We start from the raw sequence: 144,179 nt of genomic DNA on the forward strand, positions 1-144,179 counted from the left end.
TTCTGTCACCGAAATGTGAGGAAAATGTGTTTTTTTAGCCACATTTTGAGGTTTGCAAAGGATTCTGGGTAACAGAATCTGGTCAGAGCCCCACAAGTCACCCCATCTTGGATTCCCCTAGGTCTCTAGTTTTCAAAAATGTGCTGGTTTGGTAGGTTTCCCTAGGTGCCGGCTGAGCTAGGCGCCAAAATCTACAGGTAGGCACTTTGCAAAAAACACCTATGTTTTCTGTAAAAAAATGGGATGTGTCCACGTTGTGTTTTGGGCCATTTCCTTTTGTGGGCGCTAGGCCTACCCCCACAAGTGAGGTACCATTTTTATCTGGAGACTTGGGGGAATATAAAATAGCAAAACAAGTGTTATTGCCCCTTGTCTTTCTCTACATTTTTTCCTTCCAAATATAAGAGAGTGTGTAAAAAAGACGTCTATTTGAGAAATGCCCTGTAATTCACATGCTAGTATGGGCACCCCGGAATTCAGAGATGTGCAAATAACCACTGCTCCTCAACACCTTATCTTGTGCCCATTTTGGAAATACAAAGGTTTTCTTGATAGCTACTTTTTACTCTTTATATTTCAGCAAATGAATTGCTGTATACCCGGTATAGAAAGAAAACCCAAGGCAGGGTGCAGGTCATTTATGGGCTCTGGGTACCTAGAGTTCTGAATGAACCTACAAGCCCTATATATCCCGCAACCAGAAGAGTCCAGCAGACGTAACGGTGTATTGCTTTAAACAATCTGACAATGCAGGAAAAAGTTACAGAGTAAAACGTAGAGAAAAATTGCAGATTTTTTCACCTCAATTTCAATATTTGTTTTTTTCAGTTGTTATTTTCTGTAGGAAACCCTTGTAGGATCTACACAAATTACCCCTTGCTGAATTCAGAATTTTGTCTACGTTTCAGAACTGTTTCGGTTTCTGGGATCCATCATTGGTTTCATGCCCATTTCTGTCACTGACTGGAAGGAGGCTGAAAGCACAAAAAATCGTACAAATGGGGTATGTCCCAGTACAATGGCACAATTGTGTTGAAAAATTGGGTTTTCTGATTCAGGTCTGCCTGTTCCTGAAAGCTGGGAAGCTGGTGATTTTAGCACCGCAAAGTTGATGCCATTTTCATGGAAAAAAACACAAGCCTTCTTCTGCAGCCCCTTTTTCCCATTTTTTTGAAAAAAAAGAAATGGTCACTGTATTTTGGCTAATTTCTTGGCCTCCTTCTGGGGAACCCACAAAGTCTGGGTACCTCTAGAATCCCTAGGATGTTGGAAAAAAAGGACACAAATTTGGCATGGGTAGCTTAAGTGAACAAAAAGTTATGAGGGCCTAAGCGCGAACTGCCCCAAATAGCCAAAAAAAGCCTTGGCACAGGAGGGGGAAAAGGCTTGGCAGCGAAGGGGTTAAACCAGTGAGCAAATCAACCTTGTTTGGCAGACCCTTGCGAGGTCACTCAATCTACATCAAACAAAACAGCTGGATTAAAGTTGTGCCTCTCGCACTAAGCTCCCCATATCTGTAAGCAGCTATAATCACTGGGTTAATTATTGGCCACAGAAAATTGCTAAATTGCTACCATACTACAGCTAAAAAATCAAAACTGCATGCAACATATGGTCTTTGCTACAGCTTGGAATACTTCTTCCTAGAATACCCCTTACACAAGGTCCTTCTAAAGGGTGATTTTGAGCTGAGAGGCCTGGGTTCAAAGGTAGTGGCCAGCGGAGACAGCAGAGACAGCAAAGTACATGAAGAATTGAACTTTCTGTTGAACACCTTCCAACTGGTTTCAGCAGCTCGGGCACCAAGTCTTGTATCTGATTATACGCATATCCTGCAAAAGTTCAGAGGTATCTCTAGAATGGACTTTATGTTCGTTTCTGAACATTTGGTCAACAATTTCGCCAACTTTGAGCTACACAACAGGTCAGAAAGCGACCACAACCCATTATCATTAACTATAGAAACAGGATGTTATGCACCTAAGATCCATCTAACAGTGGGAGCTTCTGTAGGCTTACAAGTATCAGAATTAATCAGAAGGATGAAGTGGAGGACTGCTGATACCTTATCAGTGGCAAAATGGCTTAGTAAGATCTTAACAGGCCTAGGATGCTCGCCATACGAACTACTCACTGAATGGAACAACTTATTAACAGAGCTGATGGGGACATTCCAACCGTGCAGGGCCAGTATGCTATCCCCAAAGAAAATCTGAAATTTGCAGATTACCAGGCTATACAATCCATCAATAGCAAAGGTATGAACTCAACTACAGAGAGCTTGGCGCGCCCATACATTTTACGACACAGTAAAAACTGCAAAGTACTTAAGTACTGCCAGAGAAACTCACAAAAAAAGGAAGTATGGGCCTTGAAGAATTCTTTTGCCGAGAAGGAATGGTTAAAAGTTCAAACCATGCTCCAGGAAAGAGTCTTATCACGCTTCTGGAATTATTTCGGAAGCCTAATGTCTCCGTATCGTACCAGAGAACTTGGAAATCCAGAAGAAGCCTGGGTATCCCATCTAACGGCACTGTACTGGAGCAACAGCACGGCCCCCAACAGATCAGAGAACTATAGAATTGGACATCCATCCAACGGGGAACCTGTCACCTAATACAAATTCAACTCAGATATGTCACCTAATCAAAGAAATGAAAAATTATGGTGCCCCTGGACCAAACAGACTTCTGGCTGGAATTTTTAAACGTGCAGTGCAGAAGTGGGCCCAGTTGGTAACACCATTGTACAATTATGCTTTTCACAGCGCACTGATTCCAGAGGAATGGAGGGGCTCGATTCTGTGCCTAATTTTCAAGCAGGGGGACCGCACATTAGCATCCAACTATAAACTAATAGCCCTGCTAGATTTAGAGGGAAAGGACAGCTACTGCATAAGGAACTACATGACTTGGTGAAAAATAACAACATACTCCCATTGGCTCAAACTGGCTTCCAAGCTGGGGCATCGACCATGGATAACATCATAGCTCTGGCGGCACTAAGCCAACGAGCTGCCCAAAGAGGACAGCTCCACATTTTCACTTGCTTTATAGATTATAGTGTTGCTTTCGATAAAGTGCATCGGCCAACGTTATGGAGAAAACTTAGCGCGTGGGGCGTTCCCACAATCTTGCTGAGGGCTATAATCTCCCTTTACACCCAGATGTGGGTCTGCATCAAAACTGGACAGTACACAGTTACCTCTAGAATTGCACCTATGGATGGTCTTAATCAAGGCTGTGTCATAGCACCATTCCTCTTTAACTTGTACACGGTGGACATGGCGGACATGGGAAGAGCCCTAGCGAAGAGAAATCTGGCTCCACCAAAACTCGGCTATATAACCCTTCATGTATTGCAATATGCCAATGACACCGTTATAATAGATCACACTAAATCCGGACTACAGCAAGCATTAAATGCCCTTCACAACTGCAATGAGAGAAACCTTCTCAAGATTAACCAGAACAAGACCAACGTTATAGTCTTTATCCATTACAAGAGAAAGTGATTCTTAAACTGGAGAATAGGAGACAGCATGATTAAAATGATGAAGCCATAATTACCTAGGTTCTCGGATACATCGAAAGCTACAGTACATAAAGTTGCACTAAGAAGGAAGGCCACCGCAATAATATCTGGCCTTGCAAACCTGAATAAGAATCTAATGAGAGCATCTGTGTGTCCAACGCTGAAAGTTATCAAGGCCTGCTTTTTTGCCAGCACTCCTGTATGGGCATCTTGCATTCCCGGAAGATTGTGCTACCATTATGGATCAACAGCAGACACTAGGATTTGAAAAACAAAAAAATTAAACTTCCCAGATATGTGAAAAGGTCTAGAGTTGGCCTAGAGTTTGGACTGATAAATTACCATCTAGCATGTGCTTCGGACATCTTGAAGTACTATATTTGGATACGGAGGGCACCAGTTGACTCTCTGAAAGCCTGTTTAAAAAACACTTTTGAAAGTCTTGGGCCCCCATGGCAATCTCAACTGCAGAAGGCAACTCAGTTATTGCAAACAGGCACAGCAGCTATATAACTTGATTCAGTGGATTTCTCAACATGGAATAGGGTTATCAAGAAACAGGTGCTTATGGCATCATTCCATCTTGAGACAGCATCTTTGCCTGGATCAGAGATTCTACGCCCTCTAAACAAGTCCTAAGTGACTGGGAGGCTCAAGCCCAATCTCTTTGAGGTTATCAATCTCTGTACTCGTGAAAACATCATGCTGCTACGATTATTAGGTCTATCTGATTTGGCCACAACAGAGCAAGAAGAGTGCCTGCAGGCTCTGCAATTTTAACAAAGAATCTTGGCTACACCTTTTATGCTGCTTTCCTGCTATGGAGGTGACCAGGAGGTCACTCCTGAAGCCAGTACTTCTGGCCAAAGGAGTACACACTTATATGGAGGCCTCTGTATTATGCTTCACACAAACAGACGTTAGAATAATATCAAGATTCGCCAGTTACGTAAGCAAATTAAGAGCGTCATTGGGCCCATGCCCATGTAAGAAACTGTGCTCCACTCAAAAACTCATTACAGATTATATGCATCATGTGGGTAATCGGGCAATATCAAGTTTATCTTGAATGTATACACCTGGGTGCGCATACAAGAAGGGCAAATTTGATGGATTTACATTTATTTCTCAGGCAGCCCTTTGACTAAGATTAATCAGCACTAACAGTATTTCCCAATCTGAAACTAATTATAATAATAATAATAGTCCTCTCCATGCTGCAATGGTTTTAGCATTTATGCAAACAAACAAATATTTTAACCTCGAATGGGTCTGTCTGTAAAATAATAATATTTTATGGAACTGAATCGTACTTTGCCGTAGACAGCTTTACTGAAGATTAAACTAGTGTCAATCGTATTATCAATTTAAAATCAATTTTAAAATTGCTTTTAATTTTTAGTTTTTGTTGAAATGGTCTTAAGTAATCATGCAAAATACTAATAAAACTGAAACTATGTTTGAAACTGTTAAATTGCAACTAGGCTCATTATTTAGACCCACAATCCGCTGGCAAGAGATCTACTTCAGACAGGGTGAGAGCTTACTCCTTTGGGAGAAGTGGATACAAAAGCAGAATTGAATGTTTCACACTTGATACTAAACTGTGTGAGAGTTTAATTGTACGATTGTTCCTAGGTGGGCCTGTGACCGAAATGCCTGTAGGAAGTTGGCTCTGTATATACTATCTCAAAGTGAGAGATAGTGTGCACAGAGTCCAATGGTTCCCCTTAGAGGTTGATAGTGGAAAAAATAGATAATACTAATGCTCTATTTTGTGGTAGTGTGTTTGAGCAGTAGGCTTATCAGACGGCAGTGTTAAGCATTTGTTGTACACACACAGGCAATAAATGAGAACACACACTCAGAGACTTAATTCCAGGCCAATATGTTTTCATATAGAATTTTTTTATTTTGTTAACTTATTTTAGAACCACGAGATTCAGAATTTAGGTAAGTACATAAATTGTAAGGCACTTCACACAGGTAAGTATGGAACTTTGATTTATAACAGTAGTACACACAGTTTGGTTAAAATGGAAATAAGCTATTTTGAAAAGTGGACACTGCAAAAATCAACAGTTCCTGGGCGAGGTAAGTATTGGTTAGTTTCTCAGGTAAGTAAAGCACTTACAAGTTCAGTCTCCTGGGTACAGGCAGCCCACTGTTGGGGGTTCAAGGCAACCTCAAAGCCACCGCACCAGCAACGCAGGGCCGGTCAGGTGCAGAGGTCAAAGGAGGGCCCAAATAACATAGGCGCCTATGGGAACAGGGGTGCTCCAGTTCCAGTCTGCTAGCAGGTAAGTACCTGTGTCCCCGGGGAGCAGACCTGGAGGGTTTTGTAGAGCACTAGGGGGGGGACACACAGGCACACAGAACACATCCTCAGCTGCACAGGGTGGCCGGGTGCATTGTGCAAAGTAGGTGTCGGGTTTGTCGTTGAAAACAATGGAGGGATCTGGGAGTCACTCTGGTGATGCAGGCAGGGCACGGGGGGGCTTCTCGGGCCAGCCACTGACTGGGCTAGGATGAGGCCCGCCTGCTGGTCACTCCTGCACTGGTAGGTGGTTCCTCTCGGTCCTGGGGGTTGAGGGTGCAGGGCGTGGTCCAGGCGTTCGGCTCCTTTGTTACCAGGCAGTCGCAGTCAGAGGGAGCCTCTGGGTGTCCACGTTGTTGGAGTCATCTGGGAGTCCCATCGGTGGTGTTAGTTGTCCTGAACTCAAGCCAGGGGTGTTGGGTGCAGAGTGGGAAGACTCACGCTTCTGGCAGGAAGTTGGAGTCTCTTTAAAGTTGGTTTCTTTGTTGTTGTTTCTAGACAGAGCCGCTGTCCTCGGGAGGTTCTTGGTCCTTTAGGTGCAGGTCAGACCTCTGAGTCCTCAGAGGTCGCTGGTCCCGCTGGATGTGCTGCTGTGCAGGTTCTCTGAGTCTGGAGACAGGCCGGTAGGGCTGGGACCAAGTTAGTTGTTGTCTCCGTCATCTCTGCAGGGCTTTCAGATCAGCAGTCCTTCTTTCTTCAGGTTGCAGGAATCTGATTTCCTGGGTTCAGGGTTGCCCCTAAATACTCAATTTAGGGGTGTGTTTTGGTCTGGGGGCAGTTGCCAATGGCTACTGTCCTTGAAGGTTACACCCTCTCTGTGCCTCCTCCCTGAGGGGGGAACATGCCTAATCCTATTGGGGGACGATGGAGGATTTCCTAAGGCAGGGGTCACCTCAGTTCAGGACACCTTACGGGCTGTCCTGACTGGAGGGTGACTCCTCCTTGTTTTTCTCATTATCTCCTCTGGACTTGCTGCCAAAAGTGGGGGCTGTGTCCGAGGGGCAGTCATCTCCACTAGCTTCACTAGCTGGAGTGCCCTGGTACATTGTAACATGAAGCCTGAGCCAGTGCAGGCTTTGTTTCTGGCCTCAGAGAGAACAAAGGCTCTCACCCCAGGGGGTCAGAAACTCGTATCAGTGGCAGGCAGGCACAGACCAGTCAGTCCTGCACTGAAGGATTGGGTAAAATACAGGGGCATCTCTAGGATGCCCTCTGTGTGCACTTTGTAATAAAGCCAGCACTGGCATCAGTGTGGGTTTTTTATTCAGAGAAGTTTGATACCAAACGTTCCAGTATTCACTGTAGCCATTATGGATCTGTGGAGTTCGTTTTGACAAACTCCCAGGCCACATACTTAATATGGCCACACTGTACTTACAATGTCTAAGAATGGACTTAGACACTGTAGGGGCATATTGCTCATGCAGCTATACCCTCACCTATGGTATAGTGCACCCTGCCTTAGGGCTTTAAGGCCTGCTAGAGGGGTGACTTACCTATGCCACAGGCAGTATTTTGGGTGCATGGCATCCTGAGGGGGATGCCATGTTGACGTTGCCTTTTTCTCCCCATCAACACACACTATCTGCAATGGCAATGTGCATGTGTTAGGTGAGGGGCCCCTTGGGGTGGCACAACACATGCTGCAGCCCTTAGGGACCTTCCCTGGTCACAGGGCCCTTGGTATCACTGGTATATTTTACAAGGGATGTATCTGTGTGCCAGGGGTGTGCCAATTGTGGAAACAATGGTGCATTTTTAGTGAATGAACAATGATGCTGGGGCCTGGTTAGAAGGATCCCAGCACACTTCTCAGTCAAGTCAGCATCAATATCTGGCACAAAGTGAGAGGTAACTGCAACAAGGAGCCATTTCCCTACAATGCCTTATCCCTTAACACAGATACACTCCAAGATTTAGACAGAAATATTTCCAACGACAGAAGAGGAGTTAAATGTCCAAGTATCAAAGGGAATTCTGTTTTACTAGCAAACATTTATGACACCTTAAACACAACTCTGTCTCCTGTTGAAAAGCTACCCAAGCAGAATATACTGATAATTAAGTTGCATAGTAAATTATTTACTTCTCCTGAAGGATTTTTTTCACAGGATAATAAACAAATTTCCAATCGGAAATTTTAAGCTACACCTTGGTTTTGTAATGAGTGTCAAAGTGCTAACGCTCAACCTATTCTAGCTGTTAGTTCTCACAATCAAGTTGCTATTAGAGATGCTAGGTCATTCTATAAGTATACTTTAGCTGTTAAGAAACAAAATTGGGATGGGGCCAGTTGGCAGGATCTATTAGAGGCCATTCGGAATAATAATGCTCCAAATAGGCAAATAATAGCTAATGACAGCCTAGCTGCTGGCACTCCCAACAGATCACTATTTACAACCTAATCTCTGGGTAAAGTATTTGTCTGACCTTTATTCTGACTGTGATTCCAGTATAATTGACCTGTTAAATTCTGAATCAATGCTCTTGCAATGGGAAACCCCTGAAGTTGACAACATTGTACTTTCACTGCCAGACACTACAGGAGCCATAGCGCCTGTTCATGTGGGTAAAGCTCCATGCCATGATATGATTCCGGTGTATCTATACAAACCTGATATTGAAGTATGGGTCCCCTATATTAATTTGCTATCCAGTGAGCTACCCAGTAGTGCTGACTTACCTGCCTCCTAGACTGGGACACATATTATACTGATTTTCAGAAAGGGTGCTAGTGGAGAGCCAGGAACTATAGGAACCATAAGCCTCTTTGGTAATCTACAGAAAATCTTTTGTATGCAACTCTTGGAGACATAGCAGGTAGGAATGATGTGCTTTTTTATCCCCTTTTCAGGCTGGCTTTCACACGCAGGTTAGTACTATTGACCAAGCCTTTCGTTTCTCACTTCACTCATGGAATCATATTACTCTTTTTAAAGACCATTTGTATGTAGCTTTTGTTGATCTATGAGCTTCACTGGATCTGGTCCCTAGAAACAGATTATGGGAAGTCCTTGCATCAATGGGTGTACCCCTGTCATGTACTATATTCCATATTTTGGCTCCATCAGTCTAATTATGCCTGAGTTAAATGTGGCAGTCTAGGACAGCTAACTACCTCTATTCCAATTCTTAGGTGTGTTCACCAAATCTATGTCCTGGCACTAAACCTGTTTTCCTTTTACATAAACTATGTAACAGATTATCTACCGGAATGGGAAAAAGCTTCCTGCATTTCTTTTTGTGATGATAATTTACTTTTATCCAGAACACAACTGGGTCTGCAAGATCTCTCAAATAAGTGTAATTAATTCTATAATCATGGAGGGTTGGAAATAAATATTAAAAAGACCAAATATATTATACAAAATCCACACAAAGCTTTTAGGAGTAGACCCCAGTTGGTTAATGTTTCTTTTGAATTTGTGCAGACATTTTATTACCTGAGCCTTAGGGTGGCCTACTGATAAGCATGGGGACCCCAAATCCAAAAGAGCAGCCCTTTAGTACAGCATAGAGTGGCTGCGATTCTGAAAATACAGAGGCCTACACAGTCCCGATCTTACGCTCCAGTCTTGCAAGTTTATAAGCTCAAGGCCCAATCCACACCATTATATGGAGCAGAAATATGAGGAACCACTAACTTGAGAAGTCCTAAAACAAAGGAGAATACTTTCTTTAAATTAGTATTAAATTTCCCCAGAGCTCCTCAGACTTGCCTTTGATTCTTGATACTGGGCTAAAAAGAGTTGACCATCTACCCGCCTTCTCTTTTGGGTAAGGAAGGGATACCTTCATGATCTGGATTCTTAAAAAGACAATTTACAGGAGGTTATGGAGCTTGACACTAATCTAATATTATGACGGTTGCACCATGTGAAATCTTGGTTTAATAGATGGGGATTAGCAATGTTGTGGCATGATCCCTCCTCCATCAGGAAAATGATGAAAAGTAACCTAATTAAGATCGACTGGGACTGTGTTATGGAGTATTTGCACCAATCCTCCAAGATCGGGAACTTTATTGACTAGTTCTTGCGTCACAAGCCTAGCCACAAATTTGAAGGTCATTTATATGAGGTTTGTCCTCCTTTTGTGAAAAGTCTTTCTGTTAAATTTAGATTTTGTATTTTACCAGAGAAGCCACTATTTGTAATTATTGCATTAATACCATCGAGAGTATCAAACACTTTCTAGTTTTCTGTCCCCTCTATTCCTAACTTATGCACAAATGGATTTGTCCATTATGCCCGAATCTTGGTATAAGAAACTATCAAGGTGCATTTAGAATTTTTAGTTCTGACAGTAGTCAGCTTATTGTATTTGGAGTGAGCAAATTCCTGCATTCTCCTTTTATTTTGAGGAATAATGCTACGTGAGGCCCACAAGAAGTCTTATAGAAGCAAGTTAACATTTATGGCAATGGGCAAAGCAGTTGCTTCAAATGGCTTTCAAAGATTCCCTCTATATTGAACTGGCTGTTTTTTTTTAATTTCCTGCATTATGGTGTAATTAAAATATTATGGCCTTCATTACAACTCTGGCAGTTGGTGATATAGCGGTGGTAATACCGCCAACAGGCCGGCGATAACCAAAATGGAAATATGATCACGGCGGAAACCGCTCAGACAGACAGCCACTTTAACACACCGACCGCCACAGCGGAATCAACTAGCACCATGGTGGTAACCGGCAACAGCCAGGCGGAAGACAATGTACCGCCCACACTATTACGACCGGCCTATCCGCCACCTTTTCCGGGGCGGTACCAATGACATCAAAGGCATGGCAGAAACACTGCACAGAAGTCAAAGGACTCACCTGTGGAGACTCACGGAACAACCACAACGCCATAGAGCCCGAGCTGCTCATATTTTCGATGCTCGTCTACCTTCTGCTGCATTATGAACATCAACGCCGGTGAAGACGACCACAGTGAGTACTGCCGCCTAGCATACAAGGGAGGGGGGAGGAAAAAGAGAGTGACACACAAGCAACACACACACCCCCACCCCAACACCACACACACAACCAGATGCAGAAACATTACATATTCACCCCATATCCCTCAGGAATAATGCAAGGACAAAATTATTAGAATAAAGTGAGTGTAATACAATAAAATAACATGAATAAGTGCATCAAAATACAAATGTATATACATATTTACAAATGTAGGGACACTGCCCAGTCCTCAATGTCCGTGGGCCACAGGGCCACAACACACAGGCCAAGGCCCCACCTCACTCCTGCAACAACACAGAAAGAACACTGCAGGGGCATCGGGTCAAAAATACACAGGCACCTTAGGGGGACAGAGAATGGGGGGGCACCTCAGCCGGAAGATGATACAACACTACTGGTTCTGGAGGGGGCAACATGCCCTGTGCGCTGTCCTGGAGAGTGCAAGGCCACAGTATCTCAAGTGGTGGTTTGCCCACTGCTTGTCCTAGGGAGTGCAAGGCCACAGTATCTCAAGTGGGTGGTTTGCCCACTGCTTGTCCTAGGGAGTGCAAGGCCACAGTCTCCCAAGTGGGTGGTTTGCCCACTGCTTGGTCCTAGGAAGTCCAAGGCCACAATCTCTCTAGTGGATGGCTTCTCCACTGGTTCTGGAGGGGGCATTGTGGCCAGTGTGGTTCATCCTGGGAAGGATGGGGTTAGTGGATGGCTTCTCCACTGGTTCTGGAGGGGGCATTGTGCCCTATGATGCAGATCTTGGGGAGTGCAAGGTCACAGTCCCTCACCTGGGTGTCAGACCCACGGGATTTGCAGGGGCCAGGACGCACAAAAGCCCATGGAGGCAGAACTACACACTGTCCACCGGCGGTGACGGCTGCTCAGTGGTGGCAGTGGCGGGGCTGGTGTTGGTGCTGGAAGTAGTGGGGAGAGGCTCCAGCCCATCCCCTGCAGCCTTGGATGGCTGCCCACTGGGGCTGCTGCTGCTGGCAGTGGTGCTGGTGGTGGTGCTGGTGGCTGTGCTGGCAGTGGTGGGGGGAGGCTCCAGCAAATCCCCTGCAGCCTCAGACGGCTGCCCACTGGGGCTGCTGCTGCTGGCAGTGGTGGGCGGGGGAGGCTCAGTCCACCCCCTGCAGCCTCGGGTGGCTGCCCACTGGGGCTGCTGCTGCTGGCAGTGTTGCTGGTGGCAGTGCTGGCAGTGGTGCTGGTGGCGGTGCTGGAAGTGGTGCTGGCGGCGGTGTTGGAAGTGGTGCTGGCAGCGTTGCTGGTGGCAGTGGGGGGAGGTCCAGCCCTTCCCTTGCAGCATCGGACAGCTGAACCACCATGGTTGGTGGTGGGGGCTTCAAATGAATCCCAGCACCAGGCCTCCTGTCCTTCCTGCTTGCTGGTGCAGGCCCCTTGCCCTTCCTGTCAGCAGCCGGGGATTGCCCCTTGCCCTTCCCTCTTGCAGTTGGTGGTGCCTCCTTGCTCTTTCTAGACGCTGCTGGTGGTGCCTCCTAGTCCTTCCCTGTCGCAGCTGGTGGTGCCTCCTTTCCCTTCCCTGTCGCAGCTGGTGGTGCCTTTTTGCCCTTCCCTGTCACACCTGGTGGTGCCTCCTTGCCCTTCCTTGAAGCACCTGGTGCAGGCACCCTTTCAGTGGTGCTGCCTGGTGCCTGGGATCTTCTCCCACCTGCAGTAGCTGTCGACCCTGCTGTGGCCGTTGGCTGGGTGGCTGAGGTGCTCTCCTGGGTTTTGACTACCCTGGCCTGACGTGAAAGACGGGGGGAGTGGTAGGGAAGAGGTCAACAGTGAAGAGGAAAAGCTTCTTAGGGACATTGGGGTGGGAAGAGGGTGAAGGTTTGGGAGTGGAGGAAGAGGAAGTGGTTGTAGGAGGTGTCTGTCTGCTGTGTTTGGGTGTAGGTGCAAGGGCTGGATGCTGTTGTGAGGTGGATGGCTGTTGGGTGTCTAAGTGCTTGTGTTTGTGTACTTTGGGAGGAGGGGGCACAGACACAGTGTAAGAGGACACAGGGGACGTGTGCATGGATGTGGGGGTGGTGACTACCAGTGTGGGACATGTAGTGATAGGCGTGATGGTGATGGTGGTAGTGGATGAGGATGTAGTGCATGCAGGTGTGAGTGTAGACACTACTGGGAGGGAGGTGGATGACAAGGAGGAGGGGGACACAGTGGAGGCAGTGGATGTTGGTATGTCTGCATCTGGATGGTGTTTGTGTAAGTGCCTGTAGGATGATGTGTGGTGCTTGTGTTTGCCTGAACCACTCCTGTGTGTTGTCTTGTGTGCATGCTGGTCTGAAGATGTGCTTGGGATAGGTTGGGGTTGAGGGGAATGGGATTGGGTAGAGGAAGTTCGAGGGGGGAGGCTAGAAACAGGGACAATGGCTGCCATCATGAAAGAGGCCAGAGCCTGGATTGATCTCTGTTGGGCCTCCATGCAAGAGTGAATGTCCTCCAGGAATGCATCTGTTTGTAGCAAATGGGCTGCCAGCCCCTGGACGGCACTCACAATGGTTGACTGCCGAACAGAGATGGATCGCAGGAGGTCAATAGCCTCCTCACTCAGGGCAGCAGGTATAACTGCGGCAGGGCCTGAGGTGCTTGGGGCGAAGGAGCTGCCCACCCTCCTGGGTGAGAGGGCACAGGAGACACACTGAGGGGCTGCGGGGAGGGTGGTGCGGGTGGCAGCTGTACCTGTAGTTGGGGTGGGCACAGAGGTGTCTGTCACCACCAGGGAGCTTCTATCGGAGGAGGTACCACTGTCAGAACTGTCCCCTCCTGTCTCTGCTGTGGTGCTCCTCTCACCCTCTGTCCCACTGGTACTCTCACCGTCGGTGGATTCAGCCTCCTGGGCCCTGTGGGATGCAGCTCTCCCTGTCGCCGGTGCCTCTGCTTCTCTACCAGATGATGCTAATGCACATAAAGACAGGGTGACAAAACTAAAAGGGGGAGGAGAGAAAAAGGATACCCTTGGTCAATGGTGGCAACACCACCACCGTTGGCATACACAACACACACACACAGGGTAGAGCCCTATGCACTAGGCAATGCACTAACAGTCACAATGCTAGTCACCAGCCCACGGACAGGGATACCTAACACCAATTGCAGCATACCTGAGACCCACACCCCTGCCCAGTAGTGGATGCCTACTACCTTGGTTGGTGGAGGTTTACATCAGACCCTGCCCAACATGGGCCCTACCCTGCAATGTCTGGCCTGGCTTCGGGGCACCCACAGGGCCACATGCACCACCCGGATGCCACCCCAACACACGCAAGTAGTATACTGAGGCACTGTACTCACCCCCTAGTGGCTGCTGTGATGCCCCAAGCACCCATCCAGCTCCGGATAGGCCACTACCAGTATGCTGGCCATCAGGGGGGTCAGGGTTCAACGGGCACCCCTTCCTCGTTGACAGGCCATCCCCAGCTGGGCCTCCGCCATCTTTCGTGCCCAGTGTCTCAGGTCCTCCTACTGTTTCTGACAGTGGGTGCTCCGCCTGCAGTAGACCCCCAGGGTCCACACGTCCTTGGCGATGGCACGCGATATACCCTCTTTTTGATGGGCGCTGACCTGCAGAGGAATACACATAGGAAAAGGTATCAGTCAGACCGTCCTGCCTGTTACACTCATGGCCCACAATAGCCCTCACATCCCCTTACGCACAGACATTGCCCACCGTACATGCAGCACGCTGCCCAGGGCCCTTCCACCAACCCCCTCACATGAAACCCTCACACATACCACTCCATACATTCATGCCCCATGCATCGTGCTTGCAGTGTACTCACCTGTTGGTCTGGAGGCCCATACAGCTTTCGGTACTGGGGTAGCACCCCATCCACCATTCTCGCCAACTCCGCAGTGGTGAAGGCAGGGGCCCTTTCCCCAGTGACACGAACCATGGTCGGTTCCAGACACAGGTCACAGAGCACTTGCACTGTGGGTCCTCTCCTGTTGAAGGTCAGGTAGCAAGTGAGTGAACAGATAGAAAATGGCGGTCACGTCCGCGGCGGTGCGTACCGTCACCGCCGGCATACATCACCATTGGCCACTGTAAACCTTATGGCCCAATGGTATCCAATGAGGAGTTGTAAGGCGGTGCTCGACCGCCTCCCGCAATAGCGCACAATGTCAATGGAATTACCTCATTTCCACATGTCCTTCCATACAGGACAGGTGGATGCCATTTCAGGGGGGGACAGGCCACTGCACCTAACTGCGTCACAGTACACATAGGCACCATTTGGGCCTATCCAACAATATACCATTCCAGTCACAACATGCAATGCAGTGTAGTGTATGTAAATATGGAATACTGACGATCTTCTCACCGTTTTGCCCCCTAGATTGCTCCTGCTGCAGATGAATAGGAGATGGAGAAATCCCCCCGTGTACAGGCCCCTGGTGGACTTGGCAACAATGGAGGACATTATCCTCACCTATAGACTGGACAGGGCCACAATCACAGAGCTGTGTGCCCAATTGGAGCCTGACCTGATATCTGCTATCCGTCAGCCAGCCAGGATCCCCCCTCTTGCGCAAGTGCTATCAGTGCTCCATTTCCTAGCAACTGCCTCCTTCCAAGTGACAGTGGGCTTGGCAGCAGGAATGTCTCAGCCAATGTTCTCAATAGTGCTGACCAGAGTGTCCTGCCCTGATTAAACACATGCACAGCTACATCGTTTTCCCCCAGGTGGTGGATTTGGCCACTGTAAAAGCTGATTTCTATGCAATGGGACATATCCCCAACATTACTGGGGCTGTTGATGGTACACATTTTGCATTTGTTCCCCCCCCCGGGAGAAATTAACAGGTGTTAAGAAATCAAAAGAGCTTTCACTCCATGAATGTGCAGATATTGTGCCTGGCAGACCAGTACATCTCCTATGTCAATGCAAAGTATCCTGGGTCTGTGCATGATGCCTTTATCCAGACGAATAGCAGCATACCATATGTGATGGCTCAACTCCAGATGCACCGGGTGTGGATAATAGGTGAGCCCTGGTTCCCTCCCAGTAGGTGTTGGTGTATGGGTATGGTGTGGGCCCTAAGGGTTAGCATGTGTCTAACAGTTGTCCCTCGATATTTGCAGGCGACTCTGGTCACCCCAACCTCTTATGGCTACTGACCCCTGTGACGAATGCCAGGACAAGGGCAGAGGAATGTTACAATCAGGCACATGGGACGAACAAGAAGAATCATAGAGACGACATTCGGCCTTCTGAAGGCCAGGTTTTGTTGCCTCCATCCAAAAGGTGGATCCCTGTACTACACCCAAGAAGGTCGGCCAGATCATCGTGGCATGCTGTATGTTGCACAACCTTGCCTTACATCGCTTGGTGCCTTTTCTGCAGGAGAATAAGGCTGGAGATGGGCGTGTGGCAGCAGCGGACCCTGTGGACAGTGAAGATGAGGAAGCAGAGGATGAGGATGAGGACAACAGAAGTGCAATAATATGATAATACTGCCAATGACACACAGGTAAGGCACTCTAACTTAATTTTTCATTGACAGTTTTGTGTTTGACATTGTCACTGGCATGCTGATTTTCCCACTTCTATTGCCATTTACTGCACCCTTGGCATCACTATTTTCAGATATTTGTGCCCCACTATCGCTCCTGGTGTGTTGACTGCAGCCAACTACAGGTCATTCCTATGTATGTGTTAATGTACAGCTGTATTGCAGTGTTTACAACTTGTTAAACGAATACATAGTTCAATCATTTGACAGACTCCATACTTGTATTTTTTCAAAGGGTGTTTATTTAAGGGCTAATAGGTAGAGGGGGATGTGCAATGGGCTGGGGGTGATGGTGGAGGAATGTCCAGGATAGAGTCCAGTCTATGTGGAGCACAGGTGCATTGTCCAAGGGGACATAGGAAGTGGAGCAATGGCAGTTCAAGGTGGGCAGGGTGACAGGGTGGGACACAAGGATGACAATCAGGAGAGCCTTATTTCCTGGCAGGGGTCTTGGCAGTACTCTCAGCCTTCTGCCTTGATCACAGGGACTGTTTGCGGGGTGGTTCTCCTTCTGCAGGGGGAGGGGTGCTGATGGCCTGTTGGCCCTGTGGCGGGGCCTCCTGTCCACTAGCGGCAGCAGAGGTGGAAGGCTGTTCATCGGTTTGGCTAGTGTCAGGGGCCCGCTGGTGTGCCACTGCCTCCCTCATGGTGTTGGCCATGTCTGCCAGCTCTCCTGAAATGGTGATCAGGGTGGTGTTGATGTCCTTCAAGTCCTCCCTGAGCCCCAGGTACTGTCTCTCCTGCAGGCGCTGGGTCTCCTGCAACCTGTCCAGTATCTGGCCCATCGTCTCCTGGGAATGGTGGTATGCTCCCAGGATCTTGGTGAGTGCCTCCTGGTGAGTCGGCTCCCTGGGACTGTCCTCCCCCTTTCGCACAACAGTTCTCCCAGCTTCCCTGTTGCCCTGTGCCTCTGTCCCCTGATCGTGTGCCCACTGCCACTGACCCCAGGTCCCTGATCGTCCTGTGTTTGTGGGGTAGCCTGGGTCCCTGTAGTGGTGGACACACTGCTGATTGACGTGTCCTGGGGACGGAGGTATGGGCCCCCTGGGTGGGTACTGTGCTGGTGTTTCCTAAGGGGGAGGCTCTGTGGTGGTATGGGACTATGCCTGGGTAACCGACTGTCCGGCGGTCCCTGATGGGCCAGGTTAGTCATCCAGATCCAGGCGGCCAGAGCTGCTGTCATCACTGTGGGCCTCTTCTGGGGGGGGACTGGATGTTGCTGGCACCTCCTCTCCAGTGACGTTGGGTGGGGGACCTGTGGTAATGTAAATGCAGTGTTATTGTTTCTGTGTGTGACCTCTTGTGCATGGGTGTGTTGCCCTCTATGATTGTTATTGCCCTGGCAGCTTTGCCTTGTGTGAGTAGTTATTTTGTGGGCTAGGTGATTCTCTCTAGTGTGCATGCTTTAGTGATGGGTGTCCATGCAGGTCTGTGATGGGGTCCGTGCATTGGTGTTACATGCAGGGCTTGGTATTGGGAGGGGTGGGTTGTGATGGTGGGGTGTGTCTGAGGTGGTAGAGTGATGGGAGTGAGAGTAAGGGTGGAGGTTTGTGATGGCATGCAGGTAGCGGGGGTGGTAGTAAGAGAGATTTGACTTATCAGAGTCCAGTCATCCTCCTACTCCTGCCAGGCCCTCAGGACACATGATTGCCAAGACTTGCTCCTCCCATGTTGTTAGTTGTGGGGGAGGAGGTTGGGGTCCACTGCCAGCCCTCTGTACAGCTATTTGGTTTCTTGCTGTTGTGGAACGCACCTTCCGCCGTAGGTCGATCCACCTCTTTCTGATGTCATCCCTTGTTCTTGGGTGCTGTCCCACAGCGTTGACCCTGTCCACGATTCTCCACCATAGCTCCATCTTCCTTGCAATGGATGTGTGCTGCACCTGTGATCCGAATAGCTGTGGCTCACCCGGATCATTTCCTCCACCATGACCCTTATCTCCTCCTCTGAGAACCTGGTGTGTCGTTGTGGTGCCATGGGTGTAGTGTGAGTGATGTGGGTGAGGTTGTGTGGGGTAATGTGTTGGGGTGTGTGATGTAAGGTGCGTGGTTGGTGTATAGGTGATGGTGGTGTGTGGCTGTGGTCTTGTCTGTGGTCTTTCTATCTCTCTTGTGGAAATTGTTTTTCATTGCAAAGGGTTGTGGGTAATGTGGGTGTGTGTTTTATAGTGGTGTGGGTGTGGTATGTGTATGGGTGTCAGGTGTGTGTTATTCAAATTGTCCACTGTAGTGTTGTTTTGTTAGTGTGTGTGTATTTGGAGCGGGCGATATGTACTGCCAATGGTTTAGCGCCATTGAGTGTCCGCCGCAGTGATTCGTGGGTCATAATGCTGTGGCCGTAGTTCTGTTGGGGTAATGGTGTGGGTTTTGCTATAGCCAGTTTATCACTGACCTTTGGGCTGGCGGACTTGTGTGTGTGGCTGTATAGTGACGGATTGCTATGTGTGTGTTATAATATCGGTAGCGGTAATCCCCTGCGGCAGCGGTATGTTGGCGGCAGTCAGCATGGCGGGAAGCGGTACTTACCGCCAATGCCAATGTCATAATGAGGGCCTATATGTTGGTTGGCTCTCGTGGAAATTTGCAGGTTTTATCTCAGTCTTAAAGAAGAAATTGTATAGAGTTGTGTTACCTTTTTATGTCAATGTGTATATAAGTTTGGAAATTATTTTAAATTTTACCTATTCGTTCATAGTTCCCACCTGTGGAATCTCCATGGAAGCACTCACAAGTGTTTTGGATCTGAAGCTGTAGCAGACCAATAACTGTTCTTGAAAAAATGTATATATTTAGTAGCATTCCTGATACCTCTGCAGCAGCACAAACAGTCCGAACCTCCAGTATGCCTGTGCCCTTCCCCTTTCCATTCCGTATTTTGAGGTATGACTGCTAGGAGCCTCTGAATAGATATTAAACTTAGATGGTTGAATTCTGTACCTCAAGGCCTGTGACACTGAAGACATGGCTTAATATGCTCCTTTCTCGAGTTCACCTTAGCATAGACCATGTGCACAACATTGAACCGGATTACTGCATGTATACTTCAGAGCACCATTGTAAATGACCACCAGAAGCAGTGGTCGAGACCATTTCTGTAGCAGGTGATGTAGTCACTATCTACGTGGCCTACGTTTACCAGGTTAACTCACAGCTGCTTTGCCACCTTCATCTATCTGTTAGTTTTCTAAGAACAACAGTGCTGACTTTAATTGATATTAAGTGGTATTTATCTTTCCTGTATTTGCACTAGCTAATTCTGCAAAGAAAGTTAATAGTGGTTTAATCAATTTAACACACATTGTGATCTTCAGTTGCCAAGATGTTTCATCATGTGAAGGTTTGTCTTTCAGTGGCAGTGTAATGTCACTTCTGGTGATACAGTTCATCACAGTTAGATGTCTCTTCCCGAGTTGTGATCAGGGTCTAGTCATCTCAATTCCTGCGATGTCACATATGGTGAAATAGCACATGATGTCACATTCATTACCTCTGACATTTAGTGAACTGAATTCAATGCCTACTAGCTGGAGTAAAAAGCTTCTGCTGCTGGAGTCACCTGCTAAATGTACAGCCAGTAACTGGCCCATACACCATCCAGAGCTAAAAAAGCATGCACTGCTTAATTTGGCAAAACAAGCACAATATAGAACTACAGAGGTCATAATAGTTCTCAGGAGCCTGCTGCCACTGCTGATGTTGAAGCCTGGGATACTAAAGTCCAAGGCTGTCTATTTTTGTTTCCACCACACCTTTCTTTCTTCCACCACCTTACATTGTGTATCTCTTAATCTCACTCGTGTTATTTTTCAAACCTGCATTCTCCCTTTGTTATGCGTTTTCCATTTATCTTTACCGTCCTCTTTCTCCCTTTGTTACCTTTTTCTGTCCTGGCTTGCCCATGGCAAAGAAGCTGGGTTTTAATCTCATAGACAAGCCAGGTTGCCCGAGTTATCTGCTCGGTTTGAAGGCTACAGTCACTTAGCAAGACACGGAGAATGCAGAATAGATACGAGCATGGGCAGGCAACGTGAATCCAAAGAAAAGGTTACTTAAAACAGTCATAAGATTACAGTATGCACAGTCTGGAGAATTTAAGGTTCAGTTCTTGTAACTTTAGCGTTTATTGCACTTAACATATTGTGAGTCAAATAATGTTTCATGGTGACACCTTTCCTGGAATCCTGGTATCTTAAATACATTGTATTTATATTTATTATTTTCTACCTAGTAACATGTCGCGCAGTGGAGCCGAATGTTCGGCTCGGGCGTGGCGTGTCCTGCTGCCGCACGCCGCGTCCCGTCTCGGGGGGCAGGACCTACTGTCGCCCAACGTGTCGTTGCGCAAACCGAATGTTTGGCTCCGGACACGGCGTGCGGCAGTAGGACGTACCGCGCCCGCACCTTTCTTATATTTGTCGAGGCCCCAAATTGGGCATGGGGCCTTGTTTTTCCTTTGGCGCAACGCTCCCCCGTTAGATCCCGCTCCCCCACTCACCTCTCTTATTCTTTTTCTTCGTTTCTGTCGTTCTTGTTCTCTCTACATTTATACTTACTTTTTTTACCAATGTTTCTTTCTCTTTTCCCAGCATGCTTTCCTTTTCCCTGCATGCACTGGTTCCCTATTCACTATGGTGTTTTTTTCTATAGAATTCTAAGACTTGATGCCAATTCAAGATGGCAACTTTTTACTTCCTGTCGGTCACTTCCTGTTCCTTGGGTATATAAGGTGTGTGCTTCTTTTTCTCTTTGTGCTGCAACACTTCCTGTTTGGTGGTGGTCTCCTGTTCCTCTGCGTCAGATATTGATATTCTGATTTTGTTCCAGCTTTTTACTGGTCATTTTTCCTTTTTGTTCTGATTTTCTTTTACTTTTGTTTTTGTTTCAGGAGTTCCCTTTTGTTGAGGTTTTTTTCCCCTTTTGGGTTTTTTTCCCCCAGGGACTCCTTCCAGAGGGCACGGACTGCCTTTGGCGCTCCCTCAGTCAGCAGCACCGTGGCTACCAGAAAGGGTCGCCCCTATTTAGGCCAAGGCAGAACTTACAAGAACAAGAATCTCGCCACACATCCTGTGGGCAACAGACACAGACTGCAAGTAGGTCATGACATAACGTGCCTGATTGGGCCAGGACAAAACGATTCTAGCACAAAACGTGGCCTGATTTCCTGAATTAATATTTGCTAGTATCGTAACCCACTGCTAGGGCAGAATCTGTATGCAGACTTATGCCCGTTATATATGGGATAAAAGACCCCCGCCATATATTATAAGAATACTGCAAGTTACTGAGGTGTTCCTTTGTAAGGTCACAGAACTCAAAGGTGACTTGCATATACTGAAACTATTCCAACAATGGGGTGATCATTCTGTTTAAACAAATCTAACAGATGCAGACGGCAGCAGGATTACAGCGCTCTTTTAGGACTGTGCTTTAGAGAAAGGACTTTCATGTTACATAAGTTTTGACTGTAATAACAGAGGTATTAGACAGGCTACTTAAAACTTAAAGACCCCGGCCACCCACAGCTAAGTTGTTTACAAGTATACAGAGATCAGTACCTCAGGTTACTTGAAATTACAAGTTCTGCCCTTATGTAGGAGGCTGGTCTGGTGTGTAGTGGGTGCCTATGGTACTTACAACTAATACCAGGTCCATTGATCCCTTATTACTGTAGTGTATGCAGAGTCTCGAAGCCAGGGCTCTCTAGAGGTAGCTGTGGACGAGCAGCCAAGGCTGATCTAGGGGACATGCAAAGCTCATGCAATACCACTGTAGTCACACAGTACTCACACATATGAAAGAAAACACCCAGTGTTACAAAAATAAAGGTATTTTATTTTGGTGACACAAATACCAAAAATACCATAGAGGCTATACTCCCTTAGGAGGTAAGTAATACACAGATTATGTACACTAGTATTCAGAAATAGGCATAAAAACTGTTAGAAAACAGTGCAACTAGTGAAAATCACAATAGTTAGAAATGGGTCTAGGGGGAGCACAAGCCATATGCTAAAAAGTGGAATAAGAAAGTCGGTCTTCCACCTAGGCTAATGTAGTGTATAGAGGGGAGCTGGGAGTACTTAGAAAGCCCAAAGGCAAGTACCAGAAACCACCCCAGTGACCCGGAAAGCAGGAGTAAATCACAGTAAGTTTCCTAGAACACACACAGAAACGAGAAGAAGAATTATGCAAAACCCATAAGAGACTACAAGACACCAACGGTGGGTTCCTGGACAAGAAGACCTGTGGAAGAAGGGGACCAAGTCCAAGAAGCATAGAAGAGTCCAGGAAGAGCAGGAGCCCCTGCTAACCTGAATGAAGGTGCAAAAGATGAACCACCGGTGAAGAAGAAAAGTCAACACTGCACCGTAGAAGACAAAGTCGGGTTCCTGGAGGGTGCAAGTGATGTCCCGCGCCGGATGGAGAATTGCAGTCGGGTTTGCATCATAGGAGTCCGCCAACAAGCCTTGGCACACGCAAAGCTCTCCGTTAGCGGAAAATGGCGCTGCCCAGGACCAGGTGGACTCTACCCAGGAGGGGGAGTCATAGGGTGTTCTGAAAAAACTCAGAGAGCCCACAGAAGACCAGGCAGCACACACAAGAGTCACACAGTTCGGGGACAAGAAAGTTGCAGAAGTGGCCCACACAGCACTACGACAAAGGTTCCCACACTGCTGGAGAACCACTCAGGAAGCTGTGCGTCGCAGGATATAGTGCTGGGGGCAAGAGCTACAAGATGCATTAAGGACTTGGAGGAAGGATGCCAACAAGCCTTGACAACTGCAAAAGACACGATGCACGGGGGTACTGTCGTGCATGGGGAGGCAACGTCTTACCTCCACCAAAGCGAAACAGCTGGAAGAGAGGACAGTCGGAACAACTTCAGTCTTCCACCCCTGATGCAGGATCCACGCAGCTCTGCAAGAGAGGGGATCCACACAGCCGCGTCATTGCAGTTGGTGCCTGCTGAAGCAGGGGAGTGACTCCTTCACCCTAAGTGAGATTCCTTCGCTCTTCTGATGCAGGCTGAAGACGGGCTGTCCTCAGAGGATGCACGACCGGGAAACTGTTGCAGTTGCTGGCAGGAGATACAATGTAGCAGAAGGTGTCTTGCTTCTTTGTTGCAGCTTGCAGAGTTCCTGGAGGGTCCAGATGCAGTTTCTTCAGTGAGAAGTCAAAGTGTAGGATGCAGAGGATTCCTGGTGGAGTCTTGAAATCTGAATCTGAGGAACCACCCAAAGGAGACATCCTAAATAGTCCTGAAGGGGGGACTGGTCACCTAACTAGGTAAGCACCTATCAGGGGAGGGCTCTAACGTCACCTGCTGGCACTGGCCACTCAGATGTTCCCAGAGTTCCCTGCCAACCTTGAATCCAAGATGGCAAAACCCCTGGGGTGATGAAGGACAGGGGATTAGTCAGTCCCCATCCCTTTGTCCAGTTTTGCACCAGGGTAGTGACTTGGGGTCCCTGAACCAGTGTAGACTGATTTATGCAAGGAGGGCACTAAATGTGCCCTTCAAAGCATTATCAGTGGCTCGAAGAGGCCACCCATCCCAAGCCTGTATCACCTACTTCCAAGGGGAGAAGGTGTAACACCACTCTCCCGAAGGAAATTCTTTATTCTGCCTTCCTGGGCTCCATCTTTTCATGCAACACGAGGGCAAAAACCTGTCTGTGAGGTGGCAGCAGCTGGGGCGGCCTGGAAAACCTCAGAAGGAGGAAATGGCAATGCGGGGGATCCTCTTTGGAGCCCCCAGAGCCCCGAGAGTGCATGGAATCATACAACCAATGCTTGCAAAGGCTTGGGGTATGATTGCAACATGTTTGATACCAAACATGCCTATGTTTGGAGTTACCATTATGTAGCTGGATATAGGTAGTGACCTATGTCCAGTACATGCATAAAATGGTGTCCCCACACTCACAAAGTCCGGGAAAATGGTCCTGGAGTTCATGGGGCACCTCTGCTAGTGCAGGGGTGCCCTGACATACAGTTACTTTGCACCCTGCCCTCAGGGCTGGAGGGCCTGCTATAGTAGTGACTTATAAGTGACCTGGTGCAGTGAAAATGGCAGTGAAAGGGTGCTTGCACCTTTTCATGCAAGCTGAAATGGCAGTCCTACAGAAGCCTTTGCATGGACTCTCTATGGGTGGCAAGATATATGCTGCAGCCCATAGGGAACCCTGGAACCCCAATGCCCTGTACCTAGGTACCACATACTAGGGACATATAAGGGGACACCAGTATGCCAATTGTGGGTGAAATACAGAGTTTTTGGAGAGACAGCATAATCACTGGGGTCCTAGTTAGTAGGGTCCCAGTAAGCACAGTAAGCACACTGACATCAGGCAGAAAAAGGGAGGAACCATGCCAAGAAAGAGGATACTTTCCTACACCTTAGCAGAGCTCTCCCCCAGATGGGCATCTCTAAGCAGGGCTGATGGTGCTCTGCCCGGTGGCAAAAGCCATGATCTCTGCCCCTTGGCAGATCAGAGGTGCAGCGTCTAGTCTACGGTCTAACTGATTGCCTTCATATTCTATCGTAGAGTAGCCTAGATTGCCAACTCCAGGACATGCAATGAATATGTGTGAATTTGGATCCTCGGACTGCATTTAAGATTACTTTACCTATTTATATGCTACATTTTTTACATTATTTTCTTTTAAGTTACATTAGTACACAGAAAGGTTTCAAATCATGTCATTCTAATAAAAGAGGTAAAGAAAACTTTTTATTGGGTTTAATTGCAAATAATATACCAACCTGGCACAGTGTTTCAGGGTTTGACGTTCCAGGGCCTCAACGATTTCTTCGTAAGATGGTAGTAGCATCTTGAAAACAAGCATGGATAATGCCAATCATTTTGTCTATTTTCAGCCCAAGCAAAAATTGCAGAAGTCAAGTACATCATGGGCAGCAGCTGTGCAAAAGTTCACTAGGTCATCTCAAAATACACGGCATGTAAGTATGTATTTACAATTTTTATTTCCATACCAATACCCAGACTTCACATGCAACGTGGTGATTAGGTTGATGTAGTGGATACAATGTTATTGTCACGTGGCTTAGCATATTCGATATAATGATAAAATACCATACCAGCTGCTTTACCCCATGATTAGATACAGTATGTAAGCTCTACAAGATAGGTGGAAGTCATTTCAATGTCTTTGGAAAAGACAACTGATTTGGAGTGCTGAAAAGTTCACACCCAGCCAACATGACACTTCTAAAGAAGTATCTTGTGGAAAATAAAATTAACATTTGCTTCGAGCTGAAAGCTGCGGCATCAAAAAATACATTCTCAAACTAGTAGTTGGGTATGGGGATTCTGTGCTGAATAAGGCAACATGAGAACTGGATTTCCCTGGGATTCAGCTGCGCTTGAGACATGATGTCACATTGAGATCAGATGGCTCTCTAAAAGGTGATGCAGAGTAATTTATCACATTTAAAACTATGCCTCTTACCCTTACTTTACTGAGCAAAGATTTTTCAGATTTTAATTATTTGATCAAGTACTGGGCAACTCAGCGACACAGAAAGTCAAAATATCTTTGTTGTTATCGAAAGGTGAAGTGAACAGGGAAAATGACAATGATACTCTGTTCAGTAACTCTTCTGTTTTTTGAGAGATAGAAAGCAAGATATGACTTCTACGTTTCTGTTGTAGTAAGATGGACCTGACTCTTGGACCTCCGTATTCTTGAAATCTCTTTTTTTTTCGTATAAAATAATTGTGCCAATTTCAGAGGCATATTTTTCTATAGTTGGAGTGGCGTCTTGGAACACGCAGCATGTTAATTGTCCAGAGGCTACAATACCAAACCTTGTAATTCGAAAAACTGTTTTGTTATTACTATATTCAGATGTTTCCATTTTGAACATTCACCTCTAGATGCTAATCATGGTTTTAGGATTTTGGCATGTAATCAACAATTGTGATCGCAGGCAAGCCTCATTCTCCCTGTACCTCAAATTGTTAATAAGGGTAATATGAAAAAATATGTGAATGGTAAAAACTAAGGGCCTGATTTAGACTTCAAAAAACAGTATTTACTCTGTTAAGGCAATAGGGTAAAATACTCCGTCACCCTGATGGAGGACCTGTCCTCTGAATTTAGACTTGTCCCCTGACCTGGAGACTACTCTGGTCATTGCCAAGAACCGCTGGTACGTTGGATTCTGTCAATGAGTTAAAGGTTTAACTACTCTGTCAAATATGATGCCTCCCACCAAATTTTTAATAAGTTTTTGTGCCTTCAAAAACAAAATCCCAAAGCCCAATTTGGCTTTTGAAAAAACAAAAACTAAGGACACCCACACTCACAGCATGGGAGTTTTCTCCAGTGGTGTGAAGGTCATTTAAATGTTTTCACTGCCACATTTGTTACGGTGTAAAGGGAGAGTAAAAACTGCCCATTTGACCAATCACTCTAACTTTGGATGGCTGTTGAATGGAGAGGGGGCAATCGAATGGCCAAACCATGCAAGGTCCTTACTCTGTTGGGCCATCAGAAGAGAATGTCAGCAGCAGAGACAGAGTAGCCTCTGTCGCTGACATACTTAAGCTTTACCCAGCTGTAAATCATGTCTGCAGAGCTTCAGATTGGCAGGGAGAGTACTCTGTCACTGTTGCAATGGAGTTCTCTCTCTGCCAAACTCTAAATCTGCCCTTAAATGTATAATATGATGCCTAGTGATGCTCGATTAATATGTTGCTAATTCCTCCTACGGATCTCTTTTAGTAGTAAACTGCTTAAACCGCGCATCAAAACTGCGTTATCAACAGCACAATTTAAGGTGTCCATATAGACATTAAAATTAGCTTTGTAACGAGCTTCACCATGTAGTTATGGTTACACTACATCAACTATATCAAATACCTAACCGAAAATAACTTTTATCTCATAGACACTAAACAAACATGTATACACACAAATACATACAACCCTCATAAACGCACACACATCCACACAAATACACAGAGGCGTGGACACGTGTGAGTAAACAGAAAAGAGGGAGTAACAAAGAGAAATAAACATTTCTCCTCATTGAGCCTGGTTCAGGGAGGTGTAGCATTTTGGCATAACCCCAGGTTTACTTGTCTGAAAAAATCTGGGGTTGCGTCAAAATCCATGGGCGGATATGGGAAAGTCCATGCTCTAATAACACAAGGCAGAGCTATATTTTGCATGTTACTTTTTTATTTACTAAACTTTGCAAAGCAGCTTTGCAAATCTCTAAAATGATTTTGAGTCGGGCTGTGCCACAAGTGACGCAACCCTGACGCAAAATCTTACTAAATCTGTCTCTTAGAAACTAAGATATCTCCTTGACTAGTGCAGCAGTTTCTTTTCAATTTCAATGTACACATCTTCTGTATGTCATTCAACACGTATGCACAAACTGCAAAATCAGTTTAATAGTGTGCAAAAAAACATGCCAACAAACTTATAGCAAGGAAAAGTGGTTAGAGGAAAGGAAAATTGTCCCAAAGTGGATATATGCCTGCCAAGGTTTCACTCTTCAGGCATTGTGTTTGAATCTTCTATGCATGTTTCTTTCCCTGGTCAATTACGTTGCAGTCATTTCCCCTCGTCAATGAAACTGGGCTTCTACCAGACGAGGTTGCCTTTTTAAGATGATATACAAGGGTATGGATGAGGAATGCTCCCCCTCCATGATCTGGACACAGGCAAGACTTGCAGGAGAGAATGAGTGCAGCAGCACATCACGTGGGAAGACACTAGAGGAGGCAGAGGTGAGAAATTATAAATGGCACATGTGGGGGAGGAAGTTGGTGACAGCAGATGGAGCACCATTAGTAGAGCGAAACGGAGCACAGATTTCAAAGAGTAGTTACCAACCACGATGCGCAGATGTAAGGCGATTTAGAAGTCGATACAGGCGAGGACATCGGGAAGGATGCACCCACTGGGACTGAGACACAGGATAGGATGCAGACAACTTCTAAAATGAGATGCAGCTTCGGCCAGGATGAGCCATAGATGGGGAGTCTAGGAAGTGCAAAAATGAACTCAGCAGGGATGCAGGGGAAGCCAGAGAAGGCACAGAGTATTTGTCAGATCTGATAACTTAACAAAGCACTCAAAAACATTTAAAAAAAGTCTAATTTGTGACCTGCAACATTATATCTAACTGTAGGCAATACATTGTCTGGAGTAACAAGACAACATAGATGGTACAAATGCACTGCAATTACACTGAATGAACCCACTATTTGGATCTGATATAAGCCATGTTTCAAGATAAATGGAGAATGTGTAACTGCTAAATGTATATTTAAGGCGAATATCGTTTAACCTCAACAATAAAACACGACAGAATTTTGTGATTTTGCAATTTAAAACACAATTGCAAAATTGGGAGCTTTAAAAAAATCGTGCTATTTTAGAAAAAAAAACTTGCCAAATAGCATTTTTTTTTTTTTTTAAAGGGACCAACTCACTTTTTTGGCACTGCACTATGTCAATTACAGAAGGGTGAGCATTAGGCAGGAGAGATTGTTACTTCCTCACAGGTATGGTGTAGAAACACCATGATGAATGGCTTTTGGGACCTGCCTTCCTGTTTACACATGTATCCCAACATTAAGTAAATGAAATAACTGCCAGAACCCGCAATCAGCAGAAATATGCATTTTTCCAGTGCCTTTTGTCAGTATTCTGTTCCCCTTGCCTCCTGAGACCACCTCGAAACACTGCCATATACCACCACTGGTTCAACTCCTCCTGATGCCTCATGTCACCACTGGGTCCCATAGCCCTGTGTCTTCTGGAGTTCCTGTCCCCCACAGCCCATGTCACTTCTGCCCCTTCTCTCCACTGCCCTGTTACCTACCTTCGGCCCTGTATCTCCTCTGGCTCTGCTCCACTGCTGTTCAATGTTGTATCTTAATCCAATTGCAGCGTTGTCCCATGTCTCCTTTGGCCTTCATCCACTCCTTTCAATGTCCCTCTAGCCTCCTTTCCACCACTTGTCCATGGCACCTCTGGCCCACCCCTCCCCGGTGTCCCATGCCCTCGTTCCTCCCCCCACCTGCTGCCTGGGTGATAAAAGAGGGTGTTTGCAGAACTAGATAAACAGGAATCAGATACAATAAAATGTTCAGTTGTGTAGCATATTATACCAAGAACAATCCACAACTGTGTTGAGAAGTCAGGCAAGTCCCTCCTTCTGCAACCGTCATTAAGAACAGAATATAGGTATCACTTTGGAATGCCTAGGGTTCCAAACACAGTGCACAGTAGAACACAACAAATACATACAATAAGAAACAATATTAACTTCAATAGTGTGTATTGAAACAATGCACATCACATCATCTTCCTCTCAATAGAAAAACAAAAAGAAAACTATGCAGCAAAAAAGACAAAATATGATGAGGATCAAAAGACAATGATAAACTATTTGAACTCAGGATGAATTTTAGAAGAATGGCTTTTTTCTAGTACAGATGGTTGACGCAAGTGATGTTGCTTACAGAATACCATCTATGTTGAAATTTGTTGCACTTGTTCAACCATCACACCATGACATCCAAACATGTACCTCTTCACCATCAGACAAACCTTCACCAAGCATAACGTCTGCTTGTTTCTGTGAAACAGGATTCACAACACTTCTGTTCCACCACCCTTCCCCCTCCTTCAAACAGTTTACTTTGAAACTCTAGCCACTTCAGAAGCAAGATCGATTTAGACTGCTCCTTGAGAACATAACTTGGTTCCTTATTAATAACCCAAACAAGTTGCAAACCCATTTCGTTAGCATTTTGCTTATTATAAAAGTAAAATATTATTTTCACTTGCTTACACATAACATCCTCTTTGGCAGATTTCACAACACGTTGACCCTTGGAACACACATCAAAGTGTTCCCTCTTCCAAACAGGACCCAGTCTTGGCTTTGACAATATTCTTCCATACTTTCCTTCTGAGGTAGGAATCAACACACAATTTGACAATGTTGTTTGAATTCCCTGTTTGAGGAGTCTATAGGCTCTCTATACCAAGCCACTGGATGAAGGAAGGGCTGTAGAAAGCCACTTTAAGACACTTGGCATCATGCAATGTAAAAACCGCAATAACTAATTCTATGTAAAATGACTGCCATTATCAGTGACGAGTGCCTAGGTGACCTCACTATGGCAAAGATCGTATCCAGGAACTTTATCACACACTGTGTTTGCTGCTCTAACAAATGTGCTATATATCAATTTAGAACGGTAATCTACAGCCACAATCAAATAACTCATATCAATATCAAATGTGTTGAATGATCCAGAAAAAAAAAAAAAAACATTTTTTTCCCAAGGGCATTTAGATGAATGCAATCATTTTCACAAAGATTTCCAATATTTGGCAGACAACAAACTATGATGTGTGCAATAATCCACAAGCCTAACCTGTGTGTCCATGCCTGGATACCAACACCATTGGTTCAGATTCCTCACAGTAGCTGAACTCCCAGGTTGGCCTTCACTAACAACCTTTATAAGTTTTTCTGTAAGCTCACAAGGTGGGACAAATATCATTCTGATGTGATAAAATGTTCTGAACAACAGAACGTTCTAGTGTACATGTACAAAGCAATGCGGATCTGTGTTTCTGCATCCAAACACCTGGCAACTGGCCAAACACCAAGCACAACTTGTGTTGCCCAAGGTCAAAATTCAGTCATTTTGGACCTCTTCATCCATTCTTGTTCAGACACTGCCATTTGAGTGATCATAACTGCATTGATTGCTCCTACCATATATTCCTTTTCAACAGTTCATTTTCTCATTGAGAATCATCCCTTACAGGAAATGTCGACAAACAATCTGCACAATATCTTTTCCACCTGCTAGAAATATATTTTATCAAAATTGCACTCTGATAAACAGGGCAATAATCTGTCAAGTGGCAAAGAGGTATAATTACAATAACTGTCACCGAACATATATATTTAAGGTTAACGATCAGTGTGAGTATTTTTTGTGTACTATATGATATTGTTGTGCAGCTGTACCGTGTAATACATTTGCAAAAACTGTCTAGGGTCCAGTCAGGCTTGTTGGTAAAACCTTAAGCTCAACCCTGGGTAGATCTGGCTGCAAGCAGCAAGGCTTAAACAAAGGAATTAGTGTAAAGTATCTAACACTATCAAACAACGAAATAAAGCCAAATGACACAAAAGAAATCCAGCACCAATATATAGAAATAGATCATATTTTTATGATTTTTTAGATGAGAAAATTCCATTGGAGGGTTCTGGCGATACAGATTTTTTAGGGAAACTGAAATCTCAGTTCAACCACAAACATACATTGATAACCATAAATTTGTAAACTTTTGCCTAGTTTGTAGGAGTTGAGTTTGAATACTCTGGCCCAGATTGTGCAACCAAATCTTACAAGGGGAATGTCTGAGGGGCCAAAAAAGAGTATTTGTACAGTTACCTGGCCACCAAAGTGTTTTCCAGTCCAGATCCAAACTTTACAGCACGGCTACGGTCGACCTCAATGGAGTGTCCTGATATTGCAGATGCAGGAGATGGAAGATTCTCAAGGATGCTCTGGGTGCTGTACGGTTGATGGGGGTGCCTTTGCAGTAATTACTCAGCCCATGGGTCAGGTGGCATGACTTGGGCCACAGAGATCGGGATCCCTCAAAGTCCTCTTTTAGACTGTAGAAGGCCAGCTGTGGCTGGGCTACCAGCCTCCATACACAGAGGTCCCAACGATATCCTTTGGTGGAGGATGGTATCCCTTGTGGGAAACCAATCTGAACTCAGACAACACTCGTGGATCCGGCTGACTCGGATGCAACTTTTGGTTGGTGATTCTTCTGAACAGGCTCCTGACCTGCCAAGTTGGTCTGTAGCATGGGAATGACTTTTCCCCAAGCAAGGAGCCACAGGCACAGTCCTTTCTTCACTAGCCCAAGGTGTGGCAAGGGCAGTCCAGCAGGCGGTGCAGCCTCTCTTTGTCAAATCCAAGGGAATCAGGGCAGTCTGTCTTTGGTCCTCCTTCCAGTTCTGATATGATCTGAGGTTCATGGTGCCAGGGGTGTCATAATAATTCCCAGAAAGTGCCCTGAGGACATAATGCGGTCATTAGCCAATGGGCTACCAGGTCCCCTACTTCTTGGTGTCAACGATCTGGCTATGTGTGTCATAGAGCAATCTAAGAGTGCACTATTCTGCCCACTCTCAAGATGTCAGGACTCTTCCTCAAATGCTAGGAGCTTGGTAGCCCAACATGGAGGTGTGGCTACTTGAGAGCTACACGCCCAGGGGAAAACCGGTTTAGCCACTGTTCTCCCCTCTCTGTTCCTGCTGCTAGCCTGTCTGATTATCATTTGCCCATTTGCTTCACTTTAAAGACTCCTTTTGGTCTAAAACCCTGAGTGGCTTCCTGCAAGGGGAGGTAACACCTCACCCTGTAGTAGGCTGCTATTGTTGCTAAACTTGGGAGTCGTCCACATTACTCCTCAGGAGGGCAGAAAGCAGTCTGGTATCCCTGGCACTTGGTATCATCACCATATATGGTTCCATAGCCAGAGTTGTTTGTACCAACAAATACTCTTAATATGAGGGTGTCTGCAGTTTGCTGGCCTCCCTCTCCTTTACCAGGAGTTCCTTGAAAGCATATTTGAGCCATTATTTGTCCATCGCTGTGAGGTGGTCAAATAAGGTAAACCTATCTGGTCTGCCCAGTTTATAACACATGTCCCCCACACGTATCTTAGCCACAGGATGCAAGGGCCCCTAACACATCTAAGGTAATCCAGAATATCATCTCTATCCAGCGAAGCCTCCTGATTTCACCAAATAAAGCACCATAACATCAGGGGATCCAATTTAATGCCATCCTCCATAAATGACAACCTCAGCACTTTATGAAAGATGAAACTAGGTGATCCTTAGGAAGCGCCAAGTAGATGCCTGGAGTTCCTATTATCCTCAGCTTGGAGACCCCTGATGAGTTTAAACCCCCACAAACCAGCACCATAAGTGAGGGTCTGAGCACATTTCCTGGCATAGATCTCAACTAACACAGTCCCTGACTTGTTACCAATCCTAAACACCAGGACAAGGAGATAAAACACAGAGCTGCAACACGTCAGACACTTTTTTTTTCAAACAGAGTCCCCAAGACCAATGAGAGTCAAAAATTACACTTACGTAGAAGAATTTGTGGGTTAGGCCCAAGGAGGTACCCTTAAGTACAAAACAGCGAGATTTCACTTGTTTCCACCCACATTGCATCATAAACATTTTAGACTGATTTACAGCTTCAATCAGTGTATAAAAAGGTGGGTAAATGTCTGCCCTTGACAGTTGGTGGGTCCCTGCCCCTAACCGCCAGTGCTGCTCTAGTCCAGGAATATATGAAAGAAATAAAATGGGGGCAAGTTCACACCCTTGCCACACCCCACGTCCCAACCCAAAACTCTCTGTGCATTTACCCCCCTGCACAAATCTAACACAGGCACTCAGATTATAATGGAGAGCATGTAGAAAAGCCACCAAGCTTGGATCAAGTCCCAGGGAAAGGAGAACCTCCCGAAGTTTAGAACTGATAACACAATCAGAAGCACAAGCCAGGTCCATAAAAGCAAGATACAGAGGGCTATCTTTTGCCACAGTGTATTTGTTAAGCAGGGGTTAAATGTTTAAACATTGCTCCTGAGTTCCCAACCCAGATCTAAAATCATACTGAGCATCAGTAATTATGTTATTTCCATTAGCTAAGGACAGGATCCTATCCAAAATGAGCATTCTGATAATCTTGACAGCGGAATTAAGAAGGGAGCAAGGCCTATAGCTACATGGGGGAGACTTTTATGGCAGAATGCCAAGTCCTGGGCAGCCCCACCCGACAGGCTGCATTGGCATAGTTAGCTATAATCAGGACACAGACGTTTACCTCCTGTTTATATAGGTACATAGGGACTCTGTCAGGTGCTAGGGCTTTATGCATGGGGCTATTATGAATCTCTGCAGCCATTTCCTCGACTGTGAGCTCTATATCAAATAGAAAAGGGGGTAGGTGCACCACAGTTCAGAACAATCATCAGAGTGATAGACCTGTTTAAAATGCAAGACCTAAGAATCCGCACTGATATTATCATACAGACAGTTAGACTCAACATTAGATCGCTGAATGTGATTAATCATCTGCAGAAAAAGACCTGAGTTACTGGATCCATAGGCCAAAGTCAAAGTACCCCAAGCCTCCTCCTTGAGTTCCGCCTTCCTTCAACGAATGGCTAGCTTATAAGCCCTTCTACAAGTCCCAACCTTGTCTGGGGCCCATGGGATCATTTTAAAGGCCAATCTCCACCCATCACCACTTGGCTGGAAATAGAAACCTCCCCATCCCCCACAGCAATCTCACATGCACCAGGTTTTGGGTAGGACAAAGTGACAACAAGCAGATTATGATCACTAAATGAACAGGGGATAACGTAGCCCTCGTTCATTCGGTCAAGAAACCCCCTGCTGACAAAGGTATAATCAATACAGAGGAGCCTGCACCTTTAACAAATTTGGGGTTTGATAAGCAGTGGGGAGCAGTCCGCGCAAATGCATTACAGAGGATGAACCTAGCCAGATACCAAGTAAGCCTCCATATCCAGAGCCCCAGGTGCCCATGAACCTAGTTTAGCATTAAAATCTCCTGCCAAAATAATGGATAAGGCTCCATCTTGAGAAAGATGGCTACATTCTAAGTCACAGATAAAATAAAACAGGGCAATAAAGTTTGGGTTAGACCTGGAGGAAATGTTTGAATTAACAAATTGTGCGTGGGGATTGGGACGATAACACAATCAAGAGAGACTTTGACCCAGACAGCAAGCCCCACCCGAGTCTGCCCATTCCAGACGAGCCAGAAAGGACAGAATGACAGATAAAACCAACACAAAAAAGTTCTTTTTGGAACCAAAGGCCTGACTTAGAATTTGGGGAATGGGTTACTCCATCACAAACCTGACGGATATCCTGTCTGCCATATTATGATTCCCATAGGATATAATATATTCATAATACCTTGGACAGGATATTCATCACGCTTGTGACAGAACGCATCTACAAATCTCTGAATCAGGCCCAGAGTCTCTTGTAAGATCACAATGTCCTAAAGAGAAACAAAGTCAAGCAATGGTGTATCCCGAATTTTGGCTGCGAGGCCCACCATGTTCCAGCTCAATATTGTGACCTTCCTCAATCTGGTTGGGTAACCACGGGCACCATACCAACATCTGTTATTTGTTGCTGGGCTGGTGTGGGATCAGGTGCGATATCTCTACATGGAGCCTCCAAATTGGGACTGTTAGTAGGGCAGACCAGCCCCCCCCCAGGGCTGACCACGCGGGGTAAGAGGGACAACCCAGTCAGTCATTAGAACAGGAATCAGGCAAGGCTGCAAAGCAATTAGTAACAGGTACCGAAAAGTGGGCGTTTGATGTTGAGATGTCAAAGGGTAATACCCTTGGGAGTCCACCGCTTAAACCATTTGGCCTGTGAACATTTTTTTTACATTGCTCTTTCTAACAAGCCCCATATATGTGGCACAAGGCAACTCCCCAACCACCGATTATTTGGCAAAATTAACAACAATGTAGCCGCCTTCGAATTCTGTGCTAATCGGACCAATCCAAGGAACTCTGCATGCAAACAAGACTTCAGCCAGTGAATGGCCTTCATCATTAGCTGCTCTGAACTTTCCGTAGCCCGTGGCTTGGCTAGGATGAGAACATAAGAGCAAGCAGCCGGCGGTAAGTTAAAAACAGCGTGGCTTGGCTAGGATGAGAACATAAGAGCAAGCAGCCGGGGGTAAGTTAAAAACAGCATCTCTGCTGGCCCTACGAGGGGCCATTCCAGGTGAACAAGGGGCCGGGACCTGCAGAATAGTCCTTGATGACTGGGAGAGGGGTGGATGTTCGCTAGCATTTAAAGTTAAAGCACCACCATGAGTTTCCTCATAAACAGATACCGATCAATTCTTGTTTGAGCATTGTCAAAATCAGAGCTGAGTCAGAAGATAAACCTAATTTCAGTAAATGTTTTTCATCAACAGAAAGTTTACGTTTAGATAAATTCAACACACTGAGTTTTCGGTTCAGTTGTTCTTGTTGCGGTGGTGGTGGGGGGGGAGGGGTTGTCTCCCTTGGTGTTGTGCCTTGCCCTCGCCCTCTTCTGATCCATCTCCTCTGCTTCCACCTCTTCCTCTGCCCCTTGCAGGGGGTTAATCCCTTTTTGGTTTGTCGGCCTGATGGTGAATGCGCTACTCACCCTGAAACCCGAAGGTGTTTCTGACTCTGGAGGTGCAGGGCAGTTCCTCATTATCTTTACTAACATTCGAGATGGCCTCCATCAATATCCGATCTTGTTTCTTTTGCATGTCCTCCTGCCCCATTTCTTTCTCATACATGTTGTATTTCCTTGCAAAGGTTAAGATTCTGCCTAGCATAATCCCTCTTATGGCGCTGGAACTTCTGTTGTTTTTTTAATTTGACCTCCTCCTCAAATTTTGCAAGTCTCTTCTCCATTTTAATTTGTCCGTCCTTCAGGAGAGTTTGATCTGTCTCATTCTCAAGATCTTTCCTAAGGTCTTTAATCTCTTGTCGAATACTCGTGAGATCCAACTCAGCATATTTTGCCAGAGTCTTCAACATCGCCTTGCAATCTTTCGCTGTGAAATCTTCTAGAAGGCCAGGATAGGGGGACTCATATGTGGGCACTGTAAATATCTGTAAACGACATGGGACTCAATTTACTTTAATTAATCTTACAAGCAAAGTTAACTCCCACTACTTATTCATTTTAAAACAATTTCTCCAGGGCAAAAATGTTTTCTTTAAGAGCCACAGTACCTGTTTTCAAACCCACCATCCTGTCTGCATTGCTCGATCCACCAATCTCCTCCGAGTCACTGAAAATCCATTTGGCTGCTTCCATTCTAGCCAATTCACCATCTGAAAGATCCACTGCCATAGTCTTATCAACATCTCATACACCCGTTCACCCTGCAGTAAAAGGGCACCGGAAGACAGTTTGGGCATGGTAGTCCTGTGTGACCAACACACCTCAACGCTCAACCTTTCTGAACCTTAGTGCAAACCAAATCCAACATGGCGGCAGTGGAGACCACAGAATTCAGGCCACTTTTTTAGCCACTGAGGCGTGGTCATATCCACTTGGTGTGCAGGTGCTCCATGGCGGGCATAGTTCCCAGACTCAAAATTCACAGCACACTCTGACCTGCGACCAGAGAAGGACAGGCACTCCACTGGATATGTGAATACAAAATCCTTTATTGCAGCTAAAAACAATTCATGTCACTGACACATTTCGGCTCAATGGGTCTCAAGGTGAGCAACAAATACCAAACCCATTAACATACACACATCGGGAACCTTCGGCCTCCTTCTCTCCCACTTGCGAAATACTCTGCAGGATGAAAGTATATCCCACATCATTATCTTAAGAGACTATCACCCCCACCGTTACTAACACATTTTGTGAAGTGTTCTTTGGCAAATGCTGTTGAGTATCACAGCATCTGCTCCACATGTTGTGCAGCCACATCCAATCTGAAAAATACCTGGCAAACCGGTTGTTAAATGTGTTAGATCTGACAGCCTTAGGGTGGTCATCTCCCAACTTTTTGCCTTCCTGCCTCTCTCCATTTTTCTGACCCTGTTTTTGCTGGTTTTATGACTCTTCACACTTTACCACTGATGATCAGTGCTAAAGTGCATATGTCTCTCCCCTAAAGATGGTAACATTGGTTCCTACCCAATAGGCATATTTAACTTATCTGTAAGTCCTCTGTAAAGTGCACTACATGTGCCCAGAGCCTATAAATTAAAAACTACTAGTGGGCCTGCAGCACTGATTGTGCCACCCACATAAGTAGCCAGTTAACCATGTCTCAGGCCTGCTGCTGCAAGGCCTGTGTGTGCAGTTTCACTGCCACTTTGACTTGGCATTTAAAACTACTTGCCAAGCCTTAAACTCCCCTTTTTCTACATACAAGTCACCACTAAAGAAGGCCCTAGGTAACTCATAGGGCAGGGTGACATGTAGGTAAAAGGGCAGTCACATACTTATGCGTTTTACATGTCCTTGTTGTGAAAAACCAATAAATTCATTTTCCACTACTGTGAGGCCTGCTCCTCTCATAGGCTAGCATTAGAACTGCCCCCTATACTTTTGAGTGGTAGATTCTGATCTGGAAGGAGTAGCCCTGTCATACTGTCATATTTAGTATTGCTAGAATGGTAATAGAAAATCCTGATTACTGGTGAAGTTAGATTTAGTATTACTATTTTAGAAATGCCACCTTTAGAAAGTGGACCTTTTTCTGCACTTACTGCCCTCTGTGCCTTACAGCCCAGTCTCAAATCCACGTCTGGTCTGTGCTGGTTGACAGCTCCCTTTGTGCATTCCACGTAGACAGCCATAAACACAGGACACTCAGGGGGTCATTCCTACCCTGGCGGTCCGAGACCGCCAGGGTAGGGGACCGCGGATGCACCGCCAACAGGCTGGCGGTGCATCCAGGCCCATTCTGACCGCGGCGGTAAAGCCGCGGTCAGAAAAGGGAAACCGGTGGTTTCCCTCCGGTTTTCCCCTGGCCTGCAGAATCCTCCATGGCTGCGCTGCAGGCAGCGCCGCCATGGGGATTCTGACCCCCTTCCCGCCAGCCTGGTTCTGGCGGTTTTGACTGCCAGAACCAGGCTGGCGGGAACAGGTGTCGTGGGGCCCCTGGGGGCCCCTGCAGTGCCCATGCCAATGGCATGGGCACTGCAGAGGCCCCCTAACAGGGCCCCACATTGATTTTCAGTGTCTGCATAGCAGACACTGAAAATCGCGACGGGTGCAACTGCACCAGTCGCACAAAAGCAACTCCGCCGGCTCAATTAGGAGCCGGCTTCATCGTTGCTGTGGCTTTCCCGCTGGGCGGGCGGGCGGCATTTTGGCGGTCGCCCGCTCACCCAGCGGGAAAGTCATAATGACCGCCGCGGTCTTTTGACCGCGGTACGGTCATCTGGCGATTCCTGCCAGGCGGGCGGCTACCGCCGCCCGTGGGGGTAGAAATGACCCCCTCAGTCTCATCTGCATTCATCTGCATACCAAAAGGGTCTCCCTGGGCAGGAGGGGCTCTCTCTTACATTTCAAAGGCCAGAGACCTGCCCTCACCCAAAGGACTGATAAACCCCACAGGCATCCTGGCAGGCAGGGCTCATCTGAAATGGGAACTTGTGCACTTCAAAACCACTCTTTGAAGTTTCCCCCACTTCAAAGGCATTTTGGGGTATATAAACTGGGTCTCTGACCCCACCAAATCAGACACTTCTGGATTTATACCTGCACTCTGTCAGAAGAACTGCCAGGCTCCCCAAAGGACTCAACTGGACTGCTTTGCTGAGAAGGACTGCTGCCCTGCTTGTTGTCCTGCTGCCCTGCTAGCCTATGATCTTGCTGAAAGGTCTCTGCCTTCTCCAAAAGTGCTCTCCAATGGCTTGGATTGAGCTTGCCTCCTGTTCTGAAGTCTCAGGGCCAACAAAGACTTCACCAGCTAGCTTTTTGCTAGTTTTCCTACTTCAGCGACGCCAAGAATGACTTCCACGACACCAGCATCGACGCAGCAGCTGCTCTCACTCTGTGGACATTCCTATACGCAACAACCGCGGCCTGCAATGTAAGTCTAATGTTGCAGTGACACCTCTATGACGCACTGTGCCTGCAATGCAAGTCTAATGTTGCCGCTACACATCTGTGATGCACTGTGATCGCAACACTGCAAAGTCGACTCATCACATCTTGACCAACTTGATTCATCGACCCAGTGGAGTCACAATGAACCGACATCTTGCCACTGATGCTGCACCAGCTCCCTCTGCAAACGGATGGAACCGAGGCCTCACCTCCCCTGCCTCAGAGTACGGAATTGACGCCTCACCTCCCCGGACGCCGTAAGGGACTGACACCGCACTGGCTCCAGCGATGCTTCATCGCCACGACTCCATGAGACGTCTTTGTTTCTCAGTTTCAAAAGGTACTGTGCCCGGGGGGCTGCGTGACTCCTTGACTGGCACCTGTGGCATCAGATTATTAGAGCACTCTTTCAGCGATGCTGTGATAGCCCCAGTTGGCGCTATTGAGTGTCTAAGTGCTTTAGTGGGATTTAATCTTTAAAAATTCCTAAGTTTGCTTGTGTACTTTCGATTTTCATTGTTTTGACCTTGTTTTATTCACATAATTATTATATATTTTTCAAGCCTGTGTGATGTATTTTGGTGGTGTTTTCACTGTGTTACTGTAAGAGTTATTGCACAAATACTTTACACGTTGCCATCTAAGTTAAGCCTGACTGCTCAGTGCCAAGCTACCAGGGGGTGAACACAGGATCATTTAGGTTGTGTTGTGACTTACCCTGACCAGGATTGTGGTCCCTACTTGGACATGGGTGTATACCTCTCCCAACTAGAGACCCCAGTTTTTAACAAAATGGAAGAAATGGTTGAGGATTTTTTGAGAACTATCTGGTATCTATAGATGCAAGCAAATTTGATCCGGCCAAATGCAATGTGCTACTTTTCAACCACGTTGGAGAGGCTGGTCAGGAAATTTTCCATAATTTACCAGTCATTGAGTCACCACATAGTGCTTTTGCCACTTCAGACGTTTATCAAGAACCTGTTGCTCATTTGAGCAACCAATTTTCTGAGGAACCATCTGCGCTGCTAGAAGGACACAACCTTTTGTAAGTTGTAGCAAGGTGGTGAGGAAGCAATATTCAGCTGATTTGCACATCTTTACAGCTGTAAACCTAGTGGACATCTAGTCAACAGAAATGTGTGTCCTGCGCATGGAAAGATTTGTAATTTATGCAAAAAGTTGTGTGCAAGATTAGAGTGCTGTGAAAGTCAGTCATTTTCAGACACCTAAGAAGTGTGAGAAGGGATTAACTACAGTAAAAGAGATAGGAGATAAGAATGTAAATTGTAAAAAGTTCCCGCGCGTTTTGTGTGTATTGATTTTATGTCTGTTTATGTTATTGCAGATTCGAGATCACCAATAACAATTGTATCAGGCTTTACATTTGATGATAAATAGCAAGGTGTTATGTTGGCACCAACAGCTGTTAATTCTAAAGCCTTGGGGAAATTTGCCTTAATTTCTGTAAATCATTAAGATTCAGGATAGAGAGCTAAACATGAAGATTTATGTGACATTTTAGGCTGGCAAGATCAAGGAAAACTGGGTATTTTCTTAGGCTGGGTTCAGGGAACAGAGTAAACACACTTAGCTAGCTTCTCTTAATTTTTTAATACTCTTGTATTGATATTTTACATTGGCATCTCTTCACGTGATATTTCTGTTGATGATGTTTTCAAAAAGTGTCCAGAATTGTCTGAGAAAATGGGTGGCGCAATAGCTGGTTCTGAACATTCTATTAAGTTCAAGAATTTTTTTTCAAATGTTCAATGTGTACCACTAAGAGTCAGAACTGAACTACAAGAAATGTTAGACAATATATCTTCCCATGATGTAATACATCCAGTGGAGTGTATGTCAGCAATTGTGGTCACACAAAAAAGTTAGGAAAATCAGTTTTGTGCAGACTTTTTCACAATAAACAGAAAAATCATGATTGATTTCCAACCACTATTGAGAATTCACAATAAATTGCCCAATTTGGATTCATCTAAATACTTTTCATTCATAAGCCTTATGGTCCATATCTTTTCAGATATCATTAGCCAAAGAACCCAGACATCACTACATTTGTAACCCCATTTGGGGCTTAGTTGTCTTTTGGTTGCCATTCGGTTTACCATCCCCTGCATGTGTTTTACAGAGAACGACGGATGTGTTGTTTGAAGGCATAGTTGTTGTCCAGGCTGTCCTGCATGATATGTGCATGTATGCTGATTATTCAGCACAATATTATAAGAAGCTCTGTAAGTACTACCATCTTGAAAGAACATGGAATTACAGTTAGTAAAGAGCAATGTAAATTTAATGTTTAAAGTGTGGAGTACTCAGGGCACACAGTTTCATCTGATAGTAATTATCCTAAGTTGAGTCTTGTTCAAGCCATCAAAGAAGCATCCACCCCCGCCCCCAGATAAGGATAAGGATGCAATGCCCTCATTTTTTAGATTTAAGTAAGTAATATGCATGTTTTTTTAAGCGTATGCTTTGGTAGCATCACCACTGAGTAATGTTCTTAAGAAAGACGTACCCTTTGTCTGGTCTATGGGTGTGGAATTGGGATTTAGGAAAGTTAAGGATTTGGTTATCTTAAACCTTATGTGTATGGTAACACTGGTATCATCACGGTGGATGCCAGCACTACAGATCTTGGTGTAAGGCGTAGTTAGTGAGTAAATGGTTGTGGTCAAACTGTTGCTTTTGCATTCAGACCTTTAACAGGTTCTGAGTGTTCTTATAGCCCAATTGGATGAAAAGCATTGGATGTTCATAGTCAGTTGAAAAATTAGAAACTTATTTTTGAGGTTTGTGGTTTTGAAATATATATTGATTGAAAGGAAACACACTTTTTGCATGCCTCCACCACTTTTTGCCCCATTTGGACTACTAACTGCTGTTTTTTGGATATGAGAGTGCACTGAGGCCTGCTATCCTGACCTCAGCACCATGATCTAACCGCTTACAGAGTGTATATTGAAATGGCTTCTCCCAATTGCCAGAGACTGGCTTATTTATAGGTTCCTAGAATATGGTACAGCGGGTATCTAGGGCATGTAAGGCAGACTGTCCACCCTGGCTTGCAGCACTGATTGCGCCACCTTGTTTGAGAAAAAGTATAAAATGGCCTTTCAAACCCTAAGGCACGGAGCTATACATCATTTAGTAGGACATGTATTTTATAAGTATATCTCCTGGACAGCAAAAATTCCAAATTGTAATCTTGCTGTGGGCGAGTTAGTTGCCCCATCGGCTAACACAGAGTTACCGGCTGACTGTTGAGCCTGAATAACTTCTGAATGGGACTACTGAGATGGGTACTATAAGGTATCAAATTAATCGTGGTATTAAATCCAACTTGATGCCCAACTCAAATTTAACATCATTATTACCAAAATGCAACTTTTAGAAAGATGGCACTCTGTCACAGGAGTCTTCCAGCTGCCTCAACTCAGGACACTGGTTTGTGAGAGGCCCAGGTAAAAGCCATCAAGTGAAGGGTTGTAAGACCATCAGGGGAAGGAAGGTGGACTAGAGGTATTTCTGCCTGAAGTCAGAAGCTGGTGCCCTCAGTGCATTCTACAAAAATACACACATCGGGTACCTTCCGCCTCCTTCTCCCACCTACGTACTCCAGCCAAGGCCTCATTTGGTGAGCAGCAGTAGTGATGAACTGGAGAGTACCTCCCCTCACTCCATGAGAAGGCTCTTAACATCTCATGGTTTCTGCCATGGACCCTGACATCTCATGGTCTCTGCATAGGCTCCATGGCCAAATTGACATTGGTGACATAAACATTTGTTCTGGGCCCTTCTGCAGTGTGAAAGCCCTTACAACTCATGTATTGCTCAGAGTAAATGGTTAGAGCTCCTGGCTAATAACCCCATTTCAATCTTCATTGAAGTCAGGCGGAATTCAGGAGTGTTGTAAATATAAAGTGGGTGAGAGTCGATAGGGCACCTCAGTCTAATCACTACTTGTTTGATACTTATTCAGGACAAGTAAGATTTGAGATCTGTGAGTAAGAAGGGGGTTACAGTGTTTGTTTTTACCTGCTGCCCATTGCTACAGGGACTGTGTGTCCCAGGGAGAACTGTGACTGGAGGCGCAAATGGGAGTCGGGGATAAGGAGGACACCCCCCTAAGCACTTATAGAGCAACGTGGGCCCGTCCTGCTCCCTTCAGCGCAGGGAAGAGCCAGGGCATGGCCAACCTCCTTGGTTCTGCAGCTTAAACTCCCAATTTTCCCCAGTAAGGCTGTTTGGTTGTTTGCACTTATCAGCTCATGGTGCTTCTCTCTGCATCACCAGATCCCCCTGCGAGGCCTGAGTTGGTGAGCTGTTTGGCAGTGTGGAGCTTTGGGCAATGCCACGTGATGGAGAAGCATGAACTGGATGCGTTAAACCCTGTTGCAGTCTGACATTCTTCCAGAAACACTACTATGGATGACTTTCTTGTGAGGGCTGTTGGAGTTCTAGGCAAAGAGATACAGCTTGCAGAGAGGAGATTGTCTCTAGTTTCTGACAACATGGACCTGCTCCTCTTCTCTTTTTCTAGGGCTAAGTTGGTCCCTGTTGGGGGCGTATCATATGGAGGAACAGAGGGTTTTGGTATGCTTGATACTTGCCTGGTCAGATCCAAGTGGTTGATATTTTTCTGCCCTCCCTCCAACAGCCTCTAATGTTGTTAGTCCCCTCCCGGCAAAGAGTAAACGGAGACTTAAACAGCTCAGATCCACTGTCACTCTCTCTGTCCTGTAGCATACACCTTCTGTCAATATTGACTTTACTTCTAACAACTTATCTACGATTCTGGAGAGCAACATCGAGTCCAGTGCCCTGACTGATGGTTAAAATCTGCAATGTCAGCTTGTCTTTTGCTTATGGTGGACCACCTGGCATTTGTAATATTAAATTGAGTAAATTACATAAGATGTTGAAGCATAAAAGTGGTAATGACAAAAGTGATGTCCTTGCATGTGATATTGAGATCAGTGATATTGAGGGCCTTTTAACCCTGATATCCTTACATAAAGAGGGGAAGTGTGATGACTCTGTAGTTGAGATGGGTAAAGTATATGATACTTTTGGAATAGATCTGAACACACCTGGGGGAGTGGTTTTAAACCCAAATCGTGCCTCATTCCATCTTAGCCTAATGATAACATTGATGTATTTCATAACATTAGGACTAAATAATTGACTGCTTTGAGAAAGAGCCCTAAGAGCGTACCGGATAATTTTACTATTGCTTAGAGAGCAGCTTTAACAACATTAAAATCTGATCGCACAATAGTCATTAAACTCTTGGACAATGGGGAGAATGTGGACATTGTGGGTGTGCGGATGCATGAGCAGGAAATAGTGCAACAACTTAGACAGACTGCTATGAGGGCATCCCCCCTGAAACATGCAGGGACTCTGCATGCAACTATCAGGAACTTCTCGCTGATTGGCAGGATTGTGTCTCTTTGCACATGATCCAGTATTTATACTCCCACAATTTGGTGAAGATATATTTTCACAGGAAGGAGATATTGACCACAAAGTTCCCTATTAAAAATAGTCTGCAACATGGTTGCATTTTCTCAAAGCAATTAAAGCAAGCTGTTAATTTCCACCTAAATCTGGCAATTACCACATCACATGCTTCATGTATGTTGACAGGCTAATTTTGTTAGATTACACCTCACATGGTCGGTAAAGAATGATCTTAGTTTTGGGGAATTCTAAATGTCGACAAAATTAAAACAATGATATTCTTGGACAAAAAGGCTAAGTTCAAGTGATATTTTAAAAAAACAACCACTTGGACAGGTCCATTGATATAGCGATCTAGGACTCGATTTAAATTCCAAGCTGAACTGGTCAACCCATGTTTCTCTACTGAGATATTCCTTATTGGGTACTGTTAATGAATTGAGAAGATTTGACACTACCTTTGGTAATTACTCTCTTAAATCACTCTTAAGAGCAGTTTCTGAAAAATGAATACCCCAAGTCCTATAGGGAGCAAAATTGATTGCACTCAGCTAGAGATGTGATTGGTACCTTTTAAATGCTTGTCTATAAACAGACTTTTGGCAATCTTTTCAAACATGATCATCTAGGCAACCTGGCTAAAGTGACTCCTTAATGCATGGATATTATTACCTATTGCGCGAGCTGTTCGGTATTTTTACCAACTGGAGCATACCTCAAGTAAAGCTAAAGTATCATACCTAGCTTGGGAGTCACTTACAGAAAATAAAGGAGTTAAATTAAAAGCAACACGCTATTCATTTTCTTCTCGTATTGACATGGATTCCCCTTTAACAGATATGTATTTAAACTGAAACATGCACAAAAAGGTGCAGCTAGAACAAACTAAGCACAATGCTGTCTACCTAGCCACTAAGAGTGCTGTAAAAAAAAATCTACAATAGATATGATCAAAAGATATATATCTCAGACAGATAGATTAGGGACTTGGTTCTTTAATTGTGTATTTCAGTGGACTTGACTGGGCGCTACGGATATGTTTGTTGTAAAATTGCATTAAAGAAACATCTATGCCCATATAACTTAGATGTCAAACACTCCATGGTTTACCAACTGCTGGTTTGTTTTTTCTTCTTGGAAGGAGAAAGAGGATCATGTGCCCTCTTTATCTGAAAAGCGGGTGCCAGGACTGTGACATGGCTTTAAATTTAATCTTTAAACCTCCTTTTGTCAAAATTACATTTTCCATTAACCAATTTTCAAAGGTGTCCCCTAAGGAATTCCCCTTGATGAATGCTAACCTTGTCCCTGAGTGATTGATTAGATTTTGTCCTTCATTGTTATTTATTCAAACACGAATCACTGTAAGACTCTTATATCAGATGAATGTTGTTAGTAGCGGTGATTGTAGGGAACCTGGATATGGTCACAATTCACAACCACCAGTTAAGCTGACAGAAATACAGTTAGTCACTTTAGCTTTAACTACCTGTGCACTTTAATGCACTTGCCCTGAATTACCTTATTTGGCAAGACACAGTGCGTGGTAGAGTGGCAAGTTACAGTTAGTGTTGTCTGGTTAGTGAGCTGAAAATAATGTGGAACAAGGTCCGGTACTTAGAAGTACTTGAAGGTGGTGGATAAATTGTAAATGAAAGTTATAACTATAACTTTAGAATGTTTAAACTTAGTGTAGTTTAAACTTGGTTTGTATAGGGAAAATACGTTTTCCTAATTATAACTAATATTTAAACTTAGTTTATTTTTTTTATTGAATTTCAATGGAAAAGTTTTTATTTTTTATTTTTAATAAAAATGTGTGCAAACTGTTGAGTCCAGTGTTGAGTGGACAGTTGTTATGTGGAGTGTCATATAGTACAGCAGAGGCAAGTGTTGTAAAGTCTATTGTCACAGACTGGAGTATTGTAGATTGGAATCGGGTGGAGTAGAGTAGAGTGTAGTAGCGTATCATAGATTATCGTAAAGTGTTATATAGTGTAGTGGCTTGGTGTTTCATATAGTAGAGTCAAGTATAAGTTTTGCCTTTTGCTGATGCATTTGTTTAGAGGTTTCCAAAAGAATGTAACCATAAATTGGTCTTTCAGTTGTTCATATTGTAAATCTGAAACTTTACATATGTAGTTACATTTTATTTTTTGGGCTTACCTGCTACTTTTCAGTAGTGTTATGCTACAAGATATCACTAAGTTGAAAAACTTTATAACTTAAGAAATACTTACTCTATTTACCTGCAGTACTCAAAAGAATAATATTTGCACCTTAATACCTAATGCTGCCAAATTTCGGCAAACTCCGACTGATCCTTTTTGCACTACATGAAATACAAAAGTCCATGAAAAATGCATTGGATTTCTAACCTGTTTAGGCCCCCTCCCTCTTTTCTTTGTATCTCCTTGACCAAACGCCACAAAACCTTTCATACTCCGACAATGAAATGGAGGCAGCAGGTCTGCAAAGTGTTGCAGACATTCATCAAACGGGTGCAGTTATTAAGGGACAAAAATAAAAATAAAAATTATCTGGTCAACATAACTCTAAGTTCAGAGTGGCCATCACCACTGTATAGTTATTCTGAGAAATGAAATTTCCTCTGATTTCTGCCTGCTGATAACTTTGTCACTGTTTGATGAATCTCCAGACAACATTTCAGGCCTATTCTTTTTTCTACATGGCTGATTTTGCAATATTTCATGGTGATTAGCTGCGGGAGAAGGGGGCAAAGAAAAGAGGGGAGTCCCAAAACACATTTTTGCACCAATACATTTTCCATAGACTTTTTAAACAGAAAAAGCAAAAAATGGCAGAACAGAGTTACATGAAATTCAGCAAGAATGTAGATTATGGTGTGAAAAGGCCCCTTTTTGTTATTTAATCTGAATTTCTTCAGTTGTTTTAAGTAATAAGGGAAAATAATAATATATTGGGCTGCAGTATCTTTGCAGCATGCTGCAGTACATGGTTATGACAAAACACAATATTGTTGGTTAATCAAAGCCATTGCATAATAAAATGTCATCCATTTTGTGTAGATCACACTTTTTCTTTGCTCTGTATTTTAATATCAAATATATATCTTATTACTTTTTTTGTACAGGAAGAAATGAGACAGTTAAGCAAAGTCTGTAGAGTGAGGAAAAATTCTTTCCATTGATGTATATACATTTAAAATGTACCACAGTATTTTCTCAAAAGCATCTAGAAAGTACTGTGGTAGTTATTGAAATCTAAAATTATATATACATATGACAAAAAAACAAAGGCAAAAAAAATATACTAAGACTGTTGGGGAGGAAACTGGTGGGCGATGACAAGCTCATGATGGATGGTCGTATTTCTCTCTACCGCAACAGTATCAGTATGCAGAGGAGACAGAAGGCCGCTGTACTGCCATATTGATCTATTATATCACAATTCTGCCTGAAAAGATGAATTGACTCTGTGGTACCAGGAGCAGATAATGGCGGAGGGACATATGACATGGGTGTTGATGGAGGAGCTTACAAACCAGAAGAATTAGAAGGTGCTACTGGAGGGACAGATGCAGCAGGTGGTGGAGGTGCTGATAAAGCAGATGTCAAAGGTGTTGCACTAACCAAATAAGTGACCACTGCTGATCTTCCTGCTTCAGCTGTGTCTATCTCCTTCTGTCACCTTCTTTCTTCAAAACCCAACCTAGTGGAATTAATTGCCTGCTGGTGTTTTCTCATTTTCATGGATAGGCACAGCATCTATGGCTTTTTTCACAAACCAATTGATTTATTTTCTCCCGGTGTCTCATAATAACTACTATCATATGTTAATTGTAAACTGTAAATGTTCTCAATGATAACATGGGCCCTCATTATGAATCTGCCGGTCCGCGAACTGCCAGACTAACTGTGGCGGGAAGACCGTCGCAGAAGTGGCGGTCCGCCTGCCTTAATATGACTGTTCCGAAAACGCCACAGTGGAAACGCCGCCACCGCCAGGTTGCCACCACGAGGCAGTCTGGCGGCATTTCAGATCCAAAAGGGCAGCGCTGCATGCAGCCCTACCCTGCAGATTATGGGTCCCATTCCGCCAGCCTTTTCCTGGCAGTTCACACCTCCAGGGAAAGGCTGGCGGAATGGGTGACTCGGGGCCCCCATGCACAGCCCCGTCGTGCATTTCACTGTCTGAATTACAGGCATTGAAATGCGCTATGGGTTCTGCCGCACCCACTGCACTGATGTATTGGAGCCAGCGTCAATGTAAAGGCCCTGTTTCCTGCTGGGCTTGTGGGTAGAAACACTGTTTCCACCCGCCAGCCCTGGGGGATCATTATTATAGGGCCGGCAGGGGCTTTGCCGCGCTGGCGGTCTTCTGTCGACCATCAGCACGGCCTGCCGACATTATAATGAGGGCCATAGTAGTGTAACATAATGGTAGTTTTGTCTGAAAACACATAACAGGGAAAACAATGATGGACTGACTTTGTATAGTGTAGTAATCTATTATTAATGTATCATCTACTGTGAAGCCACCAACATAAGGTGCATGTTCAACTGATCTTACACTAATCATTTATCTCTATATTTATTATAATGTATTTGTGACACCTAATGGTTAATATTGGTAGAAGCTCTATATATTTTCGGGAAATTTGGTTTGTTCTGAAAATAACTTTGTTTTCTTCTTTTTAAAGATTTTTTGTGGAAGTGTGTCTTTACAAGGTCAACATGACCAATCAAAACAATAGTCTTACCAGGAAACAGGAGAACAACAAAGTAAAACAAAATCTAAGGCTATTGGGGAGGACACTGGTGACCCATGTGAAGCTCAATATGGATGTTCCTATCTTTCTCTCTCACAACAAAGACAGTATGGTAGATGAGACAGTATGTCACTGTACTGCCAAATTGCTCTATTATCTCACGATTCTGTCTCAAAAGATAAACTGTAAACTTTGCACTTGTATAGCACACTATTCACCCGTTAGGGTATCAAGGCACTGTATGCATACCGCTGTGGAACCCCTCCTGGCTTTTCCCTGTGAGGCACCCACTTCTGGACAGCCCCCTGGTGAAGCCAGGCATCCAAGCGCTGTTGTGGAGATTAAGCAAGCTATTGCCCAGAGTTACAGAGTGGGACACATTAATTAGATTAGAAACCTAGGCGAGAACTATCTGGTCCAAGGGAATTGACCCCAAGACCCACCGAGGTAGGAATTGAACCCTGGTCCCGGGCCAATCTCTGCATCAGGGTCTGCCTCTCAAACCATTGTGCAACACTTCTCCACAAGATGCTTTGGCACAGCTGTACCAGGAGCAGGTAAAGCTGGAGGGACAGATGCAGCGACTGTTAGTGGAGGTGCTGATGGACCAGAAGAAGTAGAAGGTGCTATTGGAGGGACAGATGCATCAGGTGGTGGCATCTTTCAATTTCTTCCCCCGTGCCACCTTTTCTTCCTTCTCTTGTAACGGGCACAAGATCATTTTCTTCAGCCACTGCAGTTATCCAAAACTTCCAAGGTGGCTTTTGAACAACAAGATTTTCCCTCTTCCAATGAGCACAGCCTTTGCCTTTTAAGCTATCAAATTGAAAAGGGATAAGGGATAAACAGTTCCTGCTTCCTACAATTGGCTATGGTCTAAACCAATGAAATGCCGTTTTCGAAAGGCAAAAGTATCTCAGTACTATCTCAATACTACTGCTTTACTGTCTCACTACCTGTAAAGTTCACAAACACAACCTACAGTTACAATGCTAACACATACCATTAGAAAACATAACAACCATAAAACCCTGAATCTATATTTGAAACAAAAATAATTGTTTGGTGTAAATATATATTTTTTTAAATCGTAGAGCAACTGTAGTTCTAATTAAAAACCACTAGTGCAAGTAAAATGATCACGCTTTGAATGATGATGGTCATATTGAACTTTGACCTTTCCCAAAAGTACCAATAAAGTAAAATAATTAATACCATAATATACATTATATGATTAGAAACAAATATATATAAAAAATATATACAAATTCAGTGAAAAAACAAAGGTTTAAGATTAAAGTTAGCATAGCCCAAATATTTTTTCTAGACAAGACCAACGTAAACTACACAAACCTTGGATATTCTAAAGTTATAGTTATGACTTCAAGTTATAATTTGCGCCTCAACCCAATCTTAATATAACTTGTGCATCTCCACCCTTCCCCACGCACTGCTTATACCCTTTCATATCACTTATAGCATGTTAAATTATAGCATTCAACACTAATGCCACCTAAAATTACATAATTTATGAGAAAAGTGTGCATGGTAGAGGGCTGAATAATAGTTAATTGAGTTGCGCCACCGTGTTGACAACCCTCTGTGTGGAGGTGAACGAGCTATAGGAGGATTCAGGCAGAGCAAAAATACACGTTTAGTTTATAACTATAACTTTAAAATGTCTAAGGTTTGTGTAGTTTAAGTTGGTTTTGTATAGAAATAATAAATTAAGTTATCCTGGCTGTAGCTAACCTTATTTATTTCATTGACTATATATATATTTATAATACATATATGTGCGTGTGTGTATGTATAGAGAAATGTAGATGTATATAGAAATATATATAAAAATCTACAGTACTTTACTTCTGAAGTCTAAGTAAAGGGGCAGTTGATAGATTAATAATGCAGTGCTCGCCAACTTTCTTTGCAGACTGATTGGGATGTAATTCATTATAGCAAGATCTTCTGCATATACTAAGTGTCAGGCATGCGCTTCACCTATTCTGAGAGAATAGGACACAGTACACAGTCTTACATTTGGCCATAGTGCAATGCAATCAGTTTGGTAAGTTGATCTGTGAGGTCCATCTCCATTCCACATGTGCCCAGTTAAATGTATGGCGAGCACGAAGAATGGAAAGAAGATGTAGGGAGATGTTCCAGTCGATCTAAATTTTCTAAAGTCACTCTCTGTATACCAGATCGACCCTACGAGGAAGTTGATGCAATACTCCGAGTTAGTTCAATCAGCTTCCACTACATCATGCAGGAAGTGAAGCCGTGGTTTAGAGTGACGTGTCCATCATGAAAACCAGCTTGTTTAGAGAGAGTCAGATTTTGAACTGAAATGTATTCAGCTCTAGTAAGAGTTTGAGTAATCTTTGGCGGTAATGCCAATCAAACTTATCAAATGGATGGTTGAAGGAAGACTAACATAACTCCTATTATCTATTGGCTATTGGTAGAACATTTCTAAGACTCTGGGAAATGATCCAGGTTCTTTCAACCAAGAAAAACAAGGTAGTAACTGTTGTGCTCCTCAATTAGCTTTACATTTGAACACCACTACCACTCCACTTAAATTTATGGACAAAATTACAGCTTTTCTATTCAGGAGAGAAAATGAATGATTCATATCATTGTCTGCTTCTTCCTCACAGACATGCTCTCTAAATGGCCACATAAATTATTCTAATGAAGAATCAAGGAATGTAAGCGACTGCACAAACTAACAACATTAGGAATCTCAAGCAGTTTCAAGGGACAGCAGTCATGTTTCATCTAATGGCCAACTTTAGGATGATCTGTTAAAATGGCGAAGTGCATCAGCTATTCCTACTGGTCAGACATTTCCTGTGGGCAGCAATTTTGCCCCTTGATTATATTTTTGTGCCTTCATCCAATTTAAAAGTTTTTAAAGACTTCAAAATAATAACAGAAGAATGAAAGTGATCTTTGGCTGATTCAGATTATTCTTTCCGTGCATTTGTCTCCTTCTGATGTAGGTGTTCTCTTCATACCAGTTGATTATTCTTGCAGGTTATACACACGATTTAACACACTGCACCAATTTTGTTCTCTCTCAAAAAGGAATTAACATACAAAGAGGACAACTTTAATTTGCCTAACTGGCCATGTTAACTGAAAATAATGCATTAACACAGAAAGGCCTGCTTTTCACATTGAATCGTTGTTTCTGCATGCCTTTTTATCTCTTTGTTACAGATGTTGTAATTTTCCAGAAGCTTTCAGTTAGTGAATAGACATTTTTTGTGTTAGACAAGTGATAGGTTCTCACCGGGAGGAGATGAGGCAACAGGAAGGATAATTCATGAGAAAAACCGCCTGGACCACAGAATGCTAACGATGTAATGTTTCAAGGTTTAATGACTGAAGTCTATTGTACAAGGGACAGATAGTTGGCTTATTCCCAGGAGTTTACTGAAATTCTATTGGAGGACGTAGAAGGTAAAAGAAAATAATGTTCCAACATAGAATATTGTGGGTTTATATTAGTGTGGGTTCCTAGACTAGCAGCCAGGCAAGGAATTCCATATTCCTTCCACTGTTATTTTGACTAATCTTTTGTTTTACCTTATACCGAACTATCAGTTATTGGATTATGGTCATTTCTAATGCTGATGCTTAAAAGTCTAATTCTTGTTGAATAAAATTGAAAAACCCAAGGCAGTGAAGAATAAAACCCATTCAAAAAATCTTTTTATTGACTATACTAAAAGACTTTAATGACTTAACATTTCAGTTGGAATAATGTAGATATTTGCTCCATTTAATTTCTTCTTGTTGACAAAGAAAGGCCCATACGACCAGTGGCATGGTCGTTTAATGTTTACACCCAAAAATTGAGGTATAGGAAACCCCATTTCCTCAATATATATTACAAGAAGGAATTTTTAGTTAAACCTATCTACATTAATAGTTATCACTCTTGTGATAGGAGTAGTAATATTATTAGTACAGGCTTCTAAGATATTAAAATGAATTAGCTCTAGGTGCACAATCCAAAGCAGAAATATACATAGTTATCAAAATTGAAGCTATAAAACTTGATTTTGACGAATACAAGCACACAACACAGGCAAGAATCAAGGGGCTCCACTGTCAAGAAATTGTCACTCTTGGTAAATTCCATTGTTAAGAGACCCTCCAAGGCACAGCTTGATTGGGATAGTTGTGCATGTTTACTCAAAATAACCAATCCCTGGATATCTTGAGCCTCTTGAAACCATGAATCCTGTAAAAAGGTATAATTTTGAGTGGAGGTATCCCTCAAATATCTACTTTTAAAATCCTGCTTATAACCACAAACATTATTGCGTGAACAAAATTAGGTAAAGGATCAGTAACTAAACACAAATCAGAGGAAACATATCTTAGCAAGTCTGACTGGGGGTTTGATTGTTGTTCCCTATCACCAAAGCTTTGAGATTTCATTACAAGGTACCTTTATCAGCAGCAAAAGGACATTACAAAAATGAGTATGCAGTTGTGTGAGCATTTCTGAATTCTGTATCGCATCTTCACTTCTACATACAAACCACAGAGAGGCCATAGGTGGCAGAGCTAGAAACACCTGACGTGCTAATATGACTGCGCTACTGTTCAATTTACAGAGACCCACGAATATCATATTGACATGTTATACCAATAATACAAGCACAAGTATCAGACAGCAAAAGTGATACTATCACAGAGAGGTTTATCACAATAGATTATGAAATACCTCCTTGAAAGTCATGTGCACGTTGGGACCAAGTAGTCAAGATCAGCAAACAGTTTAAAAGTATTTCACAAAATCGAACAGTGTGCCTCAATTGCCACTTTCTGAAATTACACGTTTTGCTATCAAATGCAGATTTTAATTCTTTCCGTCAAAAGCAGCGTTTTCTATATGTTTTTTGTTTTTACTAAATATATGTCTAGTTCCCAAAAATCAGCTTAATGTGTTCAACAAATATTGCTACACAGAGACAGATTCTGTCTTTCATTCCCATTCAACTTCAGCAACTACCAGGGTTGTCCATTATATGGCAAGGACTTGTATCAAGCAGTTAGGTACAATTTTATCAAAGTTTGCCACAATATGTCAAGAATGGAATAGCCACAAGTATGTTGTAAATGCCTTACATATGTCAAGCATTTGCTCCATAATGCCACATGCATCATTATGCTGTTGCTGCCCACTTCTATGTCACAAATGCCACAATATGATAAGGATGGGGACTATTAGTACACGGTAATCATAGTAAAGAGGACAGTAACAATTATGTCAAAAATGGCCATAATTATATCCAGCTTTATACGGGGGCATAAAGCAATTATTTCCAGACTATTCACTACTTGGCAAAGGGTGGACATCATTACGCCAAGACCACCACCATAAGTGACAGCTACAAATACATCAAGTTTGGAAAAAAATTATCAGGGACAGCACCATTATGCCAGGGCCGCCATGTAGTCCAAGAAGTGTGGTGTTGCTTATGCCAGGACCACTAAAGATACATAGGCACTGATTCCTTCAAACATAGATAAACACACATACACTCACAAATGCCAAGATACACACAATCATACATTTATCCACTCATTCCTTTGAACACATACCCATGTATATATTCAGACAACAGGTACACACAACCATGCATGCATGCACATATAGTCACACTTACATACACACCATAGATCAATATATGTATGCATGCAACCCCACATGCTCTTCAACCCCCTGCCACACCTCCAGTCTACCTTATAATCTAGCCAGAAGTAGTGATGCAGGTGGTCCTCTCACTCCCCTCCCAGGCAGACATATCAATTCAGACTTGTGAAACAGCGCAGAAACAGGACGCTGTCCAGGGTAACGGTCATTGCCTCTGTGAACTCTCATGCATATGCCACCCTCGACATAGTTAAAGGTACAGGCTATTTCACGTGCACACTGCATGTGAAAAGAAGCATATGGCCCCTCCACCATTCATCTCCATATAGCGTATGCATGTAAAGCAGTCCTTGGGTTTGCTTAGGACCTAAATGTAAGACCTTATCGTAGCTAAAAGCTGTATGATGCAATTATTAGGATTCCACCAACCATACCCAAATTGTCTGCATGCCACTGAGTCTAGACATAAAGGTTTAAACTTCTAAAACACGTTGTAGCAAAGGCATAACAAAGATTCACATATGATTCCCAAACAGTGTTGAATTATGGCTCAGATACAAATGGAAGCACTCTTCTATTATGCTTGCTGAATAATGACCCAGGTAATTCTGAGGAGAGCTAAAAGTGGGTTTGCATCACCGATGCCTTAATAATCAGGCAATTTGAACCACAAAGTCTAGGTGTGATAGAAATAGTCCCGTGGACCAAAATAAACATGGTCCCATTTGCAAAATTGGTAGTAAAAACAGTGGCCTAGGTTTATAAATGGAGCAACTTTGAACTTTTCTCTACGTGATCCGTAGTGGGCGGAACACTAGTCAGTTTAGTAATGTTATGAAAATGCAGGAGTGAAATTCATTAAAAAATAAAAACATTGACACATCCCAAGTGCTGTTGTTCTACCCATTATGCCTTCTATATCATAATAGCACCCAAAATGCACCTTTCTCATTCCCTCTAACTTGTCCTCCTCTTTTCTCCTCCCCCAGTCACACATTTGCACCTTTACTGCCCTCTCAGCACTTTAGGTGACTGTGTTATCTTATTCTGGATCTGAAAATGTGATTCACAGGTTACACACAGTACTTTGAAGCAGGCAAATGAACTCTACAAACTATTTTATGATTATTTAAACTTATGAACAGGAGATTACACATAGATCCACTTAGGAATGCATTAACAACCTGAACAACATATTAGAATCATTATACCAAGAGGTGCTTAAAGCACACAGATAATCAGCTGCTTTAACCCCCTCAGAAGGTGCCTTTACTCTTAAGTTAGCTTATCATTAGATACAGATGCCAGCAGATATAGATGGTAAGATACCTCTGTGGTCAATTTGTATTGTGGTTTACTGAGAGCAATGGGGATTGGACATGTTCAAATCCAGTTGCTGAAAACTCATCCTTTTATTTTTCGAGAGTTAGTAAAACAAGCACCAGTGAGTTGGTAGTACCATGAACATTGCTACTAAATTGTATGACTGTGGTAGCAACTGGTAAGCAGAAACACAGATAAAGATAGGTACACATGTGAGTGACTATATTAACACCATCTTTTCACAAATAAAAAGTTTAAAGGGCCATGGCAACAGTAGGGTGGGCCAAACTTAAACTCTTGCTTTAACTTGCAGCAAAGGTGGCAACCCTAATCCTGGCAAATCAGACAATATCCTGGGCACATTTCTACTATGAGAGGTCTGCCACATGACCCTGCAGTCCTTACAGGTGTTTTTGTTTCTCTCACTTGTAACTGTGACTCGTGTTGATGGCTGCCATTTTAGATGGCAAAACAAAGACAGCGCACATTAACAGATTGCATCGGCTATGCTTTCTCCCATCTATGTATCCTAGAATTAGACCAGCAACCCTCTTTCCTGTAAGGTTTTAGACTTGTCATCCTTGGTGTGTTATTATTCAAAATTGTATGCCTTTTTCCCTCCTATTTTCTGAAATGTGTTTTTGTTGGCATTAGGACCCTGTGCACATTACCACTGCTACCCAGTGCTAAAGTGTTTCTGGTCTCACCCTAGAACATGGTAAATTGGCCCACACCTGTTTGGCACATTTAAAGTACTTATAAGTCCTTAGTATAGGGATCCACGTGTACCCAGGGCCTGTATATTAAATGCCACTAGTGGGCATGTAGCACGCATTGCGCCACTCACTAAAGTAGCACCTTAAAACATGCCTCAGGCCCACCACTGAAGCCTGTATGCAGTTTTAAAACTGCCAGTTCGACCTGGCAAAATAAACCTATTTGCCAGGCCTAAACCTCCCTTTTTCATGTACATAAGTCACTACTAAACAATGCCCTAAACCGCCCGTAAGGTAGGGTGCATTGTATTTAAAATGTAGGGCATGTGGTTTTAAGTTTTGCATGTCTTGGTAGTGAAAAAAACCCATATTTGTTTTTTTACTACTGTGAGGCCTACCTCTCCCTAGGATAACATTGAGTTATCTTATTACATTTATTTGTTGGTAAATTTTGATTGGAAATGGGTGGAAATGTCATTTGTGGTCTCAAAAGAATTGTAATTTTAAATCCTCTCTAACAGTAAAACATTTGATGCCTGCAGCCTATGTCCTGGGCCACATGACTGTGAACAGCTTGTTAGCTGACCTGTGTGTATTCCTCCCAGACAATAAGGCAAATAGGGACTACGTTTTGGCTGGATGGGCCATCCTGCCCCACTTACATTTCAACCCCCACTTGTTGGTTACCTGGCCCACTTACATGTCAAGGGCTGATTCCATCACACTCACAACTTGACACTAGTTGATAGTCACCCTAAACTACTTGGAGCTTTGGCAGAGGAAGGGAAGAACCCGATGTGGGTGTAGCCAGGATGTCACCCCATTACAAAGGCTGGTACCACATTTAAATATTCAACCTCCTGATCCACCTCTTCAGTACACTACTGGACCTGTGGAAGATTCAGAGGGTCTCCCTGCTGTTGAGCTGCCATAAGGATTGCCCTGCTTCCAGAAGGATTCCCTTGGGGCCGTGTTGACTGAAGGAGGACTGGACCTGCTCCTTTAACCCAGGACCACCAGAGTGACTCAAAAGGCTAACTGGCTGGCCTTCTGTGTGAGCTAAAGGGAGCTAATTTTCAAAATATGTATTAGAACTGGCTGCATGTATATCAGATGCTGGCCACTCAATTAAGGACAAAAGGGATCAAATCAATGTTTTTATATGCAATTGCCCTTGAGAAATGACGGGCAGATGAGGCAGTCTGTGGTGATTTGATACTCAGAAATATTGTGTGATCTTTTGTGGGTAGATGGAACACCTGGAGATGCCCGAGACCGCCCTACTAAGAGTTTTATCCGTATTACTGTGGGCTGCATAACCTGTAGCCACTGCCCTTCCCCATAAAGGGTAAGAAGCAGCAGTGTGTGAGGGTATGACTTAGAGCTATTTGGCACATGTACAGCATTATAGGGAGTGATATGACTGTTACATGTCTTCCTCTCTCTGACTGTGGCTAGATAATAGGGATATTCTGGAGCCCTCCCAATTGCAGCTTTTCCAGTACCTCGCATATTTGTGAGGCTCCCCGACCAAAGGGACCAACACCCTACCCAGGTTGTTCAGAAAGATAGAATGGGCATTGTGGCATTTTACCTGTTCTCTTCTGGTTCCCTCACTGGTCTATTGACAAGGCACGTTTCCCATCCTAAACACAAGTACAGCAGAGGGGGTACAGGAAACAAGGGGAGAAACAGGAAGAAACAAGAAGACACAAAGTGAAAGTGGGATAGAGGGAGAGGGAGACATGATAATGAGGGAAGTGAAAAGAATAGGGGTTAGCCAAGGCAAAATAGAGGTAGGTGGTCTACTTTCGTGTTCAGTCATTGGTTTACGTGGATGAATTACTTATTTTCACTGATACTCATAGCACCATTGCAATGCCACTGCTCATTTCATTGCCAGTGAAGTGAGACATTAAACCTGTGGGCTAGCATTGTCTATACTTACTAAATATCTAAGTGGATGACCCTCTAAAAATGCAAAATCAAAACATCATTAAAGAAATGGACACTTAAGGCTTTCCCCAGCTTTCAAATGTGACAGCTCACTCACAAAGACATAGTGGGTCATGTAACAAATAAATATACTAAAACATGATTAAGAATGGCAAAAACACAAGTTTACAAATATTGTAATGGAATAGAAAATCTCTCACAAACATATAGAGATTAAAATAAAGTAGACCTTTTCCTAATGCTTAAAGAAGCTGTAACAAAATTTAGTACATGATAACAGGTTTGGATATCTGGCAATTTCTGAAAATATAATAAAGCTTCCTTGTAATGGATTGGTCTAAGATGACGTAAAATGGGTGAAATAAAAGCTTTTCTAGGAGCAGCATATAAAGTGCAAAGGAGAAAAAAATGTAAGGTGCTCTGCTTTGATTTAGAATCACAAGGGCAGGGTGGTAGGTCCTTTTTCCAGATGCATGGTTCGGGAAAGGCTACCTTGAAATGAATTAGATTAAATCTAAAAAAAGTTAAGAGAGAAGATTTTTTTGGAACTTGAAAACCAGATCAAATAAGGTTCAATACATAGGGCAGTTATAATCCGGGTATAAGGATCAAAAGATTTCAAATTCAGGCAGCTATAAAGTCTCAGCTCTGATATGTGTTCAAAATAAATTGACTTCATGACAGACCTAGAGTTTGTGGTTAACAATTGAGGTTCTTCAAACATGTACCTAAGCCCTAGCTTCTCAAAGGAGTTTCACAGAAACACAAGCCAGGGAATCCTATTTGAGTTGTCCAATTGTAAGCAGTCAGAGATACAGTCTTGAACAAGTTTTGCTGCAGGGTTCAGCCAGCATCTAATCCAGAGCAGTAGAGGAGCGATAGAGACCTCGTCCTCCAAAAAATTTTGACCAGTTTCCTCATGGCTGATGATGTTTGCTATGCATTTTGGAACCGTCAGTAGTCTACGCAGGAATTTGTTTTCAGCACTTTGGAGAGAGGGTATTTTATTGTAGCCCCAAACTCCAGCCCCGTATAAGACTGCTGCAGCACACTTGGAGTTATAAAGTGTTTTCATCTGTGCAGGAGGTCTGTGACCTAATTTGCTGGTAAAGCGAAAAATTGCTTCATTGTTCCTTGTCAACTGTTGGAACTTAAAATTAATGTGTGTCTTCCAGGACAGAGAGGAGCTCATATACGTACCTAAATAACAAAAGTTTTTTACCTTGTTTAGAGTATGTCCTCCCATAATAAATTGTTTAGACTTTGTATTACGTGGGCCACGTGTCATAACAAAAGTCTTTAGGTAGTTTATTTTCAGATCGAGGTTCAACATAAAATTGTAAAATAGATCCAAAAGTCCCTGTAAACCATTTGTGGTACGGGCAATTAAAACTGCATCATCAGCATATCATAAAACTGGAAGCGGTCTCAGGCCCATCTTTGGTACATCCTTTCCATGTTTTACCAGCGAATCGTAAAGCCCATTAATATATATCAAAAAAAGAAATGGCGCTAAGATACATCCTTGTCTTACGCCCCTTGTTGACAGAATAGAAGAAGTTCTCTGACCATATAAACCAGTCTGAACTGAAACTGTTAAATCTATATGTAGGCGTTTAATAAGCTCCAAAAAGGACGTATTACAACCTAAAGCTCCCAGAATTTGCCATAGCTTTGACCTATTAACCATATCAAAAGCACTAGTTAGATCGATAAATGCCATATGAATAGACTCTTTTTTGGCTGTCACGTATTTACTAAGTATCAGATGTAGATTTAAAACTTGCTCAACTGTGCCTACACTGGGTCTAAAACCAAATTGAATTGGGGATAAAATCTGGACCTCAGTCACCCAATCTTCTAGCCAGATAAGATCACACTTCCTAAAATCTTTGCCGTTGAATCAATAAGAGAAATTGGTCTACAACAGGAAGGATCTTGTCTGTTTCCTTTTTTGAAGATGGGAACAATGATAGCCGATTTCCATGAAATAGGTACGTTACTATTTACCACGCTATTCAACACATTCGTAACTAAAGGACCCCAAAGGTCAATTTCAGATTTGAAAAGATCAGCGGGGACCCCGTCAGGGCCAGGAGCCTTTCCCTGCCTTAGTCAATTAATGGCGCATAAGACCTCATAGAGATCAAAGGTAATATCTAGGGCCTTGGTGTTAGAGTCTAAAGTGGAATATGCAGTAGGATTATCTTCTGTATACAGGTTATCGTTATCATCATTTCCTGGGCAAAATACTTTACTAAAATGGGTCACCCTTACATCCTCTGCAATAAGACAATCATCGGCCTTAGTGTTGTTATCTGAAAAGTAAGGGTGATTTATCACCTTCCAAAATTAAGAGGTGTCCTTCAGCTCAGCGGCAGCCAGAAGTTCATCCCAAGCCTTAGACCTAATTTCTGATTTCCTTTTTTCAAGAGCAGCCTTATACTCAGCTCTAGCAAGTTTAATTAGTTGGCGGGAGGGGGGAACTGCTTTAAGAGCATCTTTAAGTTTTTTATGAGCAGAAGAGCACACAGAATCAAACCATCTATGGGCCACTGGCCCCTTCAAAGGCCTGTCCACCACCAAGGCTCGCGAGATATGAGTACTTAAAGATTCAAATTCATGGACTATACAATCAGGTTTTAACTGCTGAGATAGACACTTATTAATAGAGTCAAACCTACTTCTTACGATTTCCTGATTAAAAGATTTTGGATTTATTTTGTCCCATTTTAAGCGTAAACCGCAATTTGGATTGTAAGCAGTACTGGCTCTCAGACTTTTGTTCTTAAGAACCTGATTAATTTTTAAATCCAGATTAATGCTGAGGGGATTATGGTCACTGGCGCAGTGAGGCATGATCTTAAATTCTTGAATAAGATGATATTCAGAGGAGCCAATAAGTATATAATCAATAATGGTCCCCTTCGAGTTCCCTGTGAAGGTTGGTATATTACAGGCATCAGCAACCAATTTCTCTGTAACGTGTACCAGATCAAACTTACATATAAAATAATTTAGGGCATCTCCTTCAGTAGTGTGAATAAAATGGATAGATGACTCTCTGCCCTCATCAGGGAAGGCACACTATTCCGTGTGTTCCTTGCTGCACAAATGAGTGTTGAAATCGCCCACCCATCGTGTAATAAGATCGCTATCCTGTAAAACAATCGATGAATCAATGAAGTCTGCTGCCTCTTCCAGGTGTCCCATAAGGAGACCCCGGGGAATATTATTATAAAAATTTCAAATCAGAATATCTTTTTGTCCACTAATAGATACTAAAACAACCATAAAATGGGGGGAAGACCAGATAAAGGACACGTTTAATAGAGGGAGATGTAAGGAAACGAGAACTAAAAGGCCGCCACGTGCTCTCCCCATTGGGGAGGTTATAGCCGGCTGACACAGAGAAGTAAATCCATTCAGAAGGAGCGTATCCTTAGACCAGGTCTCCTGTACACATATTGGGGGTTATTCCAACTTTGGAGGAGTGTTAATCCGTCCCAAAAGTGACGGTAAAGTGACGGATATACCACCAGCCGTATTACGAGTTCCATAGGATATAATGGACTCGTAATATGTCTGGTGGTAAATCCGTCACTTTTCCGTCACTTTTGGGACGGATTAACACCTCCTCCAAAGTTGGAATAACCCCCATTATGTCATAAGAAGAAATGAAGCTCCTCCAATCCACGTTGTCAGTTTTAGACCGCAACCCCGCTATATTCCAACTAAGCAGAGTTAGTAGTCTAAACCCAGGACATGGTGTTAAAACTCTAGTATTTATAGGAGTTGACAAATCCGATGCAGATTTTCCTGCGTCCCTAGTACATTCAATGTATATGTTCCCAGCTATGGAACTCGCCATGTTAATAGGGCAGGGATAGACCGAGGCCCTCTGTCAATCGTTCTCATCAAGATAATTGAGAGCTGTAAACCGATTGCTAGTAGGTACATTTACCTGCAATTGGGACCTTGCTGGGTCGGGTATGTGGGTTCTAAGGTTAGTAGCAGAGCGTGGTGGTAGGAGCACGGGGTCATAAAATTGGCACAGAGGATGAATTTGGATCCTATTACATGATTTATTGCATAGATCGGAGTTGGTCAAAAAATAGTCCACTGAACACGAGTTTGCAAAACTTAAAACAACATAATCTCCTTCCTCAGTTTTCTTTGAATATCCAACCCTCCTCACTCTGCGGGCCATAAGAATCTTGTCATAATGATGAAAATTAGGTTTAATATTGGATTTCAACCAGTGACCAGCTTTCCTGATTAGGGATTGGGTATCTTCAATTTTGGAACTCACCAAAGGGGGAACATTTGATAAAACCAATACACACGGATTGCAATCTGGGGGTAAATGTAAAGAATCTGCATAGTTTGTAGGTTTATTATGACCCATAACATGCAACCTAGAGGAACAGACCTCCCTGGTCAGCCCCTGTACAGAATCGTCAACTGAGTTTCCTTGGCCAGGAACAGCCTGTAGATCGGGCGAGGGATTCCTTGCTCCATGAGGTAACAATGTAGATGGAGGGTTGGTTTGATGAGCCGGGTCTTGGCTGTGAGATTTTCCCGTTCTTACTAAACCTTGCTTGAGTAAATGCGATAAAGTACTGGTCACGTCGTTACAAAAGCAGTCGAGCTTCCTAGTAATCAGTGTAGTAAGTTTTGCCTCTAAGGTTGCACAAAAAGAATTAAAAATAGAATCAATAGCACTTGTGGAATCTTCAAGGGCATCCTTTCTCAGAAAACATTCAGAGGTGGAAGTCAGGGAAACTGGGTCTTTAGCACTTAAAACCGGAAGGATGGGTGTTCTCTTTTTAGGGCCCAAGGCCTTTTTAGTATTTTTAGACTTTTTCCCGGCTCTCCTCTTCTTCAGGGGAGGAGAGTCAACCTGCGAACAGGAGCTTTCCAGAGGTGGAATAACAAATGGGGTAGAAGAATTGTTTAAATCTGTGGGAGGAAGTAAATCATGGCCCGACTGTATAATACTAGAAGGCAGGGCCGGTAGTGAGGGCCCGGTTCTTGAATTAGTGTTTATATGAACAATAGGTTCCAGAGAGGGCTGCTGAACAGTGCTAGGGACAGCCCCAATCCTTTCCTCTACTTGCACTAGTTCAGATTCAATGGCCCACATCACAGAAGATAAATAGCTGGTAATGGAGGACTGGAGAGAGCTGGGCCCACCTTCCCCCTTTTGCAAGTTAATCTTTCTCTTCCCCATTATAGATGACTGTCTCCCACTGCACCTTTTATCAACTTTAAAAGAATTAACCGCAAAACCGCAGAACGGGAGGAAGAAACATTAGGGGGGGGGCCCAGACCGGCCTCTTCCGGCCGATGACGGGTGAAGGACGGGCTTGCCCTCGGCCCGGGCTTCACCAGTGGTCTGCCCGCGCACGTCCCGCGAGGCGGGAGCGCTATGAAAGATTTAAAGGGCTCCTGCCGTTAAGGTGCTGCTGCCCCCGCCTCCTCCAACTGCCGAAGCGCTTCCCGCGAGGTGGGAGCGCTATGAAGGATTTAAAGGGCTCCTGCCCTTAAGGTGCTGCTGCCTCCGCCTCCTCCCACTGACAAAGCGCTTCCCGCGAGGTGGGAGCGCAATGAAGGATTTAAAGGGCTCCTGCCCTTAAGGTGCTGCTGCCCCCGCCTCCTCCAACTGCCGAAGCGCTTCCCGCGAGGTGGGAGCGCTATGAAGGATTTAAAGGGCTCCTGCCCTTAAGGTGCTGCTGCCTCCGCCTCCTCCTGCTGTCGAAGCGCTTCCCGCGAGGCGGGAGCGCTATGAAAGATTTAAAGGGCTCCTGCCCTTAAGGTGCTGCTGCCTCCGCCTCCTCCCACTGTCGAAGCGCAGTGTTATTGCTGCCACTTCACCGCCAGTGTGGTGAAGCCCCCGCCAACCTTATGATTTTTCTGCTGGGCTAGCGGACAGAAACAGTGTTTCCAGCTGCCGGCCCTCTGGGAAACAGGGCCTTTACATTGACGCCGGCTCCTAATGGAGCTGCCGCCAATGTGGTGGGGCAGCGGGTGCAGCAGCACCTGTCACGCATTTCACTGCCTGTAATTCGGGCAGTGAAATGCAAGACGGGGCTGTGCATGGGGGCCCCTGCACTGACAAGACCAAGTGCCTGGGCAGTGCAGGGGGCCCGAGTCACCCATTCCGCCAGCCTTTGAATGGCAGGGTAAACTGCACAGAAAAGGCTGGTGGAATGGGACTCATAATCGGCAGGGCAGTGCTGCTCTTTCAGATTTGGAACGCCGAGACCGCCAGGCTGCCTGGCGGTGGCGTTTCCCCTGTGGCCCTCCGCCGTGGTCCTAATGTGGCAGGTGGACCGCCACTGCAGCGGCGGTCCTCCCGCCACCGTGAGTCTGGAGGTCCATGGACCGCCAGACTCATAATGAGGCCCTTAGTCTTGACCCATTATGAGATTAATGAACTATTTTTTATCTGCTTCCAGCAATGAAAGCAAGTTATATAGAAGAAAGAATGTAAGAATTTGGGCTACTAGTTAAGGGGGTGATGACCCACCTTAAGTAATAAATAGAATCCCTGTTCGCGTAAACCCCTAAAGTCACTAAATTAACCTGATTTCACCCCCCCCGTAGCAATGGCACAGCAAAGTAGACAGGCTTAAATTAGAGGCAATATGTAAAGTCTTATGCAGTACCAAAACAGTGGTTAAAGTCAAAACACAACAAAAACAAAATCCCAAACTAATTTCGAAAAATGCAGTATGTTTTAATAAACTGAAACCAAAACTACACACATTCAATAAGGAGCACTAGAGAAATGATTTTTTTTTCAGTTTAAAAATCATACTGTGGATGAATTGCCTTGGTCGATTTGTCCCAGTCCCCAGGGGTCTTTGGAGACAAAAGGTTTCTAAGTTCCCAATTTTCAAGGGTGATAGGCAAAGTCCATCCAGAATCCCGCAAGGGCCAACAGCACATATTACAAAGAGTCAAGGAATTATATTTCCAGCTGTTTCCTAGCTAATGATTGACTTATTAAATGTAATAGTTCATCCCAGTCTTTCTCTGTAGACAGTCAGTCTTGCTACCGTGAAAATGGCTTTCCAGAGTTAGTCACTGAAAAGACGTGTAATATTAACTTTCTGTATGTCCTACTTTTATATACCATGCATCCTGCCTTAAAGTCTACATAAGGAACAGTTATTAATATCTAAAAGGAAGGTTTTATTAGACAGGCTGAATTGCAGTTTCTATATAACAAGTCAGGCTCCAATAATAGGCCTGGAGCTATGTTTGCACTGCCACTGTAGTGAATGGACATACAGACCCTGGGTACACCTTGTGCCATCTCTTAGGGACTTACAGAAAAGTTAAATGTGCCAATTAGGTGTATACCAATTCAACCATTTTAAAAGGGGGCACACAGGCACTTTACTGCTAGTTAGCAGTGGTAAAATGCACAGAGCTCTACAGCCAACATAAGTAGATGTGGCAAGAATCTGCAGGTACACCACAAAACAAAGTGTAATTTCCTACAAAAACCTAATGTGTCTTCTGCCCCAGAACACTGTTTTCGACTGAAACATGAAATCTAATCTTCTGATTTCACACAATGATTTATATAGGCACTTGAGGAAATTCTAGTGCATCTCAAATACTTAGATAATCTTGCCCACTTGTCGACCCACAAGCCTTATCCCATGAAGACCAATTACTGGTTCACAGATAACCTTCAACCTTGTAAATGTCAAGGCAGAACACTGGAAAGACAACTGTGTTTCAAACGGACTTGAAACAAAAGTCATTCATCAACTTACATCATACATGGAATCAACGCTGCTGAATATCTGAGAAGAGTTACTCACTAATTGAGATTAAGTCATACTCTTCAGTTTGACATTATTAGACATCCAGGCCACATTTTGACACCATTTCCCACAGTGTAGTCCTTGGCACCCCGGCTCATTTGGCTGACTTCATCTTTATAGTGCTTTCTTAATAAATTTTCTTTCTTTGTTTCTTTTTGTGTAACGCACTACAAAACAGCTTGTGGAATCCTCAGAGTGCCATAAATCAGATACACAGAAAATTGGAAGTAGGATAGGTTCTGAATAACTGAACATCTCATCACACACAGTAGTGTTAGAGGATTCAATCAACCAAGTGTGTTAAAGCATTGGTGAAGTCTGCAAAATGAAGGGCTGGTAACCACTTTTAGATATCTCACCAATTGGCCCAGACAAAGAAGAATAAAATCAGGCCTGGGTAGAGCTTGCCAGAAGCATGTTTGAAAAAACTCTTTTTCAACAATCTGAATTTAAGAAAGCTGGAGTTTTATGTGTGTAGACGGAGGTAAACAGTTCCACAGAAATGACCCTTGCACATTAAGGTGGTGATTTTGACCCTGGCGGTCCGAGACCGCCAGGGCTAAAATGATGGATGCACCGCCAACAGGCTGGCGGTGCTTCCTGGCCTATTAAGACCGCGGCGGTTTCCCGCCGTTTTAGCCCCGGGTGTGATAATCCGCCAGGGCAGCGCTGCAAGCAGCGCTGCCCCGGGGATTATGACCCCCCTACCGCCAGCCTGTTTCTGGCAGTTTGCACCGCCAGGAAGAGGCTGGCGGTAAGGTGTGTCCTGGGGCCCCTGGGGGCCCCTGCACTGCCCATGCCACTGGCATGGGTAGTGCAGGGGCCCCCTAACAGGGCCCCGGCCAGCTTTTCAAAACTGCACCCGTCACACGGCCGCAACACCGCCGGCTCCATTAGGAGCCGGCTCCTATGTTGCGGCCTCATTCTCGCTGGGCCGGCGGGCGCAAACTTGGTTTGTGCCCGCCGGCCCAGCGGGAATGTCTTAATGGGGACCCCGGGAGTGCGGCTGCATTTGCGGCCGCACCGCGGTTACCGCTTAGCGGGCGGCGGTAGTCGCCCGCCAATGTTGTAATGACCCCCTCAGTCATTTAACTGTGTCTTTAGAAAGGGCAGAGACATAGATATTAAATTAAGATCAGAAGACATTAGACATCTGCTGAGGCGATAAAGGAGACAAAACTTTGACAGGTAATTCAGATCTGAGCGATGTAAGAAGACTCTGTGGACAGGGCAGATTAATTTGAAATATCCTCTTTCCTTTAAAGGGAGCCAATGTACAGCCTTCAGTGCAGGCGTGATGTGGTCATATTGTTTCATGAACACATCACAATGTTTGGTCATGGGCTCTTTGCTGTTTTGCTGTTTTGATACTGAATTAAGAACAGTGTCTAGGTTACTGCAATAGTATAGGAGAGAAAATGGCTACTAATGCACGCTAACACAGACAGGCATCCTGACTCTGTCAGTGCCCGAGTTTTATTACCCAATTTGTGGTGCAACTGCTGTGCAGCAACACAGGCTAGAGTAATACAAGTAATAAATAGTGATACAGACACATAAACAGAAATCAAAAATAGCTCAGTTCATATAAATGAATATAACTAAACACTAAAATATCAAAGTCAAACATTTTAGCACAAAGAGACAATGTACGTTATTTTGTGCAACTTACAAATGTTAATATGATAATAAAGTGAAGTAAAATGATTACATCTTCCGTTTCATGAGTTTTAAACACAGCTTTGCTGAGACAGCAAACTACATATTTGCTTAAAAAGCAGAGGTTTTGCAATGATTTAGAGCAGTGGTCTGAACCTGTGGCCCGGGGACCACTGGGGGTCCACGAAGACTCCACAGGGGGTTTGCAACTGCTTAGAAAATTATATAATGTTAACAGATTAGGTCCCCAGCTTTCAGTAATGACTCATTGGGGGTCCCCGGATTACATAAGGATTCAGTGGGGGTCCCCAGGTTCCAGTAATAATAAAGTGGGTGTCCACAGAAGTCAAAAGGTTGGGAACCACTGATGTAGAGTTAGATTACGTAATAACACAGGGTGTAACTCGTGTTTTCAGCAAAATTTGAGCCAGAAAGGTGATCATGGTTGCCAATTGCTGCTTTTTCAATGTGCAAATCGCAAGTGTGTGCACAGCCTCAACTTGCCCAATGTCACAAGAGTGATTCAGAGACAGTTGTGTTTTTTCATTCAACAGCAGTCTGCATGGTGCCCTCCATCAATATGTCAACCACCATGCCTGAATCAGTATTACTTTGGACATCCATATATGTGGTTGCCTCCCCTTATTCAACCCGGTCCTTAACAATGAAACATAGCACTAAATATATATAAATAAATATATATATATATATATATACAGACATATATATGTATGTACATATATATATATATATATATATATACACATATACCATTTCATTGCCCTTACTGATTTTCACAACAGAGCAATTGTCATTTGGCAGGCTACATAAAAGATACATTATTAGCAAAGCCATTTGGTGTGGCTTTAATGGATAACCGTATACAAACTGCGTGTGTACATTCCTGTCTTGGCATACTAAAGCCTAAACTATTGGCCTTGATGTGTTTATCAGTGTGGAAGAGGCATTCCAGTAGGCAATATCTGAATACAACATTAACAAAGCATACTGCAACAAAAAAAAAAAATAAGCACTGCTGTCTGGATTCAATTATTATATGACAGAAAGAATTGAATGCATAATGATACTTTTAAGATGTATATTAGTCCTTCAAGCCCTGCAATGCAAGCAACCTCTAGGAGGCGCTATGACACACCAACCAGCCAAGAGCATAATGTGAGAGAGAAAATTCCTCCGGGTGGAGCCAAAGCCCAGTGCATCTGTATTTTTAAGTGTTTGTTACTGGGATACTCCACCCTTTGCGCTGAGGCCGCCCTGCAGGGTTGCGTGCCCCTGATGGAGAATTTTGACTGTCTTGTATATGTTACTACAGGGGCCCGACTCGCTGACCTTCGTACAAGTGAGGCATTTATCCTGATATTTATGATTCTACGGAGGTGAGAAAGGGTTGGGAGGGAGGCATTTGACCTCTCTTTCAAACAGTTTTGGACTTCCTTGTGTTCGTCATTACTGTAATGGCAGCAGCTTTGACGAAACGGTGCTACAAATATACGAACTACATTATGAAACATGTGGCTTTGTCTCTGCACTGCGAATATGGTTATAAGCACTGTAAATATGGATATAAACATCACCTGTGGAGTTTTTTCCACGCTATTTCAGCCTGATTATGACACAACTCTGCAATAAGATAGGAAGAACTTGAACAGTGCATTATGGTAAATGTATGCTGTGATGTGCAAGTCACGTGCTATGTGACTTAAAAGAACCTGATCTGTGAGCATTTTCCAACCACCTACCTATGATTAAGACATTTAGTCGAGACGCGTCAGGATTTGGGTAGTGCTGCCGTTTTAAATAAAATTAAACCCTGGGAGTCAACTGGAACCGAGCCTCAGCATCGTGTTTTTGTGTTTGTTACTGGGATACTCCACCCTTTGCGCTGAGGCCGCCTTGCAGGGTTGCGTGCCCCTGATGGAGAATTTTGACTGTCTTGTATATGTTACTACAGGGGCCCGACTCGCTGACCTTCGTACAAGTGAGGCATTTATCCTGATATTTATGATTCTACGGAGGTGAGAAAGGGTTGGGAGGGAGGCATTTGACCTCTCTTTCAAACAGTTTTGGACTTCCTTGTGTTCGTCATTACTTTAATGGCAGCAGCTTTGACGAAACAGTGCTACAAATATACGAACTACATTATGAAACATGTGGCTTTGTCTCTGCACTGCGAATATGGTTATAAGCACTGTAAATATGGATATAAACATCAGCTGTGGAGTTTTTTCAACGCTATTTCAGCCTGATTATGACACAACTCTGCAATAAGATAGGAAGAACTTGAACAGTGCATTATGGTAAATGTATGCTGTGATGTGCAAGTCACGTGCTATGTGACTTAAAAGCACCTGATCTGTGAGCATTTTCCAACCACCTACCTATGATTAAGACATTTAGTCGAAACGCGTCAGGATTTGGGTGGTGCTGCCGTTTTAAATAAAATTAAACCCTGGGAGTCAACTGGAACCGAGCCTCAGCATTGTGTTTTTTTATATATATATATATATATATATATACACATATACCATTTCATTGCCCTTACTGATTTTCACAACAGAGCAATTGTCATTTGGCAGGCTACATAAAAGAGAGCTAAAAGTGTGTTTGCATCCCCGATGCCTTAATAATCAGGCAATTTGAACCACAAAGTCTAGGTGTGATAGAAATAGTCCCATGGGCCAAAATAAATATGGTCACATTTGCAAAATTGGTAGTAAAAACAGTGGCCTAGGTTTATAAATGGAGCAACTTTGAACTTTTCTCTACGTGATCCGTAGTGGGCGGATCACTAGTCAGTTTAGTAATGTTATGAAAATGCAGCAGTGAAATTCATTAAAAAATACAAACATTGACAAATCCCAAGTGCTGTTGTTCTACCCATTATGCCTTCTATATCATAATAGCACCCAAAATGCACCTTTCTCATTCCCTTTAACTTGTCCTCCTCTTTTTCCTCCCCCAGTCACACATTTGCAGCTTTACTGCCCTCTCAGCACTTTAGGTGACTGTGTTATCTTATTCTGGATCTGAAAATGTGATTCACAGGTTACACACAGTACTTTGAAGCAGGCAAATGAACTCTACAAACTATTTTATGATTAGTTAAACTTATGAACAGGAGATTACACATAGATCCACTTAGGAAAGCATTAACAACCTGAACAACATACTAGAAGCATTATACCAAGAGGTGCTTAAAGCACACAGATAATCAGCTGCTTTAACCCCCTCAGAAGATGCCTTTACTCTTAAGTTAGCTTATCATTAGATACAGATGCCAGCAGATATAGATGGTAAGATACCTCTGTGGTCAGTTTTTATTGTGGTTTAATGAGAGCAATGGGGATTGGACATGTTCAAATCCAGTTGCTGAAAACTCATCCTTTTATTTTTCGAGAGTTAGTAAAACAAGCACCAGTGAGTTGGTAGTACCATGTACATTGCTACTAAACTGTATGACTGTGGTAGCAACTGGTAAACAGAAACACAGATAAAGATAGGTACACATGTGAGTGACTATATTAACACCATCTTTTCACAAATAAAAAGTTTAAAGGGCCATGGCAACAGTAGGGTGGGCCAAACTTAAACTCTTGCTTTAACTTGCAGCAAAGGTGGCAACCCTAATCCTCGCAAATCAGACAATATCCTGGGCACATTTCTACTATGAGAGGTCTGCCACATGGCCCTGCAGTCCTTACAGGTGTTTTTGTTTCTCTCACTTGTAACTGTGACTCATGTTGATGGCTGCCATTTTAGATGGCAAAACAAAGACAGAGCACATTAACAGATTGCATCGGCTATGCTTTCTCCCATCTATGTATCTTAGAATTAGACCAGCAACCCTCTTTCCTGTAAGGTTTTAGACCTGTCATCCTTGGTGTGTTATTCTCCAAAATTGTATGCCTTTTTCCCTCCTATTTTCTGAAATGGGTTTTTGTTGGCATTAGGACCCTGTGCACATTACCACTGCTATCCAGTGCTAAAGTGTTTCTGGTCTCACCCTAGAACATGGTAAATTGCCCCACACCTGTTTGGCACATTTAAAGTACTTATAAGTCCTTAGTATAGGGTTCCACATGTACCCAGGGCCCGTATATTAAATGCCACTAGTGGGCATGTAGCACGCATTGCGCCATTCACTAAAGTAGCACCTTAAAACATGCCTCAGGCCCACCACTGAAGCCTGTAGTGCAGTTTTAAAACTGCCAGTTCGACCTGGCAAAATAAACCTATTTGCCAGGCCGAAACCTCCCTTTTTCATGTATATAAGTCACTAATAAACTATGCCATAAACAGCCCATAGGGTAGGGTGTATTGTATTTAAAATGTAGGGCATGTGGTTTTAAGTTTTACATGTCTTGGTAGTGAAAAAATCCCATATTTGTTTTTTACTACTGTGAGGCCTACCTCTCTATAGGATAACATTGAGTTATCTTATTACATTTATTTGTTGGTAAATTTTGATTGGAAATGGGTGGAAATGTCATTTGTGGTCTCAAAAGAATTGTAATTTAAAATCCTCTCTAACAGTAAAACATTTGATGCCTGCAGCCTATGTCCTGGGCCACATGACTGTGAACAGCTTGTTAGCTGACCTGTGTGTATTCCTCCCAGACAATAAGCAAATAGGGACTACGTTTTGGGCTGGATGGGCCATCCTGCCCCACTTACATTTCAACCCCCACTTGTTGGTTACCTGGCCCACTAACATGTCAAGGGCTGATTCCATCACACTCACAACTTGACACTAGTTGATAGTCACCCTAAACTACTTGGAGCCTTGGCAGAGGAAGGGAAGAACCAGATGTGGGTGTAGCCAGGATGTCACCCCACTACAAAGGCTGGTACCACATTTAAATATTTAACCTCCTGAACCACCTCTTCAGTACACTACTGGGCCTGTGGAAGATTCAGAGGGTCTCCCTGCTGTTGAGCTGCCATAAGGATTGCCCTGCTTCCAGAAGGATTCCCTTGCTGCCGTGCTGACTGAGGGAGGACTGGACCTGCTCTTTGAACCCAGGACCACCAGAGTGACTCAAAAGGCTAATTGGCTGGCCTTCTGTGTGAGCTAATTTTCAAAATATGTATTAGAACTGGCTGCATGTATATCAGATGCTGGCCACTAAATTAAGGACAAAAGGGATAAAATCAATGTTTTTGTATGGAATTGCCCTGGAGAAATGACGGGCAGATGAGGCAGTCTGTGGTGATTTGATACTCAGAAATATTGTGTGATCTTTTGTGGGTAGATGGAACACCTGGAGATGCCCGAGACCGCCCTACTAAGAGTTTTTTCCGTATTACTGTGGGCTGCATAACCTGTAGCCACTGCCCTTCCCCATAGCAGCAGTGTGTGAGGGTATGACTTAGAGCTATTTGGCACATGTACAGCATTATAGGGAGTGATATGACTGTTACATGTCTTCCTCTCTCTGACTGTGGCTAGATAATAGGGATATTCTGGAGCCCCCCCAATTGTAGCTTTTCCAGTACCTCGCATATTTGTGAGGCTCCCCCACCAAAGGCACCAACACCCAACCCAGGTTGTTCAGAAAGATAGAATGGGCATTGTGGCATTTTACCTGTTCTCTTCTGGTTCCCTCACTGGTCTATTGACAAGGCACTTTTCCCATCCTAAACACAAGTACGGCAGAGGGGGTACAGGAAACAAGGGGAGAAAGAGGAAGAAACAAGAAGACACAAAGTGAAAGTGGGATAGAGGGAGAGGGAGACATGATAATGAGGGAAGTGAAAAGAATAGGGGTTAGGCAAGGCAAAATAGAGGTAGGTGGTCTAATTTGGTGTTCAGTCATTGGTTTACATGGATGAATTCCTTATTTTCACTGATACTCATGGCACCATTGGAATGCCACTTCTCATTTCATTGCCAGTGAAGTGAGACATTAAACCTGTGGGTTAGCATTGTCTATCCTTACTAAATATCTAGGTAGATGAACCTCTAAATATGCAAAATCAAAACATCATTAAAGAAATGGACACTTAAGGCTTTCCCCAGCTTTCAAATGTGACAGATCACTCACAAAGACATTATGAGTCCACAAGGTCATTATGAGTTCAACGGGCGGCAGTGTTATTGCTGCCACTTCACCGCCAGTGCGGTGAAGCCCCCTGCCGACCTTATGATTTTTCCGCTGGGCTGGCGGGCAGAAACAGTGTTTCCACCCACCGGCCCAGTGGGAAACAGGGCCTTTACATTGACGCCGGCTCCTAATGGAGCTGGCGCCAATGTGGTGGTACAGCGGGTGCAGCAGCACCTGTCACGCATTTCACTGCCTGTAATTCGGGCAGTGAAATGTAAGACAGGGCTGTGCATGGGGCCCCCTGCAGTGACAAGGCCAAGTGCCTGGGCAGTGCAGGGGGCCCGAGTCACCCATTCCGCCAGCCTTTGAATGGCAGGGTAAACCGCACAGAAAAGGCTGGTGGAATGGGACTCATAATCAGCAGGGCAGCGCTGCCCTTTCAGATTTGGAACGCCGAGACCGCCAAGCTGCCTGGTGGTGGCGTTCCCACTGTGGCGGGTGGACCGCCACTGCAGCAGCGGTTCTCCCGCCACCGTGAGTCTGTCGGTCCATGGACCGCCAGACTCATAATGAGGCCCTTAGTCTAGACCCATTTTGAGATTACTGAACTATTTTTTATTTGCTTCCAGCAATGAAAGCAAATTCTATACAAGAAAGAATGTAAGAATTTGGGCTACTAGTTAAGGGGGTGATGACCCACCTTAAGTAATAAACAGAATCCCTATTAGCGTAAACCCCTAAAGTCACTAAATTAATCTGATTTCACCCCCCGGTAGCTATGGCACAGCAGGGTAGACAGGCTTAAATTAGAGGCAATATGTAAAGTCTTATGCAGTACCAAAACAGTGGTTAAAGTCAAAACACAACAAAAAAAAATCCCAAACTAATTTAGAAAGATGCAGTATGTTTTAATAAACTGAAACCAAAACTACACACATTCATTAAGGAGCACTGGAGAAATGATTTTTTTTTTTCATTTTAAAAATCGTACTGTGGTTGAATTGCCTTGGTCGATTTGTCCCAGTCCCCCAGGGTTCTTTGGAGCCAAAAGGTTTCTAAGTTCCCAATTTTCAGGGGTGATTGGCGAAGTCCATCCAGAATCCCACAAGGGCCAACAGCACATATTACAAAGAGTCAAGGAATTATATTTCCAGCTGTTTCCTAGCTAAAGATTTACTTATTAAATGTAATAGTTCATCCCAGTCTTTCTCTATGGACAGTCAGTCTTGCTACCGTGAAAATGGCTGTCCAGAGTTAGTCACTGAAAAGACATGTAATATTAACTTTCTGTATGTCCTACTTTTATATACCATGCATCCTGCCTTAAAGTCTACATAAGGAACAGTTATTAATATCTAAAAGGAAGGTTTTATTAGACAGGCTGAAGTGCAGTTTCTACATAACAAGTCAGGCTCCAATAATAGGCCTGGAGCCATGTTTGCACTGCCACTGTAGTGAATGGACATACAGACCCTGGGTACACCTTGTGCCATCTCTTAGGGACTTACAGAAAAGTTAAATGTGCCAATTAGGTGTATACCAATTCAACCATTTTAAAAGGGGCACACAGGCACTTTACTGCTAGTTAGCAGTGGTAAAGTGCACAGAGCTCTACAGCCAACATAAGTAGATGTGTCAAGAATCTGTAGGTACACCACAAAACAAATTGTAATTTCCTACAAAAACCTAATGTGTCTTCTGCCCCAGAACACTGTTTTCGACTGAAACATGAAATCTAATCTTCTGATTTCACACAATGATGTATATAGGCACTTGAGGAAATTCTAGTGCATCTCAAATACTTAGATAATCTTGCCCACTTGTCGACCCACAAGCCTTATCCCATGAAGACCAATTACTGGTTCACAGATAACCTTCAACCTCGTAAATGTCAAGGCATAACACTGGAAAGACAACTGTGTTTCAAACGGACTTGAAACAAAAGTCATTCATCAACTTACATCATACATGGAATCAAACAGATTTCTCAGTAACGTTAATTTGGGTTTGTACCACATAGGATCACAGACTCAATGCTGCTGAATATCTGAGAAGAGTTACTCAATAATTGAGATCAAGTCATACTCTTCAGTTTGACATTATTAGACCTCTAGGCCACCTTTTGACACCATTTCCCACACTCTAGTCCTTGGCACCCTGGCTCATTTGGCTGACTTCATCTTTATAGTGCTTTCTTAATTTAATTTTTTTCTTTGTTTCTTTTTGTGTAACGCACTACAAAACAGCTTGTGGTATCCTCAGAGTGCCATAAATCAGATACACAGAAAATTGGAAGTAGGATAGGTTCTGAATAACTGAACATCACACACAGTAGTATTAGAGGATTCAATCAACCATGTGCGAAGATAGAAGTGTGTTAAAGCATTGGTGAAGTCTGCAAAATGAAGGGCTGGTAACCACTTTAGGTATCTCGCCAATTGGCCCAGACAAAGAAGAATAAAAGCAGGCCTGGGTAGAGCTTGCCAGAAGCATGTTTGAAGAAACTGTTTTTCAACAATCTGAATTTAAGAAAGCTGGAGTTGTATGTGTGTAGACGGAGGTAAACAGTTCCACAGAAATTAGCCTTGCACATTAAGTGATTTAACTGTGTCTTTAGAAAGGGCAGAGACATAGATATTAAATTAAGATCGGAAGACATTAGACATCTGCTGAGGCGATAAAGGAGACAAAACTTTGACAGGCAATTCAGATCTAAGCCATGTAAGAAGACTGTGGACAGGGCAGATTAATTTAATGTCCTCTTTACTTTAAAGGGAGCCAATGTACAGCCTTCAGTGCAGGCGTGATGTGGTCATATTGTTTCATGAACACATCACAATGTTTGGTCATGGGCTCTTTGCTGTTTTGCTGTTTTGATACTGAATTAAGAACAGTGTCTAGGTTACTGCAATAGTATAGGAGAGAAAATGGCTACTAACGCACGCTAACACAGACAGGCATCCTGACTCTGTCAGTGCCTGAGTTTTATTACCCAATTTGTGGTGCAACTGCTGTGCAGCAACACAGGCTAGAGCAGTGGTTCCCAAACATTTTCGACCCACGGCTCCCTTGATCTATTGGCCACTGGCTGCGGCTCCCCATTATGTTACTTTTTGTTGGCGGGTGGGGGATGTAAGCCTGGCCTAGGGAGTACATCAATTTTTCTCCCTGAAAAGAATTGGTATGACGCCAATGAAGGTATTGTAATTCTATATATAACTGTAAAAAATAAAAATGTAACAGTTGTTTAATTACAGCATGCATAGGGTTTTTTAGTAAGGGGAAAATATTGGTTGACGTAACCCTAGTAAAATGGGCAGGTCTCATTTTTATGTAGTTATAACATAACTGTTTAAATATTGTGAAATGTAGAATCCCTTTAGTTGTGTTTAACCACCAGAGGGCGCTCAAGGACAAAATTAAAAAAGAGCTGCTACAACTGAGTAGTTTTATTTTGTACGAACTGGCCCAAGGGCTATAAATAGCTCAGTGGTTCCCAAACTGTGTGCGGCGCCCCTGGCTAGTTTTGATGGCGCACCAGCGAGCCGCGGCGCACAGATTGGGAACCACTAGGCTAGAGTAATAAAAGTAATAAATAGTGATACAAACACAGAAACAGAAATCAAAAATAGTTCAGTTCATATAAATGAATATAACTAAACCCTAAAATATCAAAGTCAAACATTTTAGCACAAAGAGACAATATACATTATTTTGTGCTACTTACAAATGTTAATATGATAATAAAGTGAAGTAAAATGATTACATCTTCCGTTTCATGAGTTTTAAACACAGCTTTGCTGAGACAGCAAACTACATATTTGCTTAAAAAGCAGAAGTTTTGCAACGATTTAGAGCAGTGGTCTGAACCTGTGGCCCGGGGACCACTGGGGGTCCCCGAAGACTCCACAGGGGGTTCGCAACTGCTTAGAAAATTATATAATGTTAACAGATTAGGTCCCCAGCTTTCAGTAATGACTCATTGGGGGTCCCCGGATTACATAAGGATTCAGTGGGGGTCCCCAGGTTCCATTAATGATAAAGTGGGGTTCCACAGAAGTCAAAAGGTTGGGAACCACTTATTTAGAGTTAGATTACATAATAACACAGGGTGTAACTCGTGTTTTCAGCAAAATTTGAGCCAGAAAGGTGATCATGGTTGCCAATTGCTGCTTTTTCAGTGTGCAAATCGCAAGTGTGTGCACAGCCTCAACTTGCCCAATGTCACAAGAGTGATTCAGAGACAGTTGTGTTTTTTCATTCAACAGCAGTCTGCATGGTGCCCTCCATCAATATCCCAACCACCATGCCTGAACCAGTATTACTTTGGACATCCAAATATCTGGTTGCCTCCCCTTATTCAACCCGGTCCTTAACAATGAAACATAGCACTAAATATATATATATATATATATATATATATATATATTCAAAAGAACTGGTGCATTGTAATCGCACACCAAGGGCTGCACATCATCCAAAGGCAGGCTCTCAAAAATAGTGAAAGACCACTAACGAGTAATTTCATCGGCTGCTATTTATTGAAAAGAATTTAAATGCAGGTAAAGTCGACCCGCAAAAAGTGGTACATAGGCACAAAAAGAGAATCAATAATGTGCCCACCATAAACAAACAAACACACGCTGTCCCAACCAAATGTCTACGCGTTTCGGCCGAAGCCTTCAACAGGACATTGGCAACCATTTTTACACTCAACTATTTAAACCATATGGTCCTTCTTTGTTGTTGACTACATGACTCAAGAGAAGTACAAACAGAGCGGCCATTTTGTAACGTGGCAATTCTAAGTTTGAAAATAAAAGAATGCTAATCCTGTGCTCTGATTGGGATAAAGACTTCAAATATGACATTATATATTTCTCTCATGTTGTACTGCAATATCACATATATATATGGTCTGGTCGCCTATAAATACATGAAAAGTAATAATAATCACAATTGATGATTGTTAAATACAGGGAAAGGAATATCCTATATATGAGTTTTTTTCTCTTTGTCTCTTCATTTTTCCCTTTTTACTCTTAATATCAATATATTATCCATTTTTTACATTTTTTACCTAATAGTTTTAAAAGCCTGATATATAAATAAATAAATATATAAATATATATACTGTCAATTAATTACAATATATTCAATCTATATACAAGCTATAAATAGGTGACTAAATAGATAAAATACATTCAATCAATTCTAAGAAGGAGATACCAATAAAAGTCATGTCCAGGACGGATAAATATATAAATAGATGTTACTAACCAAAATTCTGTACAATTTATATACATATCTCCATTACTATTAATAACAATATCAAATTTCATTTTAAATAGATCATAATACAATTCATTAAATTAATCCTAATCCTCCGAATATTAATATATTCTAAAATGGAAAAAAGTTATTATATCCATTTCATAGGCAAACCTATCATTAATTAGAAAATTGCAAACAAACCCAACAGATTCAGCAACAGGAAAATATTTACACACACCGCTAGCCTCCCCCAAGGGCATATATTACAGTATAAAGATAAATTAGATGCGTGTAACACCCTAGAGTGAATTAATATATAAAGATTAAAATAACAAAATAAACTAAATTACAGTCCAGAAATGTCATAGATCAATAAAGGATCCTAAAAAGCAATATTTAAAACATCAAATGGATTTCATATTTTCTACTAGAAAAATTGTATATATAAAAAAATATATATATATAAAAAGAGATCAAAAAGTCTCACAGATGGACATGAAGCTCTGCGTCCAAATTGTGACCCCAGGGGTGTTCTGTGCCTAAAAGTAAAATCATTTTCGACTCAATTTGTCTCAAATGCGCAGTTCTGTTCCCTCCCCGGGGATGGGCAGCAATGGTTTTAATACCATAGAATATTAAAGAGCTGCAATTACCTTCATGTACATCCCAAAAGTGTTTGGCTAAGGGGTAAGATGGATCATGATTCTTAATAGCTCTAAGGTGTTGTAAGAACCTGACTTTCAATTTGTGAATGGTACTGCCTACATATTTTTTGTGACAACCACATTCAATGACATGTACGACGTATTCAGTTTCGCATGTGATACGGTCTATTATGTCACAAATTTTCCCTTCAAAGGTAGTATATGTGTGGGTGTTTTGTGCATATAAACAGGATTTACAATGTCCACATTTCCAAAAGCCCAGACTTTTCTTAGCTAGCCAAGACACATTGGCTTTGGGACTCTGAAATAAGCTTCTGGTGAGATGGTCACTCAATGATTGAGTTTTACGATATGTAATATGTGGATGTGGACCTATACTGTCCTTTATGGCAGAATCATGTCTCAAAACATGCCAATTTTTTAGTATGATGTTATTTAAATGTGAATGTTGGGAATTGAATTCCAGAAACAATCTAGGTGGCGATCCCTCATTTTGATCTTGATTATTGATACTACCAGATTTAAAGAGCAGTTTTTCTCTGGACATACTCAAGACCCTCAAATGGGCATCTTTGAGAATCTTCAAAGGGTACCCTCTCTCCAGAAATCTCTGAGTCATAGTGACAATTTCAGTATTGAAGCATTCATCGTTAGAACAAATTCTACGAGCCCGTAGGAATTGACTATATGGAATGCTCCATTTCAAAGCTTTTGGATGGCCGCTATTACCATGCAAGATAGAGTTGCAGGCTGTAGGTTTACGGAAGATGGTTGTCTGTAAACCATCCTTTTGTACAGAAATCTGGACATCAAGAAACTCTATAGTTTGGGCACTGTATTTTAAATCTAAATGGATATTAAACTCATTGTTGTTCAAAATGCTGACATATTGTTTGAGAGAACCTTCATCACCATCCCAAATGAGAAAAAGATCGTCAATATATCTGACCCATAGTATCACTTGTTCCATATATTTACTATTGGAGTCAGACCAAGCTATCTCCTTCTCCCACCAGCCCATATAAAGGTTAGCATATGTGGGAGCAAATGAAGCTCCCATTGCAGTCCCTTGTTTTTGCAGATAATATTGATTATCAAATAGAAATATACATATACCATTTCATTGCCCTTACTGATTTTCACAACAGAGCAATTGTCATTTGGCAGGCTACATAAAAGATACATTATTAGCAAAGCCATTTGGTGTGGCTTTAATGGATAACCGTATACAAACTGCGTGTGTACATTCCTGTCTTGGCATACTAAAGCCTAAACTATTGGCCTTGATGTGTTTATCAGTGTGGAAGAGGCATTCCAGTAGGCAATATCTGAATACAACATTAACAAAGCATACTGCAACAAAAAAAAAAATAAGCACTGCTGTCTGGATTCAATTATTATATGACAGAAAGAATTGAATGCATAATGATACTTTTAAGATGTATATTAGTCCTTCAAGCCCTGCAATGCAAGCAACCTCTAGGAGGCGTTATGACACACCAACCAGCCAAGAGCATAATGTGAGAGAGAAAATTCCTCCGGGTGGAGCCAAAGCCCAGTGCATCTGTATTTTTAAGGTTTAATGAAGGCTTCACCAACGAGTAGCTTCAGAGGTACTGGTAGCTCTCTAGCTAGGCGTGAGTATCTCTCCTGTGTGTTGCCCAGACGACTAACTTTTGCTTGATTGAATTAATATAGATGTACCAAAGCTAAAAAGTAAGTAATTGAGCTGAAAATGTGTGTATTTTCAAAGCCCATAATTACCTAAATATTTTTTTAAATGATAAATAATAATCATGGAGCAGTGGGAGATGTATTACTAATATTATTACCTTGTTTTATTACCTTGGTGCCAGCTGTAGCTATTATGTATTATCCTCGAAGAGGCATTTAAAAGTGAAAAAGGTTATTTATTTTACATTACTGCTGATAAACCTGCACTGAGATGAACACAGCTGGTAATATTGCATAGGGTGGCCACTAATTTAATCTTTTCTGATGTGTATGGCACTAATATTAGTAGCTCAGAATGAATTTCATTAAACATAAGTAGCTCTTACTGTTGAATAGGTTGGAGACGCCTGGTTTGGAGGATCGGTGTTTGAAGTGTAAGGGTGGCTGGAGGTGGCTGACAGTCGTCCAAAGAGGGCATTCCACAGGAACAACCCAATTAGTTTAGTGGACCAAAACCATACAGCTTATCACTTGTGGCTACTGCACACTGTGAAGGCTTTTTCTGGACTAGTGATGGAATTTGTAGTTAAACGTGGGCTCTCTGGAAGGAAAGGTGAATAATTCTGTGTCATCTGTATACACCTATGAGAATCCAAAGGAGGTCATGAAGTGTGCTGTTTATGATAAAAAGTACAGGGGGCTCAGGACTGAGCTATCAGGAGTACCAGACAACTAGAATGGGAAAGAGTGGAGGCAAAAATTAAATACATATGCCAGTAGGATGGCTCAGTGAATTGAACGTTCGTTGCTGACAAATGTGGTTTCCTTAGGCGATGAGCATTATCAGCACCCCATGCTTCAAAAAGCTGGTGAATTGAGTACCATATATTATGAAATAATACTTATTAAAACGCTTATGAACGACCAAAGTGCATTACTTAGCCCTATATAAAAGCAAGTAATTAGTAATTCAAGAACGTGTAAGAAAATAAGGAAGCCACTAAAGGGCCATGGCTGAAATACGTACTGAGGCATTTTCCGTAAATGTGGCGTAGTAGCATCCCTTGCAGAGACATCAAGGACAATGAGGCAGGAGAGAAGGTTGTAATTTGGAAGTGAAAACATGGATACATGTGTGATGGTAGCTTCTGCAGATCTGAATTGGTGAAAATCACTTTGTGGTTGGTTAAGCATATTGTGGGAAGATATGTAGGTCATTAGCCAATTAAACGCCGATTGCTCCTGGGTTTCTAAGAAAAAAGGAATTTGCTATACCAGGCAGTAGACAGACGGACAATTGTAATGAGGCTTTGAGTTTTTAGAAGGAGCTAAATGACAGCTTATGGTAACTATCCTGAGTAACAATGACCCAAGTGGAGTGAATGCGTGAAGGGAGATGAGAAGCAGCTTAAAACTCTGGAAACAGAGGCGAGTAGATTTGTGATTGTGGATAGAACAGACTGAATTACACACACAGTAGGTTGTCTACGAGAAGAGTAGAGAATGGTTGTGGGACAGGCAGGGGTGGAGAAAAGCAGATTATAAAGAGTTGAGTGTATGAGTGTGGAGAGGCGGCTGGTGTGTTTCTGATAATGTTGATCCTGGAGGAAAAGTATTCTGCGAAGTCGCTTAGTCCAGAAAATGTCCTATGTGGTGAGATGTGTGAGAGTTGTGGAAGTGAAGAGTAAAGAGAGAATAGCCTGCTGGCATTTCTTCGTGTCAAGGCTAGAGTTACTGAGGACGATTTAGAGGGTGCAAAGAGGAGATATGAGGATGGAATCAAGACCTTTGAAGAAAGCTGGCGTTACGGTATTGGGTTTTAATCCAGACTTTCTCTATTCTCAGATACCGCTTGGCTTGATTACAATGCGTTAATTAATGACGTTTGATGAAGTAAAGGATGGTCATTTGTATTACCATATGTCTTCACTTAATTTAGTAGGTGCACAATAGAAACCTCGATATTATGTACATGACTGGGGGTGTTAATACATTGAGATGTGTTATGCTTTATAGCTAGAAAGCATTAACTGAGCAACCACATCTGCCCTGATGATGGACAACGTTGGCAGACTCGTAGGGCGAACATTTTGCAGTTTAATTTGATGTACCATTGTAATGGTGCTTATCTTTAGTCTGACAGTCTTATTATTATTTTTGTTATTAAATGGTTCTAAAGGTCTATAGTACATGTTATTGTTTATTTTGAGTCCACACATATTTCTGTAAACATGTAGTTCTATGAATTGTAAATACAATTTGTGATATTTTTAATAAACTATAGATTACGTATATTTACGGCGTACTTAAAAAAAAATACAATGTAATTTGGTGTATCTTTCATTAGACACATTTCCAAATAATTCGATTAACACCAACAGTAATTTGATGTAATTACGAAGATAAGTACTCTTCCAGGAGTAATCTAACTCCTGGAGGATACGTGGGTTACATTGTTTTTTGTTTAGGCTCCCAGGAATAGTGCAAAGGATGAAAAGGTGTCCAATCACGGAATATTATGGATACAGTCGATAAGGCAGAGATTACTTAAAATGTCATCCTTTGATGACAATCCCTCACATCTCCATAGTAGATGTTCTGGGAGTTGATTAAATGTCATCTATTTAGTCAGGTGCGAGTTGGTAGTTTGGCCAGGGGTCGTTAGGTATTGAGAGCAAAAATGTTTTAATCTTGCAGCTACTCCAGTAGCAATGCTACCCTCAGTTGACTACCCCCAATTACAGGAATTGGCTTTAAAACCAATCTCTATGCAATGGATTTTGAAGTCCCCTTTGCCTATTGGGTTTCTCTTGACATAGTGCTGCCAATTACCTAGCAGGTGTCTCTTACCCGGTGGTTTCGGTCTGTATCCTGCACCTCAGCCTCGCTCACCCCCTGGCGGATCAGTGCCTTCAACACCACAGGGTTGTTGGTGCAACAGGCCCGGAAGAGAGACAGTGGCTCAGGGCTTTCCACGCTCTCCCAGCTGCGGAAGCTGCCCTCGCTAAATTCCTCGTATTCCACCTCATCCTCATCTTGATCATCATCATCTATGCCAGGAGGCCCTGGAATAGCCCGCCGTTCCACATCTGGTGGGTAAAATGAGTCATCAGAAGCGATGCTGCGAGTGTCTGGAAGGTCTGAAAAGTCATCATACTCCTCATAGTCCTCCTCATTCTCAGCATTCTCGCTGGGCCCCCTGGAGCTTCGGGACTGGTGCCGCAACACAGCTGGAGCAGGAATGGCAGCCAAAAGCTGTGGTAGGGGGTCTGCAGCTCCACGCCAAGCAAGGACTCCTGACCTTGTGGGATCCACCTTTTCCCCCTCCTCATCTTCCTCTTCTACATCTTGAAGGAGGGCTTCAACCTTATTCCTTCCAGCATTCACTACTGCTGTAACATCCCGGGTCCCAGAAAGCAGCACCATGAGTAAATCCCTTTCTCAAGCTCCCTATCAATCCACGTACAAAGAGGCCCTTTCACCAAAATAACCACATCAACCAATCTCTCTAATTGACCCCAAATGGATTCTTGTGCAGGAGATAACAGAGGCTTGGCGCAAAATGGGCATGTTAAGCCATCAAGCTTGCACAAAATACAGCAGGCTAGAAACTCGTCCCAACCAATAACAAAAGTGAGGGTATAATCTTCTCACTGGCATTTCTCATATGAACCAAACAGACTATATTCTGTAACAGTAGTTTACAAATGAAAAATTGAAGGCGGTAAACTCCATATAATTCTCCTCACAGGGTGAAAAAAGCAAAATTAACTATTTTACCCAATTCGGTAAATAAATACACGCGAGTTAGAGTGAAAGGTGTTGGAATGGGGTTCAGGCTTGAAAAATCTATTTGCAACCATTTGCCAGAGGCCACTGCTCAAGAATCGGCACTGCTTAGACTCTACAGAAAACCTACCGCCACCAACAACACCGTGACCGACCTAGAAATGGCAGGGAAAGCACTAACACCTCACTCTCTTGCTCCCTTACAACTTCAAAATCAGACTATCGCCTCCTCCTCTCAGGGGCAAGGGGTAAGGCTCGGCAGCACGCACACCTCCTTCCCCATCCCTAAAGCAAGTCCCGGGGTACAATCATCCGGCTTTCAAAACTTTTAAAATGGTGGAAAAGGTTGTAACCTGAACCACAGTTTCCTAGAATCCGCGAAATGTTGGTGTGCTCCCGCTCCCAACCTCACTTAATAGGAGAGCCGGAGGGGGACTTGGCTTCTTTTCTGGCGAGGAGTCATTTCCTGACCCAAATATTGGCAGCTTTGTCAAGGTCTACGGACATATTCTCTTCGGGCAGTAAAGGAGAAAGGTCGCTCCCCAGAAGGAGGCGCTGGTAACACCGCTTGTAATTTCCATGAAGCTGTCCCGGACCCTCTCTACCCTGCAGACTGTGTGAGCTCTTTTTGTGCTACCTCCACCAAAGAGGGGACATGAGGGGGAAAAGCAATAAATCAGGGAATCAACGAACAGCACCAGCGGCCGCAGTACATCCATGGGCCGGTCTTCGCTGGGTCCCCTACCTTCCCAGCACAGATAACCTCAGGGCAAAACAACCGCTTGTCTGTGTTACTTTCCAAAAGAAAAAAACACACGAAAGATCACTTATAAAAGAGCCGAAAGCAAATATCCTTCACATCCGGATGTTGAAACAGCCGGAGAAAGCGATTTCCGAAGTGGAGGGATGTGTTTTCCCACAGACAACGGTAATATCTCCTTTCTCCCAAGCTGAAATGCTATCAGTGCAGAATATTTTTCCACCGGATACAAATTCAGATAAACTTTCTGCGGCCCACCCAAGCCAGATGATGCAGTCGCCATGACAACAAAAGTCCTGAAAACTCATTTTCGCTGGATGCCATCTTCAGATGAAAAAAAGATAGGGAAAGCGACGTTTCGGTGAAGTATTGAAGGTGCGGCAGGGCAGAAACATGGAGGGATGGAGACTAGTGCAAAAGTCCCAGTCCGTAATCCGATCAGCATCTCTGAGAAGACTGAGGCCCCGGCTTAGCGTGTTGACATCATGGATCCATTTTATAAGAGATTTAAAGAGGAAAGACAAGCAGCTGTCCTGTTAGCGATTTGCAAACCAGGAAGACGAACGCACACATTTAGCGGGTAGCTAGCAAGCGACTATTCGCTTCCTTCCTGGCTGCTCTCCCTACTCCATTTTTTCCCCACTTAAGTTACTTGTTTATCAAGGTTTAACATTTTCACTGTATGCTCAAAGGGTAGCCACCATTTCGTTGTTTCGTGCAGTATTTCATTTTAGAAATGAGCATGCCTTTAGAAATTAAAATGGCACATGCCACTGTGAATTCGGGTAATATATCCTTCATTCTTTTTTCTTTTTAGAAAAAAAGCAGTTTGTACTTCTTTTTACTATTTATTTATTTTGATTACTATGGCAAAATTGGTATCCTCTAATATTCTGTTTATAAAAGCGGTTCGGATTCATATTCCCAATGAGTATTCCATTCCTTACACAATTAACACATTAAAGGATAGCAAAACGTTGCATTGCTTTGGATCTATATTGTACTCATTGTCGACGAAACAACGATGGTAAACTGAGTAATTCGACTCACCCACGTGTCACTTGAGGACAGTCAACGTGAATGGTCGCAGTTCGACGCACTAATTTACCATCAGATTCATGCTTGCGCAAGCTGAACCAACGTACATCATCGGGTTATTTATCAATAATCTTCATTACTCCGAGTTCTGGTCTTCCATGTCCATGTTCTGGTCTTCCAAATTGAGATCTTCTTACTCAGATGAGGAGGTCATTTGCATTACCATCAAGTATCATGTTATAGTGGGTGCCTATTTCTGGACAAAATGGTTTCACTTACTTTAGAAGAGAGAGATGATACAAATCTGTCTTTGTTTTTTGGCAGTGTGTTCTGTAAGGGTAAGTTTGGTGTCCAGGGTGAGTTCAAGTGACTTGCTTTTGGTGAAAGTTAAGGTTGAAAGGCATCAAGGGCCATGTCATTGAGTTAGGTTTCCACTATTTTTTGCTAGTTGTTCATGATAAATACCAAGAATTCTATCTTGGCTGGCTCGAGTTTCAGGTAGGCATATCCAATTATGGATAAGGTGCAAGCAGTGTTTGAGGCATTGAATGTCTGAAGCAGAGGAGATTTTCAAGAAGTCGTGTATCGTTGGTGTATTGGTGAATACAGATTCAGTGTTCTGTGAGTAGAGCCCCAAAACACTTTGGCCCTCATTACAACCCGGGCGGACGGTGATAAAGTGGCGGTAATTACCAACAAATTATGACCATGGCAGTAAGAACTCAGATAGTCAGTCCCTTTACCACACCAACCACCAAGGCGAAAACATCCATCACGGCGGCAGCCGTCTATAGCCAGGAGGAATCCAATGTCCTGCCCACCGTATTAAGACCCGGCAATCCGCCACCTTTTCCGGGGCAGTACCAACGACATCAAAACACTGGCGGAAACACTGCACAGAAGTGAAAGGACTCACCATTGGAGACACAGGAAAGAACCACACAGCCATGGAGCCCAAGCTGCATGTCTCCTCCATGCTCTTCTACGTGCTGCTCCACCATGAACTCCAACAACAGCTAAAACGACAACGGTGAGTACAGCCGCCTAGCACAGAAGGAGGGGGGGGAACGAGAGTGACACACACACGCACAACACCCCCCCATCCCCAACACCATACATACAATTAGCTGCAGTAATAAAACATATATACCCGTACCTCAGATGAAAAATGCAAGGACAACATGAATTTACCAAAGTGAGTGTAATAAGATCAACACAGTAAAAATAAGAAATTTGCAATGTAACTGGTATATACACATGTACAGTTCAAGGGACACTGCCCAATCCTCAGTGTGCGTGGGCCATAGTGCCACAGGCCAAAGTCCAAGGCCCCACTTGTCACCTGCACCAACACGGAGAGAACACTGCAGGGGCATCATTTGGAAAGTAGGCAGGCACCTCAGGGGGACGGGGAGTGGGGGCGTACCTCAGCCGGCAGATGGAACAAGACCACTGGTTCTGGAGGGGCAACATGCCGCGTGCTTGATTCTGGAGGGTGCAAGGCCACAGTCTCTCAAGTGGGTGACTTGCCCACATACTCTGGAGGGGCAACATGCCCTGTGCTCTGTCCTGGGGAGTGCAAGCCACAGTCTCTCAAGTGGGTGACTTGCCCAAATGCTCTGGAGGGGGCAACATGGCCTGTGCTGCTGATCCTGGGGAGGCTGGGGTTGGTGGGTGTCTTACCCACTAGATTTGGAGGGGGCATCGTGCCCTGTGCTCTTGATCCTGGTGAGGCTGGGGTTGGTGGATGTCTTACCCACTGGTTCTGGAAGGACATCTTGTGCTCTTGAACCTAGGGAGGCTGAGGTTGGTGGGTGTCTTACCCACTGGTTCTGGAGGGGGGATTGTGCCCTGTGCTCTTGATCCTTAGGAGGCAGGGGTTGGTGGGTGTCTTACCCACTGGTTCTGGAGGGTGCATCATGCCCTGTGCTCTTGATCCTGGGGTTGGTGGGTGTCTTACTCACTGGTTCTGGAGGGTGCATCATGCCCTGTGCTCTTGATCCTTGGGAGGCTGTGTTTGGTGGGCGTCTTACCCACTGGTTCTCGAGAGGGCATCGTGCCCTGTGCTGTTGATCCAGGGAAGTGGAAGGTCACAGTCTCTCAGGTGGGTGTCATACCCACTGGATTAGCAGGGGCCAGGCTGCACAGCAGTCCATGGAGGCAGTACTACATACTGTCCGCTGGCGGTGACGGCTGCTCAGTAGTGGTGGTGGTGCTGCTGCTATTGGTGGGGGGAAGCTCCTGCCCATCCCCTGCATCCTCTGACGGCTGCCCACTGGTGGTGGTGCTGCTGCTGCTGGTGGGGGGGAAGCTCCAGCCCATCCCCTGAAGCCTCGGACGGCTGCTCAGTGGTGGTGGTGGTGCTGCTGCTGCTGGTGGGGGGGAAGCTCCAGTCCGTCCCCTGCAGCCTCAGACGGTTGCCCACTGGTGTGTGTTCTGCTAGGTGGGGTGGTGATGCTGGCAGTGTATGAGGATGTAGTGCATGCAGGTGTGTAGACACAAATGGGATAGAGTTAGAGGAGGAGGGGAGACAGTGGAAATTGGGGATGTTGGTATGCCTGCATCTGGATGGTGTTTGTGTGAGTGCTTGTGGGATGATGTGTGGTGCTTGTGTTTGCCTGTGCCACTCTTGTGTGTTGTCTTGTGTGCATGTGTGTCTGCCTGTGTGCTTGGGATAGGTTGGGATTGAGGGGAATGGGATTGGGAAGAGGAAGTTGGAGGGGGGAGGGTGGAAACAGGGAAAATGGCTGCCATCAGAGAGGAGGCCAGAGCCTGGATCGATCTCTGTTGGACCGCCAAGCCAGTGTGAATGCCTTCCAGAAATGCATTAGTTTGTTGCATTTGGGCTGCCAGCCCCTGGATGGCATTCACAATGGTTGACTGCCCTACATAGATGGATCTCAGGCGGTCAATAGCCTCCTCACTCAGGGCAGCAGGGCTCACTGGGGCAGGGCCTGAGGTGCCTGCGGCAAAGGAGATGCCCACCCTCCTGGGTGAGCGGGCATGGGCAACTTGATGAGGGCGGTGCTGGTACGGAGGGTGGTGGATGTACCTGTAGCTGGGGTGGTCACAGAGGTGTCTGCCACCACCAGGGAGCTTCCATCGGAAGAGGTATCTGTGTCTGAACTGTCCCCTCCAGTCTCCGCCGTGGTGCTCCTTTCGCCCTCCGTCCCACTGGTGTCCTCACAGATGGACTCTGCCTCCTGGGTCCTGTGGGATGCAGCTCCCTTCGTCGCCGGTGCCTCTGCTCCTTCAACAGATTATGCTAATGCACATAAGGACAGGGTGACAAAACAAAAAAGGGGGGGGGAAGACAAAGGATACACCTGGTCAATGTCTGCACCAACACCATCGTTGGCGTACACACCACTCTCGCACACAGGGAACAGCCCTACGCACTATGCATTGCACTACCAGTTATTTTGATAGCCACCAAGGCATGGGGAGGGGCACACACCGCCAAATCCAGCACACCTGGGACCCACGCAGCCCTGACCAGTTGTGGATGCCTACGAGCTAGGTAGCACAATTATCACTTCAGGACCCTAGCCAACAGGGGGCCTACTCTGCAATGTCAGGCCTGGGCTAGGGGCACCCACTGACACACATTCCCCACCCAGATACCACCCTACCATGCGTACGTTTTAATGATGGGCACTGTAATCAACCCCTTGTGGATGCTGTGATGCCCTGAAGTGGCCATCCAGCTCAGTATAGGCCACCACCAGTATACGAGCCATCGGGGGTCAGGGTTCAACGGGCACCCCCTTCCTCTTTGGGAGGCCATCCCCAGCTGGGCCTCCGTCGTCTTCCGTGCCCAGCGTCTCAGGTCCTCCCACCGTTTCAGACAGTGGTTGCTCCGTCTGCTGTAGAACCCCAGGGTCTGCACGTCCTTGGTGATGGCACGCCATACACCCTTCTTTTGATGGGCACTGACCTGCAGAGGTAATACACGGAGGAAAATAGTATCAGTCAGACAGTCCTGCTTGTTACACTTATGGCCCACCATACCCCTTCACTTAACCATTTGCACACACATTGCCCAGCATACAACCAATACGCTGCACAGAGGACATCCACCCACCCTCCTTACACAAGGCTTTCACACACACCACTCCATGCATTCATGCCACATGCATCGTGCTCACAGTGTTCTCAACTGTTGGTCTGGAGGCCGATACAGCGGTCCGTACCGGGTTAGGACCCCATCTACCAGTTGCTCCCACTCTGCCGAGGTGAAGGCAGGGGCCCTTTTCCCAGTCACACGGGTTATGGTAGGTTCCAGACACAGGTCACATCAGCACATGCAGTGTATTCACCAATACACCTCTCCTGTTGAATGTCAGGTAGCACGTGAGGAATCAGCTAGAAAATGGCGGTCACGTTCGCGGCGGTGCATACCGTCACTGCCGACGTAGATCACCATTGGCCACTGTACCCCATGGGGCCCAATATTAACCAATGAGGAGTTGCACGGCGGTTCCCGACCGCCTCCTATAACGGTGCACAACGTCAGCCGAATTACCTCACTTTCACATGTCCCTCCACAGAGGACAGGCGGATGCCATTTCAGGGGGTAAGGGGGGCAGGCCCTGGGTAATAACTGCATCAGAGTTAAAATTCGGACATACAGGACAAATCCCACTTACCCAATACAAATTGACATCCTGCATTGTCCTGTTGTGGCTCCAATGTTCAGTTTGTGACCGGCTCCTCACTCCTCTGTCCCTTAGATTGCTACTGCTGTGGATGAATAGGAGATGAAGTCTTACCCCGTGTACAGACCCCTGTGGACTTGGCAACACTGGAGGACAGGAAGTAGTGTAGCCATTTTAGCTATAGCTCCGGGCATGTTATTTTAACACACTAGGCCAAGCTGCTGTGCACTCTAACCTAGATATATTTTATTCAGCTTTATTTTATTGTTACAATAGCCACTTTCATGGTCTTGTTTTATTTTCTGTCTATCTAACTGTTTTGCCTAAGCCAGCACTCTGTTCTCAAACAAGACATTCTTACTCACTCTGTGCTTCTTCCAAGGCTACAGCACGGTACATTGCCGGTGAACGTGGTATAAGTTTAGACTCCGACATTCGTGGAAAAATATACATCCTTACGTAGGGACATTTTCTCAGAACATCAGCTGTTTTATTATAAAAACACTTCTTTATCCCTTAACACCTTAGAGGGAGATTCCAGCCAGAGAACCACGACTATATGCTGACTGCTGAATGCTTCGCTACAGATGCTAACGCAGACTGCAGGCCTTTGCTCAGGTATGGGGGATGATGTCTTCCCAGGGGAACCTGAAAGGCAGAATTAGAGCTTAATATGCTGTGCTCTATTATAGCTTAGGTAGCAATTAGTCTATCAACTGTAGTGACATATGATAGCATTATTTCTATGCTTCACTATCCTCGTTACCATTTTAATATTGTCATGCTGTGTCGTCCTTAAGATGCAGTCATTTTATTAAAATCTTTATTAAAACATATGCTGCCTCTGTTTTTCATTTATACATGAGACTGGGGTAACTGAGAGAAACGGATGAAACCTAAGTGACCACGGCTTTCCTGACAAACCAATGATGTCATGCGCTCGGCTGCCCAATCATCTGGGCCCTTGGGAAGAGATGAGGCACTGCTAGTTGGCCGGAGCAAACCCCGGGTTGGAGCGACAGGTGTCACCTGCAGTGGAGTAGACTCAGTCTCCCAAACCGCGGGTGATTCTGCCGCTCAAGATCCAGTAGACTCATTAGAATAATGAGAGCCTACACGACATCCTCACCTCTAGACTTGACATGACCACAATCACTGAGCTGTGTGCCCAATTGGAGCCTGCCCTACTATCTGCTGTCAGTCACCCCACTGGGATCCCTCCTCTTGTGCAAATTCTATCACTGATCCATTTCCTGGCAACTGGTTCTTTCCAAGTGGCAGTGGGCTTGGCAGCAGGAATGTCACAGCCAATGTTCTCAATAGTGCTGACCAGTGTTGTCTGCCCTGATTAAACACATGTGCAGCTACATTGTTTTTCCCCAGGTAGAGGATTTGGCCACAGTGAAGGCTGCCTTCCATCCAATGGGACATATCCCCAACATAATTGTGGCAACTGATGGAACTCATTTTTCATTTGTCCCCCCCGTCACAATGAACAGGTGTACCGAAATCGTAAGAGTTTTCACTCCATGAATGTACAGATGGTGTGCTTTGCGTACCAGTACATCTCCCATGTCAATGCTAACTATTCAGGGTTGGTGCATGATGCCTTTATCCTGAGGAACAGCAGCATCCCAAATGCGATGGCCCAACTACAGAGGCACAGGGTGTGGCTAATAGGTGAGCCCTGGTTCCCACCCAGTAGGTGTTGGTTTATGAGTATGGTGTGGGCCATATGGGATAGTGTGTGGCTAAATGTTGTCCCTCGATATTTGCAGGTGACTCTGGTTACCCCACCCTATCATGGCTACTGACCCCTGTGAGGAATGCCAGGACAAGGGCAGAAGAACGTTACAATGAGGCACATGGGCGAACAAGAAGGATAATCGAAAGAACCGTTGCCCTCCTGAAGGCCAGTTTCACATGCCTTTATCTAACAGGTAGAGATCCCTGTGCTACTCACCCAAGAAGGTCTGCCAGATAATCGTGGCATTTTGCACAACCTTGCCTTGAGACGCCATGTGCCTTTTCTGCAGGAGGAGGAGGCTGGAGATGGCCGTGTGGCAGCAGTGGCCCCTGTGGACAGTGAGGATGAGGAGGCAGAGGATGAGGATGAGGACAACAGAACAGCAGTGATACGACAATACTTCCAATGACACACAGGTAAGACAGTGTTACTTCACATTTCATTGTCAATATTTTGTATATCTTTGGCACTGGCATGCTGTTATTTCCCACTTCTATGCCCACTTACTGTACCCTTTGGCAAATTATTTTACTAATGTTGGTTCCCCACAATCGCTTATGGTGTGATCACTACAGCCAAATAATGGTCTTTCCTATGTGTACAATTGCTGTACAGTTGAATTGCAATGTTTGAACCTGCTAAAGCAAATACATACTTAAAAAATGTAACATACTCCATTTTTTCCAAGGCTGTTTATTGAAGTGCTAAGAAGAAGAGGGGCAAGTGCAAGGGGATGGGGTGATGTTGGAGGAAAGTCCAGGGTATTGTTACAGTCTATTTATAGAACAGGTGCATTGTCCATGGGTACATAGGAAGGGGAGCAATTGCAGTTCAAGGTGGACAGGGGGACTGAGTGGGACACAAGGGTGACAATCAGGAGAGTCTCATTTCCTGGCAGGGGTCTTGGCAATAGTCTCTGGCTTCTGCCTGGATTGCAGGGAACATTTGCAGGGTGGTTCTCCTTCTGCAGGGGGAGAGGTGCTGGTGGCCTGTGAGTCCTGTGGCGGGGCCACCTGTCCACTAGCAGCAACGGAGGTGGAAGGCAGTTCAGGTGTCTGGCTAGTGGCAGGGGCCCACTGTTGTGAGACTGCCTCCCTCATGATGTTGGCCATGTCTCCCAGCACCCCTGCAATGGAGACCAGGGTGGTGTTGATGGCCTGCAAGTCCTCCCTGATCCCCTGGCACTGTCCCTCCTGCAGCCACCTGTTCTCCTGCACATTGTCCAGGATCTGGCCCATCGTGTCCTGGGAATGTTTATATGCTCCCAGGATCTCAGTGAGTGCCTCCTGGAGAGTCGGTTCCCTGGGCCTGTCCTCCCCCTGGCGCACAGCACTCCTCCCAGTTTCCCTGTTGTCCTGTGCCTCTGTCCCCGAACCGTGTGCCTACTGCCACTGACCAGAGGTCCCTGATTGTCAGGTATGAGGTGTGTCCTGGGATCCCTGCAGAGGTGGGCTCACTGCTGATTGATGTGTATGCTGGGTGGGTGCTGTTGTGGTATTTCCAGATGGAGGAGGCTCTGTGGTGGTGTGTGACTGGGCCTGGGTAACCGACTGTCCAGATGTCCCTGATGGGCCAGGTTGGTCATCCAGATCCAGGTGATCAGAGTTGCTGTCATCACTGTGGGCCTCTTCAGTTGGGGGACTGGATAGTGCTGGCACCTCTTCTTCGGTGACATTGGCTGGGATACCTGTGGGGATGTAAATGAAGTGTTATTGTTTCTGTGTGTGACATATAGTGCATCTGTGGGTTTCCCTATTTGGTTGTATTTGCCCTGGCAGCTTTCACTTGTGTAATATGGTATATGGTGGGCTAGCTGATTCTCTCTAGTGTGCATGCTTTAGTGATAGGTGTCCATGCAGGGCTGTGAGTGATGTCCATGCATTGGTAGTACATGCAGGGCCTGGCACTGGAATGAGTGGGATGTGATGGTGGGGTGTGTGGGAGGTGGTTGAGTGATGGGAGTGAGGGTGGGGGTATGTGATGGCATGCAGGTAGGGGGTAGTAGTAGTATAGAGTTGACGTACCAGAGTCCAGTCCTCCTCCTACTCCGGCCAGGCCCTCAGGATGCATGATTGCCAAGACTTGCTCTTCCCATGTTGTTAGTTGTGGGGGGAGGAGGTGGGGGTCCTCCGCCAGTCCTCTGTACAGCGAGTTTGTGTCTTGCTGCAATAGAACGTACCTTCCCCCGTAGGTCATTCCACCTCTTCCTGATGTCATCTCCGGTTCTTGGGTGCTGTCCCATGGCATTGACTCTGTCCATGATTCTCCGCCATAGCTCCATCTTCCTAGCTATAGATATCTGCTGCACCTGGGCTCCATATAGCTGAAGCTCTACCCTGATGATTTCCTCCAGCATGACCCTTAGCTCCTCCTCTGAGAATCGTGGGTGTCTTTTTGGTGCCATGGTTGTTGTGTAAGGTGTGTAGGTGAGGGTGTGTAGGGTAATGTGTTGGGGTGTGTGATGTGAGGTGTGTGATGTGAGGTGTGTGAGTGGTATGTGGCTCTGGTTGTATGAGTGGTCTTGCTGTCTCTCTCTGGAAACAATTATTTGTAGTCGTAGAGGGTTGTGGGTAATGTGTGTGTGTGTTTTATAGCGGTTTGGGTGTGGTGTGTGTATGGGTGGCAGGTGTGTGTTATTTAAATTGACCAATGTAGTGTTGTTTTGTAGATGTGTGTGTATTTTGAGCGCAGCGGTATGTACCGCCAATGGTTTACCGCAGATGAATGTCCGCCATGGTGATTCGTGGGTCATAATGTGATGGGCGTTGCTCTGTTGGCTTAAGAGTGTGGTTTTGGATACCGCCAGTTTATCACTGACCTTTGGAGTGGTGGACTTGTGTCTGTGGCTGAGTAGTGACGGATTGGGGTGTGTGTGTGTCATAATATGGTGAACAGATATCCGCCACTGCGGCGGTATGTTGGCGGCGGTCAGCATGGCAGTAAGTGGGATTTACTGCCAATGTCATAATGAGGGCCTTCATGTAGAAGCTGAAACTGACAGGGGACAGTATGAAATCCTAGGGAACTGCACAGGTAATAGGAATTTTTGGGACTTGGAACAGCCCTTATGAATTGATAGGTGTTAGTTAAAAAGGTAGAGAAGAACCAGTGAAGAACATTTCCAGAGAGTCTCATTCAGGACTCCAGGGTGGAGATGAAGGTTGGATGGTCAACAGTGCTGTAAGCAGCTGACAGCTACAGGAGTATCAGTTGGCAAAGGTCATCTTCATCTGTTGTCAGGAGGGTGTCCTCAACGATGTGTAAGTTAGTGGGATATGGGAGTGGTAAAAATGCAGGAGATGGGTAGCACTGATCTTGAAATTGAGCTTAAACTGCTTTTTCATTGTTCTTGTGAAGGCTAGGTGAGTGATGAGCCCATAGGTTGGGAGGTCATCAGAGTCTAGTGTAGGTTCCTTTATGAGTGGGAGTATCTGGTCTGTCTTGCGGGCTTCTGGGAAGATGCACTGAGTGAGGGAGGCATAGGTGAGTAGGGGCAACAGATTTTCTTCAATAGAGAAATAACAACATGATCAATCATTTCCATTTTGGCAAGGAAAAAAAACACCCACTTGATGGAACAGCCATAAACAAATGGCACAAAATGCAAGTGAATGTTTTCTTACCCTTGTTGTCAGGCTGGCAAAATAAATCAAATAGTTCACTCCATCTGGCCCCACTATCTGTGCCACTCCAAACATTCTCATCATTCCCAGATAATTGAATGAACTGCAGTTAGACATATAATTCAGTTTGAAAAGCAACAAAAGCATTCATAGCTGGTTGTAACACAAAATATATCTGATTGGTTTGTTTACTATTTTCAAGTTTTAACATGTTGATTGAAATCATACAGTTGATGTAACAGTCGTTTTGGAAGGTTTGCTTAAACAATAGATTCATTGCCTGTTTTAAAACGCAAGCTCCAGTGAAACATCAGCAAAGGGAGAATCAGTCTTTCAGAACACAGCATATTGGTAGAATCCTGAAGTATGAACAGATATACCATTTGATGAAATGGATTCTCTTCAGTTGATCATTGATGGATTTTAATATAGATGTTAAATAAAACCTGAAGAAGGAGACGGTAATGTGAAAAATATGCAACAAACATTTCTTCAGAAGCCCTGAACAAAACTACCCTTTCAGGTAAATTTATACTATTTTACCAACATCCACAGAGGGTGGACGACTCATGAGAGTGAATGCAAACAGACTAAAGTAGGCAGAATGATGTATCAGCTTAAATTAAATTTAGATAAGATTTTAGGAACTAATGAGGGACAGGGACACAGCACCAACGCCTCAGGCAGAATACTACATTACTTATAAATGAATACACTCATATCCCAAGTTCCTTGCCAAAGCAGCAACAATCAGCTATTGAACTTTCAGAGTTAGGAAGTTTAAGGACACTTTTTCCATTGACTTGATGGGAAATGATCAGTGAATCAGTACACCTCAGAAATCCAGAGATAGGAATCAATGTTAAACAGTAGGCAGGGTTAACAAAAACTTGTCCGCAGGCTAGAAGTCAATGATTTTATCCTAAATATTGTTTTAAAGCTGCTGCCAAGTGAGCTCTTAAATATAAAACTAAGGGCCTGATGTAGATGTTTGCGGTCTTACTACCATTCCATGTTAGAGGCAGGCCCGAAAAGACCGTCATGTCGGCTGTCTCCCGCCCACCATATTTAGATGTTCTGCGGCTAAGCCAAAGACCGCCACGATGGAGTGTGCTCTGTCACGCCAGTTGCATCCCACAGCCGATGCGGCCGGCTCCAATACTGACCATTAGCACTCCGTAGCTGTCTCAATAGCTGTATCCCGCAAAGCCTATTTAAATCCCATAGCCATGCTGGCGGTGTGTCAGGGGCAGGCCCATGATGGCGGGGGTCCATGGCGGAACCCGTTCAGTATAGTACCATGACTGTGGCCATTGGTTAAAGGCTAGTAGCCCACAACTGCTGCAAATTGGACAATTGTGAACACCTGCAAAACACATTATAAAAGGCACTCCATTTCAGACCATGATCTTTTAACATTCCACTGTAGAAAACCAGACAGCCAGCCAAATTAACAAGACAGTTTTTTTGATTCAATTAATTTCTCCCTCTGTGTCATTTTTGTCATTTTTTTTTTTTTTTACAGTACCCTTCTTTTTTCACCACTAGTTTTGTGAAGAATAATTTCCCAATGGCAAAGAGAAGAAATCCCCATTTCACAGAGGAAGAATTGTCTGCCATGGTGGATATAATCATTAGAGTAGTGCCACAATTGTCTGGAGCAAAAGTCCAAAATACTACCATTTCCCAGAAAAGGCAAATGTGGTCCAATATAGTTTACAGGGTGAATGCACTAGCTAACAATCTGCGCACACAGGAGGAAATTAGGAAGAGGGAAAGGTTTGTTCACTGGGCTCCAAGCATCACCTGGAGAACCAGATGACCAGTGGTGGTTCACCTCTCCCCCCCCCCTATTACAACTTTTACCCTGGGAGTAGGTCATGCAAATCCTCCATCCTGAAGACTCGACAGGAATCCCCGGTGGAGTGCAGACTGTTAAGTCAGACCTATGTATGTCTACCTAATCAGTAATGGAGTCCTGCCTTTAAGGTAGACAGTTAGAATGCTGCAACAACCTTAGCAACACAAATGTAGCTGTTTGTGACTGAACAAAATATTTTTGTCATACAAATTGCCAGTAGCATGGGTGTAGCTCTCCTCCTACTAGAATGCTATAAAGCTAGCCAGATTGTGTGTGGTTCCGCTTGGATCACTCCTTGCAGGGTCTCTGCACATTACTGTCTGTCAATGTATGTTGTTATCCTACCAAAAACAGGTCCAAAACTTCATCCATTTCTACAGGAGAGTAGTGTCCTTAAGTTGTATTGCCTACCATGATATCAATGTGTGTTTACACCAGTTGCAAACATGTTTTCATATCTAATACAGTCATTGAAAGTGATATGTGGAAGCTATTTCTCAAACAAGTATTGTCCATGGGGTTAATAGATGGCTATAACTACTATGATGCTCTGTTCCTGGATCTGGCAAACAAAAGTGGAGTGCATTGTTGTAACACTGTCAATTACTTCAATATGCACACACATCTAAAAAACAGATGCATTTGTCAATCACCGTGTTTAGGAATTAAATATCACCTCTTGTGCAACCATGTAGACACCTGATCATAGCTACATTGAATCATTGAACATGCTTTCATAAGTCATTGTTTTCTTAATCCAAGATATAAGAAGATTTTTAGTGGCACACAGAACAGAATTAGTAGCCACACACAAGTAACATTTCACTGTTCATATGGTGTTCCATTGCAGTATCATGTACGTAATCATTCATTGTGTATCCAATGTTTTGTAGCCTCTAGGCCTTGGAAGGGTTCAGTACTCCAAAGTACCCACCACAGTGTTGGCCCCAACGGCTGTCACATGTAATCCACAAATCTGAACTTGCACTTTTTTATTTCAGGACATTTCAGAAGGTCAGGACTGGAGTTTCCATCTCGTGTAAATAAAGCTGCATGGGTTAAACAGTGAATATCACACAAAGACCTAATCAATCAATCGCTCCTTTTCTAGATTTTAGGTTGTTCCTCATGTAAATAAAGACACATGAAATGTACAAACAATATTTATTACACATAGCCTCTCTGTAGCATTCACAGGGCCAACCACCTGGACCAGTGCACCACCATCTGGCAGCCAGGAGACCTCCACTCCAGCCCAGGAGCAAACATTCAGTGAGGACCCCAATGCTGCAAGTCCGGATGATGAGGAGCAAACTGGCCCATCTGGTCTAGCTGGCCACAACGCACCAGTAAGTCACACCCAGTCCATAGCAACACATCCCACCACTGCTGCAAGACCAACTCAGCAGGTGGACACTTCGACTACCTGGGCACCAAGAGTCAGCACACCCATCATGTGCTCCCAGTCCTGGCTCATGTTGAGCCACTAAGAACCCTGGCAAAAGGTCTGCCAGGACCCAGTGGTTTGGGGCATACCTCAAGGGCACAAGCCAGTGAGGATAGGGGTTGTGAGAGGAAAACTGTGGGCCAGCCAAGGAACGCTACTGGGGTTTTAGTGAGCCAGACAACCCTTGACCAAGTCTTGGGATCATGCCTACAGTCTCATGACTTGATCGGCCAGGTTCTAACTGAGATCCGGGACCTGAAGCAGATGCAGAGGGAGAACAATGTGGAGCTCCAGAATATCAATTCCACTTTGGGCTCATTGACTGAGGTGATGTATGACATCCACCAACTCATGTGCAGGGCTTTTCTTGGTCCATCTGCCCCTGTCTGTTGTCCCTTAACATCTGGGCAAACTACAACTCTGTCAGCTACAAACAAGGAGGCCCTGCCACAGGAGGAGCCAGATCCTACCACCCCAGTTCCTGCACCTGTGCCCCCCCCCGAAGAGGGTACAAACATCTGGGCCGGCAGCAGAGGATAGCAAGACCAACACCACCACCTCCAAGAGACGTTAAACCTAATCTCAACCTGTGTGTCTACCCTTCACCCTGTGGACTGTTCCATGGACACATTTACGTTTTCTGAGGACTATAGTATTTTGGACATTGGACCACAAAATGTTTTTGGCTCTACTACAAAAGTTCCATCCGCCATGACAGACTCTTTTGTTGAAATCATAATATTTGATTTACTTCACACTTATTTTTATTTCTATACAAGAAACATATAGGGCACTGAGTACAATACTCTTGTTTGATTATTTGTGGCCTTTCCACTGTCACATCCATATACCAATTTTATGTTGATAACACTATGTACAATCATTTTGTAGAAAAAAGTTGCAATTCCAAAGATGTAAAGTGTTGAAAATTGTATTCAAAGATAAACTCTACTGAGAATGTATGTGGAACATATCAAGTTGGGAAACAAGTCCTTGTAGAAATGGAGACTGGGTAACAAATAACAGTCCTAACCCCAATGTCTGTGCCAATAAGGTCTATAGTCTCCAATGCCCTGATGCCATGGATGAAAGGGATAATTCATTGGGAACAGATTAAATAAGCAAACTATTACTGATGCATGACCTCAGTTGAAGCCATACACCCTGCCCTCACAATAAGGTTGCAGTAGGCCTGTTCTCTGTTGTGTGGTGGCACCAAGGTAATACATATGCCATCTATTGCTCCAACCACATGTGGTATTCCATCCAAAGCACAGAATTCTGCCTTCCTGGTGGCTAAATCCTATGGACGTGGAAAATGGACGTAGCTGTTCATGTTCTTAAACAGGGACGCAAGGGCGTCTGGTAGCACGCCACTCCAAGCTGGCTGGGACATACCCCTGATACTGCCAACGTGTATTTAAAGGTACCAGATGGTACAAAATGCAGTACTGCAATGAGTATGACTATTGGTGTTATGGCTGTTGGATTCATATTGTGAGGCATGAGGATCAGGCTCCAACTACTGGCACAAATCCAGGATAACTTGCCTATATAGCTTGATTAGCTAAATTAGCTTCCTCCATGGAGGAAAAGTGCCTGAACACCTAGGGCTTTTGCCTCCTACAATGGCTGGATTCAGGCATCTGTATGTATGGAAAAGAAAATGTCAGAAGAAATGGTCACACAATACTACTAATGTCAGAGCACATCTGACTACTGGGTAACAGTAAACATTTCATTAGGTGATACATGTACACACTGACATCACATATATGGCCCACTAACATGTAAATAGTACACATTTATGATTTTTCATTATTATGTGAAAATAATACATTTGACCTGTATTATTTGCAACTATATATATATATATATATATATATATATATGTATATATATATATTTTTTTTTTAATACCGTCAACGGGGGTAGTATTACTGGCATGTGGCACTATCATTGACAAACACGGTCATGACACACATTTTTACATGTCATATCTTGCCCATAAAAGTGTTGTTCGTATCTGACTGTTAGAAATGCACTAGCCCCTATTTTGAGTGCAAGTGACGCATATAATAATAAATTGTTATAAATTGTATTTGTATAGCGCTTACTACCCCTGATGAGGAGTCAAAGCACTTCGCGTATGCTACTTGGGAGACAAATTAGTGGTCAGTCAACTGGTTATTGGGGTTAGTTTTGCATGCTCATTCCATGCATTCTCTGGTAATGGTCGACATGGATGTGATCATTGGAGGGAGGGCAGGTGAGACGCAATTCTTAGCTGGAATTAATAGATATTGTAATGGTTTCCAAAGAGCTTTAAGGCAGTTAAGCATGAGATTTTTTGAGTGAGACAGAAGGTAGAAAGAAGCAGAAGTCGATTTTAAAAAACATACGTGAGAAAGGCAATTTTTCATGCAGGATTTTAAGGGTTATTACAGGTTAAGAGTTTTTTCATGCAATTTGTGGATGTAAACCCATTAAAAGAAACAGCTTCAAAGATATTTCTCATAGTAAAAAAGGAAACACAAGACACCATATTTATAACTATACTATAAACTATTGTTAGTTTATGCAAATTATATGCACCATAAACAACATATACCCACCAACTTAAAACTATAACAAGGCAATTAATATAGACACATTGCAGTAACCATTAGCATATTCAGTGCCATGTTTGTCACCTATTCATTGTCTGGTTTGGGCGGTGCTGTCCCCTTCCTCTGCCCCATGAGCAACCCCACAGAACAGACATCATGTCCAGCAGAATAGATGTGCAGGGCCACCTTCTGCTTCCAGCATCCACACTGACTCGTAGTGAAGCACACCTTAAACAATACAATTGTAAAATGCGCAAATACTCTAAAATGGTGGCTGCCTGACATTGCCGACAGCCATCAGCACACTTTGAACATTTAGTAGATAGGAACCTCCATGAAGGCCCCTGCCACAGGCTAACATGTGTGATGGCTACGCAAGAAAGGCAATGTCTTTGTCCGTCTCCCTCACGGATTGTGTCCACCCTGTACTTTTGTGCAGCGTTGTGTAAAAAATAATAATAATAATAATAATCATCATTTGCCTCCTAACACTGCAGCCATCAATAAATTTGCTGCTGTTACCGACCTCTGGGAGCCAGGATGCTGAGCAACGCGGGTGACAGGCCCCTGACATTGCCCCTTAGGAGCTTCAGCTCCTTGCTGGGGAGGTTTTGTCCCTGTACAGCCAACTCTATGGGCCCCAGACAAACAGGTACATGTCTGATTGGGGAATGCCTGAGTAACCTCTTATTTTATGGTTCACAGGATATTTGGTTCCCTTTTGGTAATGTGGCTGTTGTGCTTTTAGTTGAGAGAAAGATGTATGTGAGACAGATTTTTGTGACCAATATATGACTGTTTTGTGCATGGCATTGTTAAGCCACCTGACACTAGAAGCTGCAATGTGTGGCTATGTATCACACAATCATATTTCCTCACACCAACTGCAGACCACTGACTGACAGTGGCCAGTATATAGGGTACCACTAGCTATTCATGAGGGTGTGCAGCACCCTGACCCTCCTAATGGCCTGCATTCTTGCCATGGCTTACCCGGAGCTGGGTGGGTAATTGAGGGTCCAAAAGCAGCAGCATCCAGGGGGTAATTATTTTGAGATAGTTTTGTGGCTTAACCTCTTTACTTTCCAGCCATGTTTTATGCTAACAACTACGAGGAAGGCACACATCCAAAGCCCATGATGATTTCTGGAGATGTAAGTTGGTCAAACTGTGTCTAATGCTGTGTGCGTTGTGTTTCTCTGTGCTGTCTTATGCCACTAGATTCCTCCTCTGAAAGGCAGTTACTTCTGTGGGTAGGCACATGGTTGTATGCACAGAAGTGAATGCCAGCATTTACACAATGACATGAGTGACAATTTAAATAAAATGTGCCCCAGCTCATGATTGGGTTAGATGTGATGGTACATCACACGTGTGCAGTTGATGTAGGCTTCCTCACTGGTGACTGTGGCAAACTGCACTATTGTGAAACAGATGATATTTCTAACTTGACATTGCTAAGTTGGTGCTATGACAATGTGATAGTGTGCATCTGCACTGACAGTTTTGATACTCTGTGTAGAGTGACATCCTTCCTTACCCAACACCTTTGACTGCAAATATTACAACTGTAGCAGCAGTAGAAAAGTTGTCCAGCACAGTAACTCTCCCACAAATGTGGCCAGTAAAAGACAACAAAACATAAAATTTCGATGTGCTACCACAGGCAGCAACCTTGCTGCAAGGAGGTGCATTCAGATGCTCTGCAGAGACTGCTATACTTTTCAAACAATGACTGTAGCACCAAACAAAATACAATCAATTAGGTCAATAATTAATAAGTAAGTAATTGTCTATCAAAGCCATTTTATTGAACCATAATCTTAAATATTAAAACATCGTAGGAGATTTTCTTGTTTCTGTAGTCATTGCCATAAGATATACAGGAAGTCACTTATGCATTGCGTAACAAAAAGGCCCTTACACAATAGGCATGGAAGCTAATGCCTTTTTCAAGATGAAGATGCCCTCTTACAATAATAAACACATGTCCCAATATTTCCACAACAGCCAATGTGTGTTTCATCTTGAATAAGACTTCTTAAGGGCTGTGAAAGAGTTGTAGGAGAAATACAAACAAGACAATGGGCCTTATTATAACTTTGGAGGACGGTGTTAATCCGTCCCAAATGTAACGGATATACCACCTACTGTATTACAAGTTCCATAGGATATAATGGACTCGTAATACGGTAGGTGGTATATCCGTCACATTTGGGACGGATTAACACCGTCCTCCAAAGTTGTAATAAGGCCCAATGTGTATAAGTTATACATAGAACCAAGTTAACCAATCAATATTTGATGAGCAAAAGAAAGACAGAAAAAAGTTAGAACACATGGTGACTATTTACAGTGCTCAGAAAGCCCATCACCAAAGATAGAATGAGCAATACAATTTGCTAATCTTTCAAGAAAGAATAATACACGTGTGCAGGAATCCAACCACCAAAGATTAAAATAGGCAGCAAGATTGCAGCTGATTCAAGACAAGAAGAAAAAATATGAGAAAAATGATGCACACCAAAGAATTCATTATTAATTCCTGGCTACTGCAGAAAAACAAGCTAAGATTAAATTGTAAATTTACCAAACAGACTAGTAGCTCTATACACTGTAAAAAAGAGTTGTAATTATCGAAACTGAAAGATACTCTTTTTTTCTGCAATAAAGATTCCATCTTGTAGTCATGTGCCCCTAAATTATAACCTGATTCAAAGCAAGCAAGAAATATGAAATAAAGTTGATGTTATATAAAGTAATGGTCATCATGACTTACTATGCATGGACACAAAAGACTACTTAATCTTCATAGTCCCGATATTGAAAACGATCAAGGCCCTAGGGCCCTCACAATGTTCCATGTGACCCAGTAAAATAATGAGATGCCACACACACCCTTGATAAGGAACGAGGTCAGTACAGAACAAGCATTTGCAATGCAATAGGTCCCACCTTTGCTCGAGTTCAAGCTATTAGCGTTGTAAATTTCTAACTGGAACTTTCTTGCCACACAAACTGAAAATAAAAAGTAAAACAACTGACATAAGCGAGCCGATTCAAAGCGTGCCATCCCAGGTCAAACAGGATTACTCTAGAAGCCATCCCAGAGTCATTAGATGATCATCTAACTACTTTAGAAGTCATTTTATTGTCATCCTACATCATCAAGCTCTTGAAGTCATCAGCTAGGTTTGGAAACTTGCCCTGACAATTTGAGGATGACTTGAAAATGAGTTGTTGATGACTTCACAAGATGTGACTGTTCCTGATGATTTCAGGATGACTTGAACATTAGTTTTCGATTACTTCACAAGATGAGTTTGTTCGTGAGGGCCGTGGCCTGAGGTCGATGGAGCAGCACACGTAAAGTGGAGCTCCCGACGGCCTCCAACGCTCAACCACATTATCCTGATCCCCTGACCCCCGGCCCTTGCCCTGGGGCGTCCTAATACTCAAGGACACCCCCGCTGAAGTCGGGGCCCGCAGCGGAACCAGTGAAGCTGATCCCGGGGACGCGACAGACCTGTGTGGGAAGACGGAGCCCGTCGGCAAGATGGCAGCTCCATCAACAGAACAAGATCCCAACGCGCCAAACTAATAGGAGCACGGAGTGAGTCGGACAGCCAGGGGCGCCGGGGCGCCCATATCAGAAAACAGAGGAGGGAGCGGCCGTCGCTTGAACGAGACTGGTCGCGGCATGGGAGGCAGAATAGCGAAGCGCAGAGGTTGACCCCGGAATACATGGCGAGCCTATACGGGCCCGGGCGGTGAGTCAAAGCACCCATCCAGTACACCAACAGTGACGGGCACGCAGAACCTGGGCTCCAAGGCGGTGAACATTACTGAGGGTTCGGTGAGCCGGCGGGGGTGAGGAGAGGGCGGGCCGAACGCGGCCACCGTGCGGACGATCCTGGGGCCCACCCTGACCGTCGGCCCTCCAGTCCCAAACACAGTGCCATAAACGGACACGGGATCGTTGCCTGGGCACGCAGAAGAAGAAAGCCTATATCTACCTAGCTGCAAAGTCAGGCCCCTAACTAAATAAACACAAAGCTGCAGAGACAACTAACAACAAGCCAGTGCTGAAAACCCGAAAACCAAAGACCACACAAAGCAAGCCTCAAACACAGAAACTAGAGCAACAAGCAGATTAGGACTGAAATGTAATAGGGAGCAGAGAAAGGAAACAAATCTCATATAATAAAACAAAGGCGAGCACACGTATTGGGCACAGGAACAGACAGCACGACAACATTTGAAACTTACAGTGACCCAACCAGGAGGAAAACAAAGAAGTAACTGGAAATGGGGAAATCAAAAAAGAAAGATGGCACTGTGGAGTAGGGTAACCCCCATAAAGAAGGAAGAAACGAGGAACCAGACAAAGAGACCACCTTGGACACACTACTACAGGCAATACAGGCATCCAGAGAGGCGCTGGAGCTAAAAATAGACTCTTTATCGGTGGACTTGACACTACTAAGACATGACCATAGGCGACTCACGGACAGGGCGGTTGCCAACGAAAAAGCACTAGATCACCTTACCCCTGAAAATACGAAAATCTCTAAAACAGTAACTGAATTGGCAACTAGGATCAAAACGCTCGAAGCAAGAGCAGAGGATGCCGAAAACAGAGCACGGAGGAGCAACCTTCGACTAGTGGGCATACCAGAGAAAACTGAACTAGAAGACCCAGACATGGAAACCTACCTGGAAAGATGGATACGCTCAGAAATAGCCCCCGAGGGCTTATCACAGTACTTTGCAATAGAAAGAGCCCACCGTGTGCCTGCCAGAACCCCCCCTCCGGGAGCTAGCCCACGCCCGATCATAGCAAAACTACTACATTTTAAGGACAGAGACTTTATACTAGCTCAAGCAAGGAAAAAAGGGGAGATCAGGATAGGTGACAAGAGGATCATGATCTTCCCAGACATCACTAGAGATACTCAAAAACAAAGAGCCACCTTCATGGAGATCAAAAGGCGACTCAGAACAAGATCAATATGCTATGCTATGCTGTTCCAGGCTAAATTAAAAATTATCACTAACAATGAGACCCTGTTCTTTACTTCGCCACAGCAGACACAGGAATAGCTAGATACCCTGGGGACAACCAAACAAAACAACGAGGGACGACCCACACACTCCCCTAAAGAAACTCGCCACAAGAAAGTTAGGCCTGCTTTCGGCTCTGCTCCACCACACGAACAGGCGTTACAAGAAAGAGAAAACGCTGTAAGAGCTGCGGCGGCCCTGAGCAGAGAAAGCTTGATATTTGCCAACTCGCCCGACCCTCAATCAGACCGAGACTCGATATCGGACGATGTCTCCCGCTCTTCACTAGAAACAATAGAAAACCTACCACAAATCACCCCAGGAACATCTGACGAAATCATCTGAAAAGAAGATGACACCATCACGGATCCCCCGAAATCCACACAAGGTGAAAACACATTGGACTGCGCACCCCGAGAAGTATAACCGCACCAGAGGACTTTGCAAGGAGATCAAGGAGAGCTACCACGCAAGAACCATTAAATACACAGACGACCTGACCCTGCGGACGACTGCCGACCTGAACAGCAAGTAACTTTGGGGCCTGGGAGAAGGGGTACACTCACTCAAATAATTCTTATGCGTGGAGGCCAGGGATGGGTTATCCGACCCTAGCCATGCTCCTCACTTATTATACATAATGTTTCTCAAGTTTAGGGAAGTTTGGACGGGGATAGTTGGGATTCCGGTCCTGGGGAGAGGAAAGTTAGACACAATAAGAAACGTTTGTTTATTAATTAACTTAACAAAATTAGCTGACCCTGCTCCGGGCTGCGCCACTCAAATTCGAATACCCTTGCTGTCGCACCTCACACAATGGTTCCTAGGTAAGATCTATTGCCCCATACCACCTATAGTCGCACTTTATGGACAGAGAGTCAAACTACAAGTTCCTCACGTGGACCGTTAGAGGACTGAACAGCATACACAAACGATACAAGGTGTATAGTCAACTTAAGAGGCGGGGCATAAACACTGCAATACTACAGGAAACACACCTCATTGAGAAGGAGGTCACAGCACTGACAAAACGTTGGAGGGGTCAAGTATAAGCAACTGAGTACTCAGCCTATGCGAGGGGCGTACTTATATGGATCTGCCCTGGTGTCCCATTTCAGAAAGTGAACACAATCATTGATAAAGAGGGACGCTATGTGCTAGTCGCAGGACGTTTGGGAGGAAGAGATATCACCATAGGGGGCACATATGCGCCCAACCACGACCATATCACATTCCTGAATAAACTCTCAAACAGGTGGGCATCACAGCTAACGCAGGCCATAATTGTGGGAGGAGACTTTAACTGTGTTGCAAACACTGAGATAGATAGGTCGCACCCGCCACTGCCTCAATCTCCAATACTTAAGACAACCAATAGCTTTACAATATGCCAGAAGGACTGGGGCCTACTAGACTCCTGGAGGCACTTACACCCCTTAGAAAGGGACTACTCCTTTTACTCACACTTGCATGACCTGCACATTCGGTTGGACACCTTCTTAACATCCCCTGAGGTGAACAGCACAACACAGACGGTGGAATATTTGTGCCGTACCATATCCAACCACAACCCATTATTACTCACTCTAGACTGGAAAAGAGAACGTTCCCTGATACCTAACTGGAGACTCAGGGCCGACACATTAGAAGACCACGCCTTCTGTCAAAACATAAGAGAAGCAATAAAAGAGTATTTTGAACACAGCCAAGACACTGCATCTACTAGAGCCCAAGAATGGGAAGCATTCAAAGTCACCCTAAGGGGACTCTGCATGACTGGGGTATTGGGGGTTAGAAAACACTAGAGGGGGAGAGTAACAAGAATGAATTAGAATTGAGAAACCTAGAATGTAATAGACCTGAAAACCCAGAACTTGCCCCAAATATCTCAGAGATTAAGAATAAGATGGCTCTAGCCATGGGAAAGCTTAGACGCTTTGATTACAGGAAATACACTACCAGACAACACGCACAAGAGGACAGAGTGGGGGCTTGGCATGGCTAGCGGCCCCACCTAGACAACAATCACTAATAATGGAGCTAGTAAACCGGACGGGAACCAGAATATTTGGCCAAGGAGAGATCAACACATGTTTCACAGAATACTACTCAAACCTATATGCCCCCCCATCGACACCTTTAAGACCAGAGCAATTGCACAACCTAGCCCATACCCAGCTTCCCATGCTAAGCGAAGAGGATCAGCTAATGCTGGGAGAGCAGATATCAACTCGGGAAATAAAGATAAGGGTGGAGGCAATGGCGAGAGGAAAGGTACCCGGGGCGGACAGACTACCGGCAGAACTATACAAAGCATATGCTGATATCCTAGCACCCAAATTAAGCATCCTCTACAAAGAAGCGCTTGAAACAGGGGTTCTGCCCCCGTCCACAAACGAAGCCATTGTTGTCTCACTACCCAAACCAGGGTGCCCACCTGCAGACGTTTGCTCATATCGTCCACTATCCATGCTCAATATTGATTACAAAATTTTGAGCATTCGCCCTAGCCGCCAGGCTGTTGCCCCATATGGAACACCTGATACACAAAGATCAAACAGGCTTTATACCAAACCGTAATACAGCCACAAATGTCAGGAGACTCATTAACATAATACATTCCAAATCCCCGGCCATCCACACAGCAGCAGTACTAGTGGTATATATCGAAAAGGCATTTGACAGCCTCAGATGGGACTACTTGGAAGTAGTGATGGAGAGAATGGGACTAGGACAGGGATTTATTAAATGGGTGAAATTATTATACTCAACTCCACCAGCACGCGTCCCCACGGGCAAAATAATATCCCAAGCATACAGAATAGGAAGAGGTACAAGGCAAGGTTGCTTGCTGTCGCCCCTACTCTTTGCTATTGCAATGGAGCCTCTTGCACACATGGCTAGATCAGTCGCATACTTTAAAGGACTCGTGATAGGTAATCAGACACACAAGATGGTGCTTTATGCAGACGACATGCTGATATTTTTAGGAGATCCCAACACCGAACTACAGGGAGCGATGATATTACTGGAGCGTTTCGGTAATACTTCGGGTCTCTGTATTAACAGGCAGAAATCCCACTTATACCCACTAAAACAGGGATTACCCCAGATCGCCAATGTACAGGGACTAAACTGGTCCCAAACCAGGTTTCGGTACGTAGGTGTCCACATATACCATGACATGGGAGACTTATTGGAGGGAAATGTTAATAGAGCGATCCGGAAGCTGAAAACAGACGTTCAATTCTGGAAACCATTACCCTTGTCAGTGACAGGTAGAGTAGCCCTGGTGAAAATGGTGACCCTGCCTAGACTAATATACAGCTTTTCCACGATTCCTATAATAATCCCTCGATCAACCTTTAAAGAGATCGATACAATTATCACTAATTTCATATGGGGAATGAGCCGCCATAGACTAGCCCTACACAAACTCCAGCGGCCGACGATAGAAGGAGGCCTGGCTGCCCCAGACATAGAATTATACTACCTAGCAGGGCAACTTCAGTGGTTAGCTAGGAAGTGGCACTCAATACTTCCCACAGAGACAGACACGTATTCCCGAGATCCCTCGACCACAGGTATTATGGGAATACTCCTAAAACCAAGAAGAGGGTGTAAGACATAACCCCTAGAACTCCAAATATGGAACCATTGCTGGAATCGAAGTTTACAACGCACGCAAACCATACACCCATATTCCCCAAACCTACCCCTAGCTAGTCTAACTACATTACGTGGGGGCTGTAATATTGTAAGAATTACAAAACTTGAGAGGGCAGGCATTAGGACTGTGGGGACCTCTTTAGGGATGGAGAACTGTTAACATATGAAGTCCTAATGACCCAATACGAAATTCCTGCCGGAATATTTCTCACACACAGAGCAATCATAACCCTAATTCAAAAACATTGGAAGCAAGGATCTAGGGAACCCTCCACTCATGCCGGATGTCACAGCATATGCACAATAGGTGGGGACAAGAAGATGGTCTCAACGCTTTATAAATCCCTACAAAAAGACACATTGCATCCCTTGGATAGATTGAAGCACCAATGGCAGGAATACATCCAGGAAGACATAGATGACAACCTATGGGGAAAAATCATAATGCACACATACAGAGTTTTCTGAAATGCTAGATTCAAACTGATCAATCTATACATACTACACAGAGCATACCTAAGCCCCGCAAAGATAGCCTCTATTTACCCCAGTCCGAGTAGTCTCTGTCCTCGTTGCACAGCACCAGAAGCAGGCCTATTCCACATGCTATGGACCTGCAGCACAGTGAAACACTACTGGGAAGAGATATTGAATATCCTCACAACAATATCAAAAAGAAGACTCTCACCTACTCCACCAGCAATAATACTAGGGGGTTTCTCTAGACCACATAAAAAAACCTCGAACAAGTTTATAGATCTAGAGCTGATACTGGCCAAACGAGAGATCACAATGCATTGGAAAGACCCCAAAGGCCCACAGACGTTAAGATGGAAAGAGGCAATGAGCAAATGGGCTAGAGCTGAGGGAGAGACATTGCACCAGGAAGTGGCAAAGGGAACGGGAAACCCTGAGGGTGCTTAGGGTTGGGATGATTTGCTCGACCGCCTGAAAAACCCACAGGAAGACAAAGAGGACCGAAGTTCATCATCGGACACAGACTAAATGGAAGACTAAACACAGAAACGCAAACACACACCGATCACGCCAACTTAACGAGGCTGGAAACATATGAGAATATGCACTAGGGGCTATGGGCCATATGTACGAACACATTTTCCCATAGACACAGAATGGGCAAAACTTCTTGCTACATCTGGCCCTATGTAACTACACCCAAAAGAAAGGACACGATGGGGAAAAACAAACAAATTAATATCACCGGAGCGGGGACAGAGGGGAGCTCAAGGGAGGGGGGGAAATAGGGAAAAGTTGTAAATGTTGCGTTCTTTTTACTTTTCTCTACTTGCAAGAAAACTAATTTTAAAATGTTTTTTTTAAAAAGGTGAGTTTGTTCGTGATGTTTTGATGATGATTTGAAAATGAGTATGGATTACTTCCCAAACTCTACTTGCATTCAACAAGAGGACCGGGTTTATGACTATCTGTGGAAGATTTGTTGGTTACTTGTAGAGCACATCTACAATTTTGGTTTATTTTTTGTGAGGAAAGTTTTAACCCATTATGCTATTTGTGATTTCAGAATTTCCTGATGATTACTGTACAATGTACACCATTTTAAATAATACATGTATCTTTAATTATATGCACATAAGCATCCAGAGTATGATACTACTGTGTTTTAGGTAAATCACAGTTAATCATTGTTTTTTTAAATACCTTTAAACATTTTTAATAATTAAACTTTATAAAACAATTATCCAAGCATTAAAATGACATATACATAATATTAATGATGCAAATGAAGCATTGAAGGCAGGACCACTGGGATCAAGTTGAAATGTAGTATGCAGTAGTGCAGCAGGGTAGACGGGTGAGGCGAGGTATGGTGCATATATTACAATCAAATATAGCAAAAATATAAAGAATACGCTGTTATCTAACATATGCATATGCAGCAGTATTTAACCATGCTGCACCCTAATAATGCTATACCATATACTTCCCAAAAACAAACCCAAATTACCTATTTTGCATTCCACCCTCCATACCTTAAAGGGGTTTCCAAAAATGTGGCTTCTTTGCAGCCCTCAGATCCTCAACCCAGCTTTCAGTGATAAGATTATCAAGGCTAAAAAGTGGGTGATGCCACAGACAAATACAATATTAAATGTTGCCACTGACCCTGGATGTCAACATGTAAGGCTACATACACCACAGATAACATAGTGATGCTGGAAATTAAGATCTAGAAATGCAGGGACTCCCCATCAAATTATCCGTTCCCTCCAAGAACTGTCAATTAAATGTATGTCTCACAGAAATGTAGGGCATACTAGACATAAGAAATTTACGAAGGTCCTGCACTAATCTGCATTTAAGCTATAGAAGGTGTGAAAAAATTGCATTGCTTTGTGACAGGAATTGTTTGCATTAATCCTATACAAGGAAACAAATTAGTCAGGTCCCTTTTTCAAACCTTGCCCAGCATTAAAATTGTCTGCTGCAGAAAACATATGGACAAAAACAGGGTGAAGTTTTGTTTTCAATATATAACTTTTCTCCTTTTCACAATGTTGTTAAATTCAGAGGAATGCAGGTGCTCCGTGTTTCTGTCTGTAACTCTCCAGTGTCCCCATGCTTTTCACATCCCTTTAACCCCTTCGCTGCCAGGCCTTTTCCCCTCATGTGCTGAACCTTTTTTTGGCTATTTGGGGCAGTTCGCGCTTAGGCCCTCATAACGTTTTGTTCACATAAGCTAACCACGCCAAATTTGCGTCCTTTTTTTCCAACATCCTAGGGATTCTAGAGGTACCCAGACTTTGTGGGTTCCCCCGAAGGAGACCAAGTAATTAGCCAAAACACAGCAAAAATGTTGTTCTTTTTTAAAAAAAATGGAAAAAAGGGCTGCAGAAGAAGGTCCGTGGTTTTTCCCCTGAAAATGGCATCAACAAAGGGTTTACGGTGGTAAAATCACCATCTTCCCAGCTTTCAGGAACAGGCAGACTTAAATTAGAAAACCCAATTTTTCAACACAATTTTGACATTTTACTGGGACATACCCCATTTTTACTTTTTTTTGTGCTTTCAACCTCCTTCCAGTTAGTGACAGAAATGGGTGAGAAACCAATGCTGGATCCCAGAAAGCTAAACATTTATGAAAAGTAGACAAAATTCTAAATTCACAAGGGGCCATTTGTGTAGATCCTACAAGTGTTTCCTGCTGAAATAAAAGAATATTGAAATTGGGGTGAAAGAAACAGCCATTTTTCTCCACGTTTTACTCTGTAGCTTTTTCCTACGATGTCAGATTTTTGAAAGCAATATAATGTTACGTCAGCTGGACTCTTCTGGTTGCGGTACATATAGGGCTTGTAGGTTCATCAAGAACCCTAGGTACCCAGAGCCAATAAATGAGCTGCACCTTGCAATGGGTTTTCATTCTTTACCGGGTATACAGCAATTCATTTGCTGAAATATAAAAAACGAAAAATAGGTATCAAGAAAACCTTTGTATTTCCAAAATGGCCACAAGATAAGGTGTTGAGAAGCAGTGGTTATTTGCACATCTCTGAATTCCCGGGTGCCCATACTAGCATGTGAATTACAGGGCATTTCTCAAATAGATGTCTTTTTTACACACTGTCTTATATTTGAATGAAAAAATGTAGAGAAAGACAATGGAAAATAACACTTGTTTTGCTATTCTGTGTTCCTCCATGTCTGCCGATAAAAATGGTACCTCACTTGTGTGGGTAGGCCTAGCGCCCGCGACAGGAACTGCCCCAAAACACAACATGGACACATCACATTTTCACAAAGAAAACAGAGGTGTTTTTTGCAAAGTGGCTAGCTGTGGATTTTGGCCTCTAGCTCAGCCGGCACCTAGGGAAACCTGGCAAACCTGCGCAGTTTTGAAAACTAGACACCTACGGGAATCCAAGATAGGGTGACTTCTGGGGCTCTGACCAGGTTCTGTTACCCAGAATCCTTTGTAAACCTCCAAATTTGGCCAACAAAAACTGTTTTTCCTCTCATTTCGGTGACAGAACGTTCTGGAATCAGAGAGGAGCCACAAATTTCCTTCCACCAAGCAATCCCCCATGTCTCCCCATACAAATGGTACCTCACTTGTGGGGGTAGGCCTAGCGCCCGTGACAGGAAAAGCCCCAAAACACAACGTGGACACATCACATTTTCACAAAGAAAACAGAGCTGTTTTTTGCAAAGCACCTAGCTGTGGATTTTGGCCTCTAGCTCAGCCGGCACTTAGGGAAACCTAGCAAACCTGCGCAGTTCTGAAAACTAGACACCTAGTGGAATCCAGGATGGGGTGACTTGTGGGGCTTAGACCAGATTCTGTTGCCCAGAATCCTTTGCAAACCTCAAAATGTGGCCATAAAAATACTTTTACCTCTCGTTTCAGTGACAGCAGGTTCTGTAATCAGAGAGGAGCCACAAATTTCCTTCCACCCAGCGTTCCCCCAAGTCTCCTGATAAAAATGGTACCTCACTTTTGTGGGTGGGCCTGCTGCCCGCGAAAGGAAATGCCCCAAAACACTAACTGGACACATCAAAGTTATCAAATACAAAACTACCTATTTTTGCGGGGGCACCTGCGTTTTTGGTCCTGGGCTCAGCAGCCTTCTAGGGAAACCTACACAACCCAGACATTTCTGAAAACTAGACACCCGAGGGAGTCCAGTGAGGTGTGACTGGCGTGGATCCCCCAATGTTTTCTTACCCAGAATCCTCAGCAAACCTCAAATTTAGCTAAATAATCACATTTTCCTCACATTTCTGTGTGGGATCACCACACTGGGACAAATTTCATACCACCCAATATTCCCCTCTGTCTCCCAGTAAAAATTATACCTCATTTGTGTAGGTGGGCCAAGTGCTTGTGAAAGGGAAGAGCCAAAAACATGTCAATATTGAGGGGGAACCAAAGGTGGTCCAAAAGGGCAGTTTGCAAAAAAACATTTTTAGGCTGACAAGTGCAGCAGAATTTGTATCGGTAGAGATGAGACAATGCTGGGTTGTAGGAATTTTGTGGATTCCTGCAGATTCCGGAAGGTTCCATCACAAAAACGTGGGAACAATGAACAATGTGTGATTTCCAGCAAAGTTGGAGGGTTGCAGGGGATTGTGGGTACAAAATATGGTGCGGGGTGCATGAGAAACACACCACCCTGGAATCACCCATATGTTTAGTTTTCAGATGTGTCTAGGTCTTGTGGATTTTTCTACATGGCAGCCTCCCAAAGTCCATAAAGTGCAGCCCTCACCATTCCAAGTGGGATGATTTTGAGAGTTAGCCAAGTTCTCATGGCCCAAATGTAAAACTAAAGCCCAAAATAATCAAATGTCTTCTTGCTTGCTGTGGGATAAGATGTTTTAGAGTGCGGGGGAGAGCTGAAAGACTGTTACCCCCTTTAGTTGGGGTGGGGGCGTAACCAGGCCCATACTGGTTGGTAGCCACCACCCCAATATTTTTTGTTTTCTTTAAATTCCCTGGCCTCTGGTGGGTTTTCTGTCCCCCTTGGGGGCAGATGGGCCTTCCAAAAATAGGCCCATCTGCCCCAAAGGGGGCAGATATGGCCAACCGTAATGTGCCCCCGTGGGGAGCAACCCTTACCCAAGGGGCTGCCCCCCTAAAGAAAACACACGCATACACACACACCAATCCCTGGTGCCTAAGTGGTTTCGGCCCCCCTTGGGGGCAGATTGGCCTAACAAAAATCGGCTGGTCTAACTACAATTTGCCCCCCAGGGGAGCGACCCTTGACTGAGGGGTCGCTCCCCACCTCTAAAAAACAAAACAAAAAAAAAGTTTTTTTACCACTAGCGCCTAGAGGTTTCTGCCACACCTGGGGGCAGATCGTCCTAATAACAATAGGCCGATCTGCCCCCGGGAAGGGGCAGAAAAGCCCTAAACTAAATTTGCCCCGTGGGAGCGACCCTTGCCTAAGGGATCGCTCCCCACCTCTAAAAAAAAAAGAAAAAAACAAATGTTATCCCTGGTGGCTAGAGGGGGGCAGAAATGGCCTAAAATAAATTTGAACCCCCCCCCCCCAGGGAGCACCCTCCCCAGGGTCACTCCCCTTGCGTGACATTGGCGCAAAAAAAAGATCCCCGGTGCCTAGTGGTTTCAGATTGACCTACCAAAAATCAGCCGATCTGCCCCAAAGGGGGGCAGAAATAGTCTAACTACAATGTGCCCCCCCCCCAGGGGAGCGACCCTTGGCTAAGGGGTCGCTCCCCACCTCTAAAAAACAAAAAACAGAAAAAAATGATCCCTGGCATCTAGAGGCTTCTGCCCCTGGGGGAGGCAGAAATGGCCTAAAATAAATTTGCCCCCCGGGGAGCGACCCTTGCGTAAGGGGTCACTCCCCTTGCGTGACATTGGCGCAAAAAAAAAGATCCCCGGTGCTAGTTGTTTTTGCCCCCCTTGGGGGCAGATTGACCTAACAAAAAATCAGCCGATCTGCCCCCAAGCGGGGCAGAAATGGTCTAAATACAATTTGCCCCCCCCAGGGGAGCGACCCTTGCCTAAGGGGTCACTCCCCATCTCTAAAAACACAAAAGAAACATTAGCCCTGGCACCTAGAGGTTTCTGCCCCCCTGGGGGCAGATCGGCCTAATAACAATAGGCCAAATGGTCTAAAACAAATTTGCCGCCGTGGGGAGCGACCCTTGCCTAATGGGTCGCTACCCTTCCGTGAATTTGGCGTAAAAAAAAAAAACTCCCTGGGGTCTAGTGGTTTTTGCCCCCCTTGGGAGCAGACCGGCCTCATAAAAATAGGCCAATCTGCCCCCTAGGGGGGCAGAAATGGCCTAAATATAGTTTTTCCCCTAGGGTGCGACCCTTGCCTAAGGGGTCGCTCCCCAACTAAAAAAAAAACAAAAGAAACACACAAAAAAAAGATCCCTGGCGCCTAAAAGGCCTTGAAAAATATTTCCGCCCCTGGGGAGCGACCCTTGCCCAAGGGGTCGCTCCCCTTATGCCAATTTCAAATAAAAAATTAATCCCTGGTGTCTATTGGGCATTTCAAAAGTCGGATTGCTTTACAATTCGGCTTATGAAATGCTCTGAGAGACTTCAAAGGGAAGGACATTTCTTTCCTTCCCTTTGAAGCCTCTCAGGGCCCCATTACATGATCGAAAGAGAAATGCTTTGCATTTCTCTTTCAATGGGGAAGTGGCATCTGATGAGGTCGGTGCGCATTTGTGCGCTGACGTAATCAGATGTCACTGGGGGGGCCAGGGAGGGTTGGGGTGGAAGAGGAAGGGCTTCCCCTTCCATCCCTGCCTTGGGGGGTGGGAGGGAAGCCCATAGAGGAGCGCTAGCGCTCCCTCTGAGCTCAGTGCCCAGGACGTAATGGTTACGTCCTCAGCACATGAGCACTGTGCCGCGGGACGTAACCATTACGTCCGCGGCACAGAAGGGGTTAAATGGAAAAATTATATGCATAGATGACTTACTTAAAATACATTACCTCGACCAAAGGAGCGACAGCGGCGGCCATATTGGAAACGGCAAAACGCCCAAATACTCATTCCCCTATGAATAATATACCTGATCTCTAGCCACAAAATGTAAAGTCATAGGCGGTTATGGATAGACGATTAAATCCAATATATGAATATTATAAAAACATGAAATACTGGGTCCCCATACTTGTTCTCGAAGGGACTCCCACCTATATAAAATGAACCAGAGGTGCTTTATGCACATATATAAATAGGCAATCAGTAACAAGTTATAAAAATCCAAATCAACACGTAAGTAGTTTGGTCTAAATGTAAGAACCATATGAAATATGTATGTTGTAGGCAAAAATGGATTTGTAAGTATACAAAATAGATCACTGATTACCACAAAAACCGCTGTGTTAAAACACCTAAATATGTTCTAGAAAATGTTACTTTATAGTTACATATTGCCATAAAGGATTTGGCCAGCCCATACATTCCCATGTGCACATTCTGGAGAAATGATCCCACAAAATAGTTCTGGTCCCATAGGGGTCCAGATACCAAGTCATCTCAAAGAGGTCCCTAATTTGCAAGAACAAGGGGAAGAGAAAGTCCACCATGAGTAAATAATTGCGCACCATGTGTTGTTACGAAGAAGAGGAAAAATAAAAAATGCAACCACGCCTAAATGTGTTATAAGAAATCATCATAATCATGACTAACCCAAATGCAAATTCAGTACATTAGAATCTTCACTCATTGTCATTAACATCTGAATATAATCAGGCATGGATATATAAGCATTACCAAATAACTTTATCTGAATATGAGTCCATAAACATAATAGACAAGGATGAAGTATATTAAATGATTGAGAATTATGCAATTCCTTATCAACATTAAGACCATGATCCACAGCACGTAATCTAATCAACCATTTCGCTTCACATCAGTGTAATAGTTCAGCTCTGTTACCACCACGTGGGGGCTTCTTTACCCATTGTATAGCATGGCATAAAATCCTAATATCATCTATGCTATGCATTTTACTATAATGTGTTGAAAAGAGATATCTACTATCATTGTTACAGATAGCACGTAAATGTTCCTGAATTCTTTCCCTAATCCATCTGATGGTGCTGCCCACATATATAAGGGAGCATTTGCAGATAATGAAATACACTACAAATTTGGTTCCGCAGTTAATAAAATCATAAATTGAAAAAAGTGCTCCACTGTTACATTGGAATGTGATAGTTTTGTCCAATGTGAAGGGGCAAACACAACACTTTCCACATTTGTAGAATCCTTTTGGTTTGTTTGGAAGCCATGTGTTGGTGGTTGCCATAGGTGAAGGTGGAGGTGGTAAATAGCTATGACACACTTTGTCACAGATGGTAACCCCTTTTTTTAAAACAATTTTAGGCATTTTAGAGACAATGCTTGCCCGATGGGGTCATGTTTCAAGAGATGCCAATGTTTGTGCATAATGCTATAGATCTCATTGCACCTCCTGCTATAAGCAGTGATAAGTGCTGGAGAACGGTTATCTTTGTTCCTAGTATGGGGCGTTAACAAAGATGATTGTTTTGTTTTACAAATGTGTTTCTTTGCATTGTTAATACACTCCACTGTGTACCCTCTCTCCAAGAGTCTCGTCTCTATCTCTTTGAGTTCTCCAAATGGAATGGCTAGGATTCAAAATATGGAATACGCACTTGTGGCATGCAAAATGGCATTTCATGAAGTTGGTTTTCTCTAGAGATGTGAGGCAATTTGAGAGTCCTGTACATAGATCGTAATGTCTAAAAATTCAATAGTGATTCTGCTAAAGTGTGAAATGAATCTCAAGTTGGCATCATTGCTGTTCACAAATGCCACTATGTCATTGTATGATTTCTCTGTGCCTGTCCATATTATAAAAATATTGTCAATATACCTGCAGCAAAATAAGATGTTATTAGTCAGGGCAGGAGGACATTTATTCCAAAGATGACATTTTTCAAGGTAATCCATCTATAGGTTAGCATACAACTGAGAGAATTTGCCCCCCCCCCCCCACCCCACCGCCATACACAGTATTTGTTCGTACCATTGTTGATTGTGGAGAAAGATGTTATTTTTTAATACAATAGAGATCATGGGGGTCATTACAACATTGGCGGTAAAATGTGCTTACCACCGTGCAGAAGACCGCCAATACACCACCGCGGCCGCGGAATACCGCCACAGTTATTATGACCCACATCTCGGAATCTGCAGAAATTCAGACACCCACACAAGTCCACCACACCAAAGTTCAGTGATAAACTGGCGAAAACTAAACCTCCACCGTCACGCCAACAGAAACACGCCCATGCTATCACGACCCACGAATCCCCGCGGCGGTCTTTCAACCGCGGTATTCCATTGGCGGTACACACCGCCACGCTCAAAATAAACACACATCTCCAAAACACCGCCACATTGCACAATTCGAAAAACACACACCTGACACACATACAAACACAACTCCCACACACCCAACACAATATAAAACACACACCCACATCACCCACAAACCCCTACGACCCAAAAATCTGAAAGAAGGCCAGAGAGAGACTACATCAATAGACAACCCCACCACACAGAGGCACACAACACCATCACCCATACAACATCCACGCTCAAAACACCCCACACCACCACACATCACCACACTCATCAACACATACACCACCCCACACGTCACCTACACCACCCCATGTCACGCCAAAGACACCCCAGGTTTTCCGAGGAGGAGCTCAGGGTCATGGTGGTGGAGAGCCACAGCTATTTGGAGCACAGGTGCAGCACACCTCCATAGCCAGGAAGATGGAGCTACGGCGAAGAATCGTCGACAGGGTCAACGCTGTGGGACAGCATCCAAGAAATCGGGAGGACATCCGGAAGAGGTGGAACGACCTACGGGGGAAGGTGCGTTCAGTGGTCTCCAGACACAACATCGTGATTCAGCGGACTGGCGGCAGACCCCCACCTCCTCCCCCACAACTAACAACATGGGAGGAGCAGGTCTTGACCATCATGCATCCAGAGGGCCTCGGAGGAGTCGGTGGAGGAATGGACACTGGTAAGTCAAATCTTAACTATCATATCCCCCACCCTACCTGCATGCTATCACACACCCCCACCCTCACCCCCTCCCCTATCACTCCAACTCCTCACTAATGTACTAATAACACTAACCACACATCCCAACACAAAGCCCTGCATGACACAACTAAGCATGGACACCCAGCACTAAAGCATGCTCACTGCACATACCCATAACAACCCCCCAACCATCATCATACAAGCCCCCACACAGGAATGCTTTCACTGGGGTACACGCACACCCACCCATTGCACACCATGACACACACACATGCAATAATCATGCTCTTATGCCCCTGCAGGACCACTACGTAACGTCACCACACAGGAGGGTCCAGACATCTCCACTCCACCCACAGAAGAGGCCCACAGTGATGACAGCAGCTCTGGCCAACTGGATCCAGATGACCAGCCCGGACCATTGTGGGCCTCGGGACAGTCGGTTCCCCTTGCACAGGCACAGGCCAACACTGACCTTCCACCCTCTGTTAAAACCAGCACAGCACCCACCCAGCGGGCCCATACCTCCGTACCCAGGACACGTCAATCAGCGGTGTGTCCACCACTACAGCGAACCCAGGGTAACCCATCACCGCAAAAACAACAGGGACCTGGGGGCAGTGGTAGTGGGCACACGGTCCAGGGGACGGAGGCACAGGAACACAGGGGAACTGGGAGGGCTGCTGTGCGACAGGGGGCGGACAGGCCAAGGGAACCCACCCTCCACAAGGCCCTCTCCTCCATCATGGGAGCATACCACCACTCCCAGGAGACGATGGCGACCGTCCTGGCCAAGTTTCAGGAGACCCAGCGCCTGCAGGACGAACAGTATTTGGGGTTCAGGGAGGAGCTCAGAACCATCAGCTCCGCCCTGGGCACCATCGTAGGGGTGCTGAAGGACATACAAAAGACCATGAGGGACACTGTGGCACTCCAAGGGGCCCCTGACACTAGCATGGACGATGAACTGCCCACCACCTCCGCCGGCGCTAATGGACAGGACGCCCGCCACAGGACCACCACACCAGCACCCCACCCCCTGCAGACGGACAACCACCCTGCAAGCGGTCCCTGAGATCCAGGAACAGGACAGAGCAAGATGGCAAGACCCCGCCAGGAAATGAGACCACCCTGATTGTCCTCCCACTGTCTCACTTTGTTACCCTGTTCAGATTGGAACTGCCCCAGTTCCACTTCCTATGCCCATATGGGCGATGCACCTGTGAGACTTATAGACTAGACTCTGCCATGGACATTCCTCCACCATCACCCATCACCATTTTGCCACCCCCTCCAATAATTAGCACTTCAATAAACACCCTTGAACCACAAAACAATCTGGAGTCAGTCTGTGATTTTGAAAATGTGTATTAGCAATGACAGTGACAAAATGCGTTTTCAAATGTAATGCCAACATACCTATGTCACACATCACAAGTCCATGAAGGATGCAAGCAGATGACACACGTTGGTAACCACACCTGTGAAACCGTAAGGGAAATTTACAACTCAGTTACCAAATACTGCTGCTAATTGACAGACAGGATAGAGGTAGAAGTGTGAAAGTGAATGTAATGGTAAAAACATTGTTCTCACCTGTGTGTCACTGGAAATATTGCTGTATGACTGACTCCCTGTTGTCTATGTCTTCCTCCTCAGCTTCCTCCTCATCACTGTCCACAGGCTCCACAGCTGCCACAACACCGTCATCTGGACCATCCTCCTGCAGAAAAGGCACCTGGCGTTGCAAAGCAAGATTGTGAAGCATCGAGCAGGCGATGATGATCTGGCACACCTTCCTTGGTGAGTAGAATAGGGAACCACCTGTCATATGGAGGCACCTGAACCTGGACTTCAGGAGGTTGAAGGTGCGTTCGATCACCCTCCTAGTCCGCCCATGGGCCACATTGTAGCGTTCCTCTGCCCTGGTCCTGGGATTCCTCACTGGGGTCAGTAGCCATGACAGGTTGGGGTAACCAGAGTCCCCTAATAGCCACACACGGTGCCTCTGGAGTTGACCCATCACATACGGGATGCTGCTATTCTGCAGGATGTAGGCGTCATGCACTGAGCCAGGGAACATAGCATTTACCTGGGAGATGTACTGGTCTGCCAAACATACCATCTGTACATTCATCGAATGATAACTCTTCCGGTTCCTGTACACCTGTTCACTCCTGCGTGGGGGGACCAGAGCTACATGGGTGCCATCAATAGCACCTATGATGTTGGGGATATGTCCCAGGGCATAGAAGTCACCTTTCACTGTAGCCAAATCCTCCACCTGAGGGAAAACGATGTAGCTCCTTGGGTGTTTCAGCAGGGCAGACAACACTCTGGACAACACGTTGGAAAACATAGGCTGGGACATCCCTGATGCCATGGCCACTATTGTTTGAAATGATCCACTTGCAAGGAAATGGAGCACTGATAGCACCTGCACTTCAGGGAGTATTCCTGTGGGATGGCGGATTGGTGAGATCAGGTCTGGCTCCAACTGGGTACACGGTTCCTGGATTGTGGCACGGTCAAACCTGTAGGTGATGATCAAATGTCGCTCCTCCATTGTTAACAGGTCCACCAGCGGTCGGTACACCGGAGGATTCCGCCATCTCCTCAAATGTCCCAGCTGACGGTGCCTAAGAAGGACAACAGCAACCACAGAGTCAACAAATTCCCAGGTATGTATCCACAGCTACACAGAACATGACACCAAATACAAAACTCTTCCTGTATGTGTGTTGAGTGTAGGCCTAGGTATGTGTGACGCAGTAGTAAATGAAGCCATGTGGGCCCCTGAAATGGTGGCTGCCTGACCTCTAAAGTAGGACAATGGGATGTGAGGTAACTGCACTGGCGTTCTACACCGTCGCGGTAGGCGGTCGTAGACCGCGGCGCAATGCTGCATTGGTTAACATTGGACCCTATGGGTCCCAGGAGCCAATGATGAAGTGCGCCTGCGGTGATGATACGCACCGCCGCGGACGTCACCGGCGCAGACGTGACCGTCATTTTCTATCTGTTCAATCACTCGATACCTGATCTTCAACAGGAGAAGACCTACACTGCAAGTGCTGCTGTGACCTCAGTCTGGAAGAGACAATGGCTGCTGCGTCTGGGGAAAGGGCCCCTGCCTTCACTGCTCAGGAGTTGGAGAAGTTAGTCGACGGGCTCCTCCCCCAGTACACGCTACTCTACGGTCCTCCAGACCAACAGGTAAGTACACAGGGAGCACGTTGTATGGGCTATGCTGGGTGGAGAGGGCTGGATGTCAGTAGGAAGGGGGCAGAGTTCAGCGACCATGAAGGACTGTGAATGCATGTGCGACATGGCAAGGGTAGGGATGGGGGCCACTCACTTTGCCGGTGCAGTTGGCAATGACTTCTCTTCTTCCCCTGTACATGTCATGTAGGTCAGCGCCCACCAGAAGAAGGACATTTGGCGTGCCATCGCCAAGGACGTCCGGACCCTGGGGGTCCACCAGAGACGGGTCACCAACTGCCGTAAAAGATGGGAGGTCATTCGCCACTGGAGCAAGAAGACGGCGGAGGCTCAGCTGGGGATGGCCTCCCAACGTGGGAGGGGTGCCCGTCGCACCATGACCCCCCTGATGTTCAGGATCCTGGCGGTGGCCTACCCTGAGTTGGATGGGCGCTTGAGGGCATCACAGCAGACACAAGGGGGTGAGTACAACATCATTCAGCGGACTTTGCGTGCAGTGGAGGGGTCTGGGTGGTGGAGGAGGGCTGTGGGTTTCCCTAGGCCAGGGCGAGTTACGTAGGCTAGGCCCCTCCGGAATGCAGGCGATGTGGCACTTCACCCCACCTCTGTAGAGTGGCAAGTACAGGTATACATGCCCCTGTGTCATCTATGTGTGCAGATGTCCACCATAGCCATGTAGGCCAGATCCCAGGAATTGCATCTGTAGAGGCCAAGAGCACAGCGTAGTGCAGGGGGCTGCTGTGTCTGTATTGTCTGCCAACGGTAGCGGTAAGCCATGCACTCAACCTGTCTTCTGTCGTCCCCCCCTTTTTGTGCTCTCCCTGTTCTTTTGTGCATCAGCATCATCAGGCGGAGGTACAGTGGCACCGGACCACGAGGGAGCTGCATCCCAAATGGCCATGGAGGGCCACACCACAGACTCTGAATACACCAGTGAGACGGAGGGCGAGGGGAGCTTCACGTCGGTCACCGGATCACCAAACAGCGACACAGACTCGTCCGCCGATGGGAGCTCCCTTGTGGTGGCGGCACCATCTGTGCCCCCTCACTTCTACAGGTACAGCCGCCACCCCCCTACCAGCACCGCCCTCCCAGCAGCCCCTCAGCCTCCGCTCCGTGTCCGCTCACCCAGGAGGGTGGGCATCACCTTCGCCCCAGGCACCTCAGCCCCTGCCCCTGTCACCCCTGCTGCCCTCAGTGAGGAGGACATTGACCTCCTCAGGTCACTCACTGTTGGGCAGTCTACCATTGTGAATGCCATCCAAGGTATAGAAAGGGAGTTGCAACACAGTAATGCATTCCTGGAGGGCATTCATTCTAGTCAGGCTGCCCTTCATCGAACCCTGCAATCTCTGGACTCAGCACTGATGGCAGCCATTGTCCCTGTGTCTAGCTTCCCCCCTCCAACTTCCTCCAACCAGACCCAATCCCCTGTACCCCAGCCTATCCCAAGCACACCATCAGACAAGCATGCACACACCTCAAAACACAAAAAGTAGCTCAGGCAAACATAAGCACCACACAACCCACAGGTACTCACACAAGCATCACCCACATACAGACACAGCAACATCCACTGCCTCCACTGTGTCCCCCTCCTCGTTGTCTCCCTCCTCCCTCCCAGTGTCGTCTACAGTCTCACCTGCATGCACTACATGTTCAGGCACTAGGACTCGCACCAGAACACCCAGCACCACACCCCGCTCACCTGCACTCACCACCCCCAGTACCATTTACATGTCCCCTGTGTCCACTCCCAGTGTGTCTGTGACGCCCCCTCCCAAAGTACACAAACGCGAGCACCCACACACCCAACATCCATCCACATCACGACAGCCTCCAGTACCTGCACCTGCACCCAAATCACCTAAAGTTACACCTCCTACAACCACCTCCTTTTCCTCCACTCCCAGACCCCCTCCAGCTACCCATCCCAGTGTTCAGCAGAAACTCTTCCTCAGCAACGTTGACCTCTTTCCCACCACCCTCACCCCTCCAATTCATAGGTCCCGTAGTAGCACCTCAGCCAAACAAAGTCCGGTACCAGTGGTGCTTGTTAAAGGTGTGTGGAGTGCACCGGCCACCAGGGCAGCCAGTGTGACACAGAGCCAAAGCACTGTCAGTCCACCCCCTGTAAAGCACCTTAAGTTGGAAAGTGGCCGACGGGAGAGGGTGAAGACTCCTGCCGGCAAAACAGCTCACAAGGGTCCCGGGGGGAGTGCCGAGTCAGCTGTGACTCCTCCCAAGGTGGTGAAGGGGCAGAAGAAGTCTCCAAAGTCTGGGAAGAGCAGCACGGCGGAGAAGGCCACCATCCTCCCCGCCGGCCGGGACGCCACTGTCGTCACTGGTCCGGAGACCACCGCCAGAGTCAGTGCCCTGGAGGGCAGCAGTCTTGTCACTGGTCCGGAGACCACAGAGTCAGTGCCCTGGAGGGCAGCAGTATCGTCACTGGTCCGGAGACCACCGCCAGAGTCAGTGCCCTGAAGGGCAGCAGTATCATCACTGGTACGGAGACCACCGCCAGCGTCAGTGACCTGGAGGGCCCCGGCAGCCACAGCCCCGCTGGGCACTGAGGGACCGTAATGCCAAACACTGCTGAACAGGTCAGAGACAGCAAAGGCAAGCACCGCTGAACAGGGCAAAGACCGCCATGGTGAAGACCGCTGAACAGGGCAAAGCACCGCTGAACAGGTCAGAGACAGCAGAGGCAAGCACTGCTGAACAGGGCAAAGACCGCCATGGTGAAGACCGCTAAACAGGGCAAAGCACCGCTGAACAGGGCAAAGACCGACATGGTGAAGATCGCTGAACAGGGCAAAGCACCGCTGAACAGGACAAAGACCGCCATGGTGAAGACCACTGAACAGGGCAAAGCACCGCTGAACAGGTCAGAGACAGCAGAGGCAAGCACCGCTGAACAGGGCAAAGACCGCCATGGTGAAGACCACTGAACAGGGCAAAGCACCGCTTAACAGGTCAGAGACAGCAGAGGCAAGCACTGCTGAACAGGGCAAAGACCGCCATGGTGAAGACCGCTGAACAGGGCAAAGACCGCCAAATCAAGCATCGTTAGCCCATGTGAAGCTGGGACAGTGACGGAACTGGGACCGTCACGGGGAGCGTGATGCACTCTGGGCACCATTCCCCCTCCAGATCCAGTGGAGACCTGCATCCACTCTGTCTGGCCTGAGGGACCGTAATGCCAAACACTGCTGAACAGGTCAGAGACAGCAAAGGCAAGCACCGCTGAACAGGGCAAAGACCGCCATGGTGAAGACCGCTGAACAGGGCAAAGCACCGCTGAACAGGTCAGAGACAGCAGAGGCAAGCACTGCTGAACAGGGCAAAGACCGCCATGGTGAAGACCGCTAAACAGGGCAAAGCACCGCTGAACAGGGCAAAGACCGACATGGTGAAGATCGCTGAACAGGGCAAAGCACCGCTGAACAGGACAAAGACCGCCATGGTGAAGACCACTGAACAGGGCAAAGCACCGCTGAACAGGTCAGAGACAGCAGAGGCAAGCACCGCTGAACAGGGCAAAGACCGCCATGGTGAAGACCACTGAACAGGGCAAAGCACCGCTTAACAGGTCAGAGACAGCAGAGGCAAGCACTGCTGAACAGGGCAAAGACCGCCATGGTGAAGACCGCTGAACAGGGCAAAGACCGCCAAATCAAGCATCGTTAGCCCATGTGAAGCTGGGACAGTGACGGAACTGGGACCGTCACGGGGAGCGTGATGCACTCTGGGCACCATTCCCCCTCCAGATCCAGTGGAGACCTGTATCCACTCTGTCTGGCCTTCACAGGATAAAGCACTCCGGGCACCAGTCCCCCTCCAGAACCAGTGGAGACCTGCATCCACTCTGTCTGTCCTTCACAGGATGAAGCACTCTGGGCACCAGTCCCCCTCCAGAACCAGTGGAGACCTGCATCCACTTGAGAGACTGTGGCTTTGCACTCCCCAGGATAAAGCAGTGGGCAAACCACCCACTGGAGAGACTTGAGAGACTGTGGCTTTGCACTCCCCAGGATAAAGCAGTGGGCAACCCACCCACTGGAGAGACTTGAGAGACTGTGGCTTTGCACTCCCCAGGATAAAGCAGTGGGCAACCCACCCACTGGAGAGACTTGAGAGACTGTGGCTTTGCACTCCCCAGGATAATGCAGTGGGCAACCCACCCACTGTAGAGACTTGAGAGACTGTGGCTTTGCACTCCCCAGGATGGTACAGTGGGCAAGCCACCCACTGTAGAGACTTGAGAGACTGTGGCTTTGCACTCCCCAGGATAAAGCAGTGGGCAAACCACCCACTGTAGAGACTTGAGAGACTGTGGCTTTGCACTCCCCAGGATAAAGCAGTGGGCAAACCACCCACTGTATAGACTTGAGAGACTGTGGCTTTGCACTCCCCAGGATGGTACAGTGGGCAAACCACCCACTGTAGAGACTTGAGAGACTGTGGCTTTGCACTCCCCAGGATGGTACAGTGGGCAAGCCACCCACTGTAGAGACTTGAGAGACTGTGGCTTTGCACTCCCCAGGATAAAGCAGTGGGCAAACCACCCACTGAAGAGACTTGAGAGACTGTGGCTTTGCACTCCCCAGGATGGTACAGTGGGCAACCCACCCACTGTAGAGACTTGAGAGACTGTGGCTTTGCACTCCCCAGGATACATCAATGGGCATGGAGCCCCGTCGTGGATCTGGCGTGGTGCTGTCATCCGGCTGAGGTGCCCCCCTTCCCTTACCCCTGAGGTGCCTGTTGTATTTCTATCTGATGCCCCTGCAGTGTTCTCTCTGTTCCATGACAGGTATCGTGTGTGGGCCTCGCCCATGCATTTTGGGCCCAGTGGTCCACGGACATTGAAATGTGCATACCTGTACTACTAATCGTGATGTATATATTTGGAATGTGTATATATTGATGTATATATGTGCTTACTGATTTTTGATACATTACAATGGTTGAACTAATTTCCTTTTGTCTTAGCATTTTTCCGGGGGGATTGGGGGTTGTTACTGTGATGTTCGGAAATGCATTGGTGTGTGTGTTGTAGTGGGTGATGGTCGGGTTGGGGGTGGGGGTGTTGCGTGTGTGTCCCTCTGACTTTTGCCTCCCCCTCCCCTATGTCGTAGGCGCAGTACTCACCGTTGTCTTCGGCGCCTACGTTGCTGGTGATCGTAGAGGAGCAGAAAGACAAGCGCAGGGAGTATTTGTAGTTCAGGCTCCATGGTGGGCTCCTTCCTCGTGGAGTGTGTTAAGGTGAGCGTTTTCCCATTGCAAAAGCTGTTTCCGCCGTGTTTTTATCCACGGTGAATCCGCCCCGGAAAAGGTGGCGGATTGGCGGGTTGTGATACTGTGGGTGGTACATTGTCTCCCGCCTGTCTGTTGGCGGTGACCGCCGTGCTGCTTGTCTGTACCGCCGTGGCAGTCAGAGTGTTAAAGTGGCTGTCTATGTTGGCGGTTTCCACCACGGTCATAATTCCCTTTTTTTGTCCGCCGGCCTGTTTGCGGTATTACCGCAGCTTTAACACCGTCCGCCAGGGTTGTAATGACCACCCATGTCTATTAGCATCTCTTCATGCTCCATTAATGTAGCCTTTCTGTTATTCAAAAAGTGGAATACAGCAAGAGTGCCCCGCAGGGCATTCTGACCGCGGCGGTTTGGTCGCGGTCAGTAGTGGAGCGGTCTCCCGCCGGTTTTCCGCTGCCCAAAAGAATCTGCCATGGCGGCGCAGCTCGCTGCGCCGCCATGGGGATTCTGACACCTCATACCGCCATCCTGTTCCTGGCGGCTCTGCCGCCAGGAACAGGATGGCGGTATGGGGTGTCGTGGGGCCCCTGGGGGCCCCTGCAGTGCCCATGCCAATGGCATGGGCACTGCAGGGGCCCCCGTAAGAGGGCCCCACAAAGAATTTCACTGTCTGCATTGCAGACAGTGAAATTCGCGACGGGTGCCACTGCACCCGTCGCACCTTCCCACTCCGCCGGCTCAATTCTGAGCCGGCGTCCTCGTGGGAAGAGTGTTTTGCACTGGGCTGGCGGGCGGCCTTTTGGCGGTCGCCCGCCAGCCCAGTGCAAAACCCAAAATACCCTCAGCGGTCTTTCGACCGCGGAGCAGTATTTTGGAGGGGGGAACTCTGGCGGGCGGCCTCCGCCGCCCGTCAGAGTCAGAATCACCCCCTTTATGTTGACAGTAACTGGTGTACCTGAGTCCTTAGCCCATCACAATTATGCATGTAAGCCAGTCTGTAAATGGCAACATGAACTTCTCTACGAAAATGTCTTGTAAGCAACAGACAGGAATATGTTTACATTGGTGAGAGATTTATGCGTCCCACAGACAACATTTTGGTGTCCTTAGTCCTGCCCAGAGGGTAATTTGATGATGGTGAGCAATGTGATCTTGAAAGGGACATATGCACGTGAAAGGCTATATCACATAGATGTTGTGGCATCCCATTATGGGCAGGCAAATTCCATCCAAAATCTTAGCGTTTGGGAGAAGGGATCCAATTTTAGCTCCATATTGCAGTGGTTCAGAGATGTAGCCAGGCCTAGGTTTTCACTCATACTGTTGGAACCCTTTGTAATGGAGCGAACTACAAGTGTATACGTGGCAATGGTATACATCATGTGGTGGCAGAGATGGGGTATGAGTGAACTTGTTGCAAATGTTGTGTGATGAATATTGATGTCCAGTTGTGCTCTCACAGAAACACTATAACTGTTGTATGTTGTTTTTCAGCACTAATGGGGCAAGGTGAAGGTGACAGCGGCCACACTGGCGGGGATGAAGCTGTTCACTGGGGATCGGTTGCTGAGACCACCAACACGAGGGACCCAGTGGCACAGAGGGTGAGGGACGCGCTGATTGGCCAGGAGTCCGGGGGAAGTGACGAGAGGCAGGGCAGGAGCCCTTTAAATTGGAAGAGCGCTCCCGCCGTCGCGGGACGCGCTGATTGGCCAGGAGTCTGGGGGAAGTGACGAGAGGCAGGGCAGGAGCCCTTTAAATTGGAAGAGCGCTCCCGCCGTCGCGGGACGCGCGCGGCCGGCGCCCGGGCCAAGCCCGGGCCAAGGGCGGGCCCGTCCTTGCCCGTCATTGCCCGGAAGAGGCCGGGCTGGGCCACCCCCCTTTCGTACACAGGAAGCACGTTGTTGCCAAGGAGTTGTTGAAAAGAAGGAGCCTTGTCAACCCACATCGTGTGGCCAAAGGAGGTCGGCCTGAATTATATCATTCTTATCCCAACTCCCAAGGCCCCTGGGCAGTGGTTGATAACTATCTACCCACCCGGACACCTTCTCAAACATAGGGCCCGTCTACGCCTGTCTTTGATCGTCTGAGGCCGGGCTGGGCTCCGTCTCTCTATTCTGTTACTCAGATTCTGGGACCTGATTTGACACAAACCACAACATACCTGCTAGAAGGATCGTTTTGCTGCCAAGAGTCCGGTAACAACCTCAGCTCTAATTATTTGTATCTGCTGTTTTTATTTAGAATTATGGGGAAAAGGAAGGCTGTTGGCCCGCCGGCTCCACTGGAAGGTATAAAAAAGCAGAAAAAACGACCTAGGAAAACAACTATTAAACCTGCCCAAGGGGAATCGAAATCACTCGATGAGATTGATCAACTTTTCGAGGAGGTAGAGGCTATACTTAACAGCGAACTAGGCACTCATGGCCTTTTGCCCTTGAAGAAGCCTCCACTCCAACCTAAAACGATTCAGGAGTTTTTTATCAAGAATAGGGAAGCTCGACCAGTAAATACTGGGGGTTCAACAGATTGTGCAGGGAAATCATCCGCTGTTAATGCCACTGCTCCCTCTTTCCTGCAGGGTATCGTGACTGGTAGCAGTATCTCCAATCACTTTCAAACCCAGGAGATTTTGCACATGGAGGAAATGGAACGCACACCCCTACCATTGAGTCCGGAGATAAGGCTGGTCCCTAATATTCCATGCAAAAATCGTTTCGAGCTTCTGTCTGAGGGAAGCGCTGTGATTGAGGTCCACGACCCTCTTACAGCTGCTAGGGCTATTGAAGCTGCCTCTTCCCTGCCTATTACTACTGACATGTGTTCTGATGTGTCTGACAATGCAGCTAAATTGCCCTTAATTCTCCAGAGAGTAGACGAAATTAAGAATCTAGTCTTGCAGCTAACTAAACTGCTACAGGGGAATATGGCCAAACTATCGGGATGCATTTGCCAGAAGACAGAGGCAGAAGGGGCAGGTGGGACTTTGGCAGCTGATTCTGCTACATTTAATACTAAAGCACGTGAGGGGCTAATTAATCACGCCCAGAGAGCTGGATCCCATAGGAGGGTCGCTGAAGGTAGTATACCTTCATATATTATGAACCCTAGAAATATACTCACTGGGTGCAATAGTATCCCCCTCGGCGGAGACAAGACAAGGAACGGGGAAGATCCTATTGGAAGCCTCTTTGCCCCATTGAACCGTCAGTCTGCTTCAAGGCAAAATCCTACTTCCAATTTACCGATAAATAGGGATAGCCCTCTGTCAACCAATAGGAAGTTATTTGACAACCATCAAATTAAGGATCCAGCTTGCATTTTTCCTTCTCGAAGAACAAATAGTGCTTTAGGCGGGACTCCTAATAGTATTGGTCCCAGACACAGAGCCAACACTCTTTTCCTAAGCAATGTCCCAAAGTTGCCACCCAGGTCTGTTGAGGACCAAGAGTCTAGACTTAATAAGGTTATTTACTGGATACGCAATCGACAGGGTTGCCTTTCAATTATACGTTCGGACATTCAAAAAACAGAAAGATGGAGTCCCCCTGGGTCAAACCTCGATGTAATCATGATTGTGTTCCACGATAAATTCTTGGCAGACCAACTTATTGACTCTGTTGAACGCAAGGGACAACACAAAGAGCTAAAAGGAGGAGGCATCAGGCTGGCCGCTAATTTAATTGACCCAAAACAGACTCCTGTGTTTGTCCCAATTGCTAATACCAATGAGAGAGGCTCTAGGGAAGAAGGCGTCTTTCTGCATCCGGGGCATGTATGACTGTCTGCCCAGGAAGCCGCCTATCAGGATAATCTAGTGGCACCTTCAATAGACAAATTAGAGAAGTACCTTGCTATCGAGTCGAACTATAAGGATGTTCCATCCCCTAAACATGGGGCTGCATTGGGAACTAATGGGTTATCCATTATGACTTGGAATCTTGCGGGCCTTGCTAGGAAATTGGATGATGTGGACTGGGTTGCCTATATAAAGTCACAAGATGTGTGTCTCTTTCAAGAAACTTGGGCCGAGGGCCAACCAAGCATGGATGGGTTTCTTTCATTTAATATCCCTGCACTGCCTTCAGAGAAAGCAACTGGTCGCGCAAAAGGGGGTCTTTTAATCCTTTTAAATTCAAAGCTCCAATGTGACTATAAGGTTTTAGAATTTGATTGTCCCGACTTGATGGGTTTACAAATTTCTTTTAATCAAAATTTTAACATAATCTTAATTAATGTTTACGCCCGTTCTGTTGCACGTGGTACAGAATCACACATTTTAACTTTACTCTTTGACTTTTTAGACACGCTACAAACTAATTCCTATTTAATTATTGCAGGGGATGTAAATTGCACTTTCGAACCCTCAGCGTTTCTTAGTGATTTAACTGCGGATGAGGACGAATTATGGGGTATTGCACAATTGGATGGTGATAGTTATCCTCCACGCTCTCGTGTAGCAACTCAGCTTGCTACACTATGCTTAAAGTTTGGCCTAAGGGCCTGTAATGGTCGAACTCCTTCTGATTTAAACTTGGCACCGACATTCCTACGAGGTTCTGTGGCCAGCGTAATTGATTATTTTCTGGTGGATGTGCGTCTTTGGCCATTGCTGCTAGATATGAGGGTAGATTCAAGATGCGAGAGTGATCACTTTCCATTGTTGCTCACCCTTGCTGGGAATATCTTTGGTAGAACCTTGAATATGCAAACATCAATGGCCCCTCCCCCTATTTTAAACAATGCTTATACAAAGGTGAGGTGGCCAAAAGTCATGTCAAACCCCTATTTGCTATGTAAGATCTACCAAGTGTTCTTAGATAATCTGTCAGCCTATGAAGACTTCGAACCAGAAGCCATTCCACTTCTTGATATTCACGAAGATATGATGGTTAAACTTCAAAGTGTCTTTTATAAAAAGGTAGCCACGGCAAACCGGCAATATGGGGGTTCACCTAACAGCAGTTGGTTTAATGATGCATGCATGAGGGCTAAGACTGAGTTAAGGAAGGCTATACTGGCCGGGTATACGGGGGCAATCAAACAAGCAAGATTCATGTATAAAAAGATAATCCTACAATCAAAGAAAGCTTGGGAAGATGCTATTTGGCAGGACTTGCTAGATGCTACTAAAACAAACAACAATACGCTTTTTTGGGAACTGCTGACTAAGCACGAGAGAGGGGGTAGGTTTATACAAAGGAACCATATTCAACCTGGTACCTGGGTGGATCATTTCTCTCTCTTGTACGAAGGAACTGCTTCCACTGGGACTGTCGATTGTGAGAAAGTGGGATTATACCCCCCAATTTCACCCAATGCTAACCTTGCCACTTCTCCGTCCAGTGGGAATCTATTTAACTCTGAAAGCTATATTTGCTTTTCTCTAGAAGAAACTGCAGACGCCATTAAATCTCTAAAGACAGGTAAAGCCCCAGGCCCTGATAAAATTCCAGGTGACCTTTATAAATCAGAGTTACCCATCTGGACCTGGTATATTAATATGCTGTCAAACAAAATCGCAAAAGGAGGACAGATCCCTGAGACGTGGAAGGGTGCAGAAATTATTCCAATATATAAAAAGGGCAACATAAATCTTCCAATTAACTACAGACCGGTCAGTTTAATTGACAACCTACAAAATTTTTTTGCAAAACAATTGTTAGTTAGACTGACGAGTTGGGTGACGGAGCAGCAGATCCTATCACCACTTCAGGCAGGGTTCCGCTCTAGAGTTAGCACGGTTGACCAGGTATTTAGGTTGACCGTGCTACACTGGAAATATGTAGTCTTGGCAAAGCAAACACTATATGTCACTTTTGTAGACCTGCGCTCTGCCTTTGACCTGGTCCCTAGAGACAAGCTTTGGGGAGTGCTACACAAAAGAGGGGCACCATCTGATATCATTCATTTATTAACACGTATGCATGAAGGCACATACGCTCAAGTAAGATGGGGTAACCAAGGCGAACTGACTAACAAGTTTCCCATTAAAAGAGGTGTTCGTCAGGGATGTGTCCTAGCGCCACTTTTGTTTTCTTTATTCATTAACGAGGTGGTCCAAGAACTCATGACATGCCAGAATGATGCTCCCAGCTTAGGCAATCAGAAAATCCCAATTCTTCTTTTTGCGGATGACTCTCTATTGATCTCAAAGACCCCTATGGGGCTGCAAATTCTTGTGGATAGATTTAAATCATTCTGCTGGAATTTTGGTTTAGAGCTGAACTCGAAGAAAACAAAATTGATGGTGCTTCGCTCTGGCTCTCGTAAGAAGTGTACGATCAGGTTAGATGGAGCTATTTTGGACCAGGTTAGCTCTATCGACTACTTGGGTGTGAGGCTTACAGACTCACTCCTCTGGGACGAACAAGTCGGTAAGAGTGGCGGGCTTTTGCAACATCGGGCAGCATCCATATTACGCCTTTACAGGAATACGATCGCTAAAGTTGTGTCTCCAGCAGTAAAGATCTATGTGGCCAAGGCACAGGGTGCTGCTGTTTATGGTGCAGAGATTTGGGGCATGACAGATAGCAGTAGGATAACTAAAATTGAGAATAGCTTTGCTCGGGCTCTATGTGCTTGTCCCACTAGCACCCCATTAACCCCCCTTTTTTTAGATCTAGGGCTTAAACGTATAGCCGATTTGATTATCTTACGGCCCCTACTATATTGGGTGAGGCTTTGGGTAGTTCCTGAACTGGCTATATATAAGTCTTCCCTATTAGAATTGTTAAAAACCTCTAACTCCATGTCCATACCATGGATCAAACACGTATCTAGTTGGTTTTGCATGCTAGGACTGAGGAACTTCTGGGAGAATCCCCAGCAACTTGTGAAGCCCCATGTAAAAGTATTGAAGAGAGCTTACTGGTCCCACATATGTAATAATTACATTTCTCAGAAATCGAATGGTCATTTAACTAACTCGTTTATTGATTTTAAATGGTACCCTGAGTTTGAACCATACTTAGATACAATACCTGATTTGTTAGGCAAAAGTTTGTATGCCAGATTTCGATTTGGAACATTACCCCTGAAGGCCTTAACGAGCAGATGGGGACCTAAGTCAAGCTCTGATACCTGTCCTGTATGTGGCATTCCTTCCGAAACAGTAGAACATTTTATGTTTTTTTGTCCCGCCCACTCAATCCCAAGGTTTAAATGGATATATAAAATCTGTGGGGAATTGAATTTAAGGAAATGTTTTTTAGCTTTGCGGATCTTAAAAAGCCACAATTCAAATGTGACAATTTACGCAGTAAGTAAGTTTTTAGCAACAGCATGGCGCATACGCACTTTTTACTTACAATGAGTTGAAATTGTTTTAAGACGGGCAAACATGGATCATTCTTTTTTTAAATTTTTCTATGACATTATGGTTTATATTATTATATTATATTGTATTGTATTGTATTGCTTTGATGGTCTGTTGGCCGAATAAAGCTTATGTGAAACACAGAGGGTGAGGAACCTGGCCAGGAGGCCGCAGTTGACTCAACATCTTCCTCGGAGGCCTACAATGAAGACCAGTCCGTAGTGGGTGAGACCCCTGGAGAGGCTGTGACACCTACATCTTCGGCCAGCCCCTCATTCCCAGCTCCACCATCCCTCTTGCCCCCCCCACTTGGCCGTAGCTGGCCCCTTAAAAGGGGCAGCATCACCTTTGCTGCAGGCATCTTTCCCCCTGCCCCAGTGTCCCACGCTGCGCTCACGGAAAAGGATGTGGATCTATTAAGAACAATTGATGTAGGCCAGACAACACTATTGAATGTCATCCAGGGGCTGGCTGGCCAGAACACCCAGAAGCTGGATTACCTGGATGGCATTCACAGTGCCCTTTCTCGCCTACAGTGGCCATTCCAGGGTCTGGCCTCCTCATTGGCTGCAGCCTCCCACCCACCACAGCCTCATGACCAGATTCCCCAATCCCTGGCCCTGAACCCTTCCAAATCCCAACCCACCCCTTCCAAATCCCAAACCACCCCTTCCAAATCCAAACCCATCCCTTCGAAATTTAAAACCAACCCTCCCAAACACACCCCTTCCAAATCCCAAATCACCCCTCCCAAGCCCACCCCTTCCAAATCCCAAACCACGCCTCCAAAACCTACACCTCCCAAACCCAAGGACCCCACACCCCAGTTACAACGTTGAGGTGCCTGCTCTCTGTCCCTTGGATGCCCTTTCCAGAGGAGGTTTAATCTAGCAGTGACATTCGGAGGCAAGTTGTGGGCATGCACCCACACTATGGACTAATGGCCTGGCACCTTTGTGTTTTTTTTACAATTTCCTTTTATTTACTTATGAGAGAGTTATCTCATTTCTATGATACATTTTTATTTTGAGAATACCTTTGTCCTGGCCTTATTTTTTGGATTGTTACTAATTATTTGCTGAGGATGTTATTTCTGCTAATGTGTGGGACATGCACTTCCTATCATTTGTAACAGTGACAAACACAGGTTGTGCACTTTAACTGATATTTTAAATGCACACATCAGTGTTGTACATTTGTGCTCCACATAATAATTTTGGTGCAAGCATTCATCATGTTACTTGACACTTCCCCCAAATTATATGTGTTTCTGTTATTATGACTGGAGAATGCATGTGTATTTATTTTGACATGATATGTGAATGATATGCACATATTCATTGGACTAATGACCTGGCACTTTACATTTTTATGAGATCATATATGTTTGATATGTTGCATACACCAAGGGGACATGCGACTTTCGTATCTCTCTGACATTTATGCAGTTCACCAGTGAGTACTGTATTATATTCTGGGTAAAATTATCTGTAGTATGTTGTAGTGTTTGTGCTACAGTGGAATAGATTTTTGGGTGAAATTAAGAGTTATTTTTCCAATTGTCACTTTCAATGTTTAGATACATTCTTGCACACACCTTTGCGGACATATTTATATTTGTGATTTTTGAGACATTTTGTGCAGGTGTTCATTGCCATGTAGGCAGTCCGTCACTAATTGGTGTGTGCTACTTATGTCCTGGGGTCTGTTCTGATCAATTTCCTACTTTAACATTACACACTTTCAGATTGTGCATCAGTAGGATGGTGTTTATAAAGATTTAGAGGTATGCGCAAGTCGAGTGTTGCTATGCAGCTACAAGTCAGAGGGTAACAGGAATGCCTGTGACTTACCTTCTGTTCCGGTGGTGATGTGTGTTGGTTTCCATCTTGGACCTTGCCCAGGAGCAGCAAGAGGACTAGTGGCAGTAGATTCATGGCAACGGGATATGTGGAAAGCGTTCAAAAGGTGGGTTTTGTGTTTATATAGCTGGCAATCTCCCAGCTCAGGTGTGGAGGTTTAGCCGCAACAGCTGCCGCGGCAGGACTGCACATTGTGATTGGTGGTCAAATGGGCGGTCGTCCCGCCGCCAGCCGCTGTAGCATATGGCTTTGGCAATGCAGGGAATGGTTCTTGGCAGTGATGGCAGGATTTCGGCAGTCTTTCTCCATTGCTCCAGCTGACATCTAAATAGGTCGGGAGGACCATCAAGTCAGTGGGCTGTTTTGCTGTCGAAAGGTCGATGGCAGAACCGTTACTGCCAACATCTAAAGCAGGCCCTAAGACTTAATCCTTACTAAAGGAAATTTAAAGGAAGTGCACGGGCGTAAACCATGACATCCACAACCATTTACGTACACCATGTGTGAAAAGACACCCGATGCTTAGTATGTCATTTAAGAGCAACTGCATCAGTTGATCTTCCAGGTGGAGGAGCTAAGATGAACAGTCACCTAGCTCAGGAGAAGAGGTCATCTGATTAGAAGAGATTGATTAAGAGACTACTCTACCATAATCACCAACTCCACTCCTAGGCTGGCTTAGTGTCCTTTTGGGATCCAATATGTGACTTTCACAAACCTTTGGATAGCTCGCAATTATCAACCTTTCAGTTACAAGACAGAGATGATAGTGTGAGAGATAAGGATGGTATCTGCACTACGTTAACTCGGTGCAAACTCAAGACTCTGTTATGCCCACTTGGATGAACATTTATCTCGAACTTAAGCTAAAATCATAAATTCAGTAACATATCAATTACAGTGAGTCAGATTTGCCCCACAGAAATATTAAAGATAAATACTTTTGTAAACCATAAAGGTTTATTAGCTGATTAGTAGTTACAATCTCAAATTAAATCAGTTAAATCAAAGATCAAAAAGTTTATTTAAAGACAGTGTATGCACATGTTGAGAATTTCTGTTCCCTTGAAGGGAATCTCCCTAATGCGAATGTTACATTATAGTTAAATCGGGGTAATTCAGAAGCAGCAGGTTTCATTAAATATAAAATTGCAGATGTAACCAAATGAAGGTTTTAATTAGAATAAGAAGGAATGGGCTTGCTTTTGAGTTTAACTCTTATAAACAGAAAAATAAAGAGCATCTATGATAGAAAAGAGACGTTCGCATGCAAAGGTGGACAGTGACAAGTCTGATTAACTGAAAAAAGATTCACACAGTGACAACTAGTAAAGATTCCTTCTGGAGGAGCGTTGCTATTTACCATTTTATTAGGATGTGCCACCTGCCTGCTGTTTTAGTGTGAATGTTTTAGGGAGGGACACGGCTGATTCCTGCAGTGTTAAATTGTCCAGGGATTGCAGGCACAGGCCCCTAGCCTCAAAAGGAGCGCTGAGTTAGCCTGCTCCAACATATCCTGATGCTTCTATCGTGTTGAAAATAGCATGAAAGCAGTTTCAGGTCAGTATAGGTTTGCATTAGCTTTTGTAGGAAGTAAACCACTTTCCTTCCCTGTCCCTCACTTTCGAACTTGATGGCTTGACTAGACATCTAACTGCTCTTGGAACACAGTTTAATTTCAATGTTGTGGTCATTGGAGATAAATATCATGCCTTTTGTCTGCTGCTGTGCACAGAGTGGGTCTGGGCATCAGTTTGGAGTCCCAATTTTCTTCCTCGATTGTTGAACCTCTAGACACCCTCATTATCGCGAGAGCATCTGTAAGGTTTTTTGGTATTGTGAACCTACATCCTGTGATTTTGAGGCCACATTATGACCGCAATTTGCATGTTTTTTCACTTGGGAAAAGTCAATGGATCAGGTTATTAATTTTTAATCAAGAAACAGTTGCACTAATGATAGCTTCTCCGCACCTCATGCTTTAATGTTATTTTACACATCTCCACATTATGCCAAACCACTCATTGAAAAATTTGAGGTATAGTTTATTTTACATATATATCATTTAATTTAAATATTCACCTAATAATGTCTCTAACAATGGAAGAAGAAAGTCAGTTTGTGTGTTTTTGCAAAGAAAATTAGACAGTACAGTGTGAGTGCAGTATATTCGAAGTGTATTGGTGATAGTTTAATTGTGCTGCATATGAACTCATCCTAAAATGTGTTTGCAAAACACTTCCCCGTTTTCCTGTTTCCAAACTTTGAAAAACAGATTATGGCCCTCATTATGACATTGGCGGTAAGTCCCGCTTACCGCCATACCAACTGCCATCAACATACCACTACCCTTATTATGACCCACACATAGCAATTTGTCACTATACAGACACACACACACAGGTCCGCCAGCCCGAAGGTCAGTGATAAACTGGCAGTAGCTAAACCCCCACATCGTTACGCCAACAGAACTACACCCACAAATTATGACCACCGAATCACCGTGGCGGACCATTGG

General features: G+C 44.9%; 1 protein-coding gene across 1 annotated transcript; it reads right to left on the reverse strand.

The window, feature by feature from the left end:
• Positions 1-3,771: 3,771 nt before the first annotated feature.
• LOC138274070 (uncharacterized) lies at positions 3,772-88,114 on the reverse strand. The gene is made up of 4 exons (XM_069218963.1): positions 86,013-88,114; positions 36,778-37,098; positions 35,396-35,483; positions 3,772-3,791 (listed from the first exon to the last, which is right to left on the reverse strand). The coding sequence occupies exons 1-4, from the start codon at positions 86,586-86,588 to the stop codon at positions 3,772-3,774; spliced, it is 1,005 nt and encodes a 334-aa protein (XP_069075064.1). The 5' UTR covers positions 86,589-88,114.
• Positions 88,115-144,179: the final 56,065 nt, after the last annotated feature.

This window comes from Pleurodeles waltl, unplaced genomic scaffold, assembly GCF_031143425.1.
Source record: "Pleurodeles waltl isolate 20211129_DDA unplaced genomic scaffold, aPleWal1.hap1.20221129 scaffold_158, whole genome shotgun sequence".
NCBI lineage: Eukaryota > Metazoa > Chordata > Amphibia > Caudata > Salamandridae > Pleurodeles > Pleurodeles waltl.

Bases quoted from the DNA above. Each gene is read 5' to 3' on its own strand.
- LOC138274070 (XM_069218963.1), bottom strand. From the start codon at position 86,588: ATGGTGCTGCTTTCTGGGACCCGGGATGTTACAGCAGTAGTGAATGCT. The intron at 35,484-36,777 runs GTATGAGAAAGA...GTTTCTCTTTAG, and splicing joins TTTGCAAGGAAATACAACAT to GACATTGTGATCTTACAAGA. The intron at 3,792-35,395 runs GTATTATGAATA...TTCAAATCCTAG, and splicing joins TGATGAATATCCTGTCCAAG to TGTCTGCTGTTGATCCATAA.